Here is a 144,179-nt window from a genome sequence, read left to right on the forward strand (position 1 = left end):
CAATCATCATATTTACCATCAACCTTACCTCTATAACCAAAAATATATGAGCCTTCATTAATTATATCAATTGCTTCATCAGATATATTAGATTTATGTTTAGGGAGAAAATATTCTTTTTCTTGCCCTTCAACTTGTAATTTTGCAATAACTATATATCCATATTTAGCAGATTGAATTTTTTTCAAAGATAATAGAGTGTATTCACCATTCTTTAAATCTTTTAATCTATATGTTACAAGTGGCTTAAGTCTATTGAAAGCTTCCATTTATTTAGAAAAAAATTTTACAAGTTGAATGACTTCCATCTTATGAATCGATTATTTCTTCAATTGAGTTGATTAATTGTGTGTTTGAATCGATATTTTCCAATGCATTAGATATTTTATTTGTATATGAATTAATTATTTCTTTGACATATTTCGTTATTAATTCATGCAAGTCAGATCTTAAATATTTTGAATTTAGTTTCATAAGTTCTTGTGTAAGTTGTTCTAGATCCTCCATTTATTTAAAGTTATTTTTAAAACCGAAAGGTTTCACCTTTAAGAATCTATCGTCTTATAATGACCCAATGCTAAAGTGTGAATTCCATCTTCTAAAATATATCTTTTATCATCTTTTGCTGATAAAGCTATTTTATTTATTTGAATTGAATACAGCTCATGTTTCATACTTCGAATTAAATTCTGTGTTCTATATTGATGAATTTTATCAAATAAACATTTTTTATAATCATCAAATGATATTCTATTTTTAACTACAGATTTTTTAACTCCTTTCGATTTTTTAATTTCACATTTTTCTAGTCTGATTGCATACATTTTACTTCTTAAACCTACAAATTCTTCCATAATAACACCACTATTTTCATCTTTCATTTTACCCAATATTTTTTTATTACATCTCGGCATATTATATAGATTATTTTCTTGATAATCAGAAGTATCAAAATAATCAATCATAGATTTCATATCTTCATAAAAATCATCTGTTTTAATATCATATATGAAACTATCTGTATCCATATATAATAATTTAATATTATTCTTATATCTTGGCTTCATTACATTATAATGGAAATCATACATTAAATATTTAGACAAATCTAATATACTCATTCCAACATAGATTGGTTTATTAAAAAGTATTTTTGTCTTTTTCATATGAACAGCAACCAAATTTTCATCAAAAATAGTTCGACTTTTAAAATGAGGTTTGGCAATTAATTTTTTAACTTGATCATAATTACAACATAATCTTATATCTATTCGTTTTCTTATGTTTTCCATGGTTTTTCCAAATACTGAGTTATTCATCAATTTATAAAAATCTTTCTCAAAATCATTAGTTGCTCGTTTTCTCATTTCAGTGTTTAAATCTATATATTTTTTCAACCAATTCGATTGTTTGAATTTCAATATTCTATGTACTTTTATAATTTTTAAACCCATTTTCAAATACTGTTTTAAACTTCTATAATGAACTACATATTTCTCTTTATCGTATAAAGTTGTTAATAACTTACCTTGTTTAGAATTTTCAGGAATTCTATTTTCAGGACATAATGGTAAATCTGTATGATAATCATGTAATTCTTTTGGATATTCTAAATCAACTTCCAATATATATCCTTTTTCTGAATCATCAGGACATTTAAGAATATTTTGTATTGCATTTTGTATTGCATTTGTATTTATCCATTTAAATCCTCCATAAGGTAAATATTGACTCATTGCCCATCCATATAAGTTATTAGCATCTAAATACATTAAAAAATTGGATTCTTTGCTTTCATCATAATTTTTCATATATTTATTATTTGCTTTCCCATATCTATTACAACATTGCGAAACTCCACCTCTTAATCCTTTTTCTAACATAAGAATCATATCATAATCATCTAATAAATCTAATTTAATTTTTGTCATTTTTAACATTGCATCCCAAGATAAACCAGGAGCAGTAAAATACCAATCTGGATCTAATTTATAAGTTTTTAAACAAACATCTCTAAAATTTTCAAATACATCTGTTAAAATTAATACATCTGTTTTAACATATAAATCTGTATATTCACCCAAATTTTTTATATTAAATGCTTTCCAAACACGTTGAGCATGTTGATATTCTTCATCAGTTATATGACATTCATTCAATTTATTATAAAATTTATCTTTTGGAGGTAATTTTGTTTCTTCATATTTATCTTTAGAATCCATATAATCATACGGATATACACCTTTTCTTGTTATGAGATCTAATTTGTCATCAGGAAAATGTAATGATGTCTCTCTAAATTTCGATTTTAAATAATTAATATATTTCATTTCTCTTATTTTTGACGGATATTTACTCAACTCATTTTCAGGCATCTTTCTCAAGTTTTTTGATAATTCATCTAAACTGGATGACATAAATTTAAATGAATCAATAAATCTCAATTTCATTCCTCCTATTTTTTTGCTGAAAGATATATATTTTTCTTCAGTATTAGGTATAGCATCTATTTTTGATTTATCAAATCCGAGCTCTTTTATAAATAAATGAGAATCATAACCTGTTAAATTATGGATTTTTACTGGAATAAATTTTGGAATTTTATAATTTAAATTACAAATATTATGAGCTGGACCTCTATATTTTCCGGTTAAATGACAGTGATCAATTACTTTTTTTTCCCCATCAACAGGAGAATCCTTTAAGATTTCATTTTCACATATATGACAAATATTAGTTCTTTTGTAATGATTTTTATCGAAATCTATCATTGATTTAAGACTTTCATATTTTTCAGTTTTCTCTTTTATAAAAATTTCAATTTCGAGAGTATCCTCTTTTAACATAGATATAAACTTTTTTATTGCATCAGGTCCTCTATAATGAATAGGAGGTTTAAAATATTCATTTTCATATTTGATATAATAACAAAAATTATCAGATTCATGTTTCTGATATTTCATAGTATACGATTTAGTTTGATCTGGTTCACTTGTATCCATTTTATGTAAAAGACACTCAAAATCTGCGTATATAGTAAATGGATTTCTCATTTTATGATTATATTTTTTAAATCGAATAACTTTACCTTTTTCTGGCATATTAATTGTGACAGCTTCTTTCTTTTTACAGTATTCTTCATGCATTTTTAATTTTTCCTCAGAATAAAAATGATTTAAACATCTATCACATAAAAATATTCGATGATCAACAGTAATTTGGGATCCGACCAATTTATTTATATCTTTAATCCAACAATAATGATCATTTTGTTCATCCTTCATATAAAACAAGTTTACATGATTTTGTAATTTATTGTTAGTTATTCTAAGTGGATAAATCGAACTGTCATAACTATAAACATTTACAGATATATTATTCAGTTTTTCAAAATTTTTAATATTATTTAATGAAACAGGGAAATTAATTCCTTTAAAATTCAATTCATCTTTAAATTGTTCATATTTTGACACTCTTTGAGGATCTTTTTTTACAGGATGAATCGCTGATAATATAGACCACATAAAACATTTATTATCTGTATTTTTAACATTTATTATAGCTTTTTTAGATTTAATTTTTTTAGGTAAATCAATATAACTTGATCCACTCAAAGGTTGATATTTATTTATTCTCAATTCCAAAAATCTAATTTCTTCAAGACTCCAGCCAGATCCTTTTGATATAAATTCATCAGATTCATTAATTAATTTGTCAATAGCATTATCATAAAAAGTATGTAAATCATTAGAATTTAATATAATTTGATTCTCAGTTTTGAATGAAAATTCCTGAATTTCATCATCTAACCTATACAAACAAAATAATTTTAAATTCACCTTTATTCCATTAAATTCATTCAAAATTTGTCTTATTTTATCAATTACAATTTTTCTTTTCTCTTGTAAAAACTCTAAGGGGATTATAATATTATTATAATTATTAATTCTATAAGATCTTAATCTAGATTCAAAAGCAGTGTCATATTCTATAATTTCTCCATCTTTTATTTTTGATAATGCTTTTAGATGTTTTCGACTTGATATGTGATTACTTAAATGTGCTATGTTATAATATTCACCACAAATCATACATTTTCTCTTCTTTTTTGATTTTTTATTCATTAAGTCTTTTTTTATATGCTCCTCTATATCTTCGATTTTGTAATATTTGCCACATATATAACATTTTCTATCTTCTTCCACTGTAAATAACTTATCAAGATTAAACTGGCCTTCAATTTCACCTTTATCAAAATCATATAAATTTTTTAAGGAGTAACCTTCAACTTTAAAACCGAAAGAATCAAATATTTTTTTAATCTTATCACGCTTTTCTGGTTTTTTGTTAAATATTTTTTTACATTTATTCAAATAATCAGTAACATCCAAGTTTAATAAATCTACCAAAACCGGTTTATATTCACCTGTTTCTTTAATGTATTTCCTTAATAATCTAATCAATTCAACTTTCTTACAACCTCTAGGTTGTTTAATTTTTAACTGTTTTACAGCTTTTCTAAGTTCACCGATAGTCTTTGACTTCAAGGCGTGCTCCATTTATTTAGAAAAAAATTTTTAAACACTTTTACTTTGCGTTCGCTTAATATGATAACTTGAACTCTCATGTCTTTTTCTATGTGAATATGTATATTGTTTTCCACATTCACAGGTAATTTTCTTACCTTTCATTAAAGAATCACAACATTTACAACGACTTTGGAAATAAATTTTTCCTTTTTTATTATAAGTATAAAACTCATTTACTGATTTTGTGTTTAAACATTTTATACACGTTTTAAAATCGAGCTCCATTTATTATATAACAATTTATTAAATGTTTTCCCTGAAATTCATTCCAGATTTTTTCAGCTTTAAAGTGTTTTGAATATTATACAAATCGCAATCAAGAAAATTTAACTAAAAGATGGCGCCACTATGGTATATGAAGGAGCTTCGCTTCGGAGTTAAGTTTAAATATTTAAATAAGCGTTTTACTTCCGGGTATCCATGGCTTAATTGGTTTGCGCGCAGGGACGAAACAAAAGGTCCCGGGTTCGAATATAAGCCTCTTTCGAGTTATGTTATTCGAATAATTCGAATTGATGGCCTATGAACTTTTACCAAGCCTAAAAAAATGACGTCATAACAACGATAAAAATAATCGATCGATCTCAACGATAAAAATAGCATGCTTCAACGATTAAAAAAAAAGAAAAGAGGTGGGATAGAACTTGTGGTTCTAAGTCCTAAATGTTATGTTATGTTTGTGATGTTAAAAGAAGGCCCTGTTGGTCAGAATTCGATGTATGGAGCTTCAGTTCCTTGAATTCTTAAACAGCTGTGGGAACTGAAGTTCCATACATCGAATCTGGCGGGCTATTTTGCGATTTTTTCTAATAATTTAAATCTTTTCGATTATTTCCTTTCTTTTAATTTTATAGTCTTATAGTCATTGTCTTTTTTATTATATTTAACCAATTCAGATTCATAATACGTTCCTTTAATTTCTTCATCATTTAAATCTTTAATTTTATATGTTATTGGGTCAGTTTTTAATATTTTTGAGATTAGAAATATTTCTTCAGTAAATGTAGGATCATAACCTCGTGTAAAAGTTTCTTTATATTTAGATATTCTAACTTTATCACCTACTTGAAATTTCGGTTTTCTAATCACTTTTTGTTGGTATAAATTCTTATAAACTAATGATTCGTTTTCTTCTTTACTTGCTTCTATAGGTGTCATTTTTATAGATCTGTGGTAAGAATTGTTATAATTTTTTAGTAATTTCGGTAATACATTTATATACGTTTTAGTATTGTTAGCTGCTAAATATTTTCTTATTTTAGTATTAATAGTGCGATTAAACCGTTCAACTATAGAGCATTTAATTTCAACATTTTCTGTTGTAAACCAATGAATATTATTATCTTTGAATAACTTTTGAGTATGTTTATTAATAAATTCAGTTCCTTTATCTGTTTGAAGATTTTCAGGAATTCTGCCTTTAAAAACCTTTTTAAATGCTTCAGTAACTTCTTCTCCTGTTTTTCTTTTAATTGGTATAGCCCAAGCATATTTGCTAAAAATATCAATGACAGTTAATAAATAATTAGTTCCATCATTGTATTTACTAAATTTTTTTATGAATAATAAATCTGCTTGCCATTGATCATCAATATGAGAAACATATACTCTTCTTCTTTTAAATTTTCTTATAACAGGTTTATATCTAGTATAAACATCTTGAGAATGTAAAAAATCTGCAATTTCTTTTTGTTTTATCCCTGTTTTTCTTTTTATCTCGTTAATTCCACAATAACCAGTTTCTGGATTATAATATGTTTTTTCAAGGACTTTTAAGGCTTTTTCTCCTTTCCTAGATTGCCCCCTAGACTGAAGGGCTAGCGCCCTAGACTGAAGGGCTGGCGCCCTAAAAAACGACACTTTTTAGATCCACATTGTATACAAATTCCTTTTAATATTGGTCTATTATTTTTAGTAACAGTTTCTTTCATATCTTTAGTTTCTGTTTCCTTTTTACATTTTACACAATATATCATGAAAACGCCTCCCATTCCAAACCTTTTTTTAGTTTTAATAATAGGTTTTACAATTGCTCTTTCAATTCTTTCTCTAATAGTTGGCTTTTCAATATCATCCAATTCTTTCAACATATTTGAATCACATACTTCATTTCTTACTTTTGTATCTTTATTTTTTAAATAACAAACATCATGATTATAAGCAGCTTTATCAACTCTATTAATCGGTTTACTCAAATCTTTATATGATAAATCTGGATTTAATCTATGTTTTCCCCATAATAATTGAGTTCCAGGACCAGTAAAATTATGACCTGGTAAATGCAATTCGAATGGTAAATTATTTATAGCTGAATTTATAAATCCTTTTCCATATTTAACTGATTCCGGATTACTTATTAGTTTGAATAAACCTGAACCTAATTGTTCACATTTTTGACAATATCCTTTAAATTTTCCATTTTTTGATATTTTTTCAATAACAAATTTTTTACAGCTGCAAGGTGTCTTTTTCTTATCACAAACCATTTATTAAGGATAAAAAATCATACGTTATTAACATATTTATATCCATTCAATTGAGTCTTTTTTACATATTTTTCGACAGGAAAATAGTTTAAACTATTAATAAAATCTTGTTCTCTTTGATATATTTCTTCTTCAGAAATTGCTTTAGCTTTCCATAAATTTAACAATTGTTTATAAAATCTATAACATTGCTTATATTCTTCTTTTCTTTCTAAAATATTTAACGATTTTTCAATAATTTCAACAATTCCAGCACTTAAACTTAATGCTGCTAAAGGAATAAAAACAAATGCTGATAAGCCTGTTCCACTTAAAATAAACTTACTGACAGATAAAGAAATGCTTATCTTGTGAAAGTAATTATAGCTCTTTCTGTAAATAAAGATCCGTTTTTCTAAATATTCGTCCATTTAATATAGTCAAAATTTTGTCTGTATCTCATTTTTGGATTCACTAAATCTAGCATAAAGAAATCATATGGTTTTTGAATGCACTTATTATATAATTGTTTAAATTCTTCTGTGTTTAATTTACCATCTATTTCTCTAATAATTTGTTTCATTTCTCTTGGTTGAAGATTGAAAAAAATGAAATAATTACAGTTTTTTCTAATATTGATTGGTGTAGAATAATAAGATTGTGATAAATAAATAATTGATGCATTTTTTTTCCTTCCTCTTATGAATAAATCTTCTATACATTTTTGATTTTTTTCTGTAACGCAATCATCAAATATAACCAAGTTTTTAATAGCAGGATCTAAATCATCCACTGTAATAAATTCATTCAAATCAGATGAAAATAAGACTTCTTTCTTTTTGAATTTGTTGTACAATTTTAATAACCTTTCCCTTTTTTTATGATTTTTAATATTGCTAATAATATCTTCTTTTTGAAGATCTTGAAACAATGTATAATTTTCTTGCAATTTAGAATATTTAGGTTCAAATAAATCTTTAGCACATACGTATAAAGCATCAAAATCTAAATAATCATAGATTAAATTCAATAATAAATTCGTTTTTCCTGAACCAGATGCTCCTGTAATTAATAAACGAAATGGATGTTTTGGTATATATGGATTTTGGTTTTCATCTGTAAATTCTTCTTCTTCACTATAATTTTTGATTTTTATCATTTATTATAGGATGAAAAGTGTAAAGGTCTGCTCGTTGCAAATATGGCTCTGCTCGTTGCAAATATGGCTCTGCTCGTTGCAAACCTTTACGCTTTTCATCCTATAATAAATGAATGAAAAAGACTTGAATGAAAAAGACTTGAAAGATTTAAAACGTATCATAAAATTAGAAGAAGAAAAAAGAAGAATAAATGAAGAAGCTTTAAACCGACAGGTTATCACCTTAAAGGTATCTAAACCTTTAAATAGAACGAATAAAAAGATTACCCCTTTAAAGAAAAGTTCAGAAATAAGAGATTTATTACATATAAATAAATTAGATGAAGAAAAAAGAAGAATAAATGAAGAAAAATTAGAAGAAGAAATTGGAATACAAAAATCTTTAAAGAAAAAATATAAGCCTATTTTAGAAGAATTTCAGAAACAAGAAATAAATACGAAAGAGCAAATACGAGCTATACAAAATGTTGTAAGTGATTTTTCAATCATTCCACAGCATGAATCATCCAAAATTCCTTTAGAAATTGAGCCTGATTATTCGTCAGATATTACAAATATGTTTGAGAGAGCTGACGATATATTTAAGATGCATTTTAATAAAGATTTAGATACATCTTTTATTAAAAATGAAGGTTTTGAATTACCGTCAGAATTAGTAAATAAAAGTGCAGATGAACTGAATACAATAATAAAAAAAGCAAAAGATAGACGAGATGAATATAAACGAGCAAAAGGAAATGCGTCTAAACATAGGAAAACAGATCAAATACAAGATGCAGATAAAAAGATGAATAATATGAAAAAATACATAAAAGCACTGAGTCTTATAAACTTAGGTAAAGATTATATTGGAGAAGGTTTAGAAGATAAAAAGATGCTTTTAGATAAATTAACAGATAAAATTTGTCAATTTAAAAGTGATATTCCTGCAAAAATATATAATCAAGTTGTTATATTAATAGATAGATTACATAAAGAAGGATTTATGACTAATGATCAAGTAATACGATATTATCATAAATTTCTCTTATAAAAGGAATTAACATCTTTACGCTTTTTTTCATCCTTAATAAATGAGTTATATTAAAAAGAAAGTCTTTTTAAGTGATGGGCAGAAAGATAAATTAAAATCGGCTTATAGAAAAAATGAGGAAATTACCTTACAAATCGATAAATCTAAATCACCGAATTATGAATTGTATTTAACAAAAACAAATATTAATCGAATTAATGAAGGTAAAAGAATTACAATCAGTAAAGCTCAATTGAATAAAAATGGGGGATTTTTACAATTTCTTATTCCTCTTTTAACTGGTGCAGCAACAGGATTAGGAGCTTGGGGCACTAAAAAAGTATTAGATAAAGTAACAGGCTCTGGTAATCCTAGACTGAAGGGCTGGCACCCTAAAAAAAAAAATCGAAAACCAAAGAATGGAAAGGGAGTATATCTACCAAGGGAATATCCGATGCAATGATTAATGAAAATATGATAAAAGAGAAAGGATTTCGAGGAGTTTTTACAATAGATACATTACCCAAAATAATGAGAAAATTTGAAAATGGGATAATTAATTTTGATATTTCAACTGGATCTGGAACTCATTGGGTCTGTTATTATAATGATCCTAAATATAAATTTGTTGAATATTTTGATTCTTTTGGTGAATATGAATATGAAGGGATCAAATTCAAAGAAGGTGATATTCCTAAAAATATTGTAAATTATCTTAAAACATCTAAGAAAGAAATCAGATATAATTCTAGTTTTTTACAACAACCTACTTCTGTAAAATGTGGTTTATTTTGCATGAAATACATAACTGAAAGAAATAAAGGAAAATCACCTGTTGAAGTTTTATATTCATTTACTCAAGAACCAAGTGCTTATAATGAGAAATTAGTCGACTTTCATCCATAATAAATGAGTCGTTTAAAATTGACATCAGATAATTATGAAAAATCTGAAGACTTTACAGTTGAATATTCGCCTCCTTTGAAGATTAAAAAGTTAGCTTTAGAGTCGTTTTCTATTAAAAAGACTTGGCATAACATAAGTGAAAAATTTAATAATAATAAGTTTAAATTGATTGAAGGAAACAATGAAAGGATCATTAAAATTCCAAATGGTAGTTATACTGTTAAAAGTTTAAATCGTTATATGATTGAACTATTCGGAATAGATTCACCCATTAAATTTGGTATTATTGAAGAAAGAGAATTAATTTCTGTTAATTTGAAGAAAAATTTTAAAATGGATTTAACAGAAGGAAATCTTCATCAATTATTAGGTTTTAAATCTAAAATATTAGATCAGGAAAATCAATTTGGTGAATATATTGCAGATATTACACATGGAATCGATAATATTTATATTCATTGTGACATCGTAAAAGGTTCATTAATTAATAATTGTGATTCAGATGTTATTCATTCATTCGTTAGTAAAATTCCTCATGGTGGTAATATAACTAAAGATTTTAATAATTGGATATTTTCAGCTGTGGAAAAGAAGAATATATATAGAATAAGAATGAGAATTACTAATCAAAATAATGAACTAATAGATTTGAATAAAGGAAGAGTTGAATATAATTTTGTAGCTGTATATGATGAAGAAGAGGGAAATTATTTAAAGAAAATTTACAATTTGATGCATGAAAGATTATCCACTTAGATAAACCTGAAAGGTTATCATCTTTAAAGATGATAGTCTTTTCATCCTATAATAAATGAATAAACATAGATTATATCGTAGAAGTAAAAGAGATAGCTTTTCATCTAAAAAAATTCAAGGAAAAGGATTTTTTAAAGATTTGTTTCTAGCAGCTATTAAAGGAGTGAAACCAGTATTAGAAGATAAAACAAAGAAAATTTTTCATGATAAAGTAGAAGAAATTTTATCGAAGAATAAAATTGGAGGAGGCTTTAAAAAGTATTCCAAGTGAGATTTTTAACCGACAGGTTATCACCTTTACACTTTTCATCCTTAATAAATGGAAAAGATTTATGATTTGACAGATACTCATTATTTTCAAAATAATGATCTCGAACAATTTGAATATCAGGAAAAAGAATGTGAAAATCCAAGTTATGCTTATGATGAAAATGCAACGTATAAGTTTAGTATTAGAGGTGAAAATGATAATATATTTTATTCAGGAGCCTATATTCATCTGGAAATGAAAATTACTGATAAAAATGATTTAAATATTGGAAATAGAAAAGCAACTTTTGAGAATGGAGGAGGTTTTTTTAAGGGTAAAAAACTGCAAATTGGCTCAACTACACTCGAATCGATTAATGAAAATTGTTCAATTCTAGATCAAGTTTTAAGACATATTCATTTTACAAGTGATTATTCAAAATCTGAAGCTCAAAATATGTTTTTTTACTCAGATACAGCAGATACGAAGGATATAAATATATTAAAATATGATGGAACTTTAACAGATACAACTAAAATAACTGAATTTTTTAATAAGTTAAAAATAAATGAGAATTATAACAAAGGCTTTGATAAAAGGTATTATTTCACAAAAAATAGTAAAACCGTTAATATATGGATTCCTTTGAAATATATATTCGATTTCTTTAATGAATACAGAAAAGTATTGACTGGATTTCATGTTAGAATGGAATTTACGAGAAATACTAGTAAGGATATGATTATTACAGATGATGCAAACCCTGATTTTAAAGTAAAAGTTGAGAAAATATCATTATTTTTACCTTATGTAAAGTTTAGAAATGCCGCAAATTTGAAATTTACAGAATTGAAAGTTTTAAATTCATATATAGATATATATTGGGATCATTATAGAATAGAAAAATCTGGTATAAACTTAAAAGTAAAATATGGATCATATAAACTTTCAACTGAATGGGATGAAGTCTCAGCATTTTATGCAATTCCCCAATATAATGATAGAAATGGAGATTATACTAAAAATAATCTAATATTTGATAATTTAGGGATAGTTGAATATTGGGTTACTGTAAATGGACAAGATTATCCTGAATATCATTATAAAGTAAATTTTTCGGATAAAAATTATAATAATGCATATACAGCTCTTTTAAAAGAAGGATATAATGCTAATAATACAGAAACAGGTTGCATGATTGGATATAAAGATTTTGGAGAATTATATCCATTTCTCTGTATAGATTTATCTGCTCATAAGAATCTTACTTCTGTATCTTCCAGAGAATTAATATTTCATTGGAAATTAGAAAATAATACCCAAAAAGATTATATATTTTATTTTATTTTGAAGGAAAGGAATAAATGTTACTTAAATATGCGTGAGAATAAATTTACGTTTAGTATAAAAGATCATTCAGAGTGATAGTCGCTTTTCATCCTATAATAAATGGCTGCTTATTATCCACTTTTTGATGATGAAATGACAGAAGGACGTATAGGACCTCCAGGAATTGGATTTAAATTAACAGATAATGGTGATTATGATATGGAAAAGAAGAAATTAAAACGTGTTGATGAACCTGTTGAAATTAGTGATGCAGCGACTAAATCTTATGTTGATTCAGTTCAAATAGGCTTAAAATCACATATTGTTGAATTACAAAAAAGAAGTTTAATTCATTCAGAACATGGAGATTTTGATGCGAAAGATAAAATTATAGGAAATGTTAAAGATCCAATTCATGTTATGAACGTTGTTAATAAACAATATTTAGAAAATAATGCTTTAATTTTGAATGAAGACCTTAGACAACAAAAAGCTAACAATTTTTTTGATTTGAAAGGTATTCCTTTAAAACATCTTCCTAATCCACAAGATAAAAATGATGCAGTTACTAAACAATACGTTGATAAAAAAACAAAAATAAATGATAAAAAACCTGATAATATGTTGACGAGAGATCATGATGGATTATATGTTCCTAAAACATCAACATTTTTAGCAACTAATAAAGAACAACAGATAGAATTTGACCATGAGGGTACTTTGATTGAATTTAATGTTTTCAGTTCTACTTTATTAACTAATGAACTGCAACTTACAACTGATATGTTGATGAAAATTACACTCTTTTTAAAAACTGATAGATTTGTAAATAATGATAATTATTTGTTATATATCCAACTCAATGATAATATAATATACAGTGATGATCTTAGTAAAATGGTTGTCCTGTTTGCTTATGGTAAACGTGATGATAAATTAACATTAAGTATACAACATAAATTTTCTACAGAAGATATGATATTTTATGTAAAACCTTACCTTTATATCGAGAAATTAGCTGAAATTGATTTATAATTTTTTTCTAAATAAATGAGTTCATCTACCTATTTTAAAGACGATAGTCTTTCCGACTATAAAAAACGAATATTAGCAGCAAAGCTAATAAAACCAATAAAACAAAAATTAAGTGAAGATTTTATAAGAGAATTTCAAGATAAATTTAATTGGAAACTTATATCAGAATATCAAAAATTAAGTGAAGATTTTATAAGAGAATTTCAATATAAAGTTAATTGGAAACTTATATCAGAATATCAAAAATTAAGTGAAGATTTTATAAGAGAATTTCGAAATAAAGTAGATTGGGGTAATATATCATATCACCAAAAATTAAGTGAAGATTTTATTCGAGAATTTCAACATAAAGTAGATTGGGAAGGTATATCATATCACCAAAAATTAAGTGAAGATTTTATAATAGTATTTCGAGATAAAGTAGATTGGGGTAATATATCATGGAAACAAGAATTAAGTGAAGATTTCATAAGAATATTTCAAGATAAAGTAGATTGGGAAGGTATATCATGGGAACAAGAATTAAGTGAAGATTTTATTCGAGAATTTCAACATAAAGTAGATTGGAAACTTATATCAGAACATCAAAAATTAAGTGAAGCTTTATAAGAGAATTTCAAGATAAAGTAGATTGGTATTATATATCCCGAAAACTAAAATTAAGTGAAGATTTAATTAGAGAATTTCATCCTATAATAAATGAGTGAAAAAGTCAATTGGGATGAAGTTTCAAAAGAACGTGGTATGCCTGAAAGTTTGATTAGAAAATTAAAAGATGAAGTGAAATGGGATTTAATTTCTAGATATCAAACATTATCAGAAAATTTCATTTTAGAGTTTAAAGATAAAGTTGATTGGAAAAATATATCAGCTTATCAAAAATTATCAGAAAAATTTATAAGTGAAAATGAACATTTAGTTGAATGGGATATCATATCGAAATTTCAAAAATTAACAGAAAAATTTATTTTAATGCATGATCATAAAGTACACTGGCCTGCAATTTCACAATATCAAACTTTAAGTGATAAATTTATTTTTGAAAATGTTGGAAAACTAGATATGGATTTAGTTTCTCAGTATCAAGATGAAATGAGTATGAATATAATCGAAAAACTAGAAACAACTGTTAATTGGAATAAAATTTATTCATATCAGAAAAATTTAACCTCTGAATTTATAATGAAACATGTTGAAAAAATAACAGATTGTAGAGTTATGAGAAATCTGAAACTTTCAGATGAAGAATTTAATAAACTTTATAGAAGGATGAAATTATGGTATATAGCAAGAACGTGTTTGAATAAATAATAATTCTTTTTTTAATCTTTATAAATGGGTGGTAAGCAAACAAAGATATTAACAGGTAGTTGTACTAGTGATCGAATAAACGTTAGTTTTACAGAAACTTTTAGAATTCATCCTGTAATAACTGTAACACCTATTTGTAAATATGGTGAACCTTTTATTGTTAAAATAACAGAAGTAGATCGATATGGTTTTAGATTTCAATGTATAAAATTAAACGGCGAACCTTTAACAGAACATAAAGATTTTTTTCAATGGGGTGCGTGCAGTATTTATGAATAATTTTTTCTTTTTTTATATTTTTATTCTTATATTTTTATTTCTTTTAATGTGTATAATAATGTGAACAACGCATGAATTTATATTGATTTTAAGACGATAGCCTTTCGGTTAATTTGTTAACTTTTTCCAAGTTTTGGCTTGATATTTTAAATTATTGATGTTATTTTGGTGTGCTAATTATGACCTTTTTGCACTATTTTTGCTCTAAATTTTGACTTGATACTTTAAATTATTGATGTTATTTGGTGTGCTAATTATGACCTTTTTACACTATTTTTGCTCTAAATTTTGAGGTTATTTGATGGATTTTTAAGGTGTGCTAATTATGGCCTTTTTACACTATTTTTGCTCTAAATTTTGATGTTATTTTAAATTATTGATGGTTTTTAAGGTGCGCCAGAACAGGCATATATATACTACTTTTGGAATTTGTAGTGCAAAATTATATAAAGTAACAGCTAGTATTAGAATAGTATTGTATATGCATATACCATGGTAATAATGTTATTTTGTTTAAATTTTTTTTTTTTTTTTTTTTTTCCTTCTGTTTCTTTGTTGTGCTGTGCAATTGGTTGAAAAAAATTCTGTAAATGTTGTGGTTATGCTAATTATAACTGCACAATATTTGTTTATATTGTATCTAGTTTGTTGATTTTTTTTATTTTATTTGTTAAATCTAAATTTAATTCATATATGAGTGACATTAGAAAAACTAAATTTGTTTTTAAAGTCATGAAAATGTTTCTAAAGAAACCAAGTGCCATTATAATTATTTTGTTTACAATATATTCAAAAGCATTGATAAAAGAAATCGAACTCTTAGTCATTAAGGCTTATTCTGCAATTTTTGTGATTAAAATTCTGCTTTGTTAACTCATGTGTGTTTCAAATGTTAAATAAATCTTTCAAACAATGATTCTGAAATTCTTTACTGAAATTAATTTCTTGATTGACTTGATTTATAAGTCATCAAATATATAAATGGTTCAAATATTCAAGGGCAAATTTTAGGATAATGAACAGGATGAAGCAGTCTTATGACATCTTATTGATGTGTGATAAATAAGATCTGAGGTATATGATTGCTAAGATAGAAAAGTTCTGCTTTTCAAAACTCGAGTGTGCTGTGCCTATTTTTGATATATCGAAAAAAAATCAACATTTTGGAAACAGCGATTTTTCGATATCAATTTTTTTAAAAAATAAACATCGGTTGATCGAAATCGTGATGATGAATAATAGCCTGCAGCTCAATGTGCACAATTAATTTTGTTTTCAATGTTTAACAGGTATTTATTCAAACTTTTATTGTTCGTGCATTTGCATAGTTTTATCAATTGTATGTTTTACTGTTGCAATGCCCTTCTAAAGTCTATTTTGATTTAATTATCTTTTAAGAAGCCAGGAAACAATCATTTTCACATGAAATAAAAAAATGAACTTTGTCCAAAAATTATAAATATTTTTTTATTCAAATGTAACTGTTGCATTTTATATAGTTTGTTGTACAGCGAAATAGTTTTATAAGGCAAACTGCACTCATTCACATTTCTCCCTAATGAAATCAAAATTCAATAAGTTGTTGATTGGTCCTTTACTCAGAAATTCCGTCCAATTTATATCATGCATTTAAATTACCATTTATTAGGATTTCATGTTTAGTTTTAAATATATTTCTTGCAGAATAAAATATGTCAGAAAAATTCATTACCCTTTTTTATGCTATGTGCATATGTAGTAAATTTAATTCGTTTGATTATTATTTATTTATTTTTAAAGTGTCATTTAAATTTCAGTGCTCGTGTGTGAAAAGTATAAGATTTAAATAGTGTTACTTTTTATTTTTTGAGATAATTTGCAAAACTTTTTAGTAAATAATTTGTGACATATTAGCAATGATAAAAGCATGATATTAACATAAACAGAAAAATATTATTAAAGTATGAAAATCTGAAAAATGGAATTTGCAAGTTACTCACCATTTGGTGAATAAATCTTACTTCTGATCAAACTTTAGATGCAGAACAAAAATATAATCTCCGAAATTGGCTCTTAGAAAGCTACCAACTTTTTAAGAAATTAAGATCTTTTTCCCCTTTCTTTGCTGTATATGCTTATAAATTTTCAAAAATATATAATTTTTCCAATTTTAAACATCTAGAATTAGTGCTTCATTTCTATTTCATAATATATTGTTCTTTAAGTTTTGTTTTTTGTTTAGAATAAATAATCCGTTTTTGCTGCTGATAGGTTCACCCATCATTTTATCACATTCGATCATTAATCGTGATCGAATGTGTGAAATCTCGGCCTCATATTTTAAGTAACAAATAATGAAATTTTATTCCGATCCGTTCAGTAGATACGGAACTACGTTTCACCGAGTAATTTTTAACCATCCTGTACCTGCTAATCACAACTCATTCATTTCTCTAAAAGTTTGCAGAAAAAGAAAAATTCAGCTGCATATTCTTAGGGCTAAAATGTGCTCATAAGAGAATTAGTGTATGTAGTGAATATACAGGGTGTTTATAAAGTCCCGGACCCATTTTGATGTTTAATAACTCATAAAATAATAAAGATATAAACAAACTTATGGCATTTATTGATGGAATAACTCATATATTTTCCTTTTCAGGTTTGAATATTTTTACTTTTGTAAATATCGTCTGCGCGTGTGGTTAATTTCAGATAATTTCATTTTCCAGTCTAAATATCTGTACTTTACTAAATATTGTCTGCTTATTAATTGCATTTTTCTCTCTTTTGTTTTTGGCAACTATTGCAATGTTATGTTTACTTTTGATGTGTTTGTTCTATGTAGTAATTTTGTATGTGATGTTTTATTCGAGCGGATATTAAGGAGAATGCATACACCACAAGAGAAAGCACAGATTTTATGGTGGTTCATAGAAATGAAATCGATAGTGCAAGCACAGAGAAATTTCAGAAGAATTTACCAAAAAGATCCTCCATCCAAAAACAGCATCTTGCGGTGGAAAAAGAATTTTCTAGAAATTGGAAGTATCGCAGATAAGAAACGTTCCAGACGTCCTTGCACAAGTGATTTTGATGTTGAGCGTGTCAGAGAGACATTTTTACACAATCCTAGAATATCTGTGAGATCAGCGGCAACAGAATTGGATATGCCAATTTCGACGGTGTGCAAGGTTATTAAGAAAAAATTAAGACTGCATGCATACAAAGTTCAAATTGTTAAAGTTTTGGAACCGAACGATAGGCCTAGGAGGATGGCCTTTGCAACAGATATGCTAAGAAGGATAGAAGATGCTGCTGATTTTCTGAAGAGCATAATGTTCTCCGATGAAGCATCCTTTCATGTTTCTGGCATTGTTAATCGCCATAATGTGCGCAAATGGCTCTGTGGATGCCGACAGGCTTGTCGCTACCTGGCGTGAAATTGACTATCGACTTGATATTCTCCGTGCGGCGAAGGGGGCACACGTAGAAGTTCATTGACAAGGGTCATGAAACTTTTTGAGTCTATTTAACCATTTTTGTTATTAATTTAAATCTATCTTTATTATTTTATGAGTTATTAAACATCAAAATGGGTCCAGGACTTTATAAACACCCTGTATTTTATAATTTAGTTATAAAAAATCCTTTAATATACGAAACAAAAATCGATTACTTTCAATAGGAAAATAAAATGTAGAAAGTTGATAGAACAATGAAAAACTGGTACACTCCAAATTGTATAATAGGAATGAATGCCAACGTTTGGACAAATGATAAAAGTTGTTACTTAAAGGTTAAAAATCCATGCATTTTATCCTGTTTTTTAAGCACTAGAGATAAACGTATGATTGAATATTTTTGAAAAAATAAAAATTATATCAAAGTATCTAGTTGAAGAAAATCTGAATTATAAATAATACAAAATTAAAAAGATATAAATATTTCTATAACTAGAATGCAAAGCTAAGAAAAAGAAATGTCTATTTCTAAGACATTATTTTGGATCTAATTGAGAAATGGCATTAAAAAATTATAATACACCAACTAGATCTATTAAAAATTTAAAATGCTGAAATATAAAACAGAATTAAACTATTTAATATACAGTAAAGAAAAGAAATTTTAAAAAGTACATTACTACAGTAAACACTTTAAAAATTGTGTATACTGTAAAATAAAAGCGGAAATGAAAATCTTTCATTTGAATGTTCCTATGAAATTTATTTTATCTTAGCTTTTAACATAGGCAAAAGCACACTATCAAATGATTTAGCAAAGAAATTAGTTTAAATTTCACAGATGTATAAATATATATATATTACCATACCATATTGTGTTTGAAATTAAAATTAGAGAAAAAAAAAAAAGTATACGGGAATAAAATTTGTGTCACTGAAAAATTATTTTTTTATATTTTCAGAAGATCTAAAAATAGTTTTAAAGTAGAAATATTTTCAGAAGATATAGCGGATCGAAAATTTGCTTGCTTTATAATTAATTGATATTTTAATTAACTTTTGGAATTTAAAAAGTTGAAAATCTTTCTCTCATTTTGAAGATCAAATATCTCAGATTTCAAGATTGTAAAAACAATTGATTAGTAAAACTCTTTGAGAGGTGGTGGAATAGCATTTATCCCATCTTTTTTATGACTTTTTTTTTAATGAATCCATTATTTTACTTTATCCTTTATTTGCACAATAAATAAAGAGTATCAAAATTAAGATATTAATTAATACCTTAATTCAGGGAATAATTGAATCCTATTTTAATGGAATTACAATGGAAACAGAATTAAGGTAAAGGTTCCTATACTCGCGGGATCTTATTCCAGTGAATTTCATTTCAAGAAGGTATAATATTTAATACTCAAGATTAGTTACAGTTAATGAATTGGAATAAATGTTACTAATAGTGCCTAGAGAATAATAATCAACATTTCAAGCCCTTCTAATAACTACAAAAATCTACAGAATTTATTAATTTGAGTTATGAAATATTTTGATTTGATATTACAGTAAGATATGGCAAAGATGTGGAATTAAAAAATACCAAGATATTCAAAACATGACAAAGATATTCATAAATAAAAATACTGAGGAGTAAAATAAGTAATTAATTGAACAATAAAATGAATAAATTTATACAAAAGGTGCTTACGATATTAAAAGTATTGGAGAATCTTACAGAAAGTTAATAGATCTTAAGAGAAATAAAATTTGATTTCGAATTTACGCAAAAATGTGTCATGTTTATAGGTTATTAATTTTTCATGTTTTATTTTTTTCAAAATACATATAAATATTTTTGAGATATGCTTTATTGTTGTGTTATTTTCCAGTCTTTTGTAAAAATTGGAAATATGTTTTAAATCAGAACAAGTTGAAGCTCAAAAATAATTTAATACATACAATTTGCAACTACATAGAATAGTAAAAACTGACGATCATATTACAGTACACAAGTGACACTACAAAGGACAATACTACATCACATACAAAGGTTTAAAATTTAAACAGCTACATATTTCATTCACATTATCTGCACATTCGAGTATTTGAACTAGATTTTCCCCCTTTAATAAATTTCAGCTCTTGTTGTAGAGGATTTGTTGTAAAAGTGTCACTCCAGACACTCCATATAATACTATTTACACAACCTTTACAAAAATAGAAGATGAGTAGATCAATATACAAGTAAAAACAAAGGTAATGAAACTTCAAAGCAAATGCTGTTACATAAAAATAAAAATGGGGAAAGGGTGATATGATAAAAATAAAAAAATAAAAACAATAAGTTAAAAGACTAAAATCATGTGTAGTGAAATGAGGTACTTGGCAGTGTCTTAACGATCTAAAATGATTAAACATAACAAAAAAAGTAATAAAATATTCCAATATTAACAAAGCTTTTTTTTTTTACCTCCGAACTTAGTAAAAAAAATTTAAAAAAATCTTTTTTTTTTTTTTTTAGTAATGTATAAAATTTTATTATATTCGACTTTAAAAAGTAAATACTGACCATAAAATACATATGAAATTGTCTTAAAAAACATATAATAATCAAACGATTTTCTTAAAAGTGGTCTTTTTTTAAATAAAATACATAATTCTGACGAAAAATTCTATCAAAGTTCATTTTTAAATATTTTTCCGTCCTTTCCAACAAATTTTATGTTGTGCTGTCACATAAATGATCAAGAAAATACTTTAAAACATATTCAATAAAAATATTTTAAAATGTTGCATAGTAATAACTCTTATTTTGCATATTCAAGTTTACTTTAAAAAGTAGATGATTTCCTTTAAAATGCAAAGTCCAATTGTACATAAAAAGTAAATATCACTTCATGAACACAACAAAAAATAAAATAATAATAATAGTAAACAATTTTTAGCAAATACATTGAGAGTATTTGTATAATAATTACATAAGTGCATAACTACATCTAATTTAAAACTCAAAATATAAAAGCATATAAATATATATATATTGAAAAAAAATAGGTTGAAAAATACAATAGACTTGCTTTAAAATCTTTCATTTCAGTAGTTAATATGAGGTTCTTTATATGCTGTTTTAACAGTATATGACATTCAATATTGTCATAATTTTAATAGAAGTTTCTTAATGCAAATCTACTGCTGTAGAAATTCAACAGATAACATAAATATTTTGATAAGTCATAAAACTCATTAAATTAAATTAGCAAAGATTTGTTCAAAATTGAGCCATATTTCATTGTATGACATAAGTTTAATACATGATTTATTAAAATTTCATCTAACCGTCACAGTATTTTAAAATTATCAATAACAACTGTAGTTCAAAGGTTCTCTCAATTCCAAACACAGTTCATGTCTTATAAATACTTATTGAAGTTGCACACTTTTTAAAAGAGTTATCATACTCTAGTGAGGCAATGAACACTTTTTATTTAAATTATGTGTAGAGGGAAGAACTGCAGGGGAAACTCGCATTTCAGCATTTCTTCGAATAAAATACAATTTCCTACTTATTATTTGGCATAAAAAAAATAGGCTGGATCCACCGTTTTTCTCAACTGTACATTAGCCTTGTTAAAAATATAAAATGTCGTCCAGTTAAATATACAATATAAAACGTTTCTCATGAGGCACTGTGTTATGGTATTAAATACAAAATACAGTTCTACAGTGGTCTGTTGGAACTACCCATAGTATGTTTTTGTTAAGTGTACACTGATATTTGCATAGTTATGAAGTGTGCATAGTTATATTTTATCACTAGTTAAATATTGGAAGATACTTTTATTGCATTATTAGCTTGCTACAATAACATAATCTTTAATCCACAAATAGTGAACTAAAAAATAAAAATGCATCCATTAAAAAGATTGTTTATTCCCAACAAGTGGAAATGGAGTGTATGATAACTAAATAACAAAAATTAAACATGGAACAGACACAAGACTTAGCATTTGACTTGTAGACCTTTATAATTAAAATTCATTCACAATATTAAAGCAAAATATCAAATGAAGGTATCACACAACATATCTAATGAAATACTCTAAACTGTGTGGTCACGCTTATTTTTGAACTAATTAACTTTTTTCTTTATGGACAATACAGATGGTACATCAGCTCTCAGAACATTTTTCCTTGCTTTTATCAGAGATTGACATATACTCCTTTTTCATTCCTCCAGACATGGCAAATGAAATTTATTATGTCAATCATAATTTTTTTAAAAAATGGGTAAGTCCACATAAAAAATTACTATAAAATAAACAAGTTATAGTGAAGTATATGACCAATATGACCACAACAGTGAATGTGCTAAGAGCTACCAACTTTTATTTTTTTGTAATTTAATGTTTAACATATTTTAAAGGTACTTAATAAGGTACATAATTAAAAGTACTTATATTATTTTACTTATTTTGCAGTCAATGTGGTATTTATATCCCTTTTACTATTTCAAATCCTTATATCAGAGTATTACTAATGAATAACATCCACATTAAAAAGATACACATTCCATTATCAGTGTTCTGTTTTTGAATTTGTGTATGTCTATACAACAAACATTATATTTTGTTTGATTGTTTTTCCCTGTTTCCATCAATTATTTCTGCAAGTCAAACTGCAGCTGAACTCATGATTGAATGCTCAGAATAGAATGACATATCTAAACTAAAATTAAATTGTCTACTTCAAGATCATATTTTAAAAATTTGTTATTTTGTGAAAACTTAGAAGTATTTTTTTAAGATTTAGTTTAAGTACCTAATATATTATTTTAAATCAAGTAAGATAAATGTTAAAAAAATTTATTAAACTATTGGAAAATTTATTTTTGTTTTCATACACTCCACCTGCATAAATTGAAATATGTTTATAACCATTCCATTATCACATGGCAAAATAATTTTGCTTGTACATATTGTATATATCCCTTATTATTTTTCTGTCATAAAAATGTGCAGCAATTGCAATATATGTTTTACTATTAGAGCACACACAGATACTAAAAAAGAAACTGCACATTTCATTCAATTCATCACACAATAAGAAAAATTTAAAAATTTCAATTTATCATTTTTGTTAATATAAAAGTATAAATTCGTCATTTATATTTTTTATGTTCTAAATGGGGCACCTACAGCTAGTGGAGGCATTGGGAACACAGTCATCCAATTTGTAGTAGGCGTTGTGCATGGCATTCTCATAGGCATATTAGATTTTGGATATTCCTCTTCTGGCTGAAAACACTGTTTTTTATTAGGTGAGACATCAAATTGTGTGTCAACATTTTTCAAATTCCCAACTCTCTTCTCCTTCATCTTTTGCCCCCACTCAGATTCACCGTGATTCTCAAAATTGAGTTGTTTGTGTTGGTAAAAAACTAAACTAATCCTGGTTGGATTCCGACGGTTGGGATTTTTCACAGCTGTGGTGGAATGCAATTCGTGTTTGGCACATTCAAACAATACAGATCCATGAGTTAGAGCTATGGCTACCCCACCTACCTCCACATCTTTAAAACTGCTTTCATTATCAGAATGCCCTTCATATACCTCATCTCCCTCAATTGTAGTGGAATCAACATAACCTTCCTCATCCTCTACACTGGCATTACTGTACTTGGATGTTAGTACTCCCAAGTGATTAGGCTCTGGATAAGAATATTTATTTTCACATTCCCAAGATTCTAACAATTTATTAGAATTTGAGGAAACTTCTTGATCCTTCATGTTAGATCCTGCTTTTCTACTATCATAATTAGTTGGTAACCCATCCTTGACATCCTTTTCATATCCTTCTTTATAAGCCTCATTTCCAAACTCCATAACTGCTGAATTATCAGAATTTACACAATTAGTGTAATTGCAAATACCTGAAAAATTATCATAATATAACATTTGATTTGATTGTTGCAAATGATAATTGTAATTTTTGGCATGAATATTATAAGTTTCAGAGACTATATTGTTGTTATTTTCACAATACTTAAAATTTGTGTTCTCTGTTTTACAAAGCATGTTCTCCTTTTCCGAATTACACTCCGGAGTGACTTGCTGATTAGCTTTTGAAAAGCAATTGACTGATTTTGAATCTAGATCTCGCAATGCATATACAGAATCAGAGATTTCACTTTGAGGGTTGGCACATTTTTCAGGGAATACATTGCTTGATTGACTTACATTTTCTGATTTCACAAAATTATTTTGATTTGCTGTAGAATTCTGATAATGTGATGAGGGTATCTTATTAAAATTATTGCTAGATGATGAATGCATTTTTTGTTGCTCTGAATTAAGATCAATGTAGTTATTTTGATGATCCGGTACAGCGAAATTTTCAGGTACATTACATGGTTTCTGAGCTGCATAATTACAAAAGTTGTTGTTTAGAGTCATTTGACTTGCAGAATATGGTATGTAATTATAGTTTCCAGGGCTGGAATGTTGAGGATGTATAGAATTAGAAGCACTGTAATTCCCTGGTATTTTTAGTGGTATATTTGGAGCTGAATACGGGCACTGATTTTGGAACGAGGAATTGTTTTGAAAATGATAATTATTATCAATATTTTGATGTGAGGGATAAGAATATGAATTATGTGAATTACTCACATGGTTCTGTGATGCATACGTTGGAGATGCTACATTTGAGTTCATTCCTGAATTATAATGAGAGTAAGCAGAATTTGTACTGCCTGTATTTGATAACTGGTAACTCTGAGATGTAGCAAAATGAGGTGGTGTTGTGTATGTTACACCAGACATATAGTTATTGTTTCTGTCATTGTAACAAGGAACATTACATGACGAAGTTACATAAGTCCCAGAAGTAATTTTTGAACATGTATTGGTGAATGAATGATTAATTTGCAATGAATTTGTACCTATGTCACTACTACCCTTAGAAGTAGACCCTCTTGTTGCAGGCACAGAGTCATACTTCGAAAATGAAGAATTAGCATTATGAAAGCAACCTCCCTGAAAAGTATTAATTGGAGGATTTTGAGAATTTTCTGTAGATGAAATGCAATTAAAATTATGCTGACTTTGAGGCATCCAACTTTGGTTGGAAGTACAACTGTTATTTAAATAACTATTATGTGAAATGTGTTTCCCTGCATAGAATTTACAAGCAGCTTCTTCCCCCTTATAAGCATTGGATGGTATAAGTGCACTGGCTTGAACAGAATTACTGAAACCATTTGAAGACCCATACTTCATGGTCATAAACTCTTTATTGTCTAAATGACCACTGGTTTGGTTATGAGAGAGCAAAGGGACTAGTCTGTTGCTGCCTAGATGGCACTTCTGGTAAACACCTGGTGGTTCAATCCTTCGGAGCTTTCCACTTGCAATAAGCTGCTTGAATGCAGTTTGAAGAGCTTGTTTTCGAGGAGAAAACCCATCTTTTGGTTTGCGCCCTCTTGTTTTGCAAGGTTTTAGGGGAGTGGTACGAATTTTGAAATCAACAGGGAATTTCTCAAGGACTTCCAAAGCACCCGATGCAATCTAGAATAAAGGTAGAAAAACTAGTTCAAATTCTACCATTAATAAGCTAATAGTTTTCCATTAATTATTTTCCTGGAAACTGGATAATAGTAACAAAAATAGAAAATACATATTAATATTTTGCATTAAAAAAATCATTCATTACAACTAATAAATGGGTTTTGAAAAATTTAAGAGCTGGCATTATTTTAGAACTATATATCATTTCTTATTCATAAATTTTCTTCAAAAGAAATGCTCATCATTTATTTTTAATGCATTCTCTTGTTGTGACCACATGATTTATTTTTATGCATTGCATCTTAATTACTGTTTATTTGTGTAAAAAACATTAATTTTATTCATATTTCCTATTTTACTAAATATTTCATCACTATTTTTGTTTCTTTGATTTCTGATCATCATACTGTTTAAAGCAAAATTTCATTGCTTTACATATTTCATATTTCTCATAGTGATCTAACAATAATTTCATTCGCTATAAAAAAAATTGTTTTTCAATAAAAAAAAAGGAAAAAATTGTAATAATTTAAATTTTAAAAGATTGAATTTACTTCTTAAATTTTTAATAAAACTTTATTTAATTTTACATATTTATTAAAATATTTCACACATTATTGTTCATTTACATCTTTCATCTTAAGCCCGAATTTGGCAATTGCATCTTTTTTAAATTTACAAATAAAACAGTTTGAAATATCCAGAATGAACTTCATTCTTTTAACAAATATATTTAATCAAAAATACCAGTAATTCATAATCTGTGCTCCCAATGGAAGCCTTATAAATCTAATTACTATATAACATTAAAATTTCATTCCATTCTTCTTTGTTTTTCTAAGCATCACTTTACAAAATAAATCACTTTAAAGAATTTTTTTAATACTTGAACTAATACATATTTTTTAAAAAAACTGCACATATATGTAATTTTTTTTAAAAAAAATTATGATAAAGAGATAGCTAAAAAGAAAGAATACATTCTATATCTATACAACAAGGCAATTTATGATCAAAGTTGATTCTGGCTGATTTTTGTTTAGATAACTATTATTTATTATAAACTATAATTTTTATTTATTTATTTATTTTAGATTCCAGAAAATATGAGATTAAATCTCAACACTGCTATTAAAAATGACTATTCTAGGTAGCTCATATTTTGATCTGATTAAATTTCTCAGGGGAAAAAAAAACTTTAAAAAAGGAAAATGCACATTTTTTTTAGATGTAATTGAATTTTTGATTACATAGAATTATCAATAGAATTTAAAAAAAAACAAAAAGATATAATATAACTTTCTTGGAGCTAACCATGAAGAATGCCCATTTAACTTCTGAGAAAAGTTAACAAAACTTTAAGAAGAAAGTAAAGATGTATCATCATAAAATGATACCTTTTTATCTTGACCTTCTTTGCTGCCATACTCATCTGTACTATCAATCACATACAATGGAAGAACATGTAACTGCTCATCTTCAGGTTTCTCCCAACCTTTATGTTTAGTTAAAGTTACAACCTAAAAAAAAATTGAATTCATATCTTGCTATGCATAAAAAGACTTCAATATTTTAAAATTACATGATAAATACTGAATTCCATAAAAAAAAAAAAAAAAAAAAAAAAAAAAAAATTACTATTTCCAATTGCTAAAAGAATTTTTTAAAAAAATTTTTATTGGTTATATGAGCATTAATACAAAAGAAAATAAGAAAAATATTTGGGAACAAACTATATAATAAAAGAACAGCACTAGGAATCTTAAAATTAAGTAATAGTATAATTATAGTAATCATCGAATATATCAAACCATAAATAAAAAGAAAAACCATTCTTATTAAAAACTGGCATCCTAATAATAATATGCATATTTTGAACTATTCATATATTATATTTAATGTAAATAAAACTATTTATTTTATTTCCAAACTCACTGTTGTTTCATCAGTATTCTACTACATATAAACAATAATTTCCCTTTTAATAATCAGTTGACTAGATACATGATAATAAGACATTCTTCATCTATATTTGCTTAACAGTATTGAAATTTCATTTAATACATGCATACCATGCAGCATGGCTAAATATATTATAATGGAATTTCAATGTTATAAAGTAAAATAGGATTGGCATAAAATAATATGACCATGGGACGGATGGAAGGCTGTTTACAACGAAAATTTATAAATTAGATTGAAATGTATCTAATAATAAAAACTTTACTAAAAATTAAGAAAATATTTCTCAGTGCATTTTCCTACCTTTACAGTTTGTAACTTATTATTCAGCAAATGGAATATATTATTTAAACATCACAGAAATAAAGTAAATAACTTTTTTTTTCAATCATTCTTTTACATAATTATCCAACATATTCTGAATACTTTTCTTTACTATAAAACATAGCAAATAATGCAAAAATCTTGTCGATAAAAAAAAAAACTGTTAAGTTGATGAAAGAGAAGTAAGGGAGTAATTAGCCAAAGTAATCAAGCCTATGCTGGGATCTAAACAAGAATAGAAAAATAAATCCAAAAATCTAAATATACTTGTGTTTTATCACATCAAACAAGCTACTAGCACCTGAACATTATTTCAAAATTCAGACCACAGGATCACTAAAAATATATTACAGAAGAGCTATAATTTCTGATCATTAGTCATTATTTTCCATCTTTAAAAACATTTTGCATTACTCTAAGCAAGATTTGAATGTAATATTAATACACAAGACAGGGAATACAATAAAAAGAAATTATACAGCGAATGCCTCAAACATTTCTGAAATTCATTAAATACCCAATTTTATCGCAGACAGTTCTTTCAAATTTTACAAGGTCAGTAGAAAGCAATTTCTCTTTTCTCTAATAATAAAAGATATCTGTTATATTTGCTTCTTCAATGCAAGTAATTTGCAATGCATCTTTCTGAACAAATAAATTGCATTTCATAGGCACCTTGAAAATTTTATCTGTTTGGGCTATTCTGTATGTTACTTTTTATTCGTTTAAATTTTTGATGATTCATTATAAGTCAGTAACACATATACTAATTAAAACAATACAAGAGTTTGAACTATGAATGATACATGTAGTCAATATGCAAGTTTTAAAAAATGCATATTGAAAACAAAATAATATATAAAAAGTCTGTTTTCTCAATTATTTATTTTCTCAAAAATAAAAAAACTCAATATACAGAATTGGTTTAATCTCAGTTTTTCCAAATCTTTAGCTTGAGACATCAGATTCAACAAACAGAAAGCTTTTTTTTATGAAGGAAATGTTAAAAAATGTCTTAATATTTTTAATAATCTTTGGTTTTACCAATTGGGCCACAAAATCAATGTTCATAAATGCTATACAACAAATATGACAAAAAAAAAATTGATCTATAAGACCAAAACTGGCAGAGAATAATACTTGATTATCCATTCTTTCTTGCAGGCCCACAACTAAGGGCTATGCAGAAGTATTACAATATCTAGTTCATTTTTTTTTCTCCCATTATGCCTTTACAAAGATTCTTAATATCTTGTATATTAAGATTATCTACCCTCTAGACATGAGAAAAGTTTAAACTGTTTAAAATTTTCTTAAATATGAAATACCAGTTTTATTTTAATTTTGAATAGTAATAACACCATTTTAAATTTTCTCTTAAGTAAATATTACAAATATGAAATGTAATGAAAAAGGTGGGAAACATAGCTGCTTGTAAAGCAATAAAGATAAATATTTGTACTAACCATAGTGCTGCTCTTAAAAACATGAAGTAAATTTTTCTGGAACTTTTATTAAATAGAAAAATAAAATGAGTAAAATATTCCATGCCCAAAGTTTTTATGCAAGAAAATATTACCTAACACCTAGGATTTTGCTACTTTTTCAATATTTATATGTGGAATAATGTTTCATCCCTCGAAAATATCTAATAAATAGTATGAAAATTCATATATGATTTGGATTTTTTTTAATTTGTGAATTTTACAGACATGACGGATTTGGAATAAAAACCTGAGCCACATAAAATGACGAAGAGTGCAAACATAAATATCCAGAACTAAAATAAGCATGATAAATTGAAATATAAAATGTACACATTTATACAAAAAATGCTTGAGATATTGCAGAATTAATCATCATTCTCAAGAATGATAAAATTTTATTCCAAAAAAAATTGAGATTCAAGAATTTCTGCAGAAATGTGTCATGTCTAATATTAAAATGCATATTTTAGAGAACTCAATTAAAGGTGGCGAAAGGACACAAATTATCAGTATTTCTGAACCAATGGAAATAAAATGGAAATAGCAATTAATAAGATGATTATTATAAAATGAAAAGGAATAAAGATTATTTATGTAAGTATACAAATATTATAATATAAATGGTCAACAAAAAAAAAACAAAAAAAGTATCTGATTAATCATATCATTAAATAAATTCAGATTTTTTTCCCATTAAAATTAGTATTATAATATTAATAACAATGTATTAAATAATGTAAAATAAAATAAAAGATTTAAAAACAAATCATTACAAGGGAAAACTTGACTAGTAAATGAAAAGAGAAGCTAAAACATTAAAAAAAAAATATACCTATTTTACAATTTTCCAAATAATAAGTTAATGCTGCAAAATTTAATTAGCACTTCCAGAAAATATAAATTCCAAAAGCAGGGGGAAAAAATCAAAGTACATGTGAAGCCCTTGTACTCTGTGTTCACTACACCAGATCTAAATACCATCACCATTACTACTTACCCATCCAGTGGAACAAAATGTCAAAGTGTAGTGTTAAAAGAGGATTTAGGTATAAGGAAGTGGGAAAATTATAGAAAAAGTGAAAATATATATGAAAAGAAATGAAAAGGATCATGCAGAAATAAGAATAAAGTATTCATTGCATATGTAAAAGAGAACAGTTAAAATTGCAATGACGGTCCAGTATAATTTTATAAAATGTTTTATAAAGTATTTGCTTAGATGGAACAAATTTTAAAAAACTAAATTTGCTTTTTAAGAGGCAGGTAATATATTAGAAAACCTTAGCCTTATTCGCATACATAAAAAAATTAATTGTTAAGACATTAACAAAGAAGTTGGGATTTGGCATCAATAGGGATATTTTTAAACTCTCACAAGTGCTGCAGACTGCGCTGGGCAATTATATATATATATATATTAATTTTGCAACTGTCTCTTACTTTTTGTCAGAGGATATCCTACATGCTTCAATAAAATGATTAAAAGAAGGTATACATGCCTAGAAAAAGGAATTCAAAGATTATAGGTGAATGTGTAAGGAAAGATAGGGAAAGGTAAAAACCAATCATGCTAATAGAAGAGAATATTTTACTAACCACAGTGCATCCATTATTCATGTTTTGTAAATCTTTGTGTGAGTGTGCGCAGTAATCTATGCATGCTGTTACTCCAGAGAAAGGTCGTCCTTTTCTGATACCTAACCGACAATCGGATGCTTGCTGCTCAAATTCGGTCTGTAAGCACAAGATACATTATTTTATTTGGCATCTATAAAGTGACAGTGACGGGTCCAAATGATTGGGTTTTTTTTTTTTCTTAATTTGTATTACCAAGCACTCTGCCATTTTTTGTTTTGTTTTCAAATGTTCAAGTTATTTACAATTTATACCATGTTTGTTTTCTCTATTTTTGTAAAAAGTATCGTGAATTTGAAATTGTAATAGATAATAAGTTAATATCCAAATTATTAGAGGTATTATTGTACTTTTGATCTCCCAAATTATCTCTGAAAATTGATTGTTTTTGTGTGGTTTTGCATCCGAAAATATTCACATTTAAAAATAAAAAAAATAAAAATGAAATGGCTACAATTTCAGTTTTGAGAGAGAATATGTAATAACAGTTGATATTGTATTTAATTTGGTGCTATTACAGAGTATTACACAGAGCATTCAAAGTTGTTATTTTGACTTTCATCAAATTGCTTCTTCTTGTCTTCTCATATAATAAAAGTAAATAATAATTTCTCAAGGTATACAGCCCAAATACCTAAAAAAAGATACTAACATTTTCAAAGTTGATTAAAAGTCTGGGCTTAAAAAATATCCATATCATTTGAAACCTTCTAGATCTTACAGAAAGTTTTATAAATTTTCATGGAAACAATATTGGCATATTTATCATATATGTATTTTATTATTTGAGCCAAACTGTTCATATAAAACAAAATTTCATATCTAGTTTACATACAGCAAAGAATTGAGTTTCAAACACTAGAGAATAAATGACAATGTCTTAATATGAATTGTACAGTTTGTCAATACTTCTTATTGCTTGTAATTTATGAAACATAAATTCAAGGTAATTAACTTGGAAATAAGTCCTCTTTAAAAATATACAAATTGCATTCACATAGATCATCTACATGTTTAGATGTGTATAATCCCCAAAATTTTAAATTGGAATCTCTAACTTTTCATCAATTAAATGATTCTGAAATAATAAGATATTTCCAGATATAAAACTTTAAAGAGGTTTTAAATAATTAAGAGACATAAAAAACTAGAGAAGCTGTTTCAATATATCCAAATGAAGCAAATAGGTATTTTTGTTAATACTTTTATTTTCATTCAAGTTTTCATTTCAGCCATTAATTTCCTTTTAAGATTAAACTTTAAAAAATGTTTATCATACAGAGCAATGGAATATAATTAAATAAGAATTCCAAATGCATTACTTTATTTACTTATTTAATTACAAATAAATAAGTAAATAATATCTGACTAATATTCTTGAAGCATATTGTAAAAATAATCAAAAATTCTAGATAGATTTAGCAATTAATATTAATAAAGCTAACTTAAAAGTCTTTAGAACAGCAGAAAAATGAAATACAAATGCTTTTTTCCTGAAATTTTCCTTTATAACTGAAATATAAATAGCATAAAGCTGTTCATTTACATGAGCAAGTTTCCACAAAACGAAATTTGAAATCAGTTTTAAGAATTTTTTTTATATTTAATCGCTTTTTACCGGAAAAAGTATTACTACAGAAATAAAAATAATTATGTAATGAAAATTTTTAAGCTCTTGTTTAGTTTTTTTTTTAAAAAGGTATTTTATCAAAGTCTATTGACACTGCAATTGTCCACATACAAGAAACTGTTTTTTGTATTTTAGCCAGTGAGGTTTATTTATTTATATTTAACATCATATAAATTTGTACTTTGTACAGAATTCTCTTTTGGCATCCACCACATAAATTAAAGACTTCCCAAAGAATTTCTAGAAATACAATGAGATTCTTTTTGTCCCAAACAAAAACTTCATTTGAAATGTTAGGTAGAATCTGTTACATGAGTCAATTTCCTTTGGTATCTTTAAACTTATTAACTTATTTCAAAAAAGAAAAAAAATATATCCATATAAAGGAACACTGAAAGACATCATGCTTTGGTTTCAAATCCATTTTAGGAAATTTTGATTCCTACCAGGGCATTTTTTTTCCAAAACTGAGATTCTCCTCCTCCAAAGAAAATAATAATCATGATGTTTTGAAAACTTTTGATATTTCTACAAATTTTATAAACTGTTGGATAAAATAAAATCTGAAACAATGAGGTTCTTATAACTGGCATTAAAATTTTGCAATTCAATGCAAATTTTTAATTTCTATTCAAAAATGTTTAACTTATAATTTGAAAAATAATAAAAAAATACCCTTTTATATTTATAAAGAGGCACAACTTTCCTCTTTTTGCTTTCTTGTATACAAAGCATAGACAAAATATTACAATCAACAGTAAATTCGAACTCAAGATTTTGACAAATATCCAAGTTTTAAACTTCCCTCTCAAAAGATACATTTCTGATACATGTATGTCTGTAAGTCCGTCTATCTGTCTGAGAAGAGGATAATTAAAAAACACCTTGTGTTAGAAAAATGAAATTTGATACATCTTTACACCAAATTCATATATTTCTAACAAGTTTTTTTCAAAATCCATTAACAGGAAGTCTGTCAGTTTGGTTATTCCAAATATAACTACAAAACAAACAGAGCTAGATGAATAAAATTTCAATATGAATCAAATTGGAACCAAATCTATCGGGGAACTGACTTTCTGTCAACCTGTCCTTTCAGAAGCATATACATGCAATGACAAATGTATAAATGTTATATGCGATTCTGTGATTACAATTAGAGTGATTACAATTAGAGTGATTACAAAATTATGTATCAAATTTTGATATTAATCAGCTGAAGAAAATACGTTTAAAACAAAAATTCAATTTTTGGATATTATTAATTGCATGCCAAAGATAACAATTAAAAATGCTAAATCCAACCAAAGATCAATATTTCATTATTATTGAGGGGGGGGGGGGATTACACCTTTATTAAAGAAAATGCAATAAAGTTTTGAGATGCCACTCCCACTGGTTTAACGAGCATTTTAATATAAAATATTATTGTCAAAGATTCATTAAAGATGGAAATTTTTAATTGCTTATAACACATCAACTGTTTGCTGAAAATCACAAAATATGCATTTTAGCTATTTTAATCAGGAAAATTTAGATCTGTATTCAGAATTAAATTTGAAAAAAAAATGAGTCCTTGTGTATATATCATATATTTTTAGAAAACATATTTCGAGTGATAAGTAAGCATTTACAATTTAGTTGAGAAATAATTAATATTGGAATAGAAAGCAGTATCTAGATACTTCTTTGGGTGCACTTTACTCTTCAAGAAAAACAAAATTTATTGATTGCTAAAAAGGCCCACAAGATGACCAATTTTAAAATAATAAATGTTGTTTGGAATCTTTAACTTAGTAAATTCTTCTCTATATTTAAAATAAGATTTACTTAATTTTAACTTAAAAAAGAAACTATTAAAAAAAAAGTGCTTCATACCTGATTGTAAAATGATTCTGGTGCCATTCTTTTATACAGAAGTGCAACATCAGAAGCTAATGTTTGTAATTTATCTTCTAATTCCTTTTCCTAACAAGAGAAAAAAAATAGCTATTAAAAAAATAATTTTTTTAAAAGTTAACTTTAACAATTAATATGTATTAAATATGCCCACAAAATCTTTTAAATACAAAAAAAAAATGAATATATATTTTCTACATAAACATATAATTTTTACTTATGTTTATTTCTTTTCCTTATTGTAACTTTTATTTTTTCTACATGCAGCAAAATATTACGCTGTGGTATTAAAAACAATCTTTACAACCGTATGCTCATATCCAAGAGCAACATTAGAAAGAAAGTGGTGATCTTGACAAAAATATATATTTCACAAGATTTATATTACAATTACCTTGAGTTAAGATAAAGTGACAAAATTTAACAAAATAAGGCTCTCTTTTTATGGTATCATAATGGCGAGGTAAATGTTTGAATGTTAATTTAGTGGCAAACTGTATTTTAACTAACATGAAACTGAAATTATTAATGGCAATATTTCAGTATGTTTCAATACAATAAGTGATTTTTGAGAAGTACCGTTCAATTACTGCATATATTTTTGAAACAATAGGATAAGTCTATGATCTGCAGTTCTCATATTCTTTGACAGTTTCATTTAGATTATTACTGCATGTAAATCAGATGCATTTCAAATAATATGATCCAAGAGAGAATTTTCAAAACAAGAGAGTAATACAATTTTAAAAGAACAATACAAACTGCAACTGACATTTTCAGTAATTTTATATAATTATTTGACATTTTGCAATAATTTGTAGAATTTATTTAATCATTCATTTTTAGTGAATTTTTGAAGAATTAAAGGCACAGAATTAACTGTAACAAATAATGCATCTCTGAATATATATATATAGTATTTGCTGAAACTGAAATTTTTGTAATGCTTAAATATAAATTATTAATTTCTGAATATTTTAGACACAAGTTTTATTTATTCATTCATTATAAATAACCTAAAGGCCTTACAGCTGCTTTACAGACTTTTATGCTATAATTTTTTTTTCAAGAAAATATAAGATATTTACATATTTTTGCTAATAAGTAATTTAAAAATATATATTTATTTATATTTTGTAACTGCTCTTTTACAAAAAATTAAAATAACTGCAAATAATTTTATTCAACCATCTACCAAAAAAAATATATTGTGTGCTCATAATTACATCCTAAATTAATTCTAACAAGACTGAACTATGGAACTGGAACTTAAAATTAAACATTATATAATAAATATTTCCTTTTGAATTTATATGGATATACTTTTGATTAATGCATAGAAAATGATGCAACTAAAAAAATAAGCCTTCATAAATGAAATATAACATACTAAAGAACAATTATATGGAGTATCTAAATTTATTTTTAAAATTAAGCACGAAAAGTTACAATATGTGCTCTACCTCATCCTTCTCAGTTAATTTGAACTTTCTAGCATTTTTGCTTCTAGCAAATTTACATCCATTGTAATACATGCTCCAAGAACAGCCAAATGAAAAGGATGCACCACAAGTTTCTGGATCTAAACCTTGGCATGCACATGTTCTCCTAAAAGAAAGACATCAATTGCAACTATATTAAAATAAAATTACAAAGGCCAGTTCAAAGAGTACTCCCAAACAAATGTTTAAAATGAGATAATTATTTACAACTTCTTCTATTTTTTTATTTAAAAAAATAAAAATAGCAATATAATAAATGATATTAGAAAATGTAAAAAATATACAAAAAAAATATTATTTTTAATATTTCTTCCTTTTAATATAAAGATGTAAAATATTGATCATATACACAGTTTCAAGAATTTGTGCCTGGTTTCCAAACAAATATATATCATTATCATGAACATTATAGAATATGAATAAATAACTCCTTCCATTTATTAACAAATTTTAATATTAAAAAAAAATCAATTTACAAGAACATACTTTTATATAACACAAAAAGGAAAATTCTTTGATTTTATTTCCTAATTTTAGTCTGATTTAATCATTAATATTTCAAAATTTCAAAAAAAAATTTCTCAATTTCTCATCAGATGGCACTCAAATAGAATGAAAAATTAATTAAATTAGTTTTAAAATGTTATATAATATCTTAAAATGTTTAAATAGTACACTGTCTTTGGTTAGCATTTAAAATTTCAAGACTAGAACCTCGAGAAATAGGTGAAATATCAATTACAAGATTCTATTTTTACATAAAAGGCAAGTTACTTAAAAGAATGTAAAAAAAATTGATAAAATAAAAAATATTAAATAATTACTTCTGGCAAATTATTTAAAAGCATGTAAAAACTGATAAAATAAAAAAAAGTATTAAATAATTACTTCTATAATTTTGAAAAAAAACTGCAGAAAATAATTTTAAGACTGCTTGTATTTTATTAATTAATTCTTAATTTTTTTTACATATATGAAAAATTATATGAAGAGAACAAAAGACTTAATAGAGTGTGCTCCCTAAGATCCTAAATCTCTTCCACTGATTAATAAATTTCACCATTTAGATCTTGATGAAATATAATTATACTGCAATTATGCATTTAAGCAGGAGTGTTCTCTTTTATTTTGTATTCATCACAAAACAGCATGATTTATGATGAGTTACAAAATAGAGTGAAAAGAGCCCATTATGCTTTCTGCACCTTTTTCCACTGACCAATTAAATACTTAATTTGATAAATATCTACAAATCTGGTAAAGAAATCGCATATGATAATTTAATTTTTATGAGCTAATTTTATTTGTATTACTATACGAGCTAATTTTATTTTTCAGTATTGCACTGCTGTATAGTAAAACCAAGTTTTGAATGTACGAATGCAATCTAAGGTTTCACTAAGGCAATTCTTTAAAAAAAAAATGCTTTTACTTATTTTTTTGTTTATTGCACTTGCATAAACAGACAAATTTCCGTTAAACAGATTTCTTCACAAAATTTGTGAGAAATCTACAATTTTGCTGCAAAGTTTATGCACTATCTAACCCAATGTATTTTAGAATTATCAAAGTCACAAACACGCACACACAAATGAAAAAAGACTTTTTAACTAAATTAATTTAAATCTCACAACTGAAATTTTTTACAGATACAATACTTCTTCTTTGTACAGGAATATATATATGCAATGATATCGTTAAATCTAAATTAAATCATAATTATTTTCCTAATATTTATCTTTATTTAACCCATATTAACTTAATTCTAAAATGTTATCTTATTTCCTGATCCAATTCCACCTGCAACAATGCAACAGAAGCTCTGTAAAAATGCTTAACTCAGCGGTTCTCATGCTCCGAGTGAAGGGGTAAATAAAAATCTGTCAGTCTAAATCAATTCTTTTAAAAGATACCTAAATTCCCTCTACCTAAATCGATATGAATAAGGAAATCCTTATCAGAATCTCATGGTATATAATGACCAGGGAAAAATATTTTTGTCCCTTTTCGCTCCCGTGGCATGCTGTAAACAGACATCAGTACTTGTACATAAATTATGCCTCCTGGGATGGAATAAAGTGAAGTTTAAAATTTAAAAGTTTTTTTCTTCATCATGAAACTGCTAAAAAATATATGTGTTTTACATTATATATATATTAATAGTTTGGTGCCTTAAAATATTAATTTAAAAAAAAAAAAAAAAATATTAAAACTATTGTTTTAGAATAAACAGTTTTATAACTTACATTTCATTAGTTCCACATTTCCTTTGTGTTGGAATCCCAAAATTAACTGTTTTGTAAACTACAGTTTTGTACAGCATATCAGCTACATGTTCAGATACACCTTCCCATGCAACCATTGCAATTATTATATATGCTGTGGGACATGTGTGACCAGGTCTGTGGCGTATAACTGTAAGCAACTTTTCTTCTGGTCCTGATCTCCGAATAACCCATTTAGCTAATGGGCATCCTTGTGAGGTTTTCCCTTCTTTACCTGAATAAAGTAGCTTTTCAATACGTATGGCTTTTCCTTTCTCACCAGACCTGAGAAAATATGGAAAAAAGAAATATAATTTATGATAAAAATATTAATCTATCAATATTAATAGCATGAAATTCTCAATTTCTTTTATATGCTGACACTTTATATGAAGCAAACATATATTAAAACAAGGGATATAGTAAAATTTTTCAGGTCTCTCAGAATTTAAAAAACAATTAAGAGATTCTATCCTTATAATTAACTAAAAGAAGATAATGATTGATGAAGGAATGATGACAATATTAAAAAAAAAAAAATCAAGAAGACAGAATGCTTAGTGGACAAACTGCAAATACTTTGTGAAGATAAACTCACTGAGAACATCTATACTTCAGAATTGAATAAGAAGTTATTTTATATCCTTAGCCACTAAAGAGATTTGTAGTGTACGGGGGGAGGGGGGGGGGAATAATCCAACTTATTTTTGAAATTTTAATTTAACTATCTTGAGAATATAATAAATGCTTTAATAATAACTGTTATCTTCATGGGATAGAATAAGGGCTCTGAAAAAAAATATATCATCCTAAACTAATTAATAATAGCCAGAAAAATTTTTTCTTTTACTGCCATTTACAATAAAACAGATTAGCCTAAAATGATTGCATTTTGTTTTTCAAATCAAACTTAATTATTTTTATTTTATTACGGAGATATGATTTTTGAATTGAATTTCTTTACATAATGCTCTTTTGATTATCAAGTTCTATAGTTTTGTTAAATGACAATAATAAAAATGCATCTCAGCAAACATGAAATCCAAACTAAACCTACAATCCTTATATACTAGATCTATTTATAAACATTATAAATTATACCATAAAGAGCAATAATGTATTGCCCACAAAAGATGTAATATCTGAATCAAACATTAAAATAAAAAAAATAAAAAATTACCTGCATTCCATTAGTTCTCTAATAGCAGAAACTGAAGCTCCACTTCCTAAATGAGTATAATAAGGAAGTTTTTCTGATGGCAGCACTAAAAAAAGCATGTAGCAATGAACATTGAATAAAAATATACATTTGCTATATATTTTAAAATCTATGATAAATATTATAACTGAAAATAAAAAAAAATTCATATAAATTTATATTTTATTTTTCTAGATTGAATTAATACTGTTTTACAAGAAAAGATTAATTTTTTTAAAATCTTTTGTTTATCCAAAATAACGATTTTTTTTTTTTAATGTTTCATTTTAATGCAGCTTATAGTTTATTTATTTTCTAAAATGCAATAAAAAACTACCCAAGGAGAAAAGTTTTCAGATTGCAAAAATTCAGTTAAAAAAAGTAAGGTTTGTTCATAAAAGTCAAGTTAAAAGTAATTAGAGCAAAATAAAAGATTAATTTCTAAAATATTCAACATTTTTAAAATCCCATTCCTTATCTGAATACAAAAGTTTAAATAATTTTTTCACAGCATAACAAAGCATAAATATCAATAAAAAAAATTAAATGACTGTGAATATAATACATATAATCTAAAATCCAACATTTTTTTTTTTTTTTCAAAAATTACAAATGTAGAAGAGATACTCAACAATTAAGCGCACCATTCTCCCCTCCCTCAATGCATTATTTATAAAATAATTTTTTTAAGGTAATAAAAAAATTCTCTTAATCATATAAAAAATGCTCTTTTTCATTCAGCATTTATTAAATATAAATTAGAGAAATAACGATAGATATATATACACATATTAACCACCATTGTTTTCTTCATACTAACATTTAATTATCATTACTAACCACTTTTATGAAATGAATCTAATTCCATTTTTAGATTCATTTACCCTTAAATTTTTCTTTTTATTCAAAGAAAACACTTCCTTTCATGAAAAAAAGTAATAATATAAATACCATGATTATATAAGTACTTAAAATTTTATTTTCTTAATGCTTCCAAGTAATTAATTAATACATATAATCAACAGTCCAAATCTCATTGTTTTACTAATTAATTTATATAGTTAATGAAAATTTAAATAGTTTCCAAATCTAAAAGTAAACATTTTGACAGTTCCCTATCATTAAACAGAATGGAACAAGAACTGTATTACTCATATTTCACAATTATTATCTTACATATATTTTTTTTTACATTTAACAAAATTATTTTCACTTAGAATAAATCATAGATAGTTTTAAATTTACATTTTTTTGTAAAGAATTTGTTGAGATATTTCTTCTATCATCAGTGCAGCTTTAGCAGTCTTCTAAAAATGGTAATTGATAATTCATTATTTTCAATTTAAATACTAAGGTATTTATATTTTACAATTAGAAATTAATCCTTCATTTTCAGATTGAGAACTAAAAACTGTCATGTTATCTATGCTTAAACATCGATATATTTATAATACATTCATTTCATATAAATAAAAAAAAAAGCTTTAAAAGTTGTGGTAGACTAGATAGAAAACTAATTACTAAAACTGGATATATTTATGTAATATTTAACAATTCTAAATGATATTTAAAGAGAAATAAAAATTTTAAAAGCAAAAGAGAAAACTTCAGTATAATATCTTTTAATCACAACTTTTGTCTGATTTTATGAGCTGCCTGATCAAAAGAAAGAAAAATCTACATATTCTCCTCCCTTTTTCTTTTTAACCTGAAATATATTTAGGAACTTTCTTCTTTAGATAAACAGATAAGCCTTCAATAAATTATAAACAAATAATAAATTTTTGAACAATATTTAATTAGCAATGATTTTATGAATTAATTCTATTATAATAAATTAGTATTCACATTAAAAATAAAATAGTTATCTACATTTCATATTATTCTTTTTCTGTTTCTAGTAGCATATTGTTTCCCTTTATCTATTTCTATACAATTGCTAATCATCATTAAAAAATATTTACAAGAACAGTTTTAATAAAGGAATTAATTAGTAACATTAAATGACTTGTTTCAATTTTTAAACTTAATAAGGTTAATTAGGTTTAATTTTATGTGGTTATGCAGATATTATTCCTCTATCTATACCAACTAAAAAGTGCATAAATAAATGTTAGAATAGCAGACTGTATGAATAGTTTGAATTTAAAAATATTTTAGAATTCATTTATCATTAAATAAAACTGAATTTGCTTAAACTTCAATTTAATTACAAAAACTCTGCCAGTACCATTTCTACCTTAAAAATTACAAAGAAACTATATTTAAATCTAGGACATTCATAAATTATATTTTGTTTTAATTAAGTTTGTATTGTTAAAAATTGAGCTATTGTCAGTTATTTTGAAACAATATATAGAGTCAGATTGTCAAAAACTTTATGATAGTAAATGCATAAGAAAACAACCTGTCATTTTTTTTCTTATTTTATTTCAGTAGCTTCATCTAAATTTATATTTTAAATATCCTATTAAAGTAAAAAACATTTTAAGCAAATTTTTTCAGTTAATTTGTTTTAATATCCAACTAAAAACTTAATAATGATCATGATCTAAATATTTAATTTTTTTAAAGTTATAAACAATATAGATTCCTGAATTCAAAGCCGACAAAAAAAAAAAGACAAGGTTTGTATAACATGAAATGCAAGGCTCCGATTTTTGAAAGATGGAAGGAAAATTATTAAACTCTCAGCAAGCAGTATTTCTAATGTTTGAAAGAATATGAATTTGGTTCATTCAATTCTTAACAAAATTAAAGCGTACTACTTATATTTGAAAAAGATTTCAAGTAACTTTAAATTATCATATAACAATCCAATTTGCATATAAATTCCTTTAAAAAAATGAAATAACAATATTTGATTGCCTAAATGATTTTCTTTCAAGTTTTACAGTTTGAATTTTAAATCTGTCGCAAATTTTAATTCTGCTACTTTTAGCTACACATTTTTTTATAAGTTATAGGCTATTTTGGAAAAGTTAATTTTTCAAAAGAAAAAAAAAAGAGGTTGCACTACTTGTAAAAATATTTCATATCAAGAAGTAAATGTTCAAAACTTAATTGAAATTTTTAACCTTTGATTTTAATTTAAAGATTCAAAACAAAATATTGTTATGCTTTTAGTATCTTTTATAAATATTTAAAAATCTCTTATTATAATATATTATAATAACAGTTGACAGTATGCTATAAAAGTTTAATCGTAAGTTATTTAGTGATTGAAATTATAAATAAAATAATCTAAAATAAATTTGGTGATAATTCCAAATCTTAATACATTAATGATATAGAGTTTCAATAATTACATTTAAATATTATACTCTACATCCATATTTTAAATACTGAAAAAGTTTTTAATTCCATAGAATATTTTAATTCAAATTATAAATAATATATAAAATATGTAAGTCTTTAAAGTAACAGAATTGGCATGTACACATAAAAAAAAAAAGCTAATACTTTGAAAATTAAATATTAGTGATTTTACATCTTTACTTTAAAACAAATTTAGAAAAGATGGAAATTTTATCTATTAAAATCTTTGATGACAAATTTGGCCTCTCCATTTAAAAAAATTAAATGATATAACTATGCTTGGTTATAGAATTATTAATATTTTATTTTCTATCAGAAATAATAAAAAAAATGCATATAGTCTTCAAAATTCATGTAAGCTCTCAATATAATTATTTAAATATCTAAAGCTTTACTTCAGCTTATTCAAAATTGCCTAAGATATTTACAAGACTTTTAAACAATCTAAATATATTCAGAATTTTTTTTTTTAACTCGACTGATTACACGCCATTTAAAACGAATGTTAAATTACGTTTAAATATAATGTTTTTCATTTCTAAATGATAATTCATTTTGTTATTAAACATAATTATCACTATATATTCCTTTAAATGGAAAATTTTGTAACTGTAGTATCCGCAGCTAAAATACCTACCACGTTTATGTTGACTTCTAATATTTCTGCCCCCACTCCCCTTCATTTCTTTGAAATTACTATTTTTAGAAAACGAAATTTTTCATCTTGTCATTTTGACAGACTTCAATTTTTATAGCATAAATGATAAAGAATTTTGTATTAAGTGAAACAGTACATCCAATTCTGCTTGTATCTAATTTAAAAGGTGATAAAACTAAAGAAGTAAACATATCCACACAAACTACAATAAATTTTTATGAAAAATTTTATTTTTATAGTTAAAATGTCATCATACTTATTTTCATTAATATAAAACTAATAATTTATAACACATATACTGACATCACAATTCTTGAGTATCTAAAATAAAATAAAACAATTTTTAAAAACTAATTAGTTAAAAATTGCTGAAATTTCTCTCATACTTTGATTGAAATCTACATTCTAAAATGATGTCAATTATAAAATCGTATAATATTTAAAATCAGACTCGCACAAACACATATTCTCACCTTCTTTATTTTTTAAACAATCGCATTGAGGTGGCTCAAGTTTTGTGTTGCTGCGCAGCTTTTCAATTCTTTCTAACGGATCCATATCTTTCTTATCTGCACCCACACCAACTGGAGTTGAGCAATTATTATCAAGAAAGTCATTTGAAGTATGATTTGCATAGTTACTTGGAAAATGGGATAGATAATTTGGTGCAGATGGTTGAAGGGGGAGGTCTTGATGTCCAAAATTGTGAGGAATGTCTGATCTCTTAAAAGAGTCCTGAATACGACCACTATCTATGTATGACTTGGAATTGCCTCCCCCTTTCGGAAGCAGAGGGCTATTTTCTGAAAAATTTAACTGCATTTGCTGATTATTGTAAGAGTATGAATTGACGTAAGCTTGGGTGCTATTATGCACACTCGTCGATGCAAATGTAGGCAAACAAGTAGCATTAGAAAAAGATAATTTAGATTTATATGTATTGGTAATATTTATATATGTATTCATAGATGTGGTCGTATTCAATAAAAAAGGAGGCGACTGATTGGATTCATCACAGTTCGCTTCATTTGGTACAGGAATAGGATTTGCAGACGTCCCCGAATGCGTATGCCCACCATTGGCAGAGACATGTGGCGTAGTGCCCGACATAGGAGGTATGGAAGATGGTGGTGGCATACAACCTTGCTGTGAGGGTGCACTTGGAGTCAAAGTCTGTGGAGGCGCAGGATGCCTATACGCGTAAGGAGGTGACGAAAAGCCAGGATTGGCATATCGTGGAGTACCAGTAGAAGAGTGCAATGGCATGTTGGCTCTGTTCACAGAACTATCACAAGGTGTTGGAATCTTTCGTTCTTGATCTACTGTCTTGGCTTCTGATTTTTCACTTTCTGAAAGATTCTTTGTCGGATTGTTCTGTAAATCAACATTTTCACTGCTTGTATCTAAGGCACAATTACTAGAAGGGTTTTCAGGTTTTTCACCTCCATTCACTATTTTGGGTTCTTCACTGGCCTGGGAAAGCTCAGGGTGCCCATTTTGGGATGGCTTAGCAGGTGATTTCTGCAACACAGGAGCTGAATTTTCAGGTGTTTTTCGAGAAAGGCTAGATGAGGATCCATCTGTCCAAGGTGGAGTTTTATCTGACCACTGATTCTGAACTGAAGATTTTGGAGGAGTTATTGAATTAGGGGACAACTGTTGCAGATGCATGAGAGAAGAAGTTTCTGGTGGTCCAGAATATGGCATAGAATTATGCATAACTTCTTGATGATTTGATGGAGGTAGGTACGGTGATGCATAGGATTGTTGATTTACTGGTGAAAGAGGCACAGGAGAGGCAAATGATGGATCATGAACTGGATTACAAATAGGTATTAACTGCCCATGTTCTCTCTGGTTTTGTCGATTATGAATCAAAGTCTTTAAGCGAGTGTTGGTCATGCGGTGGGTAGAGTTGGAACCATCAGTATCTCCAGCTCCATCAACACTGACAGCTATACGACCGTCGTACATTGGCTGGAGGTGAGGATTGTGAGGTGGCACTTGTGGTGAATAGGATGCATACTGTGAATTAGAACTATAAGGATTAATCATTGCAGGTTGCTGAAAACTATTCCCTTGCGGCTGATATTGATCATGACTACGTACCTGTAAGAATAAAAGTTTCAAGCAATTAAATTTTAAAGTCTCATTTATGTCAAATATTGAAGAAAATTATAACACAATGTATCTCCTTTAAAACTATAAAAATAATATAATTTCTGAAATGCCTATATTTATTATTTTGAGTAATTTTCCAACTATACAATAATTTAACCCTTTAAAGGACCATTTCTTTCTAGTCATATTAAGTTAAAATACTTTTAGGCTTAAAATTAGAATAAGAAAAGAGATTCATTTAGCTTATTAGATAAATTTAATTTGATTAATTAATTTGGTTAATTAATAATTAAGTAACAAATCAAGACACATTTTGTTTGAGATAAAGAATTGAAGCATCTAAGTTTCTGTCTTTCTAAAAAAATTTGCCAGAACTTATGCCAACCTACATAAATTCATACAAAGATTAATAAATTTGGTGGGAAGCATACTTCCCATGGTCTTAGAAAGGGCTAAAGAATAACTTTATGAATCATCTATCATTTTAATATTAAATCATTTCAAAGCATACTATTCAAGAAATTACTTATTTTTGATGGTTGAAATATAAGAAATCAAATTAAAAGAAAGAAAAATGTATTTACATATTTCAACAAATGATTATTGTTCTGTTAAGATCACTTCAAAAGAAAAAAAAAAGGGGGGGAGGGTGAGAAGTATAAAGGGAAAAAAAGAAAGAAAATAATCCCCACCCTCATTACTTTCCCTTTAATTTAACTTTTTACTGAATTACACATGCATAATATGCAGAAATATATTTGAATTAAAGTTTATACAATCTTAAAAAATGATTGAAGTGCATTAATATAATAAATCTTTAAATATAAAACTAAAAGAAGTGAGAAGACTGATTTACAAATCAAATTTAATTCCAATTTGGAATTACAAAAGAAAAAAAATAAAAGATGAATTTTAATAGAAAATGGGAAACTGGTAGAATATGCCGAATAGTTCTAAGTAATTTGCAATACATTAAAATAAAAAGATTTTCCTTCAAATTTGTAAAATAAATATTATTATAAAACAGAAACATGAATTATTTTTCTTCGTTTCTTTATTAATATATTTTTCTATCCAATGAATTATTTTTTAAGATATAAAAGTAACAGGACAGACATAAATTTAAATAATTTTTAAAAAAGAGTTTTTCAATTTTCTTTGTATAGTAACATTTTTAAATGTTTATCTGATAAGGAAATAAACAGATTACTTAAGTTTTTCTTTCACTTTAGCTAAAGAAATAATATTTTTTAAATCTACATAAATAAAAGCTTTTTAATACCAATTTTTTAAGTTTGTACCCCCTTTGTTTGTCTAAAAATTAATGTTTTTTGTAAAAATAACACTTTAATTATTTTTATTAAAATAAGTTATTATACACTTTAATAAAGAAAGAAGAATTTAAAATAAAAACATTTTTTAAGCAGTAAGATAAAAGACTTAAATATATGAAAAATATATGTATTTCTCTTTCTTCTCTGGAAATTAATTCTGTGTGCATGCAACACAGAATTAACATACAGGGTAGAAATTTTATGTGCATAAATTAAACAATTCATGAGGACAAATTATTTTTTTTATTTATACATACTTAAAGAATAATATTCTAAACAAATCATTCAAATTCAATAAGATTATATATATATAGTCTTATTATACTACTATATCTTATAATCATAATTATATATTTCTAACTATAAGTAATTATAATCCAAGAAACAAAATATATATACACAGATTTATGCACTTATACATGGAAAACAATGTCCCAACTCTTAACAAGTGTACAGATAATAAAAGTAAAAGAATGCAACTGGCTACCATAACATGGCTCGATGCCAATAGAACTGGAGAAACGTGAGCAGAACAATGATCCACTTGGAATTGTAGGTGGGATTTATAGTCACATGACCTAACATGCTTCTTGTAAACAGTAGCACATGTTAGGGCATGGAGTTAGAGTATAAACAGTTTTGACATGCATTTTAAGGGAATTATTTTTTTAGATTATATTTTAACGATATATTTAATTTAGTGAATTAATATTTTAATAATCTATAAATAATATTTTAGGGAAAATCTATACAAAATATCAATAATTTCATTAAAAAAATTATTAAAAATGTATAGATTAAAAAAAAATATTAAAAAAATAATGAAATTTCTAATTATTAACTACTTACACTTTGACTTCCTAGATGCATTGAACTAGAATTTGAAGGAGATTGACTATCACCATGACTAAGATAGGATTGTGGATTACCATTCATTTTTCCACCAATATCATTACCCGAATTTCTCAAGCTTTCGACATTAGCAGTATTCATTATTTCTTTACTTTTTCTGCCTGCTTTATAAGATTCTTCAGCTGCCTATAAGAAATTAAAATTCTTTACACTTAAAATGTTAAAAAATAATGAATATAAATTTTAGTAAGAATAATTACAATAACTGAAAAATAAATATATTATAAAACTAGGAAAGACTGACAGAATAATAATTAACACACAACCAAAACAAATATTAAATATTTGATTGATAGTTGATTTTAGATAATACATTTAAATGATAATGTACACATGCAAAAGAAAGGTGTATTATTTTATAATCTCAATAAGATTGGAGCATATTAATAACATAAAAAGTTTTAAAAACTGAAAATACACTCAACAGAAATTAATTAATATTTTCGATGTGAGAATTCTCAATAAATTAAAGTGGAAATTTATCTAATGTCAATCAGTCATCAATTAAAAAAAACTTAAATAGAAATAAGAAAGAGCAATATGTCGAGAATTTTCGACTTGGGTAATTAAAACCAAGCCATATTTGTATTGCGGAAACAATACACACTTACAAAATAATTTATCCACTCCATTTTATGAGCTTTGATAAGATAATCACTGAATAATGCGATCCAATTCCATAGAATCTCAGTGTCGAGAAACTAACACGAGACTTGCAAGTTTTATCAACAAAAGGGATATTTTATTTTTTTCTTTCTTTACTACGATCGCGGTTACTACTCTACTACCACCGCTACTACTACTACTACTACAACATCATCCATACGTGACACAGATCTCCAAAATAAGAACAACGCCTCATCAAGGGGAAAGAGAAGGTGCCGTTGTTTAGATTACTGTTTCTTAACGGGAGCGAATCAACTGCCCGGGCGCCATTGTTTGACGAGGTTGCTTTTGATGAAGATAGGTACAAGTTACAGCAAGCAATCAATAATTTCGCGTTGCTTGTTTGGGAGTGAGATTTTTCATTGCAGAAAAGTGTGGTCCACATGCGCGTTCGTTACTTCGCTCTTTCCTCGCGTGTGACTAACCTGGATGAAGCTCCAAATAAATTCGAGGGGGCGGTGTTTAATTTAGAATTGAATGGACGCGATCGCATTTTTTAAAATTTTAAAGATTGTATATAATTGTTTTATAAAATTAAAATGAGAATAAATGTTAGAAATAAATTCAAGTAAATTAGTTCAAAACAAAATATCATCATTATTTCGTAATACGTTGAAACAACTTAATGACTATTTATTTAAATTGCATATGAGAAATCAATCCATAAAGAAAAAAGTAAAAAATAAATAGAAAATAAAATTTAAAAAAAAATATTTTTGAATAAGAGTGTATTCAATAAACTTTACAAATAACAGTTCAATTTCATTGAATAAGATTTGCTTAACAATGATAATTACTTTTTAAATTGCAAGTTTATATTTTAAATAACTTCTTTAGGCTTGTGATTAATCATAAATGTTTCTAAAAACTAAAAATATCATTAAGAAATGCTCATTCTTCCTTCGCCTTTTTTACAAGGAAAAAATTCAATTATTTAATATAGATGATATAAACCAGTTTCTCCCCAGTTGGGAAGGGATGGCAGGGGAGGGGATGGACAATGATCAATGTCGATTTTTCGCAGGCTTCGTTTCGTGGTTCGGGACACTGTGGGGAAGGGATCAAAATCTCTTCCACGTACATTGCCATTGCAATGCTAAGCATTCAGCGAATTTAAGATATTGAATGGAGGGGGGGGGGCAGATGCAAAAAATATTCTATGTTTTTAGCATCGCATTTATAAATTCCACTACTGATAATGAAAGTCAAAATCTGCAATTCTTATTAGTGATTGTTTAAAAAACTGAATATTAAATCGATAATTTATTCTTGTGATTGATAAGAAAAAAAAATCGATATAAATTTTTTAAACACTTAAAATAAAACAAAAATAATTAATTTTCATATAATAATAAAAACTAATTCATTTTTAAATTTAATTCTTAATTTAACTTAGGTTTTTAGTTTAGTTATATTAACATCCCATTTGAAAACAGCACTAGGGCTATTTTGGGGCGGGCCTCGTAATTTTGAACAGCGGTCAGAAGAACGAGGACAGCACCTGAGATGACATCCCCATATCCAAACTTCCACACCACACCAGCGGGAGGACGTTTGGCCCCGTCGGATTTAGCGTGCACCAGACCCGCTTACACGACGGTTCTTTGGTGGAATCGGGTCCCGAACCTGAAGTCCTCCTGTTTCGAAGCCGAGACCTTACCATCAGGCCACCGCGGCCCTAATTTAACTTGGGATTTTCTTTAACATATTTTTAGTAAATTTTCTTCAGGGAATTTTAAATTGCAGAGAACGGCATTCCTGTAAAACTGCTCTTCCTACCTTATTCAAACTGCTGCTAAACAGCATTCTATAAAAAGCCCTCAACATACATGGTAGACTGATAGGAATAATAATCAAAACATTAATATCATAATATTGAAAATCCTAATACGAAAGAATAAAATTAATACTTCTTCAAAAATATCAGTGGAAAAAAGATATCGCTAAAAAAATAGATAAAATTATTTAACTCGAAAAAGCCAATAACTACTATGTTCTTTTATAAGATGCAACGGAAAGACGACTTTGTTTTAAGAACCAAATTTAAAGTTAATGTCATCAAAAAAAGCTTTCTAAACTTACTTGATACATTAACTTGTATATTTTTTTAAAAATAAGTTTTATTTTGAATATAATAATGTGTTTGGATCTCTATAATAATTTTAAATATATGATTTTTTTTTTTCATTAATGTAGAACTGGTTCTGGAAATAGATAACAGATATTCCTGGCACCAATTTTAACGTCATAAATGCAAAAATTGTAATACACTGCCCCCTCACCTGCCACCTTCACAAACGTAATGTTTCTACGTTAATATGACGGTGTCAGAAAAATTCAATATTTTACCCTGGATGCCTGGATATTTCTGTCTGAATACTTCGACCGAAAGTTCCAACCTAAAAAAGACATTACTTTATAAATCGACAGCCCCTTTATCGTTCTGAAGGCTAACAAAATTCCAAAAGGCATTCATTGGACAAAAGGCAGGGGGAAGGAGGCAATCGCTGAATTCTTCGGTTTGTCCTCCGTCGAGAAGTCGTTAAAATACTTCTTTCTGCTTCACCCTTCTTCCAATTCTTGCAGACCCATAAGTAGGATTTATTACACAGAATGCAATCGTAAATACGTAGTAACAGATCCAATGGGCATTCATAGCTTGAATATAATTGAAACACATATGCAATCCGCACCCTCAACTAAATTATAAACTGGTTAAAAAAATTCCCTTTACTTAAAAAAAATTCACGAACACTTTATCACCACGAGATCAATCCCCCCCCCCATTTTATTCTGGAAAATAATAAGAATTTTCCAACTTACAGACGAAAGTCTGATAAGTAATCGGTTAGATGATTACAGTCTGATAAGATCAGAATTTCAATAACTGTTTTGTAAGTTGAATGTCACACGTAAATTCATTTGACAATATACTAAACCAGCGGGAATGGTCTCCCCGAAACTTTCTCGCATTATCTCTAATAAAGATGAATTTGTGTTTTAAACGCTTTTTTTCCCCAACCGACTGAAACCAAAATTTGATAAAGAACTACAGTTGCAGTCATATATCAAATTTGATCTATTTAAGTGATCGCGCTTACATGCTTCTGAAAGGACAGATCGACAGACGTTCAACCTCGCGTTGGATTTGACTCAAAATTTGATAAGAGTCTACAATATAAAGGTTAAATCAACCGAATTTTATTTATCCAGTTCTCTTTGTTTTGTAGTTATCGCGTTAACATATTTGAACAGCAGGACAAGCTTTCTCTGAATAGATTTTGCCTCACTATTAGATAGAAATTTACAAATATGGTGTAAAGACCATATACCAATTTCATTCACCTAGCTCAAAGCACTTTTGAGTTATCTTTGTCACAAAACGGGTGGACCGACAGGCAGACATTTTCCAAATATGTGTTGTTATTTTTCAACTCAGGGAAACCTAAAACATGGACAGCGATAAAATCTCCAGTTCGAATTTTTTTTTGACAATTACAATAGTTCATATATCAGAAAGTCAAACAGCATAATTTTGATTTATTTTGCATCAGATAATATTTCGAGTTGAAAGTTCAGAAATATTACTTCGATCTATAAAAAAAAAAAAAAAAAAAAAATAAAATTAGCGCATAGGAAATCTTCAAATAATTTTTAAAAATGAATTAAATTTTAATAAATAAAATATTTTATTTAAAACATTGTTGATGCGGTAAATATTTTTAATATGCAATCAGTGATGTAAACAATATATCTACAAATATATAAATGAATTTCTATCTGTTTGAACAGCCATACAATTCCACCCCAAGAAGAAATTCAGAATAAGTTCATTTTGATCTAAAAAGAATTATAACTTTTCCTCGATGAGTGTAAAATCTTGGGGTTGCGAGTACAATCCCCAATACAATTTGGAAATCAATCAAACAACACACTTAGTGCTTGGTTATTCTTCGTCTTTATCATACTTTTACTGTCATCAAGCAAATTTTTTCCATTCGACATCTCGGGGAATTCTACTGTCCTTTAATAATTCTCTTAGTACACCTACAACATACACAGGATATAAATAAAGATCACTTTTTCGGAATAAAGATTCAAAAATTTAATTCGCTCCTTCATTTTTTTTCCTTGTACATTACATAAAAACGTGCTTTTTTTCTTTTTAATCTTAGTTACTAAACGTTGTAAATATGTAGGCGTTTTTAACTTCATAGCAGATACAATCCCAGCCGAAGTCATGAATGTAAATGCAGTACATAATACAAATATATTTCCTCCGTCAAGCTTAACTGTCCATCTGCCATTTTTTCTAGTCCAAAATTAAAATTTCGATTTTCAGAAAAATTAATGAATCTATTATTGATTCCGAATTGTATGCAGACATACAAAATTAAGTCATTTCTCTTACATCACATAATAGTTTAATTATATTAACGTCGAGTTTAAAGGACTATTAAGGGCACTAGGGCTATTTTGGGGGGGACCTCGTCATTTTGAACCAAGGTCAGATGACGAGGTCAATTCCTTAACTGTCATTTCCTCTCCAAACTTCCGCACCACACCAGCGGAGGACGAATTTTTCCCCTTTTAAAAGCAGATTGAAAAAATATTTCGTATTTGCAAATGAATTTGAGAAAAAAATAATGAAATCAAAATGTAATATGAAGATCAAATTAGCTGTTTTCAAAAAAAAAAAAAAAATCGAGATAGTTGATGATTGATTGATTTTTTTCCGCTGTTTCTTTAACCAAAATATGACATTAACTAGGTAAGCATTAAATTCAACGAAAACTCAAACGGTAATTTCAAATGCAAAGAGAAAGGAATCGACTTTTCGATACGACGCACCGTACTGTCTGTCGATCACAAGAATAGCTCCCGCCAAGAAGTCTATCTAGTGGCGGTCGCTATAGTAACAAGACTAGTTCATTTCTAATGGGGATTAAGCGTGTAGGGAATTGGCGGAATTAAAGGTTACATCACGTCATTCGTCTTCTCGGATTTAAAAGAGTTGCACGCGTTATCTTATCCTTGTGTTTATTTTGCTTTTGCTTTTAAAATTATTTGTTCCTTACTGGTTTAATTGATTTTGCTAAACTTGCAAGATGGCCTTTAAGTTAAGGAAGGGTGAAATTTTGAAATCGCAGGCACGTAAAATTGTATATAATGTTGCGGAATTTTGTTCCAATGAAGCTTCATCGAAATCTGCGTTAATTCCACTCCCACAAGCTCTGAAAAGGGCTTCTCAAGCAACTGGAATTTCTGAAGCAACAATAAAAAAAATAAGAAAGGAAGTTTCAACATCGGGCTCATCGACAGTTTTAAAATCACTCGGTAAACACCGTAAAAGACCTAGTGAGCGAAACTGTGAAATAGACGACTTTGACAAGTGTGTTATACGGCAAACAATTCAAGACTTTTACATAAAAGAAAGGAAAGTACCATCCCTCAGAAAATTACTACCCGTGTTGAAAGAAAAAATTGGATTTTCGTGGCAAAAAGACACATTGTGCAAAGTTTTACATTCAATGAATTTCCGATGGAAGAAGTGCGTTAATAATAGAAAAGTACTCATGGAAAGACCAAATATTGTTTTTTGGAGACACAGATATTTGAGAGAAATTGATACCAATGATGATTCTGATTCAGAGGAAACTGAAACTTGCGAGAGTGATTTAGAGGATTTTGAAATACTTGAATGAACATTATTTTGGAAATTTAGACGGTATTTTATTTTATTTTATTTCACTTTAAAAACTGTTTTGCCTTAGAAATTGTTTGAAAATACATGCTGAAAGTTTAATAATCAACGAAGTTCTGTCATTGTATTAATAATCTAAAGTCCTTGATAATTATTAATAGTTATGAAAATATTAAACAAATATTAAAAAGTTAAATAATTACTTTTTTATAGTAATAATTTTCATCTTTATTGAATATTCATTAATATTTCATTTTTATGTCTAAAAGTTTAAATATTATTATATAATTAATATATTAAACAGTTTTTTTTTCACTCTTTATAAATCAATTAAAAAAATCGCCAATACGTCATCAAGGCGATCAGTAAGCCAACATGGATGCCTTTCTTTTTAAATCCCCTATTGAAAATGGAGCAGGTCTTGTTTCCACGGCAACAGACTATCGTAGACATATTGGCGGGAGCTATTCTTGAGGTAGACAAACAGTACTCTCATCTCGTATAGAAAGCAGATTCTAATGTAAAATAAAAATTAATTTACGAAATAATAACTTAAGAAAAGATTCTTTTTATTTATCATTAATTTGTGTCTTACTTCCTTATTTACTTTCCAATGATAAAGTCACAACACAATGATAACGAAAATTTAGATAAAAATGGAGTCAAATCTTCGCTTTCACAAATTGAAAGGCGAGTGAAAAAGAAAGGAAGAAACTTTTAACTAGACTGCCTCGATATACAGGGTCACCAGAAATAAACGCCCCTCGAAGGAAATGTAATATCTTGAAAACCATTGTACATTAAGTTTTCAAATTTTGTGTATAAAGAATTTTAACAACAAAATTTAGAATATATAATTACAATAATACATATTTATTCATCCGTTTTTTTTTTTTTTTTTTTTTACTTTTGGGGCACTTTTTTCTGGTCACCCTTTTTTTTTTTATGTGTTAGAAAACTTCATTTTTTGAAAACCAATACAGCTTCGAAGGATGCCGATTTTTTCTAAGCATTTGAAAAATATGTTAGCACTGTCAAATTACAATAATATTCTTATCAAAGCATATAATATTATTCACATGATAAAAGTCAGTGCAGCGCGTCAATATAATACTGGAATCCAACGAGCAATCACCAGAAAATAAAAGATGCAATGACAGGAAAAAGCGGGACAACATACATCAGATGTAAAATGACATGCGCATGTGATCTCAAATGGCAATTTTGTTTTGAAATTCAAACAAATTTTTACTGTGTGTGTTGATGAGTTTACAAATATAGTTAAGCTGATTTAAATGAAAATGCCTAGCCAAGCAGATAATTTCTATATTTCAGTATGAAATGCTACATATCTAAAATGAAACGAGATATTTTTTAAATCTTCTTAATTGATTAATTAATAAATGCGTGTAAATATGCTTTATTGATGAATTTTATTAATTTTTTCCCATGATTGTTTAATTTACTATCAAGCATAAAGAAAAAGCAGAAAATTGAAAGTATTCTTCAACTGTTTACTTTCATCCAATGCCATAGAGATAATTATAATTGAAATATCAATTATTAGAATGAAGTTCAATTAAAAAAATCAATAATTAGCTTTTTTTTTTAATCTTTCTATTTTTTAGACACCGATTCACATTTTTTTTTTTTTTCCCAATATAGAGCAACTGCAAAAGCAAGCACTCTACGCTAAAATATTTTATTACAAAAATGAATATCAAACTAAGAACACATACATACTAATATTGGAAAGGTGTTTCTCACAGCCGAAAGTCTACAAGGTCGCGCGCGCTCACACACATGGAAATAAATTCGTGACACAATTTTGAGTTTATAATCGTTTAAATACTACGTCGTACTTTAAGTAATCATAAATTTCTGTTTTTAAGAAAAATATCTTGTTTATCGTTATTATTGTCATGTGATCAAAAAATAAAACTAAAATGACAACACTTAAGTTGGAGGACGGATTCGTTTCCGTAGAAATTTTAATCTTATCCTTAGTTTGAGGAAATTTCTGATAAAATCTATAGTAACCAAACATGGGATCAGAAAGACAGAAAAGAGATGCTTAATCTTGGATGGCTTTAATGGCCTTTTATCTGCGATTTAAATTAAAGAAAAGGATACAATGTACAACAGATGCTTAATGGAATACAAATCCACAATGCCCTAATAGCAGATGGATGAGTAGCATGGCAGACACGTTAGTAAGTAGGATGCAGTGTCAACTAAAAACCTTCGGAGTATCCAGAGCAAGAATTCAAAGAATTTGCGATTCATGCAAATAAACTGCTGTGATATTGTAAATTTCCATCCATTAGGCCTAGTCTAGATATTCGATTTGTGTCAACAAGTCATTAGCATCCAGATACCAAAGAAGTTATAAGTGGTTTAAGGTACTAGATAGTAGTACATTGATAGTCCGACTCTTCCGCAGAGCAGGACATCAGTGACTCTTTTGCCGGACATTTCCTACTCTGGGCTACTACTTTGCTGGGTACTTCAGAAGAAGATCTAGAACTGCAATCGACAACTCTTACATTAATTTTCCGTCTGCATAAAGACTGAGAATTTATTAACTCTGTTATGAATCTGGCGGATTAAAATCTCTCAAAATTATTCCTGTTTCGGCCTTAGATAGCTAGGATGCGTGAAATTTCTGGATTTTTTCGAAAATAACTAATCAAAATAGTTAAATCAGTTCCCATAGTAAAAGGCACATGCAACGTAATTCCATTAAAGTTCCCTTTCCCCCATAAATAATATTATATTAATAATAATGTCATAAAATATTAATCTAACAATTCTACCAAATTTCATGACGTTAGAGCTTTATGTGCTCGCCCAAACTAGTTTCAATTAATTTTAATCTTTTCTAAATTTACAAATTATAATAACTATACCAAATTATGATGTGGATGTGCTCGTGACCACTTCGTCACATCGCGGAACTCCGAAACATCAGGACGTTGCCGTTGCCTGTGGCCATTTTTTAGAGATTGAAAAAAAAAAGTAGAACAGAACTAGAGATTTAAGTTTACTACCACAATTGCTAGAAATATACTTAAAACCGTTCATCTTTCTCAGCATTTAGTGTTGTCAATTAATTGTCTGGGGGCTTAAATCTGTAGGGTAAATTTTATTTGGTGTATCCTTTATTTTTGCTTAATGTATTGACAAAAAACCATCTGTAGCAGCATCCCTTTGCGATTCCGAACCCATGATCTATTGCCAAAATGACTTGCGCTCATATGCCTGCTGGTTTATCATTAAAAATTGTAAAATGAATTTTTGGAACATCCTGCATATAGTCGTAGGACTTTAGATTACGTATTATAACAGGTGTAATTGGAAGAATCTAACAAATAGATCAAATACAAAATATATATCAAGCGCAACCGTACTGACTTTCGAAATGTCACTCTTTCGGTTGGAACTTACGGCTTCTTAACTCTTTCAAGCGTGAATTCCTAAACCATTTACATCAAAATATATAATGCACGATTCAGTTTTTAAATCTTTAATGAAAGTTGTTTGGAATTTAAAAATATTAATAGTTTTAATATATTTCCTTCATTAAATAGTTTAGTTAAATTAATTAAATAGTTTAAACACCGGCATTTTTATAAAAGTACGAAATACTTAAAAGAGTTTAATGAATCAAAACCATTCGAAATTTAAACAAGCCTTTAGGTAGAATTGTTAGATATTCTTTAAACGACAGTTCAACTCAAAATTGAATTTTCCTATAAAAGTAAATATTATTACCTAAAAGCAGAATTAATGTTAGAACCTCTAATATCAATGATTATTTTTAACAAGCTCTTCAGAAAAAAAAACCCAACAGTATTCTTTCTCAAATTTCTCATATATTTACATTTAAGAATATCATTTACAGCGTGTGGCCAAAAATAAGTTTGTCCATGCATTATGTACCAAAACATTTTTATATGGTGTTAATAAAAATGCTAAAATTAACAACCAAATGTTTTCATTTTAAAAATGTTTGTCTGAGAATTTTGAAAATTCTTTAGCTGCAAAATTATATGTTCCATTTTGTTCATTCGATTGCAGAATTCTTTCTTGCCTTCACAGTTATTAAAAAAAATACTATATCATTTGCAATAAGCACCTCTTCCCATTGAAGCCTTTCAGGTTAAATGCGACGCTTTACAATTTGAGACGACTACATGTCAAATTTCGTTTATTTAAATCATTTACGCCAAAGTTTACAATACTTTTTGCTATACATCACATATGAAATAGTAAACATATAAACAGTACACTCCCGAGTATTCAGCCTAATGTGACGGAAGGTTAAGCAGGATAGGTCAGAATTCTATGAACACATTTCTTTGCCTGCCAATACCAGAAGACAAATTTTTATACCAAACATATTACGTATTTTCTCACTTCTTATTAAGTACTCAAGCCACGTAGAATGTGAACGTGGCCGCGTCTTTTGAATTACGTAAGCAGTTGCCGGTAACGTATGGAATTAAAATAGAAGATTCTGTGCTGGTAGTTTATATACTGCACAACAAATTTCAATAATTTATTACAAAAAAAACTAAGTTAAAAAATATAAACTTGTTTACATTTTAACTAAATTCTGTAATGCCTAGCAGGAAACATAAAACATTAAGGAAAATTGTAGGTCTAATTCTTAAGAAAATTACTCAAATTGATTTCATTTTTCATTGATAAATGATTGCACAGGTATGAAAAGGTAAGAGTCAAAACTTTCAGTTTTTAGTCAATGCAACGCCTTGTCTTCCTCATTTAATTACAATAAAAGGAAACTAGGCCGAATAGTACAGAAGCACCGGATATTCGGGAGTGTATTGTAATTTTATTTAGTGCAGGAATATGCAGTCATAGAAAAGTCTGTTCTGTCAGAAGAGTTTTATGTCAAGCAAAACTACAAAAATAACTACATTACATAAAATTAGTGTTAAGTTTGCAAAGCTCAATACATTTGAAAGGTGTCCACGAAAGCGTTCCGCTGGCCAAGAGATAGAGATTTTCCAAAAGTTGATTTCCTCCATTTTCAATTTCAATCTCCCCCCTAAAAGCAACCCCTTCCAACCTCTTGAGTGGCAACCTTTCCCTCATCCGCTGCATCCCCCTGGAGTTCGAAAACCCGACAAGTTCAAGGACAAGGGGTTATCCTCGAAGGAAACGAACCGTCATTCCACATTTAGGCAAAGGTTTGTAATTAGAGTGAAGTCCCTGCCCCCCTGCAACGAGGGAAGTGGGGGGAGGTGAGAGGGGAGCAGAAGCCGCTCAGAAACGGAGATGTACGAAGCAGCAGAAAACTGAATTTTCAGGGAAAGCGAAAGAAAAGTAGAAACGGGAGCTGCATTCCTAATATATTTGCTTTCAGTACTTTCGTTCCATCTCTCTCTTCTGAGCAGAAAACGACCCAAAAATCGATCGGCTCCTAAAAATGCTGAAACGGCGAAGAAATTTTATTGGCGCAGGCGTTCCGGACGTTGACCTTATTTTTATGCTTCTATTTGCCCCCCTTTTTTTTCATATATATGCGAGCATTATTTATTTATTTTTTATACTAGATGCAGCTAAAGAAAAAGAAAAAAATCCGTAAGGGAAAATAATAAATCATGGCAAATCCAATCTCGGTTGCTGTCACTTTTCGTCGTGTTTTCAAAGGAAAAACGCATTTAAATATATACTCTTCCCATTTCAAATGGCGCATTTTCGCTATATCGAATTTGCGAGCTGTATGATGTGTATGTGTGTAGTGGAATCGAACGACTTACTTTTAATGCGTCCTAAAATCGTGGATGTATTAAGGCCTTTGCTTTATTCAAAGAACATTTTCCGATTCACTGGAACAGTTATCTGTCCCAGCCAGCTTTTCAATCTTTAGGACTTCTTATCATGTAATTCATATGAAGAAAAAATACTGAACGCCAAAAACTGATATCAATCATTTAAAGCCCGATAGCAGCAGATTCCGTTTTTACAGAATTAGAAATTAAAATTTAGACTCGAAAAAAAATAATCAGATGATAAATTTTAACATTCTGTTTATCTCCAGGTCAAAGTATTTAAAACCAAACATCCAACAGCAAACATCCAGTGGAGTGTAGGCAGCACTTTTCTTTTCAACTACAGCTAGAAGAAGCCAATCAGAAATGGAGATGTAAGGTACATAAAAATAATTATTTCTTTACACGATTTATTTCTAATGATTTGCTTATATTTATATGTCAATCTTAGGCTTTATACAAAAACCGACATTTTGAAAAACCGATTTTCGAATTCAATATTTCCAAAAAAAAAAAAAAAAAAAAAAAAAAACGGTTTTAGCTGATTTTCGATTTTTTGTCAAAAAAAGTAGAATAAGGAAAAATATTTTATTTAATTTATACCAAATAACAAAAAACGAAATCAGTATCAAAGTCAAAATAAGAAATTAGAATTATATATATATATATATATTACTTACATAAAATAATGAAAACTCAAACAAAAATTTCAAATAATATTTATATTAACTAATTTTAATTTCTACTACGTTGATTTAGTTAGCAAGATGTTAAACAGCCTCAGAGACCTCGGTTATAATAGGAACATAAAGGTTCATTATTTGCACAGTCATATGGGCTATTTCCCTGAATACTTTACTAATCTAATCTTATCTATCTGATGCGATAAGTACAAAGTGAACAATTTCATCCAGACAAAGACAATGGAGGACAGATGGGATATTTCTATAAAGACCGGTTACTGTTGAAATTTGTAAAGAAATTGTACAAAGTTTACTAAAAAAAATTCAAACAAAAAAAGTTTTCGGGAGTGAAACATTTTTATTTTTACATAATTATTCACGAATTTACTTTTTAATTAAGCTGTTATATATTTACAGAAATATTACGGTATTTCATTCTTCAATTAATTAAATATTTTATAGAATTTACTAAAGAAAAGATTTTTGTTTTAACGTCTGAACCTACGTTAATGTGTTAAAGCAAATAACGTTACGCCATAACTTGCAAATAAAAGGTGATGGCCAAAATGAATGTTATATTTATTTTCAGAGCATGAAAAAAAAATTAACTAAAAAATCATCGGCACCAAAATGTCGTTCCCAATAAGTTTTGACTTATAATTAAATCATAGATAATTAACTGATTTTATATTTTCATGTTCGGAATAACTTACAAAAACAAGTTATTTTATTAATTATAAATGGCAAAAAATATTAATTATTTGTTAAAGTTAAATGTATAAATGATTTAACAAAATAAAATTGTCGGTTTAAAAAAAGCATTTTCGTAGCAGACATGAGCTATTTTGCATAGCTAATACTTATAAATAAGAAAGCAAAGTTCAGATGATTTCAAGAAAGAAAATTTATATTTAAAAAGTTTGGATGGGGTGGCAAATTTTTAATTGATAAAAAATGATGCACAAATCTTTTCTCTCTTAATTTGAAATTAGACTTTCTTTTATTGTGAAGAGAATATTAGTTAACAGGATTACTAAAAATATAAAGATATTTACCGGTGAAGCGCACGATGATATGAAAGAATAAAATAAGATTTTCATTCTTGCATTGAAAAGTTGGAGTTTAGTAAAAAAATATTCAGCCTTAAAAATATTTAACTCTCTCTCCTTACTAAACCAATACAGCATTGCCGTTCTAGTTTTATACTGGCGGAACAATCTTGGTCTGTAGAGCAAACGAGAAGTGTAGGAAGAATTACTAAGGATGTTCCCGGGGAAATATGCGAGTCTTGGAGACTTGGAGTGATGAGTTTGAGGAGTCCAGAAGACGAACGCGACCACCTCAACACTCGTACGTAAAAAGAAAGATCCGTATGCAATTGTACTCATTCATTACTGCATTCTGGAAACAAGGAGTTAAGTATAAAAGGAATGGAAGTTCCAATTTTATTTGAAGACAGGTTTATCATAAAGAGGGGCCAAATTTCCCGAATGTTGGCTCCAGAAAAGTAACCACTGACCTAGAATGCGGTTATGAGAGTCGTTAATGGGGAAACGCTGTGGAGGAGATCTGCGGCACTATATGGAGCAACATTAAAAAAGTTAATAAGCATAAATTTCGCTTACCTTCTCTTTTTTGGTCTTAAGAGATTCACATTTCCTCATTTTACAGATCTGATGACTCCTGACACTTCGGCAAGGTCCACATCTTCCACAGTTCTGCTTTTGTAGACATCCAGGGCATTCACCGCATCTCTTTCGTTTCTTCCTCGGAACCTTCTCTGAATCTGTTTCTTCTTGCTGCTGATAATATTTCGAATCGTCCCACGACTCGGATATGGGAGAAGGTGGGATGGGTGGGAAGATCTTCGGTGGAGTCGTGGAAGAAATAGAAGGAACTTGGAAGACATTTTCGGAAGTATTACTTTTCTCAGAGAAATCGAGATCAGTAAGCTTGTCAATATCACTTACTGCACCGCGACTCACGCCTTGGTAACCATAATGCATTGGGTCACTCATATGATGAGGGTTCATACCCATATTTGGATTGTGCTGTAGATTGTTATTGTGCATTCTTCGCTCTCCCTCCGGATACATACCATACATGTTATCAGCATGCTGGTACGAAGGATTGTGAATCCTCATCTCATATGGTGGGCGATGCATAGAGCTTTCCTTTTTGGCATGATTATTGCTATTTGAAATGGAAGAAAAAGTTTGGCTGCTTCGCTCTGGGCTGGCATCATTGCTAACTTTACACTTTTTTGAGAGAGGTTCATTTTCTGAGCGCGAGTTTGAATCACTGATAGATTTAATGGAACTTTCACTTTTTTCTGTAAAAAAGTTTTCTTGTTTATCACAACTTGTTGGAGATCGGGTATCTTCAGCACATGACTCGGTGGAAGTGTTGTTCATCTCGGAATCACTCTTACTATCTGATGGAGAAGACATATCATCTCTACCATTTTTCTCAAGGATTTGGGCATTATTCTTCTCCTTGGGTACAGCTGCCTGACCTGGACTTTTACTTTGAGGAAACATGTCCAATGAGTTCTTGGGTGATTCTTTGGGAACTTCATTATAAACATGTTGAGAATTGTAATGCCTCACAATGGGATATGCAGTGGGATTTGGAGGGCGCCCTGGACCTTCATGAATCTTTCCAAAGGGAAAGCTTTGGCACTGTGCATCGTAGGAGGAGTAGCGCTGGACATACCCTGCTGGATGCATTGGAGGATATTCGGGGGCTCGGATCGGAGTGTTGCTTTTATAGTTCGATGGGTAACCCTGATGAGGCATATGATAAGGGGCAGGATGGACAGAATTTGGCATCCACGGTTGCTGTCCCACACATTGCCCTGGCCCCGGTCCAACAGGGGGAACAGGTGGGCCAAAATTAGCTGGTAAGGGTTGTGGAACAGACACATGCCTGCTTTTGTCATTCATACTCATAAGCTAAATTTCTGAAAAAATTAAAGGAAATAATAAATACAGTAATTAGTCAGAACAAAGTGTTTCAATAAATAATTCTCATGGAAAAAATATTAAAGAAATTGAAAAATTAATAATAAAAATTTAAAATTATTGAATTTAAGCTGAAATAATTATATTGTTAATATTAAAAAAGAATAATGAATACTTAACAGTATAAGTAAAACAAGGCTTTAGCAAGAAATGTGTAGTGTAGCATACCCAGTACAATGATAAACTCTGCATATGTTTATTTACAATAATATAAATAAATATTTATTTATACTCTATATGCAGTCATATCAATTACATATTCCATATTCCATATATACGAGTTCATCCTGTAATAATTAAGGACTAGGCATAAAGGCCGAGAGATCATTGGAACACAGACTTATCAGAGATCTTCCAAAAATCAATTTGAGAAATTAACGTCTAATCACACATATGATTCAGAAATAAAAGTCTGAATCAACCTCAGAAATCTTTAGTCCACTTTATTTTTTCACAAGCCGCCTCTGGCGACCAGCCGGTTCGCCAGTATTACCGCTCGCTACAATTTTCAATTAAATATTTTAAGTAACTGGTTAAATAGATACTCAAACAAAACATTTTTAATCTTCAAATTTTGATAGTCATACCAAACTTATACTGTTGTTTAGATCGTTTCGTTCAATTTACTATATATATTTTGCTAATTTGTTGTCATTTCCGGTAAAACTTCAACTTTAATTTAAAGTGGAAATGATGAAATTTCAATTAATATTAAGATATTTTTTAATAAAACCAAGCATCTTATTTTATTTATCATCTTTATTGTTATTTATTTATTATTATTATTATTGAATATGAGTATTGCAAACAGAATAGCTTGGTATATAAGTCTTATGTGAACTACACAATATTTTTCATAATTTATGTAATATCTCAAAGAATAATTCAACAAAAATTTCTCAGATTCAGCATAAAATTCAGTTTTTAGTTTTGCTTTCAAAAGGATTGAAATGAAATCAATAATAATATTTTGTTCCGGCCTATAAATATATTTCAAAAATTATGAAGTCTAAATTTAATGCAGTAAGGTATCATATTCTGAGAAATATTCTGGACACACCAAATTTTCAATAAATGAATGAATGTTTCTATTTTCCACGATCAACTAAGACTTATTTATGAAGTTTTGAATGTTAAAAATTTAGAAAAACTCAACATTTTCATAATCTTAGGCCAATTAATCTTGAGAAACCTGTGCGCTGATTGGCGTATTTTCTTTGAAACGATCGATGGAAAATCTAAAATTATCCTTTTTTTTATTGAATAGTGATATTCAAATTTTCATAAATCAGTCAGTTTAAGTGATTGATTTAGTTGATTGGAAATTGACTTTTTTTATTTAAAATATTAGTGTTTCAAGAACATTTTGTTAATCGTGATTTCCACAGCAGAAGCTTTATGTAAAATCAAAAATTCGTTATTTATTAGAGCATTTATTGAATCAAGTTACATAAAATATAATCATTTTCGATTTAGACCATTTTAGCAGATTGTCTGTGTCTAACTAAAGGTTTACAAATTAGCTGTGTAGCCCTGATTTGAATGGATATCCTGTTCATATTAAACAAAACTTGCCTTAAAATAAAACTGATTTATTGGATTAATAATATAGAGAATGTAAAAGATCATTTAATAACTTTTCTTGAATTTATTTTTTAGAAAAAATAATATTTCATATTTGTTTCATTTCCTACAGACACGTGCCTAAAATTATATTTTTGCAGATTTCATTTCCAAAAAGATTTAATTTATTTTCAATTGGAGCTTTAATCAATGTGATGGCAACACTTTGAAAAAAGCTAATTTTTTCCCATGAATGCGAAGCGTGCTCGTGCAACTTAAATTTTATTTTTATTTTGTACGAAAAAAATTGTTGAAAAATATAGTTAAAATATTTATTTAAAAATTCATTAAAAATAGAAATTTAATTTTAAGATTCAAACATTGGTATCATTTAAAAGATAAATTTTTGATCTTTAACTTCATGTAAAAATCTTTTTTGTGCGGTAATATTTTCGGAAGTTATAGCAGAAACACGCCAAAATTTCGCTTAATTTTTAAATAAATAAAATTCTAATTAAAAATTCGAAAAAATAACCCACAGGTGCACATTCCCGGCCTCCAAGGTATACACGTGCCAAATTTGATAGCTGTAGGTTGAATGGTCTGGCCTGTAGAGCGCCAACACACACACACACACACACACACACACACACACACACACACACACACACACATTGAGCTTTATTATAAGTATAGATATAGATATAGATTAACCACACCCGATCATTTAATAACCAATATTTGCTTTCAGGGGTAAACATCCAAGAAACAACAGCATGCTTTTACTACTTGCAGAGTCCACTGAATGAACACATTGCATATGTTTGAAAGCAAAATAGCAATTCAATATCAGAGATAAGTAAGCACACTATTCTTTCTTTGTGCTCAATAATTTCAAAATGATATAAGTATATTTGTCTGCTCCATGGCACCAATGCAGCTATTTAGATATCATTTCCCCTACCTCCCACCCACCCAATTGGTTCAACTACTGTACAATCAAGAAAAGATCCCCCACCCAGAATTGTTAAAAGTATAGGTAAAAGTAATGAACAGCAAATCCCTCTTAAATAATATATTTTTTTTTAATTCAAGACAATATTTATATATCTCAAAGCAAAAAACCCTGAAAATAAATTATATTATTTTAAGTCAGGATCTGATGACAAACTCACATAGAACAATGCAGAAATTCTTAAATTTTTACAATATTTAATGAAGTTAGTTTTTTTTATTAAATTTATAATATTTTAAAAATTAAAAATATAATTTTTCAACAACAAAAAAAGCAACTAAATATCACATAAAGGATTTCTTGAATAGAATCATAGAACTATATTTGACAATTAAGTGTTATACAAATAAAAAGCAAAATTTAAATCATGTTAAATTAATGAAAATGTTTGTCAGATTTTATATACATATGATGCACAATTCAAATAAAATTATACAATTAAATCATATGATACAAGAAATTATTTCCTCTCTAATAAATACTTTATCTTAATTAAGCATTTTTTTTTTCTTTTTCTTTTTGCAGATGGGTTAAGAATGGAAGAAATAAAAAAAAAAACACCTATATTTAATGCAGATAAAGAAATTAACATATCTAAGTTTTAAATTCTCCACACTGAACTCATGTTGGGTATTAAATACAGAAAAATTTCAGTTTTTTTTCATATTTCTTAATGAAGATTTAAAAATTATGTGATGAAATATTTCAGCGCATGCTTGACAAATGCAAAGAAAATCAGTTAGTCTGTAAATCCCTATTTTAAAAGGCAAATTTCTTTCATCACATTAACCACCAAAATGGTTATTTCAAATTTATTCACATACAAAATTTCCAAATGAAAGATTAGCTCACACAGATTAAATTAATTACATGTAAAAAATATGAGCAATCCAATTTGACCATTCATCACATCAAAACCATTAGCAAATCCATATTTTACCAACTAATAAAAAACATTAAAAAAGTTGTTGAAAAAATTTGTAATTATTTAGAATATTTCTTCTATAGTTGCATCAGAATAAATATGAAAGTGAAATTAAGAGTTTTACAGTAATTTCATCAATGCTAACAGATAAATTATCTCTAGAAAAATTTTCATCTCATCACACTCCACATTCAACTTTAAATTACTGAAATGAAATTATACACATTAAAACTAAAAATTTTTAAATGGAGAGAAATTATGATATGTTCAAAATCGGTTCTCTATAAAATATGATATCACTTTCATGAGAAATAAGAATTTGCAGAAGAAACAAAGTTGGGAAGGCTTACTCCCTGAAAAAAATTAGCTCATCTTTTAAATACATCCTCATTATGTGAATTCTGTGTAATCAACAAACTTCGAAAATAAATGAAAATAGTAGAGCACAAAGTATTAAAATACAATTATTCTAGAATTCATTTTTAAAAGTTTAGTAAATACTATTTTCTTATCTGCTAATCAAGAATTATAATAATCATTACAATTCATTATTCATATATATTATAATTATAATTCATTCTAATTAATCATTAGAAAATTTTATGAAGCTTTACAATCTTAATATGTAAAAAAAATATTTTAACAGCATTAAATTCCCTTTTAAAAGAGAATTTTTGATAAAAATCAAACAGAAAAAATGTTAAATAATGAAAAATGTTAATAATGAAAGGGAAAGCAAAATATTTTATTAGCACCTCAAAATTAAGCAAGATATTTCTTGGATTTGCAATAATTAACTTTTCTGCACATTAAACAATTCAGAAGAATTAGTGACATCACTTTAATACTTTCTGTTAAAAAGTATTTAAACTGTATATCTTGAGCAGACACAAAATATTATTTACTTATATTATCAATTTATTTTTGCCTCAGTCTATTTTGACTCATACACAGCTGTTAAATTTATTGTAGACTCCAAGAAATATGGGAGCTATTTCACTCCTTAATTTATTAGATCATTATAATTTCTTAATAATAATTTGTCAATTTTTTCTTACAGTTGCTGAAAAATCATTTTAACACTCTACATTCAATTACAATATACTACAGTGAATTTTTTTTTTTTTTTCATTCCTAACCACCCCTTCCTTTCTTTTAGACAAAAATTTAGAGAAATAATATGCAAATATAAATACTTTGGAGGAAAAGAATTTAATTTTTAAAAATTTCATTTTATTTCTTTGCTTGTAAAATTATGCCATCCCATATTCCAAATTTGTACTGGATGTAGCACTAAAAGATTATTTTGTATATCAACAGTAAAATTATTTTAAGAAATTTTACTGAAGCAAGTATCTTCTTTCCATTTTAGGAAACTATTTCTTTTCAGTTGCACCGTTTTAGATATTTATTAACACAAAATTTCAGTTAAAAATTCTTAATTAGATTTTTAAATTTTCCAAAAATTTATTTTTGTTGAAAAATATTTGTGGTGCTTGACTCTCAGTTTTGAGGAAGCTTGAGAATTAAATAATTTAAAAGTTAGAAACATTTTGAATAAAGTATTCAGTATTTTTATATAATATTGAAATACTTTTTGTTTTATTTACACTGCCTAAATTCTCATGATTATCCTATGCAGAAATGGAGAAGCAGATTTTTAAACTTGTAATTAATTCAAAAAGTTTATTCATACAAAAAAGATTCTTTCCATTATAAGGTCTTGGAAATTTTATAAAGTCATTTTACTATCTTCAAATAATAAATTTCTACATGGAATATTTTAATTTTTATAATTCTCACAATAATAAAAATTTGATAGGGCATAATAACCCAGGAACTACAGAGAGTATTGAACTATCTCACACTTGTAATTTTATGAGCTCCTAAGATAAATTTATAACTCTTTTATCAATTACTTGTCCTAGATCTTAAGTCAAGCCAATCTTTTAGCATATTTTCACATCTCCAGCTACAAAAACTGCTTAATTGCTGGTTATGCAGCAAATTAGGCATATTCTGATTTAGCCAGTGGATAAACAACAATAAGGAAAAGACTTTACATGACTAATACAAAATGTATTAAAAAGGATATTAATACTTTTGTTATTCTAATAGATCAATGGAATTCACAGGGTGAAATCCATTGATCTATTAGAAAATCCATCTAGACTCAATCTGTAACCTAAGTAATACTTCACATTTCATTTAAACCAACATAAAAAAAGAATTTTACATACGAAATCTTTATATAATCGATTTTCATTCATTTTTATAGATTTAACATTGTATTCTGAATTTTAAAAAAATGAATACTAAGCTTCTTCTCTTTTCAGATGCAAAATCTTGCTATTAAAAAAAGTATTGATTCTCACATATAAACAAAATGCAAAATTATTACAAATTCTATAATGAAATTGACTTTCTTAATATCAGCATAATTTATTAAAAATATTGATTGCCATCATAATTTTAACAATATAAAATGTATTCTTAAACAAAGTAATTTGATTGTTACAATCACAGAAAAAAAGGTTTATAGATAAATTCTATAACAAAACTCATACAGTATTAAAAAATCAATCTTTAAAAAATCAATAAAGGAACAATTAACTATATTTAGTCTCATCATGAGTTACTAAGCTAATATTATACTCCCAAATTCTTAATAAAAGCTACTAATTAATCAGTTGGCATGATTTAAATCACAAATATGATTTTCGCTGGTACACAAATTTACATTTCACTTAATACTTTAATAGCAAAGAAAAATTTTAAAATTGTAAGTTTCAGGAATAAAAATAACTAGAATGTAATTTTGTGTAAATACTAAAGGTAAAAATGTTGATAATATTTTCTAATTACATACAAGTAAATTTTAAATATAAAACTTTATCTACATAATTTCTCCTTCATACTTTTGTTAGTTGATTAATTATTTATCAGTTTATTTATTATTTAGTAATTTAAATAAAGGATATTCAGTAATTAGCAGAAAATATTTGAATGGGAACAGATGCAAGAACAAATTACTTTTTTTTTTTTTTTAATATTGACCCTCATTTTAGCATTGTAATAAAATTCAAAAGGACAGTATTAATGAAACAGCAACCCCTTCGGGACTCACCTTCTATAGCTGAGTATGGGTGTCCCAAACCCGAGGTTCACAAGGATCTTTACTCTCTTCAAAGTTATCCTTCCCATATTTTCTGCTTTAAATTCCATTCCTCAACAGCAAATGAGAGAGCTCTTTATAAAAAGCTGTTGCTGTTCTATTTATTTTTTACTTCTCATAGAAAGCCAAAAAATCCCATGTATTAGCTGTACATGAATGTACCAATTTGACTGGTGATTTAGTCATATATGTGGCTAACTTACAAGGAATAAAGCGAGAGGTTCATTCTCACTTGGTAAGGCATCTCAAGCATTAAAGGTAGCCTATATTCTTGAAGATGACTCTGAGCGTATACATCCCAATTAGTACCAAGGTAAGCATTGAGATTGGTATTGCTCAGAGCCTGTAACTACATTTCCTAATTAGGTTCAGGATAGCCAGAGCTGGCCAGGTCTGAATTTCATTTTCCTTCTTTCCATGTGTTATTTCAAAATAGAACCCTTTTAGCGGGCAACAAAAGAACACTATTCAAAATTGAAATAAAAATTCTGGCAACTTTTTTTTGTAATTCACAGAATTTCTAAACAAAGTATTCATATAATTTTATTCCTTTTTTGTATAAAAGGCTATTTCTGAACTCTAGAAGTGCAATCAATCCTTAAACTTCTATCAGTTTGCAGAAGTACAATTTTGACAGCAGAATCAAAGATTAAATATAACAGCATTTGAGAATATACTTGTATCTGTTTCAGGGCATTCTTCCATGAAAATTTACAAAGCGTTATAACATGTGAATGATTATTCCATAAATAATAGAAAAAAAAAATCATTGAGGAATTGCATTTAAAAGGAATGTCTTTCATAATTCAGCAAGATGAACAACTCTATTCTCACATTTTGAAAGTGGAACTGTTTGAATATACTATATGCAATTGGCAATTAGACTATATATCCCTAATTTACTGCAGTCAATGACTGTGTTTTGGTTATGCTAAGACTGTCTACCATGGGACATTCACTTGTGCCCGTTTATCAAGAAGGGGCATGACAGCCAGCAATGCATTGCATAAGAAAACTGCATCAACCGTACAGGCAACCATTACTCTTTTCCCTATTTATGTTCCTCATGGCAACTAAAAAGGCAAAAGTGAAATGTAAGAAATTGGTTGAAAAAGTATTTTATTCTGAAGCCAGACACAAGGTTGCAATACGGATATTTGCTTATGGTGTCAATCATGCCATTGCTACTCATACATCAATTTAATCTAAGGCTCAGAAACATGATCCCTTTCTTACTTGTGACAAAGTTTTCATCTTTTCACAGGATTTAGAAGCTTTTAAAATAATACATAGAAGAAGAAAACTAAACAAACCACTTAATCTTGCAGCCAATAACCAAAATGAATGCAATTTCGTAAATACTGTTAGGATATATATATTCTGATTAAATTTTTTGACATTTTGGCTATAGTAATTGCAAGTTTTTTAATAAGATTTCGTAACTACTCTAAATACTAACCTCAGTTATTTTAAAATAAAAAATAAATAAAAATTTCAAACTGCTTTGTGTTGGTAAATTTACCATATGTTTGGCATAATTTAGCCAAATATGGCTTAACCCTCTAATTGCCTAACCTGCAATTTCCATAGGCAACATAAAAATAGCAAAATTTGCACAACCCCCGATTTCCACAGGAATGCATTTTTCCGCCTGTTTAGCTGTGCACCATGCTCTTCTCCCATTCATGGTTTCATTTTGGTTTTTCTGGTTTCATTCAGATCTGGGTAAACAGAAAGCATTAGTTGTCCATGGTTTTCTGTGAAATATATAAGCATGTTTTGCAATATTTTGCATGCTCTTTTCAAAGGTCAAAGAGTCTGGCAAGAAACATTTCACAATTTTTGAACCTATTTTAAAAAAACGTTATCCTAACCCACAATATAATCAAAGGCATTGAAAAAAATTCTCAATAAAATAATTATTGAAGATAAAAAAAATTCTCAATAAAATAATTATTGAAGATAAAAAAAATTCTCAATAAAATAATTATTGAAAATAGAAAAAAAATTCTGAATTAGTAAAATCTTATTTTGCTAGTTATCTATACGATGTTACAGTACCTCAAAGAAATTGCATGTTTTATTACAAAACAAAATCTTCTTTTAATTACTAAAATAAGTAATTAATTAATGCTTTGGAATTCTTCTTCGAGAAATGCACGATAATACTGAAGTTGTGGAAATTCTCTTAGACAAGATCTCTAGATTAAGCTAAAATAGTTTTAAAAAAATAACAGTTTAATTTTTTAAAAAACTCTTAAATTACATTTCCTTTCATTTATCATTATATAATGTGTAGGATTTTATTATTATTTTTTATATTTGGGAGACAAAATTGGGTCTATAAGTTTATTATTCTTGCCTAGAAAAGGTTTGCAAAAGGAAAAAAATGTTAACTAATCATGGTTAAAAAAAAGAATTTATGTATTAAATTCTCACTTTTCTTATTATATTAAAATAGAATTCTTCAAGAGATACTGAATAATATTTTAACAGTTAAGTTCTATACTTTGAGTTCTTTCCATTATTATTGAAATATATAAATTGTTTCTTAAATTAAGTCATCAGTTCAATAATTCTGAACAATTTGGTATAAAGAAATTTTAGCAAAGAAACAAAGATAAAAATTTCTTCAATAAAACAAAGCAGCAAGATTACATGATGTATGTACTCTATGATTAATTATTGATGCATCAAAAATTCAATGTTGCTTTTTTAATTGCACATAGTTTTTAAAAAATGAAATAACCTCTGTCTTGTGATAAGAACCTTTGTCTTGCATTAATTTAAAAACAGCTATATTTACTTCACTTAAAGTTTCATAAAATTACAGTTCTGCATAACCATAATATGTTCATTTAGCTTTCAACTATATAGTTCGTAAAAATATTCCACTAATTCAAATATAGAAAAATGGAAATGCTTTAATAAATTTTTGATACGAAATCTGATTTGGAGGAAAGAAAGGCATAGAATCAAAAAATAAATAAAATAAGGAAGATAATTCTTAGAAACTAGACATTCTTTGAAGAAATAATAGTAGTCAATAAAAATGGTAGATGTGAAATACTGAAACTTATTTAGTTTTTTAGAAACTTATTAGTATTTAGTTTAGAAACTTATTTAGATTTAGTTAAAGAATTTCTTATGAAAACGAGGAATGTAATTGAAAGGGTGCTATACAAGTTTCAGAAACAATATATTTGTGAAAGCAGAATCTTATAAAATCTAAATCATAAATTAGATACTTGTTATTTTAATATTGGATAAATAATTCATATTAAATTAGAATGATATTTTTACCAATACTATAATCTACAAACTTTCAAATTCTTACCAACACAAACTGCAATTAGCTTGTTTAGACTAAACAAATTTCATATTTGCATTTATATAAGAAAATGAACTATATCCTAACATGCTACCATCATTTCAAATGTATAATGATCAGCGATGGCATCATATTTCACGCTTTTATAGTTGATAAATGACTGAAAGGTATACACTGTAATTTTCAAAACAATGGCTTCTGAAAAATGAGCAATTTCATATAATCACATATTATATATTTCATATATCACTGTTGAGAATTATTTTTAAAAGTATCTGAAATTTGAATTGCATCCAGTTGACAAACATGACACCTGAACTGATAGTTCCCATAGTTTAGATTTTCATGTCACACTAATGTAGGTTTATTTTGCAAATGGAAAATAACATGCCCCAGATGCCCACTCATGGGTAACTTTTACCTTCGTAAAAAGAAGAATCTGAACTAAATTTTCTACTTAATCTGTTAAAAAAATACGAAATGAAAGAGCTGGGAGAGAATATATAAATTTGTTTGTGTTCTACCTTCATTTTGCATATATCATTAAAGTTATTATCTAAGAATCAAATGTTTAATAAAACTATTTTGGCTGCATAAAGAATTTGATTTTGTTTCGTGATATAAAAGCCATTATTAGCTAAACAGCACGATCTCTAAATGCTACTTATTCACTGAATATATATATATATATTATATCAGAATACATTACCTCATAATCCCTCTTTGGTTCTCGTAAATGTAAGTTCTTTTCAGGGTTATCTTTGATATTTGGTTTTAGCATCTCAACAAAACAATTTTCAAATGGAGTACAAACTAGAAAAGATAATAAGAAATTTGTTCAATCCTTAAATATTTTCTGTAAAATATTTAGCAATTTTTTGAACAAAATATAAAATTTGTAAATTTGCCTGTTAATAGATATAAAATAATATGCATATTTTATATCAACTAACAGAACAAATTTGCAAAAATTTGAAAAATTAACAAAACTTTTTGTTGAGACATTTATTCCTGAAAATGGGGAAAATTCATGCTCGCATGTTACATGTAAAAAACACAGCACCTATTTAATTTTTTTCTGTTACATATCTTGTATACAGAATATAAAATAAAAACAATAGATATTGATTGGCATGCCTAACAATGTTTATCCATGACTTAGCATGAATGGATTCTATGCAATGCTGTTTCATAAAAAAAACATTAAAAGTTCAAAATTTAAATTTAAAAAATTCTTATCATGTAAAAAATAAATTATCCTCATCAACCATTCTTTCCTTATTTCATAATTATTTCTAAATCAAAAGAATTCAAAACAGAATAAATTTCTTTAATAATCTTGAGATAATGGAGCAATAAAATTCCAATTAAAAAAATTGGGGTCCAAAAAGCTTCACATAAAATTTGTGACAGTCAAATTAAAGCAGGAAAATTAAGAATTCTCTCAAACAGCTTAATATATTTTATACAATTAAAGTCCAATTCTCAATTTAATTGAAATTGGGTCGTTAAATTTAGCCTACCATATTTAGCCTACCATACTACATATAAAATTTGTTGATTCCATATTTGGAGAGGAGGATAATAGTCTAAAAGTTTTCCAAGAAAATAAATAATTTAAGAGTTCCAACTTTTTACGTGACCGAGTTTTTGAGTTCTTATTTATTTTTTGACTTCAAAAATTTTTACAAAAGGACATTTTAAATGACAAATTTAGAATGCTACATGCTATTCAAAAGTAGGATTTTCCAGTACACACTAAATGTCAAATAAAGAGAATCAATAAGTTCTGAATCAAACTATAAGGTTTACAATGAAGTCCGCAAATCAACATTCATTTACCAATTAACTTTTTAATGAAATTATTACACACACACACATATATTTTACAATATAATTTAAACATCTTCAAGGAATCAGAATAAGAACTGCATCCTACTAATTAAAACGTTAAAAAGAAGCTGAATCTCTTATTGTTCTGCCTGATGAAATATTTGGAACAGAATCATTTTATAACATTTTATTAAGGCTCCTAATTGATTTCATTAAGTAAAACCTGGCTCATCAGTACGATAGTAGAGAACATCACTCTTTAAATTCGTGTCTAAATTTATTATAATTCTCTTTCGTCCATTTGAATAGACAAAAAGTACACTAACATGATCCTTCTTTATATTCCTCATGTAGAAGATACAGATTTTATTTAACATACAAGAAAGTAAAAAATGCTTAAGTGATATCCTTATTTTTAAAAAATGATATCCTCTTTAAGTGATATCCTTATTTTTAAAAAATCATTAACCATTTCAATAGACAACTGCACAGAAGTCTTACTTTCCCACATTCTAAAAAAGTGGAATCTTTCTTCCGATTTTATTTTTAAAAAAAGCATTTACATGCTTCTTATTATATTTTCTCTGACATATTGTCACACATATAAATATAGTGAAACCATTTCATTTACATTAGTTTAATTTTTAAAAAGAAAAATAATATTTAAAAGATAAGTGTAAAAATTCCTAACAGCATATTACTTAAAGATTTAGTTTTTACCAATATCTACAAAACAGATGTTCATTAAAGTTCATTTTATTTTTTAACACAGTAATAAGGTAATAAAATTTATCAACATTCGAGTTGAGGATATCGTTGCAAGTGTATAATTTGAAAAAGTGTACACACAATAGAGGAAATGACTGACAAATCACACAGATAACTTGAGTTCTATACATTAAGAAAGAATTTAATAATATTCAGTTGTAGATTTTTCTTCGAAACCAGACTTATAACAATTTAATCACATATTCTAATTAGAATATGTGATTAAATTGTATCGTATAGCATCGAATTTTTACTTTACTTTCCTATTATTAAACACACATAAATCTTCAACTTACTTTTTGATAAATTTATAATAATAAAAAAATATAGAATTATAACAGATCTTTAATTTTCATTAGACAAGCCATTTATTTCCATAATATTCCTGCTAAATATTAAACCTTTAACTAATAAACACAAAACAAGTGGTAAAGGTATAAAGAATATAATAATAAAAAGTATTTAAAAAGATAAATTTTTCTTATTACCTATTTTGATAAGATGATTACAACAGGTGAGGGAATATTCTTTTAAGGTATGAGATTTAAAACCTAGAAAAATTAAATTAAAATATTCATGTAATGCTTGTAATTAAAATATTCATGTAATGTAATGTAATGTATAATGTAATTACAAAAATATACATATTTCATATTTGGAAGACAAAAAAATTAATTTGCTAAATACATATAAAAAAATAATACAATTTATTTTCACTAATAAAACTTTTACTTTTAAGCAAAAAAACATGTCTAAACTAGGACTACAGAGGAACCCAATTAAGGCTGAGATAATTATTTATCAGTATTTTTATTGTTATCTTTGAATTTTTTCATATGAAGTGTATCTGTTTCCTTATGAAACAACCATAAATTGAATAAAATGCTTGCTTCTCCCTTATGAAACAATTATAAATTGAATAAATTAGTGAACATAAACTTGCATAATTTATGGTTGTTCTTTAACTTTAAAATATATATACAGCCTTTATAAAAACTAAGTGACAAGTCAAAATTTTTATGAAGTGTGATATATTTTACTATATAATGAATAATGCTGATTAGCCAAATGTTATATTTAAAATTTTCCCACAAAATAAATATAATTTCATCAAAAAATAATCTCTAAACAAAGTAACAAGAATAACACTTTCCTTTAAATACAGAATACAACTTCTGCCATTGTGACACACCACAAAACATGGCATATCATTTGTTATTCCCAATAGTTTTATGTTTCTTTCCTGAAGTTTTAGATTTTATTCATTAGGCACAATTCAAATAATTTATTATCATTATTTTACAATAAGATATCAATTTTTCCTTCAGAACACTTTAGCAATCTCAAGAATAAGTAATGAGGTAAAATTAAAATCAACACTTTTTTCCTTGGTGTTTCTTCAAGATAGAATTGTAATATAATTAAATATTATGATAAAATGTATTTAATATTTTACCAGGCAAACAGAATTCTTGTCCTGTGGGGTATAAAATCTAATTTATTCAAAATTATAAATTATGGAACATTTATTCGGTACGTTTAGAATTAATAAATATTTTCAAGATATTAAAATTACTTCAACCAATGGTCACATTAAAACAATATCAAAAATAAATATTTGCTTTCAACATCCCACACTCCTCAAAAATTTCAATTAAAAAAAATTCTATATCTGAAAATAAGTTCATTATAAATTTTTACCAAGAGAAATAATAACAATTTCTGGTTATATTCAATTTAAGAAGAAAAAAAAATCTTGTTATAAAAACATTAGAAGATTATTAAACAAATAAATATTTTTCGAATACTGATTACTTTGCGAATAAAAATGCCAACTGAAAATAATAAAGCATTTTTTAAAAAAATAAAAAGAAGAAGAAGCTGCTTTGCTCTCATTTGTAAGATGCATGAGGATTTAATTTTCATCATTTTGTAAAAAACTATTGAAAAAATTTAGTCAATATTTATTGTACATTGAAATAAATCAATAAGAATAACTCAAACAATTAAATTGCCTCATTACTAATCAGTTATGAAATTAAAGATCATGCATATAATAGTATAATTTTAATAACATTTGTTAATAACCAATGTTGTTGTGCAATTAGCAAAAAAAAAAAAAAAAAAGAAAAGAAAGAAAGAATATTACTCCATAATTTTATGTTTTCCAAATATTTCAAATACACAAGAAACTTGTATTTTCCATTTTCACAATATAAATTTAACAAATTTAAACAAACAAATATTCATATGTTACCTTCGACATATATAAAAAAAAAATAGTACATTTAAAACAAGATATAAAAGAAAAACACTCAATAGATTTCCAAATGAATTCTCCCATCAAAAATAAAAATGCAAACTCCTACATGTTTTTCTAATTTTTTTAAATGTAATTTTATTAAATACCAGCTTCAGAGAAAGTTTCTGAAAATATTAAAATTGGTAAAACAAGGTACAATTTACAAAATATGTTAAAAATATTTTTTTTACAACAGTTATTTTAACTTTATAAATGTTACATTGTTTAACATAAGTCTCTATCATATGATAATATCAGATAGAACAATCCTATAAATTACGAAAAAAAAAAAACTTTTCAAAAGGGAAGGACAAGGAATACAAAAGAAAAATATAAATAAGACTGAATACAAATAAAATTACTTAAAAATCATACATAGATCTGTCAAAGTACTTTAATGCTAAATAAAAGATTCAATAAAAAAAAAGGTACTTCAAATGTTGATTAAATACAACTGAGATTAAACTGTACTTTGAAATGTTATGACAATAAAAAGTATTAAAAGATAGCCATTATTTCTATTATGAGTTATTCATTTCTTTAAGAATGAGGGAATGCAAAACATAACTTTATTAATATTCAAACGCATTCTTCAAAAATAATAACTTTCAAGTAATCAACAGACGTTTGTAGAATGCCTATGCTTTCATTATTTATAAATGATTATCACGCAGAAGACGTTTAAATGGGCGCGGAATGTGTATACATTCATCCCGTATATATATTTCTTTAAAAAATAATAATCCGTACAAATATAAATCATAGTTCAGTTCCCGCAGAAAAAATAAATAAAAAGGCGTGGAATATTTTCTAAATCATTCAAAGTAATCTAAAAGAGAATTTAATTTCCTATACATGACATATCCCGAAAATAAATGTTTATTTTACAATGTTATCAATGACCAATCACAAAAAATTAATTTCGCATTAATATTTATAAATTCAATAGTTAATATAAAATTGCTCATTCTATAAAAAAAGTACGATCCACACAATTATAATATACCTATATATAATGTCACATGAAATATAAAAATTTCATCTTTTATTTTGGGCCAACTGGAAATTGATAAGATTTTTTTTAAATTTATATCTCATTTGATTAATTTTCGTGTGCTCGAGAATTCAAATTTTACTTTTACTGTTAGTAATACAGTAAAAAAGAACAATAACATTTATGTATAACATTTGACAACTGCATCAGAAATTTTAAATAGCTTCTGTTTTCATTGTTTGACTCAAGTCACGATGATAAAATAATATTTATGTATGAAGATGATATCTAATAACAATCGTCAAATTAAAAAATATATATATTTATTTATTTGTATCAATTATTTAAATTATTTGCATAAGCTCACGAATTCTAAAAATAATTTCGTTAATTTTAATCTATACAAATAATATTTATTTAAAATTTAGATTAGAAATTTCTATTTACCAATATGTTTTATTTATATTTTTTATATCAATAGTTTGTATAACTCCTAGAATTTTAAAAATAATTCCACTATTTCTTATCCACACAAATAAAAATTACTATAGTAATATATAAACAACATGGAATGGCACCAGAAATTTCAATTCACCGAATAGTTTTCATTTGTTTTCTTCCTTCCAAATAGTTGCGAAAAGTTTCGTAGGAAAACGGCGCCAATCTAAACAATCGAAGAAGAGAAAAGAAGTTCGCACGGAAAACAACAAACAAAAAAGTAGTGTGAGCGAGAAAAAGAAAGAAAAGACGAGCAGACCATTTTTACAGCCCAACATTCACAGCGAGAACAAAAATCTCCTCCATGGATGATGCTTTGGAACACCGCTGGGAGCAAGAGGAGCTTCCAGCGGCAATCCCTGTGGCTGTTCCTTCATGAATCGGAAATTAATGTCGTCGCTCTTCTCTTACATCTCCTCCTCCCAGAATACAAAAACAATCGAAAAAGAAAATCCTTACTTTGTATCCAGACCGGTGTAATTTTTACAAGTCTCACAGCCAACACACCTCGGAAAGTACGAAAACTTTTTTTGTGTTCACTATATTTTCTGCCGAAGTTTTCGAAGATGTACTCTGAAATATTCCCCCCTTTCCAGTCGGCGTGAGCGGTGACTCATGGAACAAAGCAAAATGTTTTCCATCCGACATTTTTGTCCGAAAGCTGCTTTTTCTATTTTTAACACGAACTTAGACACTTAGTGCATTTGATACGAGACTTTCGATTGTCTCATTAATGTCGAATAAAAACAAAAAAAGTCACTTATGTAACTTACCTCAGAACGGAGGCCACAGCGAGCGTTTTTAGAGAGCTGTTATTCTCTTTCGGTAGGGGTTGCCAGAACTGAAAAAGGCTGTCATCGCCAGATTTCGGCGTAGTTTGCGAGCCCCATAAATAGTACTTTATCATTTTTGGTCGCCAGCTGAAATTTTATCGACCTACTATTATTTTGTAGCTATTCTGGGAATACGATGTCTAACAATGTTACAGGAAAACGACCAAACTTCGGAACTCCGCTCTTTGCTTTTAAAAAGCTGCATTGGCGGAATTCGAAATTAAAGTCTACATATTACTCGAGTTGAATTTGAATTATTTTATAATTTTTGCTGCATCATCATCAAAATTTGTTTATTGCGAAAATTTCGCATTATGACATAAAAGCAGACAAAATTACGGTATTCCTTTTCATCTCATATAAATGCAATTTTTAAAAAATGGCAATACAAATAATCGACAGTGATTTATTTTTTTTATTCAGAAAGTATTGCTATTCTAATTTTTCAATATAATCGTATGTGAAAATCAAACTTCAACCACAAATGACATTGTTTACAGATTTCAAAAGAAAAAAAATGAGGAAATAGAAAAAAGAATTAAAATTCGTTATGTTATTACCAAAAAACAAGAAAAAAAATTAACAGAATAAATTAGTCTTGTTTTGCATAAACAATGAAAAGTAATGTTACAAATTATCCATAAAAATATTTCTAAAAATTTGTTAATATGATAGCAAAAACTAAATGACAGCTAAACTTGTATCATTGACAATATATTTCTATATATTTTAATTTTAAGGTAGAATAAAAAAATATATATTTATGTGTGATTATACAAACATGACCAAAAATGGCAAAAATTTTACGTCACTTTTTAATTAACTAAAATTTGAATTAAAATTTTGAAAACTCTCTCTGAGGTGCACAGGTATATCTGAATCAAATTTAGTATTTCTTAGTGCTGCAGTCTGCATTGCAGAGAAATATGAGACACACATTCGCTTTTATTAGTAGTAGAGATTCTGTATATATGAATTACATTAAGTTGAAATGAGTTATTTTCAAATACAGCCCTAAAAATAGTATTTTCACCAAGCAATTATTATACAAGATTTTTGGATCATAATAAGTAAATGAATTCACAACATAACTAATAACGCACATGAAATATAAAAACTCGAATGATATCACTCATATATATTTATGTTTGAAAACTTCAACTATTAAGTGAAAAACTTGTGCAAAGAAATAATCTTTCTGTAAATTATAGACATAATGATTAATAATAAGGAGAAAAATCATAACTTGAATGGAAAGAATACTATAATCAGCATAGAGTTTGAAAATTTTATAGAATACAAAAAGTTAATCTTGAAAGCTGCTGCCGTTGTCTAAAATAGGATGCTGCTTAAAAATTATGTTGGCTGTCAAAGAATTAAAGTCTCAAGAAAATTGAATATCTTCAGTACTGTCAAGCAATAATTAAATTTAAATGACATTCAAAAAATTCTCGGCTTGTTAATCATAGGAAGATTAATTCTCCAGTTTAAACATGCAGGATCTTTACATTTTCACTGCATAAATCATATTAGTTATACTTCGTAATAATATATATCTTATAGTAACTTTCATCTAGACGCCTTTTTTAACAAGTAATACATAAATACGGAAGCGTAGCAGCACGCCTTCTGCACTTAATGAGAAATATCGTCTAATAAAACGCCAAAAAGAAAAGAGACGCAAGCGAGATGTTAATGAAAAAAAAAGATATTTTTGATTGACTAAAATACATAAACAATTAATTAATTAATTAATATTTAGGTATTAATTCTCCACCTCCTTTCTCTTTTTAGAAATTTCTATTAGTTGCTGAATTCAATTAAGAATAAAGACAATATCTAATACATAATTTGTATATATCTGACAAGAGGGTTGACGATTAATGAAAGTACAATTTTAGTGAAGATTTATTTATAAAAAAAATGCGTTTTATTGACAAAACTTAATTGTTCAAAATATACAAAATTTTGCAGAAAATTATATTATATTAAACAATTACAAAGTATGAATCAAAATCTAATCATCAGCATATTGTTTACATCGAGTCAAGGTCACTGACACCCGCATGCATTGACTTGTTTTTCTTTTAACGTTCCCCCTGGCTCTGCTGAAAAAGCCAGATTATAAAAGAGTAGAATTGGTGCAATGCTGAATTACTCAGAGTTTGCTATAATTATCCAAGCATAGGGAATTTTTCAGGTTATAATTTTTATAAAACAGTAGATTGCTTCTACTTCCCATAACGTTATCATAATGTGTTATTAACAATTAATAATCACTAACTTTGTGTGTCGAGTTTTACGTGAACCCTCTCCCCTGTAATGGCTTCTCATTTTTTTTAAAAACTTGTACAGGTCACAAAAAAAGATGTTTTAAAATCAGAGTTTTTGTCTTTATATCTCTGATGTTTATATTTCTGTACGAATATAAAATTTAATGGGCACGTAAACGTAAGAAATCTTCTCAAACTTGTTCAAATCTTCAAGCATAACACATTGATTTTATCAATATATGTAACACATATTGATAAAATGTGTTATATGTATTGATAAAATATATATAACAATAAATGTGTAATATATTATTTCACACTAATATATTACACGTTTGATATATTAGTGTGAAATAGGTGCATTCAAGTATCATTAACTATTTCCAAAATAAGCCAATTTAGTTGTTTTTAATTCTTATAAATAAATTAATTAAGTATGAACATTTGAAATGAATATTATTATATAATAGAAAATACAATATTTAAAATAAAAATAAGGAAGGAGGTACCATAAGAGAAAAATAAATGCATTGCATTTTAAAATGCCATTTTTTAAAAATAAAGGCTTATCAATTTCTGAGCTAAGTAAATAAATGTGTAGGAATGAAACCACAGAAATTTCAAGGGAATGAATATATTTTGATTTTAAAAAATTCTTTTATCAACATAATTGGTATGAAATTTTAAATTATGTGCCTATACGTGGAAAAAAAATATTTTCCTTTAAGCAAAATAAAAGACTACAAGAATTATATCAAAACACATCTGCTCATTTGAAAACGCTTATAAAAGGAAGATTGTACGTTGGTGTGCGTGCATGTGTGTGTGCGCTCGTTACGAATTAACTTAATTTTTATAATAATTCTTTCATATCTTTGAAAGAGGAAGATTGTATGTTGATGTGCGCGAGTGCGTGCGTGCGTGCGTGCGTGCGTGTGTGTGTGTGTGTGTGTGTGTGTGTGTGTGTGTGTGTGTTACGAGTTAACTTAATTTTTATAATAACTCTTTCATATTTTTATCAAAAAGGAATAAAATTTGATTACTCATTTTCATGCATTTCAATTAAAAATATTAACTTATTTTCTGGCTCCAGGACCAATGGTCATACTTTTCCTTTTCAATGTTTTAAATTTAGCTTATCTCGTTTAGAAACTTATGATTAAAAAAAATCTATAATACAGATCTGCATAATACACAAAACAACAGGGTGTATCTGTTAAAAATTGAAAACATTTTTTAATTTTGAGAAGACTGGTGCAACGACTCTACCGGGACTAGATTTGAAATGGTTTTCTTTTAATTAGTTTTAAAATAAAAATTTAAATGGTCTACTAGCATTTGTTTGTTTATTGGATTTGGTTTTTCCTGCATTCTTTTGTACTTTTGTTCATAAAGTTTTTTAACTCCTCTGTAATTTTTTTATAATGTGTTATAAAGTTTTTAAAAAAATTTTGTAAATAATTTCTATTCCATTTATGAACTCAGTTTGCATAAAAGAATTTTATTTTCCCACCACCTCGCTACGGGTCTTACATCCCAACGGCTAAAGAAGGTTAGTGAGGGTGTTAAAAAAATAATAACTAAAAAAAATCCAGATTTTCGAGAGAAATTTAGGAAAATGAAAAAATTTCAGATATAATTAGTTGCAAAATACAATTTAAAATTTTGATTCATTAGTCGGTGTTTACATTCACTGGCGTTTTGAAATTTATATTCATATATTCCAAAATGTTTTGTGGAAATGTTTTGAAAATTCAAGCACTCTATGGGATGAAAGCAGAAAAGAGCTGCATTCAAAAAAGAATAAATTGAAAAAAAAAAAGTCTCACTTTTTTCTCTTAAATGCTTAAATTAATTTCAAGAAGAAGAAAAAAAATCCTATACTAAATGCTAAAATGTTAAAATCGAATTCTGATTTTTTTTTTAGAATATTAAAAGAAGTAACATAAATAAGTAATTAAAAATCAATAGATAAGGTCTTTGTTTTAGTGCGAAAAGTTAATCTCAATGATAGAGAATTACATCTGTTCGATAAATAGTTGTTTAATTAAAAAAAAAAAAAAAAAAGAGCTAGAGCATTTTCTATATTAGTGCCCTAGCACTGAAAATGAAAAGAAAAAAAAAGTGCCATGCTGTGCGAAACCTTTTACTCTAAAAATATTGAAGTGTGAAAAAAAAAATTCTTAATCTTTGAAGAAATGGAATTCAGAAGAAATCATTAAATTTTTAAAGACTTTAAAACAATCAATGTTTTTAAAAATTCCCATTTAAGTAATTGACTATATATTTTGCCATTTTAGAGGCGGATGCACAAAGCTTTCTTTTCTTTACTTTTTTTTTATTTATATGCAACAACAAATTTAAAACAAAAAAAAATTAATTGTAAATGCATTCTTTGAATATAAAAAGAAGGAATTTTATTATTTAAAAAAATTGCGTAGAGGTGAGTAGAAAGGAAGTGAACTGAATAATGCGATAAATTTTTAACACTAAGGAATTCGTACTAAAAGCTATTAGAGTAAAATTATCTAGATATAGTTAATTAATAAATAAACTTTTAATATTTATTAATCACTGCAAACTATTTTAAACTATTCTTTCTTTCAATGCCACAAATAATTAATATTCACTTAAATTATATATAACTTAAACAACAATTTTTATTAAATTAATACATTTAATTTTTATCCAGGAATATTCGTTGTATTTACTTTCAATTAAATCTCTTACTGATATTCATTATTCCCACAATAAAGTATTTTTGACAATCAAATTGTGGTATACATTCAGGCCATGTTATTTTCATAGCCTTACACCTGCTCTGGTAATTATATTCATGAATAATCCTGATAGAGACGAATCCAATGATAATACTGTTAAAAGCGCAATTCTTCAAGTAATCCATCTTATTATTCGTGTTCAATGTACACATTAAAAAAAATTTCCTCCTTCAGCTTTCAGCAATAGAAGAAAATCGTATTCTTTAAATATTTGAGGAAATAGTGGAAACGTCCTGAATTACATTGCAACAATAAAATGTATTATTAAAAATTTTGAATGAATTTTTTGATAAAATCGTCGAAATTTAAAAGATAATTACAGGCTAACATTAAAAATAATTTCTGATATTTTAAAACTGCATGAAAATAATTTAAATGGAATAATATTTTCAGCATTTATCAAAGAAATACTCTAAAAGTTCACATACTTTTTAAGTAATTAAATTTTTTAAAAAAATCCCTCAATATGATTATTTCCACACACTAAATTTTAATCCTGCCAAATTTAGTAACTATAAATAAAACGTTCTGACTTGTAGAGCGCCAAAAGACAGACGCACACACATTAACACGCATTCTACTTTATTGTTAATACAAATTACATTCATTCAATGAAAAAAATTATTCAATGAGATAGTCTTCATTCCTTAGATTCATTTCGCAATTTTTCAAAAATTCTTGCTAAATTTTTCCAAATTATTCAAGTCTCTAGAGGATTTTAGAAAAATTATAGTTCAATTGATCCCTCTTCTTGTTGAAATTAATGATTTTTTTAATTCATATATCACACGTGATATAAACCCCTTCTAGAAACCATTGAATGAAATAATTAATCAATTGGACAGTGTCTTATTTGATCTTTTACTGTCCAATCTTCGATTCCGGCATTTCAAACAGGCAAATTAAACATAAGATGCATTTCTCTTTTGCTTCTAATTCCATTAATTTTTCTTTCGGAAATCAAAACTAAATTTTCTTACCACATTATGTATAGTAAATTCAGTGAATTATTTTTCAATAAATTTATTTTAAAGTTTTGCTTTCACTTAAACTTTTAAAATGATCTCGTGAGGTTAATTAAGAAATAAAATAGTTCTATTTTAAAAAATGTTGGCCCCTTTCTGCTTGTAAAAGACAGAGAAACAAGCACATGTTCTGTTATGCGTTAGAAGTGAAGGAAAGGCTTGGTCAATTTTATCTATTTACCAAATCTTTCGTGATTTTATTAAATTTATAAAAATTGCTTCGAGTTCTTCCTTTCATTTACTTAAGTAGCTTTGGAATTTCTTTTATCATGTGAGAACATGATGTTGTTTTGGTTAGGAGGTTTTGAAGCTCGAAATCGCGTAGGCAATAAATAAAGCATAAATGGCAATTTTCATCATCATCTTTTAATCGCATATATTTTTTTACCTGCTTTTACCAGTATTCCATTATTATTATGTATGCTTCTTTGAAAGCAGATGCATTTTTAAAAGGTTGACCTGCTTTTAGAAAGTATTGTTTTATTATTACGCATGCTTCTTTGACGGCAGATCCATTTTTAAAAGGTTAAAGTAGAACTGTGACATCATAGCTGTTATTTCATCTCAAAATCAGAGAGCTTCAAAACTTTGTTTCCCAGCTAGAAAAATTGGAAATGAAATTTATATATATACATATATATATAAAGAGAAAGAGAGAGAGAGAGACCGATAGAGAAGTAACTCGTGATTGTTTCAAACCGGTTTAAACTGGTTAATGACTTAAATTAATTTTTGTCTTAATTAATGTAATAATATATATATATATATATATATATATATATATATATATATATATATATATATATATATATTTGTATTTAGCATATAATGTCTAAAATCAATTTTTAATTAATATTAAAACATATCATGAGAATTATTCTTAATCTTTAATTTAACAAAAAAAAAAAGAATAAAATAGCATTTTTTAAATTTATTAATACCGTCTATAAATTATGTAAATAATGGTTGAACTAAACTTTAAAGATTTTGAGTGCGACTTTCGATTCAAAGTAAGACAAATCTGAATCGCAATTGAAGTGATAATCCCCATGGATGGTATAATCTCATCAGTCAAGGCTCTTTATAAAACCAAGAAAAAAAGCATCCGAAATCTCAAATATGTTTGCTTTGTTTCATTTAATACAATCATTCTCAATGCCACAATCAATTCATTATAAACAAGATATTTAGAGGCACGACGAATCTAACTTTCCAATTTCTTCCTCTTCTCTTGTAAAATAATAATAATATAAAAATGCAGCTTTCTTTCTCTCTCTCTCACACACACACACACAAAAAAAATGCAATTTAGTGGCCTGTAACTTTTTTTTTTCCTTGTTCTTCTAAAACATAGGTTCCCAATAGAAGAGATTTCATGGAAACTGTAACGGGTCCAGAGGCAATAATATTTTAAATATTTGATATGATTAAATATTATTAATTATTAGAGAAGAGAGGGTGTTGTAATATTTTTTTTCAAGTTAAGGGAGAAAGCTTGGAAACCTCTGTTTTAAAATCAAAGAAAAAAATGATTAATTGGTAACAATATATAAGCAAGTGCTGTGATATGAAGTGAATTAACAGGACAAGCAGTGGAATAGGATAAAAAGATAAATGTTAAATTTCTCGAATTCTGTATCCGAATAACAGATGCTGCACTTGGATATGATGGATAAAAGCCTGGATTCAGTATACTGTCGTATATAGAATACCATCGAATTATTACGAGCGGAATAATTTGTTTATACAAAAAATTTGGGAATACAAGTTATTTATTCAACAGAATGTTACAAAACTGATAGAAAAACTTCAAGGCTGGTAAATTGCACTACAGCAATCATTTTTCAAAAAGAAATAAATGGCGTAAGACATGACAGAAAAAGAGTTGAAAGAAAACAATTGCTTTTTTTTGTGTGCTTTATTACAGTAATATCTATACTAAAAAATAAATCGAATAAGTATCAATCAAAACGAATGTCAAATGTAAAGGGTTAGGCTCTTATTTTTTTATGCATTCATCTAGTTATTACAGTTTTTGTAAACATCGACGTTCTGAAATGATATTGTACAAACTTAGATGCCGCGCAGTCATGATTTGTGGTTTGTACCAATAATAAAGATGAATGTGTATGCATGTTTTCTCTTTAAAGAACAGGCCATTTTTCCTGGAGTGATCAAAATGTTGAACAATTATACTTTGGGGGTTGGGAAAGCATATTTTGGAACTATTTTTTAAAATTTTCATTGAAATCTTAATGAATTAAAATTAAGAGACATTTTGGCGGTTTCTGAAAATACTACTGCCTAAAGCTTATTTTTACATCATTTTAATATTCAAAAAATTGTCTTTTTAATGATAATAATTTAATTGATGAGCAAATTTCTTCTGAGTCTTTAAAATTTTTAAACATATCTTTTTGCTTTCCTTCCAACAATACACTTCTTTGTTGCATTGAAATTCAACCTGTTTTCCCTTTTTCATCAAGTAATTAATTGATGGATTTTCTGCCATTACTGAAAGCTAAATAAAACAATTTTTTATTATTATTATCTTCTGAGGGAAATATGGTCATCAATTTATACATGAGAATTAATATGGGCGTATGTGAATAGGCTATTCTAAAATGCAAGAAACTAACTCAGTAAAAATTTATATGCGGTTTTCATATTGAAATCGTAAGTGTGTGCTAATTGATTGAATAGGAAATGCTTCAAAAGTGCATTCTGACCTTTTCTCAATAAGGCGAATATAAACAAACAAAAAAAAAGCACCATGCCGAGAAAATATGTGAGAATGTCAAAAGCTGAACCAATTGATTTTTTAAAAAGAATTTATTAATTTTTTTAATGAAATGAATTTTGTAAATTGAATTAGTATGTTTTTAATAATTAAATTTACGAAGATAAATTCTTATCTCTTTTTCTTGTTATATTATATATTTTCTTAAGAAAAAACAATATTTTAAATTCCTCAATTTTTAAAAACTACTTCCCTTTATCGTAATCTAATTTTGTTTACACTAAAAGTCTAATAAGCTTATTTCTTAACTTGCTAAAATTATATTCTGAATTTTAAAATTCTTTTAAGCATTTGAAAACAATTTAAAAGATAAAATAGTTTTTATATTATATTTATGTAATGATGCATGCTTTGCTTCTATTTATGCAAAATTCTAAGACCATTTAAAATCATAACTATTTATTTTAAAATTTATTTCAACTTATATTGAAAATATTTAATTTTAGAAAAATATTATAATGAAGATTTATAAAGCATAATGAGACACTGTTATTCCAAGAAAAAAAAAATTTCCCCTATTTAAAAGTAAAGCATAATTTTGCACCAAAATTCCAGAAAAAAAAATTATTATCACTCTTGTCTTAAAATGAATTGCTTTTAAATTAATTTAAAACTCGTCGAAAAAATTTATGAACAATAAATTTTCAGACGAAAGCTGTAAAAAAATTGCTCCTTTAAAAAATTTCCCTCTTTTTCAAAACTAAAAATGTAATTATGATTTTGGAACGTTTCCAAGATTTTGTAATCTAAAATAATGCTTTCCTTATCGATTGAAAGTAGTAGTGCACAGTACTGAACTGTAATCTTTTTTTAATTCAGAAAATATCGATTGTTCCCAGGAAGAGAGAGAGAGAAACCTTTTTATAAAATACCAGTTTTCTCTCTAACTGCGCTCCTCGATTTGTCGCCAAATTCCCCATGTGAAACCCGCCAAATTTGAAAATAATTATTCGAAAGCGAAAACGTGCCAAATCTGTCCGACTGCTAACTCTAGTTGAAGCCTACAACTTTGTTGGAAAAGGCCCGACTCTCTTTCGCTACTATGTAAATAAGTCACGTGATTCAAAACGGGAGGCAATTTCTTTATCCGTTCGGTCCCGATCAGCATCAGACAGGGAGGGTGAAAAACCGGAGAAAAAACCTGGAAACAAGGTCAAATGGTTGTTAAGAAGCAAAGCAAAAGGGACGAGCGTTAGTTACAGCTGTTGTTCCTCCCAAATCAAGCTGTTTTTGTTTAATTATTTATTCATTTTTTTTTTGTATCTCTTCGGTAATTTTTTTTCATCACGACGGATGCAGATTATAAAACGGAAAAGAAAGTGCTTGGTTTTTCACTTCGGAGACATAAAATGGAAACTTTTTTTTGTTATAGTACTTAATCTTTTTCTTTTTGGTTTCGTTTAATTTTTTTTTCACTCTGTTTTGGAGACGTCTCCCCTCTACGAAGGAAAGAGGGGGAAAAAAGGAACTCTTGTTTTTATAATGTTCTCACGCATGTGTGTCAAATTAGTCTAGATTTTTATCCGCACGTTAAGACCGCCCCAAAATGCTGTTGATGGCTTCTCCCCCCCCCCTTCTTTTTCCAAGCTATGTTTTTTTGTTTTTCATGTGTTGATTCCAATTAGCGGCAGGAAGCTTAACTTTGGTTAAGGCATCTTTAACACTCGAACCAGAAAAAAATAATTGGAAAAAGTGAAGTAGTAAAACAATAATAAGAGAAATTTTTGAGCGACCATGTACATAAAAAAAAAAAAAAAATCGTTTTGTACTACCAATACATTAATTTAAAATAATTTTCGGTATTCTACTTAGGAGAAAAAAATATCTGCAATTAAATACTTTAATTAGCCATCAAATATATAATGACAAACAAACTTTTTTTGTGCATTCTCAAAGATGAAAGAGAGATGAAATTAAAAAGAAATCAATAGGGCATTGCCCTCACTGTGGAGATCTTAAGTTAAAGCATAAATTAAAAACCTTTTTGTTAACCTAATTATGTATAAAATATAAATCCTAAGATACTCTTTTTACTTTTAAGAAATAAATTGCAAAGCGTTAATCAATTCTTTTACAATAATGAGGTTTTAAAAATGCTTTGACTTAAAAATTCTATTGTTTCTTAGATGGAATATAAATTATACAGTAAATGCATAAATAATTAAATAAAAATGAATATCTTAGAAAAAATATTTTTGCTTCAATTAGTTCGATACCTTTAATTATTTCACAAAATTATTTTTAAAAAATATGAATAAGATAAGGCTGTATTTATTATTTGTTTATTTTAAATAAATCTTTTTTATTAAAAAGTTACATATATATTTTGATTATAGAAAAATATTCTTATAGACAATTCCAAGTATTGATTTTGAATAAAATAAAAAAGATTATGAGATAGCCTGAGACATTTTAGGTGAAATAACGATAACTTAATAAACTGTAACCGTTAAAAGTCACATTTTATGCTTATTTTTAATTTATAAAAAAAAAATTTTAGTGACAAAAATTAATGAAAGAAAAGAATATGCAATTTAAATTCATGGAAACACTCAAAAGCTACTGTTATAGATGAGCACGAAAAATTTCTTTTCATTTTTCTAATAAAAGGAAAGAGAAAAAAACTTAAACATCGACACATTCAATAATTTATTAAAAAAAGGGAAAAAAAGTTAAGATAAGCAGGCCAACATTTATGGTAAGATATTTACAAGCATTATGAAAAAAATCGTCCAAATCCCAATTTTCACTTTTACGACGGTCTTGGTTCTTATTCACGTTCTCTATCGCTCCACCCCATTTTAAATCACTTTAGCGGACAATTACAAGAGTCAGGTGGCGAAACCCATCGAGGGGAGGAGGAGATGTAAGTGGCTACACAACACACACCTCAAGTCAGCGCCGGGGGGCATCTCTATAACTTTTCCTTTAGAATCCGGCAGACGATTTTTCCCCTTTCATTTGAGTAGTGGAGGAGTGTGGGAGGAGGTGACACTCCACCTTCGGCTATCCTCATTAAAGAGATGGATGGGTGTCAGAGTGTCTGTAAAAAAACGGCAGCCCAAACGCTACGCCCCCTTTATCCGCCAAGTCGGTCGTTGGGCTATTAGGACAGCCTTTTAAATACCAGGTTGTTTGATACGTGTCGAAAACGGCAACAAGAAGAATGTGGTTGGAGACGAAAAAAAGAATGCGTAGCTCTCAGCTAAAAGGCACTTACTTTCTATGCTATGCGGAAATCGGTACTTAGGAAAATATGATATCGATACATAAGAAATATTTTTTTTGTGTGTGTGTGCTCTTTTTGCTAACGTAAGACATTTTTCTGGGTCTGTAGCGAATTAAGAAATGTAATTTTTTTATTCATGTACTTACACAAAAACAAAAAAAAAGATCTTGTTTTCTTTCTTATATAATTTATTTTGCTTATGAATATCATTAATACAACTAAAAAAAATTCAGATAATAGGAAAGGGAAAGGAAAGAACTTTTACAGCATAAAAAAAAGCACGTGTTCTTGCCATTGTCATACTCTTTCAATTAAAGTTTTCAGTTTGTTTAGTTTTTATACTACACTAGCTTCGTCTTTATTCTATGACTTAATACGTATACTAAATAAATTAATTACAAGCATATTACTGAAGAAAAAAAGAAACAACACTAAAATGAAAAATAATACGATGGATAACAAATATAAATAAATTTATGAAAAGCAAGTAAGAAAAATCTCCATAATAAGGAATGAAGGTAAGAAGCATAATATCTTCAATTTGCAACAAATATAATTCAGTATTTAATATAAAGGATATGTTTATATTCTGTATATTCTACGTAGGAAATGATTGTACATACATGGTTAAAAAAAACATGAGACACGATTTTTTTCTTTCTTTTTTTTTAAGATCAGTTATCACAGAAGTTTATTTTAATGAGTTCTTTAAATTTAGTGAAAGATAATAACAAATACTTATTCATGCTTAGAATGAGTGTTTTTATTTAATATTATAATATTGCTCTGCTCTATCAGTTATTAAAAAAAGATTTGAAAAATGCTAACAAATTGAGCCGGAAATTAAAAGTCCCAAATAATAGACTAAGTCTGCTAAATGCTTGCTCATTTTCAATTAGGGAAAAACAAGACAAGTATGGTGAAAAAGTAACAGAATAATTCTGGATATTTTTAAAAGAACAATTGTGAACAGAATAATTCTGAATATTTATTTTCATCAATTTATGAAGAAAAGAATATTATTCGATACGATAATAAATAAAAGCAAATTCTTCTATTAAATTAATTTTTCTTTTTTAATTCAAAGTAAAACTTCAAACCTTCTTCATTGAAAATAAAAAAATTAAAAAAAAAACTCTCTATCAAAAGTTTATCGCGATCTCAGAACTTAAAATCGCAAACGATTTTATGTTAATGGTATTTAATTTTTATTTATTAGTTTAATTCAACTACATTGTTACGTCCATGCTCAGAAAATTCAGGAACGTACAATGGCTCCTTTCTGAATCGAAGATCGTTGTCTGCGAAAGATTTAGAAAAAATAAAAAAAATAAAAATAGAGAAGAAACGAAATAAAAAAAAAAACCGTGCTCCACCTGGTGTGCGAAGTTAGGAAGTATACCTTTTCTTTACATATTCAATCTCCTTTGACTTGCCAATGAGATTTTACACAGATAATAGGCAGGGAAGGAAGAAAAATAAAATAAAGAAAAGAGAGTGAGCTAAAAAGAAAAAAAAAAAAAAGTTATCCTCCGTGCGTGACAGCTGTGCTGGGAATGAGGGAATTTCTGCGGTGATCGGGAGCAGACACTGGTTGGATGCAGATTCACGAGTGCTAGAAACACCCCTTCTGACACCCTCTCCCAGGCTCTTAATCTGATTAGGGTCTTTTCTCTTCGGGAAACCTTATTTTCTTTGCTACCCGTTCACATCGAGACTCACTCGACTTTTCCTCTCGCGCTTGTTGTTGTTTACTTCATCACGTGGTCTTAGGCTTGTTCATTCTTTTTAAATTTTGATTTCGTTTTAAGTTAAAAGGTTACCTTTATATATTAACTGAATTTTTATTTTTGAATACGATACGATTTATTACGGAAAATACGATTTCACTGGTATCAACTATAAAATATATATAAAAAGCTTTCATTATTTGAGGGTCGAAAACACAGAATTTAAAAAAAAAAAGTTAATGTATCTGAAAGAAGAACATTCATATATTTTAATATTTTGTTAAAATTTATTAAACATATTATTATATAATTAAATGTTGAGTAGAAAATTATTTTAAATCGATATAATTATATATGTATATATATATTGTTTTGTAATTGAAATGAATATTAAAACATTGATGAAATAGCTATGACAGTATATTTAAATTTTGTAGCTATAAAATCATATTTAGAAGAGAAATTTTTGTAGCAAAAAATTATAGAGCATTTACTAAATATGAAATAAATAATTTTTTACATAATTAATTATTTTATTTCATCACAGTATCTATTCCCTCGTCTCTGAGTGCATCTTAAAAATAAGGATGAGAAGCTTTCGGCATGGTGGTTAGTTCCCTTCTTCCTGGTGGGCCCAGAAATAGTGTGGGGGTTGGCTATCTCCTGCCCATAATAAAGAGACTTTCCTATGGGAAGGATTGCACCGAGGCCGGTGATGGCCCTTAGATTTCAACCATAATTCTCTACAATACTATTGCGATGTTATGGGTCACTCAGATTTACCTGAATGCCTTCTGTAGAGGCAGAGTAACTTTTGGGTTATCGCAATAGCTTTTTATTATATCACAATGCCAATATGACAAACTACTTAGAAAAAAGGTTCTTAAAAAATAAAATAAAACAAGATTTTAAAAACGTATTATTATCTCGAACAAAGTTAATAAACAATTAAAGATAATTGATTAATGTCTGAAATAGCTGCATAAGAATGTCTTTTCGCCTTTGAATGGTGTAAGCGAACATGATGTGACAAAATTGTGTGAATGATTTTTAAATGATTTTATTTATTATCTTTTAGATTTTTGTCTTATAAGACTAAAAGATAAAAATAGAAATAAACAATAATAAAAAATGAAACACACAACTAATCCACAAGCTTTGAGCTCTATCATTGATATTTCCATTGAATTATATATTCTGATTTATTGCCAGAATTTAAAAATGTTTTAAGCCCAATCTACAGAACTATTGCTAATTCACAGAATCTAAAACATAATGATCATTAAAATGATAATTTCGAGAATATTTAGAGCAATAACTGTATTCGAAATTTGAACAAAATTTATTGAAAAACAGCAAATTTAATGAAAACAAAAAAATACTTTAAAAAAAATTTAGTTATTGGAACCTAACACTGATGAAAACTAATATCGACCAAAAAAAATCTAACAATAGAAACATTTTTTTTTTTTTTTTCCTTTATAGGAAACTTTAAAAAAATATATTTATCAAAGAATGGCAATATTTTGAAACGCAATATTTTCAGATGTTTATATGAATTTTTTATATTGATTTTTAGAAGGGGAAAAAAAAAAAAAGCCCTAACAATAGTTTTGCAACGACTATTCTAAGCCATATGTTTACTTTACTAAAACATCTGGACTAACAAAATTTTATTCTGAAGCTTTTTTTTAATCTATTATTTCAAAAGTAATAAACGATGGCAGAGCCACGTTGCCATTCTGTTTTTCCCCGAGGCAGAAATTTTTAATTCCGGCAAGTTCAACTCCTCGTTGTGTTGTTACAAGGTGAACGTGATAGAGAGAGTCCTGTTTTTGTTCCGCTTGGGTTGTGGAAATCTTTGAGAGGTAACTCTAGCTCATGAAAGTGAGCGGCGGGAGCAGATGTTCAGGAGAGAACGAACCCCTCGCTCTATGAGTTTATTTTGCAATCCCAAAGGTTCAAAACATCGCGATGAACTTTTGGCGTTTCAATAAAAGTTTTTGGAGCAGTTGCAACTCATTGATTTAGAAACAATCCATCTCGCCAACTACATTTAAAAATTTGACAATAACCCTAAATTTTAATGGCATGATAGTCTTTTAGTAATCCAGCAAATTTTAAATTCGAGGAGTGAAGTCGATTAGAAATAATCTTTTTAAAATTAAAACCTACTTTTATTGAATAATATATAAATTTAAGCCGAAATGAATAGTAAAATATTTATAATATATTAATATATATTATAAAATATACCGAATGTCGATTAAAATATTTATACTGAAACAACATATAAAATATGCCTCATATAATAAATATTACAGAATGTAATTCAAAATCTACGCATCAACCGGTTTTTGAGTTTCAAAATGAATGGCGAGAATTTTCATTCATTTGTAGAAGCACGGTCTTTATTCTGATTCGAGAAAAATTCGTTTGTTATTAAGAGCTTTAAGCCTCCCACTCGCCCTTCTAAAACTGCTATACTATTGGAGTAACCGAATTGGAGAAATGCCGGATTATAGATAGACAACTAACTGATTCAGTTAGCAGATTTTGTGTTGTTATTCAGTTAGCAGATTTTGTAAAAATTTATCATGAAATATGTTTATTTTTTCTCCGGAAAACTGTTTTCGTTATCTAATTAATTGATTTATAACAACAAAAATATGAATGCGTTTTGATAATAGGCTGAAAGTTGGCGTTTGAACAAATATCGAAGCGAAATTTTTAACAAAAGTAAAAGTTAAATAAAGCAGGAGGGAACCTCGAAAAAAAATTATGAAAATTGCAATAGTGCAGAATTCTGAATTTCTACATAATTAAAGATAAGCTCTAACATAGTAACTATAATGACGAAATCTTTCTGAATAGTTATTTTGTGAATTTTAATATCTTCTGACGATTTTAAAATAAGATGTTTTGTTAACATTTTTTTTTTCTTTCTTTCTTTCTTTTTCAAACAGGAAAGGCTGGGGGATTTGAGAGAATAGGAATCTGCGAAAGTTTTCATGATCACAGCATTTTTCTATGCGATCACATTTGAGATCATAAATCAGTTTCAAAAGCCTTGATACAGATCAAGGGCTAAATACATTTTGAGAAAAGGGATAACTTGTTTCATTCTCTATACAGAAAGGCGAATTTATAACATGATAAAAATTTTGTTATCGCTACTAATAATAAAATGAGTGTGCGTGTGTCGATGTATATAGAAGACAGATCATTTTATCTAAGACTATCAAAGTTGCCATGGATTTGGAAATTGAAAATGTGCACCCTATAGGGATTTTTAAAAGATATTTTCTTCCCATAATTCATGAAAATAAAATTATTCTTCTAAATAATTCCAGTATAAAATTTTTAAATTTAAAAATTTTTCCAAATTTTTAAAATTATTTTTTTAATCTTATCAAAAATGTATTTTTTTAATTATACCAATTTAATTACCGTAAAAAATTTTTAATTTGAACAATTTATTAAAAAAATATTTTTTGCATAATTTTCAACAATAGATTTCATTGTTGCAATAAAATTCACAGCGTTTTCCTTCCTTCATAAATTATTTAATAGCACGCTATTTTCTCCTGTTGTTGAAACTAAGAGAGAAAAAAAAAATCTGTTTATTATCTGCGCAGTTTACATGGGTTTGAGAAAAAGAAGCTGTATTACTGCAAGTTATTAGACTGCAATTGCAAGTTGTTGCCAGTTATATTGCAAATTACTAGACTTCTGATTCAATGCACTGAGACAAGATTTCTTGAAATCAGTGTCGGTGTCTCAAGAAAATGGTGAGAAATTTAGGGGGTTTTGCGGTTCTTATTCTATGAACTGTAATTGAAACGAATTAAGGTAGGTGACTATGTTGAAAAGTTGATTTCTTTTGCGAAACTGTGGATTTTTTTATTTAATTATTTATTTAATATTCTTAATGTTTAAACAGGTTTCTTCATGAAATCGTTAGAATTTTGTTTCTAAGTCTATTTTTTCGGAAGTTACACTGATTTTTATATTTACATTTATATACGTTTTTTATGTTGTCTTAAATCTTTAGATGCTATTTTCTCAAATATAGAATATAATAGAATTTTCTTGAAACACTGATAGCATTCAAAATTCAAAGTGTATTTTTTTCCTTCGAATATGATGTAATAATTTCTCAATATATTCTGCAGTTCCTGAACTAGAAAATAAGTAATTTATTCATTTAGAAATATTTTATGGTTGTTTTAATACTTCAAGATGTGAAAAAAATTGTAAATTTCGTGTCATTTACCAGTCGAACGCAAGTATTTAAAGAATGGACAGAAATGCAGCTTATTTTTCAGTTCAGGAACTGGATAATATGTTCCTTAAGCCATCCGCAAAATTTTAAACAAATCATTTGATAAACCTCTAAACTAGAAGATTTTTGCTTCACATTTTTTTGGGGGGGTGGGGAAGTGGAAAATAGAAAAAATGCCATTATCCAAATGTTTAGAAATTGGAAAAAATGCCATTTTCCCCAATTTTTAAATATTTTTGACATTTAACTGATATACAGGGTTCCATACAGGTTTTACAGGTTTCATACGGGATATACAGGTTTTCATAAATGTATTTTTTTATCCATCTTTATTATGCAAATATTCAAAATTGTAACAGTTTTCGGACGTTTTTGAAAAAAATTCATCCCGAACGTAGTCACATACGTTAAGAAAATATTCTTGATTTAAGAACCTCCATTAATATTCGATAAATAACAGTTTTTAATTTAATTTTATTACAGTTGGTGCTCATTAATTTTCCTTTTTTTATACAATTTGTAATTTCTGGTCTGTCAGAAATTTTCTATCTGCAAAGGGAATCTTGAGAGGGAAAAATTAAAAAAGTCTTATATTAAAAACAAAATTCAATAAATATCTAGATAATACGAAAAACAAAATTCAATAAATATTTAGATAATACGAAAAAAAATAAATAAATAGAAATGGAATTTTTGTTTCATTTCTATTATTTCTAAACATTTTCAAGATATTTAACGAAATTTTTTAGCAAAATAGTTGCAAAAGTATTGGTGTCATTTACCGTATTAAATTAACACTTTCCGACACTCGGCTATACTAACAAATTATTACATAATGAAGCGAAAAATTTAAGATATAAATTGTCTGCAAAGGACGATAAAAGGGCATTTTGTTTTTTAAATCTGTACCTCAACGAAAAAACTGTTGAATAAAGGTTTTACATTTATTCAATAATTTCAGTAATAACTTAAAAATAACAATTTCCAGCTGTTTATTTATTTATTGTTAGATTAAGCATTGACAAATATTATGGTGGAATTTTTTTCCCCTTCGATTAACTGATGATTTGAACTAATCCACTATCTAGATTATAGTACTATGGGATTCCTATTGCATTAGATCAATTTACTGTAGTCAAGGTAATAAGAGGAGACAACTTAGTCCTCATAGCAAATAACTTTTAAATGGAATGAGTTCCAAATATGTTGCTTCCTTCTTTAAGCCATCTACTATAGGCTTAAAAAAGCGATAAATGAGGGGAAAATGTGCTACTTAATAAAATATACTATAGTAAATGTTTTTCATACTTGTTATTCACTGCTGAAAGTAATAATTTTAGCCAAAATATTATTGCAATCACATTCCAAATTTAAATGAAAGAAATTAGACAGATTCCAAAGTATTAGATATCCAAAAGTACTAGACAGATTCTTTTTTAAGTTGGCATAAAAACATAAGGAAGTTATTTATTTTTGTTTCGCTCAAATGTAATTTGAATATAAATAGATTAATCAGTCAGATGATATAAATGTAGATACCAATTATATACATTGGTACAGTGAATAACCATTGAACAGACATACTGCATCCATAAATTGTTCCAAACTTTAAATAATATTGCTTAGTAACTGTTTAATTATAGGTTTAAAAATATCCGGAAAATTCTTGGAAACTATTAAGATACGTGATTGATAGGAATTCCCATATTGAAAGAAGTGCCAAAAATATGCATGGACTTAGTCAAAATACATTATGTTGAAAATACACAGACTGTGCCTATATAACAAGCAGTTTTCTTCAAAATATATATTTCAAAATGTACCAATGTGCCTTTGCGTTCAAATCTTAGCTAACTGTAATCCGTTGCACTTATTAATATAAAATACTAAAAATTTTAGAAAATTGCATAAAATATGATAAGTATGTTAATATAATATAAAACACGATAATTGACGCAATTGGACTTGAAATCATGAAAATTGTAAAATCTCAAAATCTGTTTTACTTACTTTCCTTAATTTGTTAATCAAATTTAAAGGATTGAAGCTAAAAGAAACTGTATAAAGTAAATTGTGGTTAAGATTTTAAATGTTAAATTCGTCATTTCATAAATCATCATAGATTATTTAGAGAAATAATATAATATTTATTACCTGAAGCATTTTTTATAGATAAAAAAGAACAACATGTATAACTTACGCGAAGCAAATACTAAGTTATTCCTTCAATATCTCTTGTACGGGAAACATCCAACTTCGATCAAGATACTGATTCAGTTTGACCTTTTGCGATGCTCTTCACAGTACTACAGTCCTTCAATACATCGGATTCCTTTACACCATTGGACGTTCAGTCGCAGCAGGAGTGTCCTTGTTATGAATGTACGAACCTACTACGTTGCCACGTATACTAATCCCCTGTAAAGTGGCAATTCTAGAAACGACATGGCCTATTTAGTGATTGCAATAGAATAGAAAAATTTTCAAAAATTACACGTATAAATTTTTTTTAACGATTGTTCTTTTTACTCTATGTAAAAAATATAACTCGCAGGGAACTCTACAATTATCCAAGTAAGATGCTGTAACATCTTTATTAATCAATTCTTGACAGAGAGAAAAAAAAATGCTTTCCTACTAGTGAAGATTGTCAGTGATTTATTTGAAACATGGCATTGAAGAAACATGGCATTTATTTGAAACATGGCATTGAAGAAACATGGCATTTATTTGAAACATGGCATTGAAGAAACATGGCATTTATTTGAAACATGGCATTGAAGAAACATGGCATTTATTTGAAACATGGCATTGAAGAAACATGGCATTTATTTGAAACATGGCATTGAAGAAACATGGCATTTATTTGAAACATGGCATTGAAACATGGCATTTATTTGAATCATGGCTTTATTTGAATGTCGTGAAAATGCTTTTAAAAAAAGAAACCATTTTTGGAGATTTTAAAACATGTAATATTATTTCTTTGCCATTTTTAACAGATACCATATTTTCATATAGAAGTCTCGCTGGAAGAGTTTCAAATCAACAAAGCGTTTAAATGAATGTTTCATTTAATAGTATACTCGCTTTATTTAGATTTTACATAATAATTATTGCATCACATTTATTCTTCCAGAAAAAAATATTTCTCATTTTATGCTATTAATTCTTTCAAAAATAATAAGAGTTTCTAAAGTGCAGTAAACAATATATTAAAAATGATTGATCTAGATCGGTATTGCCAGCATAAAATGGGATACATCAATCAAAATTTCTTTATTTATTTCGAAAACGCATTTAGAAAAAACCCCGAAAGGATTTGCATCCACTTGACCAGCTTGCTTTACTTCAGATTCCATTCGAAATGATCAACGTGATTTCACCAGGGGGGAGGGGGGAGATAAATAGGAGTGATTCAAACTTCGTGAAATTTAAAAAAAAATGAATAAACGCCTTGATATTCGATTAGCATTCGTAATAATACCAAAAAGCAGAATAAATTTCTATTGCATTTTTCAATAGAACTTTTTAAACTATAAATCATGACTCCACACTAGATCAAGTATCCAAAGTTCAGGAGTCACATGAATTACATCCACTCCTAAAAACGATTCAGATGAATGCTTGAATATTCATCACGAACATGTATGACAAAATAACTTTAGCTGAGAGAATTTAATTAAACTTACCTTTGATAATATATTAAATAATACTTTCCTTTAAAAGTTAAAGAATCGCCTGTTTCCAGACATTCATTTGAAAGGGATGGGAAAGGAATCGAATATAAAAATGACAATTTTTTTTTAATAAATAATTTTTTGTTCATTAAATTAGATGTAAAAAAAAATCCTCTAACCATTTATGAATGATAGTTACTAAGTTTTTTTGAAGAAAAGGGCATTGTGATGAATTGATGATCGTTATGATTCGTGCAATGGAAGCAGGAGGACGTATGTTTTCGGGAACATTTCCCTAATGATCACATTTCACACAAAACAAACACGAAAGACAAGACAAGACCTCAACAGAACAGCGTCTCATCTCCTCATTTTAAAATCTCAATGCCGTATGGGATGCGTACCTAATCAGGCATCGCCATCTATTATCCAAAAAAGAAGATAGAGCAATGCAACTGCTACAGCATTGATTAATAAATCATATTTCTGATTTTTACCTAATTGACCGTAAAATTTATTTTAATTATTCCGTCATTTACCAATTCGTTGAAATGACGAACAATCGAATGAATAAAAATAATTCATCACAAGCTGATACTGCAAGACGTTTCAGCGTTTCTTGCATCTTAGCCACCAAACTTTAGTGGAAACGAAATCACCCCAACAAGAAAATTCTGTAAAAAGTTTATCTACAATCCCATATTATTTACATATAGCAAATTTAATCGACGATCATAATCTTCTTTAGTCATTTGCTAATGAAGGAATTAGTTGTGCAACATGTCTTTTCTCATCATTGTTCGGGCCGCGGTGGTAAGGTCTCGGCTTCGGAACTAGAGGGTCTCAGGTTCGAGGCCCGATTCCAGAGAAGAACCGCCGTTTAAGCGGGCCTGGTGAATGTTAAATCAGTCGTGGTAACGTCTTCTCGCTGTGGTGGTGTGGTATTTTGGAGAGAGGGTGCCAGCTCAGATGTCATCTTCGTCATCTGACAGCGGTTCAAAATTCCGATGTCTGTCCCCAAATAGCCCTAGTGTTGCTTTAAAAACGGGACGTTATTTTAACTAAACTAAACGGATCATTTTTCAGTAGCAGAGCGAAGAATAAGTAGCAATGGGATGATGTCTTCATCATATAGGTATATATGCACGAAGACCACCGAAATGCAGAATGTTCAATTATGGCTGGTTAATTTCTGTCACTTGGGGCCGAGAGTAATGAAGATCTGTAATTTCTATAGAGGAATCCAGATTTACTTTGGAAAGGTTCTAATCGACTCTAATCAAAAAAGAGCATGGAACCCGGTTTAAGTCTTGCTTTAGAGAAAAGGACAATTATAGTAGTGGTGAAATTAAGCTTTGGACTGAAATCATTTCGAGGGATATAGGTCTCCATATGGAAGAACTCTGACTGATGAAAGACATCGAAATTCTTTATTAATTTGTATGGCCATATGCTTGCTCTCATTGAGTCGTCCTTGTCAACGGACATTTAGAGGTGTAGCAGTGAATTTAAACATTTTGTGGTCCTAGGCAGTATGAATTATGAGAGACTTTTATTCCACCTTCAAACTACATATTGTCATTCGCGATACTGTAACTCCGCTTTTTTATTCCTCATGCAAACAACATAGCTACTAGCTATTAAGCGTAATCTTTTTTTTTTTTTTTTTTCTCTCCTAAGTTTCAACAATGGAAGAAAATAGAGTAATTAAATACTTGACAAAACAATGAAAACGGTTTGAATTTCAATGCAACAATGAAATATATAGTTACAAATTATGCAAAAATATATATATTTAAAATTTTTAGATGTTTAAGAAATATTATTATAATATAATTCATATAACTGAAAAAGCAACTTTTGAAAGTTGAAATGGCATAATAATAAATTTTGTGCAGTAACATTTTAGGGAATTCACACACCAAAATCTCTCATGCTTTTTTAATTAATTAAAAAAAATTTAAAGCCTCTCTCAGATGAGCCCTTACATTTTCCCAAGTTTATTTGTGACAAATTTGGCAGCTCCAAATCAAATGATATGGCATGTAGAACGCCGACAGACAGACTCACATACACACAGACACACATTTTCCTTTATTATTGATAGAGATGAAATACTTCATTGTATTCAATTCCAAAAAAATAAATTACAAATACGTTGATATGTGAAACTAAATTGTCTGTTTCAGGTTTATCATACTACCTAGAACCATAAAATCTCTCAACCTATCTTTCTTAATTAAGAAATTTGCTTAAACTTTCAAAATAATGCAAGTATTATTAATTCCTCCGACAACCATTCCCAGTAAAAATAATTAATTCAATAAAAAATTAAAACTTTTTTTATTCTTTACATCTTCTCCTATCGCACATCATTTATTTCTTAAGTAACTACGATATACTTCTTTTAAATATTATAAATATATTTTACCTGAATTCCTTTTTAAAATGCATAAAAAAAGAACATTCTACATTTTACAAGTTTTAAGATACAAATGAGTGAGTGATAATATTTTTCATTTCCTCATTACTTATATTTATAATCAGTTACTTATATTTACATTCTAAAATAACTTTTAAAATTACCTCTCCTTTTAACACTACATTTTCTACATTTCAGTATTCTGTCATTTCATTTCAAACATCTGTGCGTCTGAGTAAGATAAAAAGATGATTAAGTGACGAGAAAATATTATTTCTGGGAACAGTATTTTTAAAAATCCTAACCCACTCTAGCATATTGTATGATCTTTTTTTTCCTCCAGTAAAATATGCAACAATTTTGGAATTCACTATGGTATTTCTACCAGAAATATTAGAAAGATACCACTAACATGCAATCATTTTCACTTTACAATTGCATTCATTTTACAGGGTTGGCTTGACACAAATAAAAATGTCTCATTAATACAGACACATTAGTGTGTGTGCGTGCATGATGGAGGGATTCCTCATTAATGACCCTCAATTAAAAAAATAAAAATGAAGTTTTTAAAACCTCATTTTGCAAGTATTCCATTTTCTATTGAAAATTGTGAATTAGTAAATGCTTCCCAAAGAGCCAATGAGGTGAAAATGTAAATAATACATTTTAATTAATATAATGCTTAAGTGTTAAAATAATAATACTTATTAACAGAGATGGAATACATTTAAAAATAAATAAATCTAAATAAAAAAATGTCACGATTTGAAATTAAAATAAATATACAGATCGATGAAATGTATTTATAAATTTTAAAAAATTTCACTCTCAACTTTTTTTTTTACTTAAGATTTTTTACAACAGCTTTAGAACATTAGAATATTTAAAAAATAATAATGGAAGAAAAATTGCTTCAGTATTCACCTCACATGGAATTCCATATAAAAATAATTTCTATATAATAATAATAATAATAATATATATATATATACACACACAATTTCTATATATATATATAATAATTTCTCACAATTTTTTTGCTTTCCAGCTCTTTATCATTGGAAAGTAAAAAAAAACAGATAGGAAAAGCGCATCGACCAGAAAGATTTAATTTAAAATCTTATAAATATTTTTAATTGAATTTTCTTTTAGCTAATCTTTGCTTCATTTTCATATTTATTTTATAATTTTTGAGTCAAATTAGATTTATTTCCAGGAAAATGAGTTAGCGAAAGTTTTACCGCTACAAATAAATTAAAAATGAAAAATCCTTCTTTAAAGTAAAAGCGTCATTTTTAAAGCATTTTGCAGATACCATTTATTGTTCAGTTTCAGTCACAAACAGATCTTAACTCTTGTAATCTCCAACGTTCAACTTTCTTTTATTCAAAATGTAATGAGAACAGAAACTATTATTATTTGCGCAATAACCGAGAAGTTTCCTATTTCATGTAAGCACAATACACAATTATACACTCGGAGTTCTGCTAAAAGAACACGGTACAAGTAAAAAAAAAGAGTGATAAATTTTTTATTATTATTGTAATTGCTCTCTCTTTCTTAATGAAAGTACAAAGAAGTCTTAGGAATAAGTCTCTATAGGTAAAACATTAAGATTAGCTCAAGAGGCAAGAATCAACCATTGATAAAAGGTTGTCTTTTTAAATGGGAACACAGCAGGCATTCGCTCACTTTTATAGAGGTGGCTTTGTTGAAAGTTTTAGGGCAAATCATATTTCTATAATTAGACATACAAAAAAATCGAGGAAATATGGATGAATAAGTTATTGAATTTTTTAATGAAAACTCATTGCTTAATGAAAACATTAATTAGACTACATCATAATAATTTTTCTTATATATAAATAATTGTAATCACATTAGTCAAAACTAAGACTACATACTTATAAACAAAGTGTTGTGTTCGTGGGTCAACAAAAAGGAAATGCAGACAAACTTACTATAAAACGAAATCTTATTACATTATAAATAATATTATCAAATTAAAATTAACTTATTTTCATTCAAATTCTAGTAATTCTAAATTTTTTTAACAACAAATTCAAAAGTTCCAAAACATTGTTGTTGCCAATCTGAATTTTCAATTATTTACAAAATAATTTTAAACTATTCTCGAGTTATTTTTAAATGAAATATTTATAATTTATACCTCAACAGAAGAATGAAATGACCTTTTCATTTTATTTAATGATATCAATACTTATATAACACGAGAAAATTTGAATTTGAGTCAATTCACATAACTGACACAAAAATTAAATAATATTAATACATAACGATAAAAAGTTTAATAAACAATAAATTTGAAAATATTAAATACTTTTGAAAAAAAATTATTAAAAAAATATAATTTTTAAATTTAATAATTCAAAATTGAGATATATTAGCAACAATATATATCAGAATATTATGATATCTGCAGTATATTGATAAAAAAAATGTGATGGAAAATTAAAAGTGACTCAAATCTTTGAATCGAAATATCGTAGAGTGATAGGTTTAATTCGACTCTTATCCACACTTTCATTCTGTGCTTAATTTTGGGGAAAATGAAGGTGAAAGTGAAAATTTAAGTTAGAAATAAATATCAAATTAACCATTTTTTAAAAGTTATAACTAAAACTAACTAACTTTTTATTATTAAAGCACGTGGGTAAAATATTTGATAAAACAATAAAATTGGCTTATAATTCATTACATTAATAAAAAAAAATTACAAAATGGATTTAAAATGAAGTTAGGAAAAGAAACAAATTAGTTGAAGCTACCAAATGCCAACGTGAATGCTTGTGGATACTTGAAATATGAAGCTGTCTTCCTTACTGTACTCAGCCATCTAGTAGTTTTCAAAATGGTCAAAATATAGGATTGGATTGTGAGGTTTAGTGGCGCAAGAGCCATACCTGATCATACTGCGGATCAAAATATAGATCTCCTATCAAAAGCTGATTATCCGTATCATCAAAGCTGTCTCGGATATGTATTTATTTCTACATTATCAAAACATCAACAAGAAGCCTTAATTTGTCAAATACTTATGCATTTTTTGATCAAAAAATCAATTGCGTTTATAAATGAACACAATTGGTTAAAACAAATATCTAAAAGTAAAATGTTTACGTTACACATTTAAATATAATTTGAGCGTTAAAAGGCTGGATTAATTTATTTAAAAGCCTTACTGGTGAAAGCAATTTTTTTTTTAAAAACAAATGATGTAATATTACCTTTTTTTGAAAGAAATTTGTGAAAGGCTTATATTTATATTTTACTATAATATTATTGTAAAATAAATTAAATCCTATTAAATCCATTTAAAATAAAAATAGCTATTCACTTTCCCTAAAACGAAAGGCGTGTCAAGTAAGAATTTAAAAATATAAACAATGAAATTAGTAATGCAAATATTTTTATGTGCAATCCATGGATTTTATTGATGTCACTAGATTATGCACCAAACAACAATAAAACTTGTGAACCAAACAACAAATGAAAGAAGCTTATTTGCAGTAATATAAAAATAATGAATGTTTTGTGGTAAAAACCAGATTACTGATTAAATAGTAAACACTATGTGTAATATTTTAGAGTACGCAGATTTCACAGAGAAAAATTTCCACCATTTAACAATGTTAACACATTTTATCAAAAATACATTGTTTAGGTAGACATGTTTTGAAAACTTGAAAGTATTCAATAAACTATTATCTAATAAGAAATACAAGTCTTGGTTCTGTAGCGTCAGAGAATTAGCAGTAATTAAAAAAGGCAATATGGAAACAGCCCCTATCTCAGTTTGGGAGGTAAACTAAACAATAGAGGAAGCGCACCGGGCCCGTTCCTTTTTCAATGTGATTTTCATTCTCAAAAGCTTTGGAGGGGAGGGGGCAGGAGGGATTGGCCCATTTGTGTTGGGGACTCTGAGCAGTTTCGGGCTTAAAAATGCCAGCTGGTCGCTATTCATCTGTAAAGGCGGTAAGCGAACGCTTTCTGTCTCGTATTAAAGGCAGGCCTTAAAATTCGTCTGGCATGTTTTAACGCGCTTTTAAAATATATGGGTTAACCGAAAAAAAAATTTTTTTTTAATTTCTCCATAGGTTACACAAATATAAAGCCCCAACATGCACTTGGGATTGAAATAATAATTTCCCGAAGTCATTTAAAAATAAAAATATGAAACATTTCGTTAAATTGAAATTAGAAGTCAATTTTGATTTCTTATAATTTCTAATATTTTTATATAAAAATATTGTAACAGAAACAATTATTTTTCTAAAAATTTAGGTGAAATATTTAAGAAAAAGCATTATTATATGCATACATAATTTATAGCAAATTCAAAGCAATATATATACGTGTGTTGTGTGTGTTGTGTTGTGTGTGTGTCTTGCTTTTCTAGTAATATAAAGGAGAATGTATGTGTGACCGTGATCTGGTGATTTAATAAAAAAACTGCCAAATACAATACAAATATATTTCTAAGAGTAGAAGTGTGAAGCTTAAAGTTATTTATTTATTTATTTGAAATTTTCTTGAAAATTTTAACAATTAAGTCAAATTTTGGCGTCAGAAGCAATAACTTTAAAAAATATTATTCTGCCAAATTAAATTTAAATTAAAAAAATTATATTTTTATTGATGCCAATCAAACTTATTTGGCACGTAACTTTTTCCAGAAATCTGACATTTTTTGAAACGATTTTTTTTTTTTTTTTTGCATAATTTTTAAACAATATATTTCATTGTTGCTGTGAAATTCAAATCGTTTTCATAGTTTCATCAAATAATTAATCACCAAATTTTTTTCCATAGTTAAAAGCAAAGGAAGAAAGATAATTTTTAAAATCTTAGTAGTTAGCATTTCTATCTTTACTGCTGATAAAAATGAATGTGTGTTTTCTGTGTTTTTATATGTGTGTTGATAATCAATTGGGCAAGTCGTTTGACCTACAACTACCAAATCCGACCCATATATATCTTGGAGTGCAGGAATGTACACCTAGTAGTGATTTTTTTTTTTTTTTTTTTTTTGAATTTTAATCACTTGAAACTGAATTCTGAGGTTTTTCAGCTTTTAATTTCTGAAAATATTATTGCACAAAAATGATAGTTTCTAAATTTAAAAATTACCTTTAAGCTATGCCAATTTAGAAATCGTGCAATTTTTTTCTGATTCTTGGCATTTTTTAAAAACAATACCTCTGAAGTTAGAGGATAGATAGAACGATCATTTATCTTTTTAATAGCACTATGATATCATGATACTTTTCTCCATCAAAATGATTCACGTACACAATGATTAGAACATGTGTAAGGTAATTGAAATTACCCAGCTTTGATGTCTGGTAATCTGACGAAATCATGAAGGTGAGGTTAAGTGTAAAGGATTTAAATGAAATTAAAGATAACTAATATCCCTGACTAACAAGCTGGACCCCAAAGGCGACTAGTGAAAAATAAGAAACTTTTGTTACATTACTGCGAAAGTTAGAGATAGATTAATCAAGCTGCTACAGTTTTAATAGTGCCTTGAAATTATGGAACTTGTCTCCACTCATGTAAAAAATGAATGGAACAAGTGCATGGCTAGTGAAATAGCAATGCTTCAATGGCTATCACAATATAAAGTTTAAAAATACCTTTCTGAGGGAATCATGAACATCAAACTTATACATGGAATATTTAAAAGAAATGTAGAGCAAACAATATTTCAGCCAAACCAGCGGTCATTAAAGGTGGCAAGTCTATCAATAAAAGAATATGTATTGTTGTAACTGAAAAACAAAAAGATAATATAGGCGCAGCGGATTCCAAGTTTAAATCACCATGGCTTATATTTTTGAGAAAAAAATAAAAAGATTTAAAGACAAGTGCTCTTTGCTCACATATTACGACTTAATATTATTTCATGAAAATATTATTTCTAAATTGAGATCACTCTGATATGAAAATGAATAAATAAGTTACAACTAACATAAATTGCTAATGCATCATTTGACTTAAGAAAATATTGCGATTGATGGATTATTATATATATTACAGAAAATGTTACAATGATATCGTATGTTAAAATTATATGGACCAACCTTTACAGCATTTTATAGAAGTCTGTTGAGAATTATAAATCTAAAATTTATTTCAAAAGATGTGATTATGAGCATTATATCTGAAACCTCAGAGTATGAAATTAGATACGAATGGTACATTAGGTAATATTAATTTAAGTAGAAATTATTATTACACATATATACACCCATCTTTCTTATATATATGTGTGTGCATGTATTTTATTTTACCGCTTTGTATTTAAAAAAATCTAAAAAATTCAAAAAATCTAGATTGTACACTTATTTTCAACTAGCCAGTACCCGCCGCGTTGCTGCTGCATAAGAAATAATTTTGGAAATATCGTTTGAAATTTGAGATAGTTATCTTGTTTAATTAGGAATGATAGAAAGAAAATTATTTATTTTCTGGTCGACAATGAATATATTCAATGAAAGTGAATGATGTATAAAGGAGAAGTATAAATAATATTTATTCTTTTTTTTTATTATTATTATTCAAGTGCTTCAGGGCAGACAATATTTTTTGTTTTCCGGTCTTCAGCAAAAACAAATAAATTTGTGGCTGTTCGATTCGGAAGCATCCATCAAATATCTGGCCACGTGAAAAACATGGATTTTCTAGGCTCAAAGCAATAAGTTGGAAAAGTTTTATCGCCATCGAATGAACAGTACGGAAGTGCATAAAATACGAACGAACAAACATTCATTTTTGTATATTAGATATAATAATTGTATAATAACCTATAACCTATAATAATAACCTATAATATATAACCTATAATATAAACCTATAATAATAACCTATAATAACCTATAACCTATAACCCTCGCGCACATGCAAGCAATTAATTGCCAATGTTTTATCGCAATCGTATTAATCGGCAGCGCACAAAATACAAACAAACAAAAACTCATTTTTGTATATTATATAATGACTAATCATTTTCATTTTGTTTATTAAGAAAAATAGAAATAATTAGTTTTGTTTTAAAAATAAAAAGTATCTTACAAAAAATGCTTTTTTAAAAATTAAAATTATAAGTGATATAAATTAAAAATTACAGTCCTACAATCGTATTTAGTTCTATAATACATATGAATGAATTTACTTCCCAAATAGAAAATGGGAAAAAACAAAAATTCAAAAACTTGGACCTTACATTTATATTCAATAAATACTAATCATTTCTATTTTGTTTATTATGAAAAAATAGAAATAATTAGTTTTGTTTTAAAAGTAAAAAGAATCTTACAAAAAATGTTTTTGAATTAAAAATTATATAAATAAAAAATTACAGTCGTACAATCTAATTTTGCTTTATAATATATATGAATAAATTTACTTACCAAGTAGAAATGCGAAGAACAAAAATTCAAAAACTAGACCTTACATTTATTTCCAATAATCACTAATCATTTCCACTTTGTTTAGTAAGAAAAATAGAAATAATTAGTTTTGTTTCAAAAGTAAAAAAATATCTTAAAATATTTTTAATTAAAAATTATATTGATATAAATTTAAAATTACAATCTTATAATCGAATTTTATTCTATAATACGTATGAATAAATTTACTTACCATGTAGAAAAGGAGAGAGAAAAAATGTGAGTGAATCATAAGTTTCAAGTTTCAAAAAGCAAGTTCAAGTTTTCAAGCTTTGCAATTTCTTTGCAAAAGTCATAAATAAACTTTGCTTTTTTAAAAATTAAAATTATAAGTGATATAAATTAAAAATTACAGTCCTACAATCGTATTTAGTTCTATAATACATATGGATAAATTTACTTACCAAGTAGAAAATGGGAAAAAACAAAAATTCAAAAACTTGGACCTTACATTTATATTCAATAAATACTAATCATTTCCATTTTGTTTATTAAGAAAAATGAAATAATTAGTTTTGTTTCAAAAGTAAAAAAATATCTTAAAATATTTTTAATTAAAAATTATATTGATATAAATTTAAAATTACAATCTTATAATCGAATTTTATTCTATAATACGTATGAATAAATTTACTTACCATGTAGAAAAGGAGAGAGAAAAAATGTGAGTGAATCATAAGTTTCAAGTTTCAAAAAGCAAGTTCAAGTTTTCAAGCTTACAATTTCTTCGCAAAAGTCATAAATAAACTTTGCACGTGCGTTCAAGTCCTGGTGGCATTTGCCAGACCCGTCCCAAAACTTCTTCCCGAAACTCCTTCGTTTCGAGGTGGTTGTTGGTGCATAACAACTATTGATCGATTATATCGATGACTGTACCGATTTCCCTCTTTCATTCGCAGCGCAAATGGGCCGAATCGTAAGGGATCTGGACAGTAAAGGGGGGTGCGGTGTGATTTCGCTTAATGCCTCCTCCAAGCACGAGAGATACACAATAGATGGGATTTTACTCCACTGCTGCAATCGCATCAATTCGTGATGTTAATGCTCTCTGACTCATGCTCGGATATGTTCCCGTTCGAATTGTGCACATGACACTACTAGTATTCCATTGTTATCGCAATACATTCAACACTGATGATGATTGTATTGATAATTTAAATTTTATTATATCTTCTCGCAAGTTAAAAAAATATATATATGAGAAGAATTAAAAATATAAATGACTTAAAACGGAGATAAAACATTAATAACAGAAATAATAACTTTTTTGAAAATTTAAAGGCATTGTTTCTTTCTCAACTTTTTTGTATACTTGAATAATATTGATGATTTTATATTTAACTTCGTTATAAAGAAAGGAATCGAATATGCATCTTCGCCCATTTAAAATTGTCTTATTTGGGAATAAATTTGGTATAATTTGTTACAAAAAGGAAATGGCATTTCTCTCTTTTAGGCAAACGTTTACGTATTAAAAATATTCCCTCCTCTCTGTCTTCAGTCACAGTTAGTATTCACGGAATCAACCAAATAATAATAATAAAAACAAAAACAAAAACAAAAACCTGTTTATCACATTTTTCAAAGAGCAAAAAAAAAAAAAAAAAAAAAAAAAAAAAATTTAACAAATGTTTTTTTTAAATCAAAAAGTCATATTGATCATAGAAATAGTCATATTTGGAGAACATTTACATTTATGTTCAGAACTTAAACATAATTACCTTTATACAAATATATGCATAGCTAGAATCTGCTAAAACAGTTAGTATTTTGACATATGATAAATAGTGGCAACAGAAAATACAATGTTCGTATTTTGCGAAGCTGAAAAATAAGCTCCCAACTAGCAATTAGGTTATTGTGAAAAAAGAAAAAATTATAGGATATTAGTACAGAAGGCATATGATAAATACAATGACTGGACAAGTTACACATTTCACAAAAATTTGAAACAATTTTAAGAATAATTCTTCGGTGTGCCATTTTTGATTCTGAAATGACAATTGTGGAAGAATGTTATTTGCCGTTCAAAAACCTCCAATCATGCTTTACCGATTCTTATGGGTAGATTCCAATAGCAATTACATTCAGACTGTTCTTTTAACGTGCAAAGAAATCATCTGCCAATTATAAATAGTAATGTCATAATATCAAACCAGAGATAAATTGTGAGATTTATTGAATTTCGAAATAGACATGGACCTCCCGGACCAAGTCTCTGTACCTCTGACCATTAATAATAATACCCTTCTTGAAGATACAGAGTAAATGCACACCTGTCTAACGTAAGGTATTCTCATACTACCACTCCATCATTTTTGAAAGCAATTGCCTCCTATGATGTATTGGGTTAGAAACAAGCTACGTTCTTCTTGATATCGCTGTATAACTGCAATCCTTGAGGGAAGTGAATCTCTATTCATTACTGAACATAGCATTACTCTATACCGGACCTAAACGGATGAGTACGATTCTCCAAAAAGTGGATAAATGTTTCTGCGCTTGTCAGTGATAGAAATTTGTCTTAAAGAACAATCCATACATTTCTCTCAAATGTAATTTTCCTTTCTGGAAAATCCCTAATATTATCGACCACAAAAGTTATGTGAATACTGTTTAGTAAAAAGGTATCAGGTAGAAGGCTATTGAGTGGAAATAATGCAGAGGAAAATTTGCCATTTATTAAGATTTTTAGCTCCTGCATTCTGCCATCTTTGGCACGTTACCTTAGGAACATCCAAATTGCAACAGACAAACCAGGTGTTTTGAATGTCCTTTTTTAAAATCATTGGAACCAAAATGTGAGATAGAATTATAATTGTAGTCATAAGATCACACTCTAAATTTCATTTATTTAAGTCATTGCGCTTTAGAATTACCCGTTTACATGCTTGTGAAATTACTTATCGATAGACGGTCAGTCCTCTGATAGATTTAGTTTATAATTTGATAGGAGTCTACATTTTAGATGTTAAATCTGTGTTTCAAATTTTATCCCCCAAACTCTCTTCGTTTTCCATTTACCATATCATTTTACATATTACGTTCGGTCAGCCGAATGTCAAACTTCCTCTGAATGGATTTTGCTCAAAATTTGAGAGAAATCTACTCATTTTGTCCAAAGACATACCAAGTTTCACCTGCCTAGTTCGAAACGTTTTGAATTACCGAGATAACATAACATAATGCCATCCTGTGCCCCCGGTGCCTATAACACTAAGTTATCTAACCAGTTGGATGAGCACAAGATGGATAAAGGGGAAAAAAAAAGAAAGAAAGAAAGAAATTGTTGGTAAAAAGAAAGAGACGACAGACCATCCAGGGTTCTCCAGAGAGAATTCCATGGGTGTCAAATCCTACACGACTGTATTTAATTTTTTGGTGACGTAATAACCGAATGGAGGGGACAAGGATACTTAAACAAATGGTCACTATAGGTTCAACTTACAGGGAAACGAGATTACTAACTGAAAAAATTGATAAATTACATTGAGAACATCTGTATGACATGTATAAGCATATAAATAATCACTGAAGAGTCAGAAATCTGTAACGTCCTTCTGAGTCCTGTGGTTTTGATTTCATTCTTGAGAACTGCACTTTTGAGGAACTTTTGAAGTTATAATTTCGGCTGATTTTGACAAGTGGCATTTTGGTCTCAGCTATTGTGTAGTCTTGAAGAGGTCTTGGTATTTATGAATATGGTTTACTATGGAGTGGATCTTGCCGCGTGAAAGGGTATTGGATGCAACTCTCCTGTACCATTCTTCTTCGAGACTTGTTTCTGGCTTCCTCATGTGTCATGAGAGAGTCAGTAGGCATTCGGTGGCTTAGTGAATTGGAGATCCTATCTCCCCACAGCTACAGTAAGGAGAGTTGGCCAGGTGGAATCTGTGTAGGTATGTCGAGAATGGGCTATGTCCAGTGAAGAAAAGGACATCCGGTCTGTTCCAGTTGGTCGCGTAGAGAGAAACTTTCGGTATTATGTTGAATGTGGAGCGGCATGTTTCGCCTTCTTCCCATTCCTTTTGCCATCTTGTCATCATATCGGTTTGGAGGATGTTCTTCAGATGACATCTTGGAAGCTTCATTACATTCCGATCTTGATTAGCATTAGCCGCTGTTTTGGCTAGTTTGTCCGCCGCTTCATTTCCTTCATAGCCTACATGTGCCTTGATCCATGAGATTTTAATGTGAGGATTTGCAAGAAGATGGGTGAATGTATCTCTTGCTAATTGGCTATTGCATTTTGGTGAACTTGAGGCTTGTATACTTGCTTTATTGTCGACATAAATTGTGATGGGATCTGATGTAGGAAGAGAGGTTGCGTATTTGACTGCTCTATTGAGTGCTAGTAATTCAGCTTGGAAGACCGTGTTTTCTTTCAATAGGCTGGTTGACCACTGGTGTATAGTCACTGCATCCTGCACAACACAAAATGCAGCCCCAACTCCTGCTGAGGATTTTGATCCATCGGTAATTACCGAGATAACAAACAGATATAATGCCAAAACTCTTTTTCGGACACCGAGAGCTGTGAAACGTGGAGAAATCTCGATTTGGAATTTGTTTGACGATAACAATACTCGCTCTTTGTATATACTTCGAATACGAGAAAACGAAAGGGCTGCATTGTTCCACATCTAATCTTCGTATTATAAAAGGAAAGAGTTTCTTCCGCTCTGCCTTGATGTTCGTGGTAATCTACAAGACAGAATCGTCACGGAAATAAAAGCGTGTACTGCGGTGAATGCATTACAGCTTCCAATGTGCCACAGTTAATAAGTAGTAGAGAGAGAGTATCATGAAAAGAAAATTTGAAATTGATGAAACTTGTCACTGTGACATATATATTTTAGTCAAATTGAAATATTTAGGTCTCCCGAATTGGGTCTGGGAATTAGGTCTTCCGAAGTTTGATTTTTTTGTCATAATCTTGATTTTTTAATTTTTTTTTTAAAGGAAAAGCATAAGCACAAAGCAATTTCTGTTTTGAAGCACAAAAATACGAAATTTAGATCAGAGGGATTAACAGTGATGCCGGATTTACATTCGGCCAGTTATAAGACGGCCTGTAGGCAGCGGATGCGAAGAAAAGCTGAAAAATGCTGTTCGGGACAACAACATGCGTTATTTATTTATTTTAGCATGAAAAAATTGATCACTTATAGATTAATTCCGACATTTTTTTTGCTCTTTGTTCTTTATAATGCGAGTTTTTTTTTTTTTTTTTCATTTTCTTTGCCATTTTTTTGTTTTATAGTTTTCCAAATTTAAAAATGTTGACCTTTTTTTTTACCACGTTTCTTTGCTTAAATATACATCATTTTAATACGTAATAATTTAAAAGTAATTTTCTTCAAATTTACTTTTAAAAGTAATCATTTAAAAGTAAATTTCAGGGACATCAAAAAGGAAATTTATAGTCAAGTATGGAATACCTGAATCTATCTTATGAAATTGTGGCAAACATAAATTAGTCCCTTTTTGCTCATGCTGTAAAAACATTGATTAAATTTTCAAAATAAAAAAAAAATCTGTTATTGAGGGTTTCATTCGTTTCTAGTTTACCATTTTATTAACAAATAATTTTCAACCATACAAATAAAAAACTATTTCAAAATTGAAATGTGTTTACTAGGCCATCTTACTTTTTTATATTATGAAATTATTTTTGGAGTAAAAGAAGCAAATTTTATTAAAGAAAAGCTGCAAATGCTATGCAGTACTCCAAAATATATTATTTTTTATTGAGTCTTACTCCTGGACTGCTGTAGTTGCAGATTTGACATAAAGTTTCGTTTCAAACTTTGGTAGCTGTCTTCTGTCCGCTATTTTGTTCTAATGAATTCATCTCAAAAATTGAAGTGTTTGATGAATGAGATAAATTGAATTGTTTGAAATCTCAAATGTATTTAAAAGTTTCTGTAATCTATTTTACAATTCCTTCTGCAGTTTGTGTATTCGAAGAAATTTTTAATTCCTTTACATCCCTATTCCCGGTTTCGACGATTAATTCTAGCTCTTGTTTATATTAATTAATTAAGAGAGAAGTTCCGTTACTACTGTAGATTGCCAATTATTAAGATTTATATAATCCTTTGCCTCAATTTAACTTAATGGTTTGAAGATCCTCTTTTCTCTTAAGTTTGTTTGCAAAGTTTTTTGCGTCTTTTTACTGGCCAGGCATCTGATAGTTCTTCATGAGTCAACAACACGCACAAAAGAAAATGTTCTGCGTTCTCTATGGACAACATTGCTTTTTTTCTATAGAGGTAATTCAATAATAGCTTTAAACTCTTCTTTTAAGTATTTGAAACATTGTATTATCTTAAACACATTTTTGATACATAAATAATTCTTGGGTTAGATTTTACAGTAAATCAAAAGGGAGCATTAAATATCAAGATTAATTCAGCAATCGCTTTAACTATGATGGTTAGATCAAGTGATGTAATGTTTAAACATGAAGGTCGATTTGACATGGCTAGTCATCTTGCATAAGAAAAATTTCCAAGGTTCCAACTTGCCAACTCTTGCGGGTTGTCGAATATAGGGAACATTTCCCTAACGAAGTATTTCTGCACTATTCGTGAGCACATACCCTGTGCTCCTGTTTGCAAAAAATAAAAGATTCTACGCAAGAAAAATTAGGAATCAGTACTTTTTTAATAGTCATCCATTTATTCATATCAAGCCACTCCATATTAAGGTTACGAATATTTCTTAAAGACAAAAAAAAAAAAAAAAAAAAAAAAATTCATCATAAATTGCTAATTTCACAAGAAATTCACTGGATTTCCGAGTGAAAAATAAAATAAATTTGCTATGCTTTGTCTCTCGAGCTACTCAACGCTCACACTCGCGTGAACGTCTACTTTTCTTGACTGCCAAGCAAACAAAGAATCTTTTCTGCATAGTAAATCATAAGGGAACATTAAATTTCATGATTCCTTCAGCAAATGCTTTAACTATGGTGGTTGGATCAAGTCATGTAATGTTTTAACTTGAAGTTCGATTTGACATGGCTAGTCATTTTGCATAGGAGATATTTCCAAAGTTCCAACTTGTAAATTCTTGAGGGAAATTCACTTATTACTAAAGCCTGTTAAATATCCCACTAGTCTTTTTCGTCTCTGTTCAACACGTTAATTCAGCTTCTGAAAAAAATACTATCTGTTTTATTGTACTCATTAGATGGCAAATCTTGATAACTTTTTAAATATTTTCCTATTGTATTACTAAAAGTAGGTTCAGAAGTTGGAAAATCGGAAAAAACCCACAACTTTCCAAAGAGTCAATTCGTTCGAATAAGACAAATAGAACGCTCAGGAATTTAATTCTTAAATTTGAATTTAATCTTAATTAGAATCCTTTGAGGATTTTAAAACGTTTTCGAATAAAGAAATTGGTTATTAGAGGCTCTGTGGTGACGCTTTATAAGCCAGATAACAGCTACGAGACATGAGAAATTTCTTTTGTCTTGTGGTCATGTTACTCGGCTACGAACCATAAGGTTGCGAGTTCGATCCTCGTCTATTGCCAATAGCAACAGCTCCAGTATTTGTTGCGGCATCATTACAATGAAGAGTGAATTCATTTCTCATCAATTAAATTTCCTTTCATAAATTGATTGACGATTGATAATTGCATTGGTGATACCATGCATTTCCAGAGTCACTTTCTAAAAGTATGTGTTCAAAATATGTTATATCTAGTTCTTCAATCAAAGATATGTGTTCTTGTATAGATTTATCTTGATGGATTTACCATTCACAATTTCTTTACTTGTTGTTTCATCGTTTCAACAACTAAAACAGAGTACAATTATGTATGAAGTGTAAATAACCTTGAAGGTATTTCACGACAAGATTTCGATTAATCAATCTAATACTGCTGACGGAATTTCTAACGTTACAACAATCAAATCTTGCAAAAGAATTCATGCTCGATGAGTTTCTGCTATACTGGAATGTCTTCACAGTCACAAGTTCAAGAAAAAGATTTTCTGTCCCTTGTCTCCAAAGTAGCGAGTAAGCGACATGATTTACGCCTGAGTATAGTCATTTGTCATCTCGCAAAATAAATTTTTCAGTACTTCATAAAGCTGCATTACAATATGGACTATAAATAAAAGAATTGGTATTAATTTAAAAGATGGGTTGAACATTTAAAATATGCGCATTTGGTTTAAAAGAAATGTTTTCATGTAAATTCTCTGGAGATTTAAATTTTACATGACAGATATATATTTTTTAATATTAATTAACAGTTACCCAAGTTAAATGTTTATTTGTTTACTATTAATTTTAACAGTTTTTTTTTTTTTTACTGTTAAAATTTGCTTCCTAAGTTTTAAATTTTTGAACTTCATTATGTTTGATTACGATATTTTTTATATTTTTTTAAATTTAAAATTTATTTCCCTTAGTTCAAAAATAAGTTCAATTACATAAAATAAAAATATAAGATAGATCTAGTAAATATATTTCAATTTTGAAGTACAAGAATTTTTTTAATGAAAAAGTAAACAAGAAGCAAATAAAATCGCCAATAGTAGGTTTTTGCTGTGAGAGAAGTTGACTTTTTTTTCTACTAATAGAGAAGATCTAAATTTTACAGATACGCACGCACGTACATATCGAAGCAATCACACACATATAAACACACGCACACACATACACATATGCATATATATGTGTGTGGGGGGGGTGTAACGATATCACTAAATCTAAATTAAATCTTAATTAATTTCCTAATTTTTATCTTAATTTTACCCATATTAACTTCATTCTAAAATGTTCTCTTATTTCCTGATCCAATTCCACCTTTTTTATTTAATTAATGCGCCAAGAGCACTATATAAAGGCTTAAATCTGCACTTTCACACACTCCGAGTGAAGGAATAAAAATTTGTCGATCTAAATAAACTCTTTTAAAAGATCCCTATAATTCCCTTATCTAAATCGACACGTGTAAAGAAATTCCTATCAGAATCTCATAGCATATAATTACCGGGGAAAATATTTCGTGCTGGTTTCGTTCTTGTGTTGAGATATAGATTGACGTACCTCGTCGCTTCTTGCTTGTACATAGATTATGCTTCCCGGGATGGAATAAAAGCGAAATTGAAAATTGCTAAAGTCTCTTCTCACTCTTCGCCCACGAAACTGCTCAAAAATGAGTGTTTTTACATTACAAAAAAGACTGACTTCAGAATACCTAATGCTTTTCTATTGACTAAAACCTTTTTGGAGGGGTAAATATAGGACCACAATCAAAACTTTTTTTTATTAAATTCAAATTTCAAAAAAAAAAAAAAAAAAAGTGGGAGGGTGGGGAGGGGGCTTATGATACACCCTGATGTGCAGGGAAATGATGCGCACGTATTAACTGGAAACTTCTCACCCTTATTAATAATGACCCTGTTGGAAATCATCGAATTATAAGTAGATTGTTGCACAACTTGTGAAGATGGTTCAATTCTGCACAGGAAATGACTCACTTTCAGATATAGTTTAAAGTAGTGGATAAAATAGTTGTTAATTCCCAACTGCATAACTGCGTTCAATTTTAAGTTAATAAAAATAATATTTTTAAAAGTTGTATCAAAGTTATGACGTTCAAATCCTCCCACTTGTGGTTAACCATTCATGATCATTTCAGATATTTAACTGAAGTTTTTGCAGGAAGGACTATAACTTTCACTATAGCGACCGGATATCCAGATTAAGACATGATTTACTTGCGAAACTAACTGAGACAAAGAACATTAGGCAACTTTACAAAGAGAAAAGATTGTTTTCAGACAAAATGAGACGGGAGCAATGATAATAAGTGAGACAATTATAAAATATTAAACTCCGAAGAAAAAAAGTGGTCAGGCCGCGGTGGCCTGGTAGTAAGGTTTCGGTTCGTGAGCCGGAAGGCTTCAGGTTCGGGACCCGATTCCACCGAAGAACCGTCGTGTAGGGGGGTCTTTTGCGCACTAAATCAGTCAGGCCAAGCATCCTCCCGATGGTATGATGTGGTGTGGGAGTTCCAGCTCAAGTGTCGTCCTCGTTATCCGACCGCGGTTCAAAATTACGAGGTCCGTCCCGAAAAGCCCTAGTGTTGTTTTAAACGGGACGTTAATGTAACTAAACTAAACCGAAAAAAAGTGGATGTGTTAATTTTTGATTTAAAAATAGAAGATTTCAACTGAAATAAATTCGTTTTCACTTTATATAGATCAAATGCATCGCACTAAATAATTTTGGTTCATTGCGTATGTTCTAAAAGAAAAAGGTTTTGACGTCATACGGAAACTTGTATGCATGGGAAGTCATGACTGTTATGTGAATTGCCACTAATATATTTTAAACGAAGCTTAAAAAAAAAGAAGAGAAAGAAAACTATATAAAACTAAGTTATGTATCTAAGCTTGTGCGTGCTATTGGATTCTATCGGATAACTATTACTGGAGATAAAATGGAAGTTTTAAATCGTAAAGAGATTCAAAAGGAACATGTTTGAAAAGGAACATGTTGAATATTATAAGTGATACGAATTGTGACATGAAGCAGGAATGCTACTCATGTTATACTCTTTTTATTAAATTAATTATTAAATTCTAAACAATTTATTTATGTAGTTATTGCTGGCAACAAAATAGTTTTTTGCCAGTAATGCTTTTTTGTGGAATTTTTGACCAAATTTATGATTAACATAAAGACAATTTAATAATTTTTTAAATCTTAATTTAGTATGTTATTTGCCATCAAAACTTTTTCTTTAATTATTGTTAATTTATCAGTGCTATTAGCAAATAAATAAATAAAATAAAGAGGAGAGTTGCATTCCAAAATTTTCTCGCTTTCTCTCTAATAAAGATGCATTTGTGCTTTAGAAGCGTTTTTTCAAACCGCTTGAAATCAAAATTTCATAATTGAAGTTACAAAATTACATACCAAATTTGATATATTTCATTCATTGCGTTTTCGAGTTATCATGCTTCTGATAATACAGACCGACAGTTGTTGGATTCGGTTCAACATTTAATAGACGTCTGCACTGTAGATGATAAATTTGAGTACTGAATTTTATCCATCTAGCTCTCTTCGTTTTGCCGTTATCCTGTTAACTTACATTCCATCAGCCGGACAGACCAACTTCTTGAAATTAGATGTTGCTCAAAATTTGATAGAAATCCGCAAATATGGTGTAAAGATCATATACCAAATTTCATCCGTTTAGCTTCAAGTGTTTCTGATTATCTGTGCCATGGACAGGCATTTTCTAAAAATGTATTTCTCGAATCTAGAGAGTTCTAAAGCGTTGAGATTCGTAAAAATCTCGAGTTCGAATTTCTTGAAGATTACAATACTTTCTCTACACTTCGTACACGAGAAAGTAAAAATTATGAAATTCCTGAAAAAAATTCCTCTCCAAACCATTCGAAACAATTTCTCGTCTGCTCCGAAACCATTAGGACAGTGCAAAATCCGAAGGGGGCGTCCGATTGTTCGCTCTCTCTCTCATTAAACGAGTCATTGATTTGAGCGAGCGCCGAATGAATTGGTAAAGTGAAATCGGGAAATCGATTTTTCTTCCAAGAGTTTTCCTTCTCCGCATCGCTCATCAAGAAAATGACGTTGACGGCCCCCAGAATCTGCCATTTTTCCATCTCCAATCAATGGAAAACTGTTTGCAATCAGCTTAACCCTGGAAAAATTCCAAAAATTGAATTCAGGAATGAACGCAGTTATAACAATAGTTATCAATCTGGAAGTCTGCGGTGTGTATTGCTGCATTAAAATGGGATCGATATGAAATGATAAGATGGCGCAATATCAGACGCTGCTTTAGAATTTTCGAATAGTTTAAAAGATTCGAATTAATTAATGTTCAGCATAAGAAGTAAAATTCGTTTCATATAATTTGGCGAATAATAGCAAGATTGCTTCTGAATCCGTTATTCTCTCAAGTCTTTCTGTATTCGATGTTTATGAATAGTTAAAATTCTACCATTTTGGACATTATAAAGGTATTTCGCTTATGACGTAATATAGCGGACATAAGCGAGGTGAAATAATCAATGTGAAGGTCGTCACCTCGTGATTATGACGCATTTGGAACTATTATGTAATTATGATTCAATTTTATTTAAATGCGATATTTATTGAATTACGAGGTTAAAAAGAGGTAAAGATAAGTAAACAGAAAGCATAGTTCTAAATGAGACCAAGTATTTTGTTGCATCAGAATGCAAATTAAAGTATCAGACAATTTACAAGCATAATAAACACAAAAGTGGAACAGTAGGCATTTCGAATGACTTCTAGAAAATTCGAAGGATTCCAGTTTAGTTTTACTTTCTGAAATTTGATCATCAATCTACGAAGAATTTTTTTTTTATATTTGATCATTTACAATTAAAATATTACATCAAGGACGATAAAAATTTTAAGAATAAGAGAATTTATCAGTAAAAGATCATTATCAAATAAAATACACACTTTTTTTCAGCATATTAAGTAACCAAACGCTTTTCTGCAAGGTCATCGTGTCATTTTTTAAAAAATCTTTTGCCATTAAAATGAAACATGAAACCAAACCACACCCGCTTCAGAACCCACATGAGTTCTTTTAAAAACAAATGAAGGGAATGAAACTGACTATAATAGCGATTTTTATCGCATTATTTTTGTATTAGAATAACTTTTAAAATGCATTTAAAAATTAATTTTAGAATAATCACAAGAATATTAAATTTCAGGATACCTTATCTGAAAATGGATGAGTATAATTATAGGTCCTTTTCTTTCAGTGGTGAGTGGACTTTCATTATCTGTCATACCAATTTCATTAATCACTTTAGGTCATATCAAATGTTTGCTGCTATATTATTTTATGAATTAAAATATAATACAATTTCTAATCTTCCATTTGATTAATTTTTTAAAGCAATAATATTAAAGTGTAACTAACTTCGTGAGTTTTAATTTATAAAAGTCAATATTAACATTCAATAAATTAGCACCATTTATTATCATGTGAGAATTTGATGTTGTTTTGGTTTGAGGTTTTTGAAGCCACAAAATGCATTGGCAAAAAAATGGCTATATATTGGTTTTGAGGCATCCATTTTTCGCTCTTAGGGTTATTAGAAAATGATAAAGGAGGCACACATATGCCGATTTATCGCCAAAAAAAAGTTGCATCTTGGCTCGAATGTCCACCATGTACCCGATTCTCCTGTCTGGCCAATAAAGGGAAGTGTCATAAGAAGTTATCGCCCGAAGAAGTACAATGAAGAAAACGGGAATCAACGCGAAGCAGCGACGGGAGGTGTCGAAAGGTGATTGTTTCAGACCGATTTAAACTGGTTAATGACTTAAATGAATTAAGACAAACAATGACTTTAAAAAATAATAATGTTCTCACATGATAACATGAAATTTGCGATAGCAGATTTTAATTTATTGTTACTATTCTGAATCACAACTTGCAATTCTCTCTGTCTCTCTTTCACCCTCTTTTTTTGCATCAGCAAATCTTTCTTTTCTAATCTTCTCCTTCCATTCTTTTCTATTATTAAATAAGATCATAAAAAATTTTCTCTTAAATATTTCATCATGACCTCTATTTTTTAATAATCTAATAAGTAATCTAATAGCTAAAGACGATGGCAGAGGGCAAAGAGATAAGAATGCAAGTGTTAAAGGATCATACCAAGGAAATAAAATATTACAGCATTTATATACTTTTTTAAAGCTGAAAGTGGTTAAAGAGCATATTGATATAGTATCCCCGGGTCCAATTACTCTCGCTAAATAAAATCCAGGGAGAAAACGAAAATAAAATTATGTCCTGGACTTCATTTACGCCACCAGCCAAAAGCTAAAATACGATGCACCCCACCCCACCCCCTTTAAGTTGGTTGTAGAAGCAATCACATCGGAAGATTCGAAATGACCGGCCATGCACCATTATTGTCTATGCTGCCAACACTAAAGGTTGTCACTTTTAGTAATAGAGGAACCCTTTGAAATAAATAATCACGTTCATCATAAATTTTCCAGATGAAAAAAAAAAAAAATGTTCAAGTTTGTAAAATCATGAATGAAAGCTACTTTTCTTTGTTTTTCATTTATTTTTGGCTTTTAAAAAAGTTATTTTCCATTCTTTATGTAACTAATTTTACACATAATGTCTGCACTTTGCTATAGAAAGGAACATATTTTTTAAAAAATAATTTGAATTACATCTATTTTTTTTTCTTTCAACATAAAATGAATAAAAGCAGTGCCATCCTATATATAAAAGGGAACAAAGGATTTTTGACAGTACAAACTATAGATGTTTGATTTTTTTACATGTAATAAATAATAGCCACGAAAGCTTTAGAAAAAAGATGCATAACTAAAAAAACTGATTACTTTAGGTAAGCATTGACACATTAATATGGATTACATTGAAATTATATTTATTATATGTCTTTTTTTTCCGGATGTCGAATTATAAAAAGGATGGATATACAGCACAAAGTATTTATAATAAATTTAATGGCATTAACACACGTCTGTTAAAAAAATACTTATCATTTAAAAACAAAACTCACAAAAGCTTTATGTATGAGATTTTTTGCTCTACTAAGTATACACACGCACCCACACGCACATATATATTGCAGATACTAGACCGAGAAGAAGAGACTTTTGAAATTTAACTTCAATTTATTTCATTCAGACATAATTTATACAAGGAACAAATAATGATAAAAGATGCGTCAGTCAATATCACGATACAAAAGCAAAAGAGACAGAAATTTTTCTCCATAGTTATTTTAATATAAGATTTTTATAGGGATTTCTTTGCCACGTGTCGACTTAGGAAAAGGAAAAGAATGTTGTAAGCATGAGGGATTTTTATCTCTTCACTTGGAGTGTGAAAAATTGCTGATAACAGCAGACTGATACAGCGTGTGTTAAAAATAATTTAGTAAAAAGTGAAAAATGGATATGAACTAAATAAGGACTAAATATATGGACTAATATGGGCTAAATTAAAATAAAAAATTAGGAAATCAATCAAAATTTAAATTATATTTTAAATATCATTACACACACATACATATATGTAGAAGTTAATATGGTCTCTATATATATATAGACCATATTAACTTCCATAGACCATATTATGTTATATTATATATATATATATAATAAAAACAACGAAAAAGCAAACGATATATTTATATATTTGATATATTTTTGAAGCAGAATCGTGGCCGAAGCCAGGGAAGACATTTTTAATTTTTTACTTCGTTTTATTACATTCCTGGAGGCATGATTTATGTGCAAGAGGCGCGGACGAGGCACGTCCGTTCACAGCGCGATACAAGAGCAGATTAGCGTTAGGGAGAATATTTTCCTCAGTGTTTAAATTCTATGAGATTCTGATAGGGATATCCTACACGTGTCATTTAGGTAAGGGAATTATAAGGATCTTTTAAAAGAATTTATTTATGCCAGTAATTTTTTATCCCTTCACTCGGAGCGTGGGAACCGCTGAAGAAAGCATTTTTACAGAGCTTTCTGTTGCATTAATTAATTAGAAAAAATGGAATGGGATCAGGATATAAGAGAATATTTTATAATGAAGTTAATATGTGCTGAATTGAGCTAAAAATTAAGAAATTAATTAAGTTTAAATTAGATTTTAAAATATCATTATATATATATATATATATATATATATATATATATATATATATATATATATATATATGTGTGTGTGTGTGTGTGTGTGTGTGTGTGTGTGTGTGTGTGTGAGTAAAAGAATTTTTGAGCAGTTTCGTGACCAAAGACAAAGAAAACATTTTCGAAATTTAAACACTTCAATTTTATTCCATCCCAAGAGGCATAATTTATGTACAAGAAGTGCGAACAAAACTGGCGTCCTCTCATCAGCGATACAAGAGCAGAAGAGCGCAGGAGAGAGAAAGTATTTTTCCCAGTGTTTATATACTATGAGATTCTGATAGGGATTTTTTTACACGTGTCGATTTAGGTAAGGGAATTATAAGGATCTTTTAAAAAGAATTCGCTTAGGTTGACAATTTTTATCTCTTCACTCGGAGTGTGAAAACTTGTCGACTTCAGCAATTTCAGAACTCGTGTTGAAGTAATTAAATAAAAAAGTGGAATTGGATCCACCTGCGTAATAATCAGGAAATAAGAGAACATTTTAGAATAAGGTTAATATGAGCTAAATTAAGATAAAAATTTAGGAAATTAATTAGGATTAAATTAAATGTTAAAATATCATAATATCAGTACACACACACACACACACACACACACACACACACACACACACACACACACACACATATCATTCAATCAGGACTTCTTATTCCGTCAGAAGAAGAAGCCGTTTCTTTTTAAGAAGAGAATAAGAGCAAGACGTGAGCAAACGAGTCAATTCATTCACTCCCTCGCCGTCTTTCCGTCCGCCCCGAAATCAAAGACGCGCCCGAGAACGTGGCAGGCGGGAATTAAAAGTATTAACGGCAAGCGGGATCACTTAACGGGCATGTTTCCCCTCGCCGCAAGTGCTTGTCTAATTGACCAGCCCAGCTCCCATACTTGAAGCTCTGCTAATTGGGATCCATAAAGAGGTATTATCACAGTTTCCATTCTTTCCGTTCTTGCGTCGCTGCAGGGGCTTGTCTTCCCCCGCTGGGTGCAGTTGCCTCGCTCAGTTTATTTACCAGTAGCGGTGGCGGAAAGTGTTTTCGTCGTCAGAGGAGTTCATTCAGACTTTTGGCGCTGGAAACATCTGTAGAGTTGAGACTCTGGGATTAGAGACAGGAGAGAAAGGGAAATGTTCAATTAGAAGGGTTACTAGAGTAAGCTACAAGTCACATATTTTTTATTCGATCATTGTTTTGTCTCCTCTTCCAGAGTTGAGCAAATATCCTGCATTAGGAAAAAGAATTAAAAGCTTAAAATAACAATGAACTTGTTTAAAATAGAAAATACAATTTTAATGCAGAAAATACAATACAATAATTTACAATTCTTACATTATAATCTACCGAAAGTATTAGATTATTTCTATTCCCATTTAAAATACAGATCGAATTAAAGTTTTCTATTATAATATCGCTGGATATCATAGCTAGGTATTCCGACCAGCCCTAAAGTATACGGATAAATCTAAATGACCGGATGTCACAGCAGCATTGGAAGGAATTGAGGTTGAATCCTAAAGGCCATCACCGACCACGGCACAACTCAACCAGTCGGAGGCACATCCTATCATCGATAGGAAGTAGTCACCCAATTCCATTTCTATACTCACCAGGTTGGCAAGAACCAACCGCCATGGCGGAAATCTTCCATCCCCATGCCTGAAGTGCCCTCGGGGGAGGGGGTAACGTTACTGGATATGATCAAATGAGAATTCAGTTCATGATCAGTTCAGAAGAGAAAATTGTATTCAAAAATATGATATGTAACATTCAGAATTATCTGAAGATTTAGTAAGTTTTTTAAATGCTTGAAAATGAATGGAATTTCAATTCTTAGATTTCTGTTTTCTCAGAAATGTTAATTACTTTAGAAAAGAACTTAGACTTTATCTACTTGTGAATGCCAAAATATTCTAAAGCTCTATCTGTGAATGGAAGTTTTATCGAAGCCTCAAATATGCATATAAACAGAAAAATGAGTATTATTTAACAAAATGAAGGAGAGTGAGGAATTTAGCCGAATATGATTACTTCTAAAATGTAAATGCTTCTAATGTCAATAGCTTTCTACTTTTTTTCAAATTTATGGCGTTGAATTTGGCAGAAGCACTCTTTTTTAGATTGTGAGTTTTGGGAAGCACAAAACACAATTATGCTATCATATTTGGGATAGGAACCCAAATTTTGCTCAAGAACGGATACATTCCTGCGTTGACCAATCAACTGTCAGAAGTTAGTCAGTGCCAAATGTAGATCCACCCGAAAATGAGCTAAATGCTTATATTTGAAATATATATAAACATGGGCCTCATAAAGGTAAAAATCATATCTGAAAATAAGGATTAAATCATGCAAAGCGATATTTACATACAATAAAGGAAAATGAATTCCTAGAAAATAGTTTCTATATTTTGAGTCAAATTAAATGAAATTCAGTAAAATAAACAATTGCCTAACAAATCTGATAAATTTAAGCTAAGGAATCAGGTAATAATGTTATCTTGTCTAAATTATTTTGAGGATGTATATTATTACTACATTGCCATTTATCGGTAATTCGTTTTCTTATAAGTAAAATCTTCCAGTAATAATAAATGCTTGATTGCAGATATGATATCATCAGCATTTTAATGGTAACAGTACTTGCTGCTTGTTTAAAGTCTGAAAGAAATGCAACACAGAATTTAATAATTCTCAGAATTCCCAAGATAAATTAATATATAACATTAATTTTTATTATTATTATTATGTTTCGAGCACATTGTACAACAATCAACTTATTATCCTCATTTAAAGAAATAAGTCCTATGTATAAATGTATATTTTTATCGTTTTTATGTTTCTGGCACAATTTACAACAATCAACTTATGATCCTTATTTAAAGAAATAAATCCGATATATAAATGCAGACGTAAGAAAGTTATGAAATTTCAAGAAACATGTACTTTCTAAAACTTATCGATTGCTTAATATTATATGCAGAGAGAATTAAATAGCAGATTTTATTCATTTAAAAGAATGAATTTTTTCTCAGAATCAATATCCAAAGTTAAATCTTCATGAAACCTCAAACTTTACAAAATTATGGAGATAATCCATGGGATAGGTGTTTTTAATTTTTGAAAAGAACTTCTTAATAGCTAATTTCTTCATTATTCACTAATTCGGTTAAAACTATTTTTAGTCAATAACTTTTATATATATATATATAAGAACAATTTAAAATAACAGGCTTGTTCATCTGTTTAATGTAATAATTTAAAACGCTTAGTTTATGTAAAAAAAGATATAAAAGAAAATATTTTTAAATAAATTTTTGAATGATTGCATAAATAATTACAAACAATATTAATGCATTTACGTAAAAAAAAAAAAAAAAAATGCTCCATGCTTTTTTTTCGTATTCTTTAGCACAATTTTAATGATTAAGCAATTAATTTACAAAACAGTTTTCTTTACAAGTGTCTGCCTTCTATTCGCGTAAAAAAGAGCATGATTTTTCTTTTATTTGTTTATTTATCCTGTAAAATCATTCAGTCCTCACATTTATTATGAATTGTATAAATAATTTTGTAAATAAATTTAAAAAAACGTAAATAATTCAAAGATTCCATAAACAAAGAAGAAGAAAAAAAAAAGAAAAAAAGATTTATAAGGTGTCAAGATACGTCATTTTTATATACCGTACATTTTTGCTGAATAATTTTAATATTCTCCTAACTTTAAGTATTTTATACATAAATTGAAGCTGAATGTGTTCATTAGTGGCATTTAATATATTTAAAACGAAAAAATTCCATTTTTAAGTAAAATAAAACATTAAGTAAATATAACGATACTATTTCCAACTGAAAAAAATTTCCAAGTAGAACAATATAAAAAAGGCTGGTTAGAATATTTCCCGGAACTGTTTACAGAGTTTCAAATGGTTCTATTTTGCAAAACATCAACATAATTAGTTTACAACATTTAGGAATTAATATTAACTAATTAATTACAAATCATAATAAAATTTTGACACAGTCACATGATTATCTCGGCTCCTTCTCTGTATCCATTCATTACAGTTTGAACTACAGAAACTCATTTTTCTCAACAGGAAATCGTTTGCAGCGATTCTTTAGAACCCTCAAATAAAAAAAATAAAAAATATATCTTTTATATATTCTAGGAAAATATTTCTTTCCTACTTTTTAGTAAATTTTAAACTGAATATTATAAATTATTCTAAAGAAATCTTTGTCATTTATTAAAAATTTCGATATTTTGTATTTCTTATCTTTCGAAAATCAAATTATTTCATTTTTTTTAATCAATTATCCTGGCTTCTTCTCAGTATCCATCAATTTCAATATGGTCTGTAGCGACTCGATTTTTTTAAAACCATCAAATAAAAAAATTCCAGCTTTCATGTAGTTTGGGAAAATATTGTATTGCTACTTTTCAATAAATTTGTAACTGAATGCTATTTGTAACTAATACTATTACTATGCTTATTATTATTTTTAAGAAATTTTTTCAATCATTAGAAATTTTGCTATTTTAATTTTTTTATCTTCTGAAAATCAAATTATTTAATTTATTTTTTAATGAGTTATCCTGTTTTTATGAGACTATCCCTTCTCCTATTTCAAAAGAAAAATCCCTTATTGATATCATATCATTAAGAGGTCAATATTGTTTCTTGGTCTTAAGGAAAATGAGTCTTTTATTCAAGAGCGTTTAACACGGCGCCGGCACCTTTAAACTCTTCGGAATGAAGGTACGCGCCAGAGGCGGAACCTTTTTAAAAAAGGTCCTCAAAATGATTCCCGTTTCCTGACAAACGTTGCAATGCAGCCGGCGGCGAATCGATATGCAGATGAGGGACGCCACCTAGGGGGAGCCGGCAATCCTACAGGAATACACAATCTGCGTATTTATATTCTCATCCTTGAAGGCCCGTGATTTATTTCCCGGATCACCCGCATTCGGCACCAATCATCAATCTAATTTCCTCCCAGGAATTCCTCGGTTTCTTCCACTGCCGCTGCTGGCCGAAAGGCAACTGTTTTAACTATTTCCAATGGAAACGTTACCTTGTATCAGAGTTTAAGGGAGCACCGGGATGAATTGTATCAATCCGGCCTGGCTACATGCCAGGGACCGGGTCACGTGGTACGGAGTCGCTCGACAAAAGGTGCTCTCGGGAACTTGGGGAAGTGGCCGGATCGCGGTTTGGAGGAAGAGGAGGATCCGGATTTCTATAGTCTGCGAGTAGTCTCGTTTTTAAGAATGGGGGAGCAGGGGCGTGCTCGGGAAATTCGTCGAAAAACTTTTTTAAAATTTTGTGGAAGAGTGTCGATAACACGAATTTTAATCTACGAAAAGAGCGAATTTATTTAAAAAAATACTGAAATTAAATAAGATTGGTAAATAAGAAATCATTTATTTTTAAGAAGAAAAAGACTTTTTATAATGGAGTCAATTCCTTACATAATACATTTCAAATACATTACTGAAATTCAATTTTTGAATTATTTATACCTTAGGCAGAAAGAAAATCGAAATGGCATCCCAATATGGAATTATAAAACGTGCAATTATAATTATATATACCATATTATAGTAACATAAACGAGAAATGAATCTATTGTGCGTATGCTTTAATTCTTAAGCAAGTATTATTGAATGACGTGTAATGAAATCGCTTCCTTCCAATCAAATCGCTTAAGTTTAGTTATATTAACGTCCCGTTTTAAAGCAACACTAGTGTTACTTTGGGACGGACCTCATCATTTTGAACCCTGGTTAGATGATGAGGACGGCACCTGAACTGGCAGCCCCTCTCCAAACTTCCACACCACACCAGCGAGAGGACGTTTGGCCCCGACGGATTTAACGTGCACCAGACCAGCTTACACGACCAGACAAATCGCATTTTTATGAAGAAAAAAATTCTGGGTCATTCAATATTTTAAAATGTGATTAAATTGGTATTGCAGATAATGGGGATAAACCTCCTAATTCTGAACAAAGGTGAGGTACCAAAAGCGGAACTAGAACCGGTGTCTCATTTTTCAAAGTTCCGATATGATGAATGTGTGCATTAGATTGACGAGCACACAATCTCTTTGGAGACTGGGTCTTAAATCTGCAATCCTTCGGATTTTACCTCCAAACTCTCCTACCTACTTTTCATGACTCCACAATTTAACTGCCCTGGTTTCTGGAGAAACACCAATAAAATTTTAACACAGATATAATAAAAAATTATTGTATAATTCATTCTCTTCGAGTATCAATAGTTATGATAATGACACTACTTCGATAATATAACTCTCTTTACCAAGATTAAATTTGAAATTTATAAAACAAAGAAAGAAAGGAAAGAAAATCGCTCGTCAGGATTACTGCAGCTGAAATATATATATATATATATATATATATATATATATATATATATATATATATATATATATATATATATATATATATATATATATATATATATATATATATATATATATTTCAGCTGCAGTAATCCTGACGAGCGATTTTCTTTTCTTTCTTTCTTTGTTTTATAAATTTCAAATTTATATATATATATATATAAGTAACCAATCTAAAGTAAGAAAAAGTTTGAAAACGAAACTAAAATGAAAACGAAACAAAACAGTTTCGCAATCGCAACTAAAATTTATTACCTATTTAAACTAAAACCAAAAAGGAACTTTATAGTATTTAGAGAGCGCAATTGCAGCTACTTCTAAAACACAGATGAATTGATACAAAAGTATTAGAATCAAGTTAATAGGAAAAACAAAAATCAAATAAAAATTAAACCAAAAAAATTATTAAAAAATATTAAAAAAAGAATCCGGCCTGAAGACTTTTTCAAGGGTCACCCTCAGGCAGGGATATATATATATATATATATATATACCAATATTGTAAAAAGGAAAATAAATCAAAAGAAATTTTGTCTCTTTAACTATAGAATTTAAAGTTACTGAGTATGAAATACTAGGCAGCAATAGAATAGTTTGAAATCTGTGCGAGATATTTATTATATAGTTAATTCAGGCAAATTCTGAATTGATTGAATAGAATGAAGTCTTTCTAAATTCGATGGAGAAAATATCGAATTCAGTTACTACTAAGTCATTAAGTAGAAAAAAGAATTTATATTATCTGCATATTTTATACGTTCGCTGGTAGTAATAATAAACCCAACAGTAGATGCTCGATAAATCCGTTGCATGGCATGAAACACGATTCCTCCTATTGTTTCACGAAGGGCTTTAAATGTCGCTTCAGTCTAAACGAGTCGTTCCGTGGGGTTGATTCGGCTTGTTTGCAACCACTCGAGCATCACAGCAGTTGCATTTTATTTTATTTTATTTATTTATTTTTTTCATCATATCTAGAAACGTTTGTAATGAGTGAACTCCAAATTTTCCATCTCAAAACTAAAACAAGGAAAACCAGCGGAAGTGTTCTCCCTGGGACTTTCTCGTGTACTATCCAATAAAAGCGTCTCTTGTACTATCCAATAAGGATATCATCCCTATTCCCAATAAAGGTGTACTGTGGACCTTGCAAATAACTTACATGACATTGATGAACGATACTTATGAAATATAGATATTTGGCGTGAATATAGATAACAATTTTATTAAAACTACCGAGAGAATATGAATTTTGAATATCTTTTTAGGGCCGATTGATACCAAAATTTGACACGAAACTCAGTGGCAGTCACAAGGTAACATGCCGAATTTCATTGATAAACGTACCGAAGATAACAAATACAAAGTAACATGCCAAATTTCATTGAAAAACATACCGAAGGTAACAAATACAAGGTAGCATACCGAATTTCATTGATAAACGTACCGAAGATAACAAATACAAGGTAACATGCTAAATTTCATTGATAAACGCACCGAAGATAACAAATACAAGGTAACATGCCAAATTTCATTGACAAACATACCGAAGGTAACAAATACAAGGTAGCATACCGAATTTCATTGATAAACGTACTGAAGATAACAAATACAAGGTAACATATCGAATTTCATTGATAAATATAACGAATGTAACAAATGAAAGAAAACATACCGAAATTCATTGCGTTTATGAGTAATTATTTATTTATTATAACCTTTGGATACATGTAAAAGAACAGACAGACAGATGGTGAACGGTCTGATGGATTTAGTTCAAAATGTGATAAGTATCTATATTTCAGATTCTAAATCTGTGCATTAAATTTTATCTACCTAGCTCTTTGCGTTTTGTAGTTACGGAATTCACTTGTACTCGAACAACCAAACAGGCGGATTTCTCCTAAATGGATTTTATTCAAAATTTGACAAAAGTCTGCAAATTTAGTCATGATTTCATATTCTAAATTTCAGCTGTCTTGTCCAAAGAGTTTTGAGTCATCGTATTCACAGACAAACATAATGCTAAAAATGTGTGTAAAAAACATAATGCCCCATATGTACATTCGTCAAAATCTCAAGGTCGAATTTTCTAACAATCATAATATTTTTCTATTTATATTTCAAAAAAGAGACGGTAAAAAAGATATTGCCCAAAACGGAGAGTGGAAACAACCTATACCAACTTAATACTCGCTAGGAAGAAAAATTATCTAATGTCCCATATGATAAATGTTTAAGTACCGGACAGATATTAAAAGTCATGAGCATTTTAATTATTATAACCTTATAATTACTTCTAAAACTCTGTACCAAGTGTTTACAGGAAAGTGTCTGTAAAGACAATAATAACAACAAGAATAATTCCTTCAAATGCTTTCTGAATATCAAAGATTTTTTTTGGTAAATTTGAATTTATTGTCTACAAAAATTTAAGTAGACTTCAGTATTACAGGTACGATCCAAAATAAAGTGAAAATATATAGTGAAACAACAGTCAAAGTTAAAATGCGTTTTTTTTTAATTAAATTTATATGTACTACCTGAAACTAATGCTCAAATACATAACAACAATTTTAATAACAGATTCCTTATATTGCTTTTTTTTTCCAACTAAACTTCTAACATAAAATAACTTTTCAGTGTTTCACAATATGTAAAAATAAGATTAAAAATTATTCTATACTTTTTGCAAAAAGGAAACTCTTTCATCATTATTTCATAGATTCAGTGAATAAAAATTTTTAAAAATATCGCTGTTTTATATGAATGAAAGTGCACATTTCAAATACATCCATTTCTTCAATTTTCAACTTTATCACAATCGTAAAATGTTCCACTTTGACATTTTTCAGTTTTGAACAATATTTTTGTACTGGAATCATCATAAGAAACATTTCAGTTTTTAAAATCCATCGTATGTTTAGAAAATAGTGAACATCGTTTAGAATATCGAATATCTAATCGGAACATCAACTTGCATAGAAAAAAAAAGAAAGAAATGTTTTTAAATAAATTTTATAAGAATTTCTACACATTTTATAGTTTAATGCAACCTAACAGAAAAAAAATTATGAATTTATTATTTTTTAAAGTAGAGGTGGAATTTTTATAAGTGATACTTATAGAATTCACTTTTGAGCTATGCATCTGGAGGAAGAACATCGTTTTAATTATAATTTAAGGAGGTTTTTAATCCTTTTTAATGATAATAGTTTATGTACTATGAGTTATTTGTCAAGACGAAAAAAAATTATTTCGTTTTCTAGGCTGAATGTTCTACGCTTTACTCCAAACAAGTCAGAAATCTGTCTTGGCTTGTGGTTTTTAATTTTATAGAAAAAAGAAGCATAAGTATTTTTTATTGATTTGACTCTTGAGACTTTTCCTAAATTTTTTCTGATTTACAACTGTTCTCGATTTTATATAGAATTTTTATTTTAATTTCACATTGTAAGGAAGAGATTTTTTTTTTTCTCATACACTCAGCATAAATTTAAACTCAGCAGAGTTAAAGTGTGCTTTACATTACAGCAATCGCTAGAAGAAATGGGAGGCACATGATCCCTCTGAAATTATGCGATTGCTTATAGCATGTGAAATAGTTGGAGCTTATTGATAGGCCTGATGATGAAGTAATATTGACAGGATCCTTTGACCTAATTCGGTCAGCAATTGGCCTAATTTAACCTGCTGTAGAAAATTAACCTGTTAGACATTCATAATTTCAACATACATTCTACGAGTAGATAATGGGAATTGATTTTCCTCTAAGAATATAGTCTTAAACATGTTTAATTACCGTTACTAATAGCTTTCCAACTACACTTATAAATAATTCACAAAAAGTTTATGAAATTTGCAAAGGAAATCTGATATGAAAATATCAATAAAGTATTAAACATATATAAATTTTCCTTCTTATTCTTAAATATATCATTTTTACATAATCTTGAAGCAGGATATATGCTACATACCTGATGTGATGCAATAAAAATCTTGTCTATTATGTACTTCAATTCTTGAAAAAATTTTGATAGATCTTAAATAACAGACTGCTTGCATTTTTAAGAGGATTTAGAAAGATAAAAGAGGCTTAGTAGACTTACCAAATATTCTTTACCAAATTTCCCATTACTGCTCTAGTTCATAATATTAAAAAAAATAAAATTTAAGAATTATTATTACCCTACAAAAGAGACATTAATGACTACATGTTTATTAAAAGAACAGGTAAAATCCATCAAGGCTTATCAAAATGATAAATCTTCATCTTTCTGAAAAAGATTTTTAGTAATTCAAAAAATGGTAATTGCCATTATTATGTAAAAATTAACTTTTTGTCAAAAACATAAACATTTTTAGCTGTAAGCATATCTTTTACTAGTCGTTTTGTGTTTCTGGATACAGAAACACTGCGTTTTTACTTTAATCTTGGTACTTATGGGAAGGATACATCTCATTTTCTCTCAATACACACACACACACACACACACACACACACACACACACACACATATATATATATATATATATATATATATATATATATATATATATATATATATATATAGTCTGATGGATTAGTCTGATAGATATATATAGTCTGATGGATAGTCTGATGGATATATATATATATATATATATATATGTGTGTGTGTGTGTGTGTGTGTGTGTGAGAGAGAGAGAGAGTGTGTATCTGTATTTGTTTGCATTCATTTCTGATTATCTATTTTCTAAAAATCATTTCCTAATCACCCAAACTCCTGCTTCACTTTAGATTTTGAGTTCTGAGGGCCTTTATTTTGTTTTAGAATGATCAAAAAATTGTATCAGCAAATTCCGTTCTTAAATTCAGATACTTTTATATTGTATCTTTTCCCGCTTTCTGCCTTCTTAATAAGGTGGGCTGCTCTGCGCTTGTCATGACTTTTATAAAGAAATCGCAACAACTATTTCTGTAAAATTATAAAGAATGGAAACTGTCAAAGAATTTTATGCCTGCTCTTCATTAACTGAAAGAAAATTTTACATATTTACATTTTTTTTTTCCTTTTGGAAGTAGAAATGTATCAAGAAATGTTGCTTTTACAATATGATAAAATCCAGAAAGCGGCAAAAATACTTTGAAGAAGTGACTGAATTTCCAATAGTGCTAAACAGGAAATAGTAGATAAAACTTTCATTTCCGACAAGGCGTGTCATGTTTTGCTGCAGAACATTTCTATTTTTTCTTTGCGAAGTAGATCAAACATAAATAGTGGGTTATTTAAGGTGGAACACGAATTTCATAATTTGTTTTTGAAATTTATTGAGAATTCAGATCATAGAGAGCAAGTTTTAATAAATCAAAAAAATCACAGATTTCTGATGTAAAATAATTTTTTATTAGTCACTTCGAGTAACAGATATGCATTATCTAAATGGTTTCAAATAAAAATTCATTTTAAAATAATAAATATTTCTTCAGAAAAACTTTAAATGAGAAAGAGGGCATAGGTTGAAAGCCTTATATTGGATATTTTTTTCTAAAATATAATAAAATTATAAATCTCATATTGTGAGATATTTTATAACTTAAGAAATATCATGCAATCATGTAATCAGATAATAAAACGAACAAATTGTAAGGCTGATATTTCTCATTTTTTTCGAAATATTTTTTATCTAATTGCATACTAAAAGAAAATGTTTTATGAAAATACTACAAAATATTTTATAATTAAAGATATTTTATAAGTAAAGAAAAACAATCAAGTATTTAGATAAAATAACGAATAAATTGTAAGAATGACATTTCTCAGTTTTTTCGAAATATTTTTTATCTAATTGCATACTAAAAGAAAATATTTTATGAAAGTACTACAAAATATTCCTAGATTTTTAAGCGTAAATATATATTCAGACCTTAAAATATAATGCTTACTTCAAAAAATAAATTCGATTTTAAAATAGAAAATCAGTAAAGTAGTTTATTCTCCTTTTCTTTCTGAGAGATTTAGAAGGTTTTGATGCTTTGAAATGTTGTAATATGCCTGGAGCCAAGTGAGAATTTATTTCAGGCAGTTTAAAAGTGATAAAATTGTTTTTATACTACTCGCAATTCTCTATTTTACTATTTATCTGCTCCTCCTCGAAGTAGATACAAGAACGAATTTATCAAATTAGTCTAGGTTTCTATTTGTGAAAGCAGCAGCGAAAATCATTTATCTCCCTCGACGTTCATTAGTGTACTACGTGCCCAATAAAAAATGCCAAGTTTCCTTCTATTTATTAAATACCGAAAAGTTATTTGGAAAGAATCAAAGAATTCGTACGATCGAATAAAAAGCTAATAATAATAAAAGCTAAAGCTAATAATTCTTGTAGTCTGACGATAAGAGAATAAATTTAGAGACATTATTTTGGGTTTATGTTTGTTAGAAATCGTTTGCCAATTTACTTATAACTACCAAAACAAATCGTTTGCAGTATTTTCTTAAAAAATAAATTCGGTTGGATTGAATTGTTTTACTTTACTTGAAAGACAAAATTGATTTAAGCATGTGAATGCATTATACAAACAAGTTTCATTTTATTTGATAAAATATTCATATTAGTGCATCACCTGAAATACGTTTTATTCAAATTTGATTCTTGAAAATATCAAGTTCAAACTTGTGAGTTCTAAAGAACTTATGCGAATCACTTGTCGTGAACTTGTATTCAATATTCACTTGTATTTATTTCAATATATAAGAATTACAGCGACTTAAATATTAAGTGTAGTTATAAAATTTATTTGTGGAATCATTTGCATATTTAGCAAAAAGGAAATGTACATGATATCACAGTATAACGTAAATCACCAGCATTTAGATCTGGATGACCTGTGCAATATGTCACGTGACCGAGGCATCATGTGAATTGACTCCATTATTTTGAAATGTAGAAATTAATAATATGGAATAATAATAATTCTAATTCTTGTTACTATTTTGTAATAAAAAATTAATTGAAAATTTGAAGATTTATTTATCATTAACTTTTGTCTAAACTAATAAGATGCCGAATTTGCAATTTTCAATACGTACAATTGAAAATAATATACTTTGTTCCATTGGCATTTGTTGATGTAGACATATAAGAAACTTTTATTTTTGTATTTATCAATGACTATTGAATACAATTTTGCAGATAAAAATTAATTTACGTAAATATATAAACTTATAAAAGAATGTAAAAAAAAAAAAAAGAATACTTTTTCTGTTTAAATTTGCAATGTGTTAGAAAACAATTCTTTAAAAAATGGCGGCAAACAAACTCTTTAATATGAATTCGATATTGTTGAATATATTGTGTTTAAATTTGTGCAAAAATTACTATCAGCATAAGAACATAAAGATTTACATATTAGGAGACCAGAATAAATATTCTTGGTAGTTATAAATTTAAATCAAATGTTGGTTGGTTCTGCAATTTTCGCTTCTAAGCATATAAGTTTGTATAAATTTTACCGAATGTTTACCAGACATAAAAGTAAACTTCAATTTTGCATTCTCGAACAAAATGTATCAGAAGATATTCTACTTAGAAGATCCAATCCCTCTTTGTTGCCATTTTCGGAAACTAAGATTATTTAATTTTCCTTTTATATAAATCTTTCTTAAAGCCTCTCCGGAGGGAGAGCCTTATCAGAATAGCATCAGGCGGAAGGCGCATGCGCGAGAAAAGAACGGTAAAGCAATCGAGGAAACGAACGAATAAAAACGAACGATTCGCTCTCTCCACATGCACGGGAGGGGGATGACGTCATCCGCTTACGTATGCAGATTGGCATCCGCCGCATCTGACACATCGCTCGCCTGCGCTTTTAGCGAAATTCAAACAACGAAGGAATCAGTATCGATTTTTTTAAGGCCCTCTCTCTCTCTTCATGCTACTACATTCGTATAATTTCACTTGGTAGCGGCCCGACAAGGTCGTTTTGCGGTCGTCTTTACCGAGGAGCAAATCATTACGAATCATTCGCCATTTTTATACTGGAAAGCCATTCAATTGATTTTTTTCCCACTCTTTTCATTATGAGCATTCCTGTAATAATTGAACATTTTAAAGCAATTTCTTCGGAATTTCTTGAAGTGAAGAAAACAAACCCCAAATAATCGCAATGGTGCATTCGAGCCATTTTGAAAAACATTGCGGCAAATAATTACTTATTTTTAAATATTTAAAATATTTCCACCATATTCTATTTGTACACTTCCATTCTATTTGTACACTTGATGAAACAGAAAAATGGTACAAATAGAATGCAAATACAAAAAAATGCTAGTATTGCATTTTGCAAATGTTAGCAAAAAATTTGAAAGAAAACAAATGCAAAATACTTTTGACTATACAGATAAAAAATTTATGATAAGAAAATTTATAAAAAAGAGACAGAGAGAGAGAGACAAGAAAAGTATGGCGTAAAATAAAATAGGGTATTTAATATTCCATACAATTTCTTTAATTGACAGGATGCATTCATAATCTTAGAAAAACTGTTATAATTATAAAAAAAATAATGAAAATATAATTAATATTAAGTTTTAATCTCTTTTGAGTATTCATTATATTGATTTATTTCAATTTAGAGATATTCTTAAATCAATGTATATTCCAGAATTTTACGTAGAAAAACTCATTTTAATAGAAATAATGTGCTTCTTTTTCTTTATTATATTTTTTAAAACATGTAATTCAGGCTTACGTAATGTAGTCAGACTCGTACAGTGAATTTAATTTGCAACCCATAGGGCGGTAAGCAAAATGAAGTGCAGAAAGATATTATACGAAACGTCTCCTCGGTCTTATTATGTAATAGACTGACATTA

The 144,179-nt window shown here is 28.1% G+C and overlaps 1 protein-coding gene across 8 annotated transcripts; it reads right to left on the bottom strand.

Moving 5' to 3' along the window:
- Positions 1 to 20,461: 20,461 nt before the first annotated feature.
- Positions 20,462 to 113,423, bottom strand: LOC129976488 (methylcytosine dioxygenase tet3-B-like). 8 transcript variants are annotated; one of them, XM_056090212.1, is made up of 14 exons: positions 113,344 to 113,423; positions 101,771 to 102,004; positions 77,310 to 77,372; positions 74,930 to 75,033; positions 62,814 to 64,150; positions 48,272 to 48,460; positions 44,441 to 46,076; positions 39,974 to 40,058; positions 38,776 to 39,078; positions 36,491 to 36,635; positions 35,007 to 35,096; positions 31,460 to 31,597; positions 27,488 to 27,610; positions 20,462 to 26,090 (listed from the first exon to the last, which is right to left on the bottom strand). In XM_056090212.1, exons 5-14 carry the CDS (start codon positions 64,137 to 64,139, stop codon positions 23,697 to 23,699), a joined length of 6,429 nt encoding a protein of 2,142 aa, XP_055946187.1. In that variant the 5' UTR covers positions 64,140 to 64,150; positions 74,930 to 75,033; positions 77,310 to 77,372; positions 101,771 to 102,004; positions 113,344 to 113,423; the 3' UTR covers positions 20,462 to 23,696. The 8 variants fall into 8 exon arrangements, with proteins under 8 accessions (XP_055946187.1, XP_055946271.1, XP_055946107.1 ...); XM_056090296.1 differs by lacking the exon at positions 101,771 to 102,004; XM_056090132.1 differs by lacking the exons at positions 101,771 to 102,004; positions 113,344 to 113,423 and adding an exon at positions 81,389 to 81,438.
- Between the last annotated feature and the right edge of the window lie 30,756 nt (positions 113,424 to 144,179).

This window comes from Argiope bruennichi, chromosome 1 (assembly GCF_947563725.1).
Source record: "Argiope bruennichi chromosome 1, qqArgBrue1.1, whole genome shotgun sequence".
In the NCBI taxonomy this organism is placed as follows: domain Eukaryota; kingdom Metazoa; phylum Arthropoda; class Arachnida; order Araneae; family Araneidae; genus Argiope; species Argiope bruennichi.

Bases quoted from the DNA above. Each gene is read 5' to 3' on its own strand.
- LOC129976488 (XM_056090296.1), bottom strand. From the start codon at position 64,139: ATGAGTATGAATGACAAAAGCAGGCATGTGTCTGTTCCACAACCCTTA. The intron at 35,097-36,490 runs GTAGAGCACATA...TTCTCTTGTTAG, and splicing joins AATTAACTGAGAAGGATGAG to GAAAAGGAATTAGAAGATAA. The intron at 27,611-31,459 runs GTTAGTAAAATA...ATTTTTTTTTAG, and splicing joins TGAATAATGGATGCACTGTG to GTTGTAACTTTAACTAAACA.